The 133,669-nt window shown below is 63.9% G+C and overlaps 5 protein-coding genes and 1 pseudogene across 7 annotated transcripts; 1 reads left to right on the top strand and 5 right to left on the bottom strand.

The window, feature by feature from the left end:
• Positions 1–33,832: 33,832 nt before the first annotated feature.
• LOC125353375 (collagen alpha-1(III) chain-like) lies at positions 33,833–45,073 on the bottom strand. The gene is made up of 10 exons (XM_048349015.1): positions 45,032–45,073; positions 44,209–44,477; positions 39,868–40,064; positions 39,488–39,767; positions 39,048–39,130; positions 38,265–38,681; positions 37,576–38,061; positions 37,280–37,495; positions 34,404–34,843; positions 33,833–33,949 (listed from the first exon to the last, which is right to left on the bottom strand). Exons 1-10 carry the CDS (start codon positions 45,071–45,073, stop codon positions 33,833–33,835), a joined length of 2,547 nt encoding a protein of 848 aa, XP_048204972.1.
• A 2,442-nt stretch (positions 45,074–47,515) lies between these two features.
• Positions 47,516–48,296, top strand: LOC125356445 (annotated as a pseudogene).
• A 9,355-nt stretch (positions 48,297–57,651) lies between these two features.
• Lhx3 (LIM homeobox 3) lies at positions 57,652–63,808 on the bottom strand. Of its 2 annotated transcripts, none has more exons than XM_048346012.1 (6): positions 63,727–63,808; positions 60,436–60,607; positions 59,477–59,679; positions 58,966–59,117; positions 58,723–58,891; positions 57,652–58,070 (listed from the first exon to the last, which is right to left on the bottom strand). In XM_048346012.1, the coding sequence occupies exons 1-6, from the start codon at positions 63,806–63,808 to the stop codon at positions 57,652–57,654; spliced, it is 1,197 nt and encodes a 398-aa protein (XP_048201969.1). The 2 variants fall into 2 exon arrangements, with proteins under 2 accessions (XP_048201969.1, XP_048201966.1); XM_048346009.1 differs by lacking the exon at positions 63,727–63,808 and adding an exon at positions 62,150–62,243.
• Positions 63,809–65,034: 1,226 nt separating this feature from the next.
• Qsox2 (quiescin sulfhydryl oxidase 2) lies at positions 65,035–94,828 on the bottom strand. 2 transcript variants are annotated; one of them, XM_048345995.1, is made up of 13 exons: positions 94,480–94,789; positions 87,069–87,169; positions 85,557–85,605; positions 84,941–85,046; positions 84,440–84,530; positions 82,901–83,046; positions 80,155–80,289; positions 79,886–80,015; positions 77,362–77,484; positions 75,204–75,354; positions 71,883–72,071; positions 67,131–67,705; positions 65,035–67,098 (listed from the first exon to the last, which is right to left on the bottom strand). In XM_048345995.1, the coding sequence occupies exons 1-12, from the start codon at positions 94,787–94,789 to the stop codon at positions 67,176–67,178; spliced, it is 2,061 nt and encodes a 686-aa protein (XP_048201952.1). In that variant the 3' UTR covers positions 65,035–67,098; positions 67,131–67,175. The 2 variants fall into 2 exon arrangements, with proteins under 2 accessions (XP_048201952.1, XP_048201958.1); XM_048346001.1 differs by having other exon boundaries at positions 65,035–67,705; positions 94,480–94,828.
• A 4,753-nt stretch (positions 94,829–99,581) lies between these two features.
• Positions 99,582–101,635, bottom strand: LOC125353370 (collagen alpha-1(I) chain-like). The gene is made up of 2 exons (XM_048349004.1): positions 100,345–101,635; positions 99,582–100,309 (listed from the first exon to the last, which is right to left on the bottom strand). Exons 1-2 carry the CDS (start codon positions 101,633–101,635, stop codon positions 99,582–99,584), a joined length of 2,019 nt encoding a protein of 672 aa, XP_048204961.1.
• A 9,546-nt stretch (positions 101,636–111,181) lies between these two features.
• Positions 111,182–132,961, bottom strand: Ccdc187 (coiled-coil domain containing 187). The gene is given in 13 exon segments (XM_048345988.1): positions 111,182–111,320; positions 114,319–114,407; positions 114,520–114,641; positions 115,979–116,092; positions 116,516–116,607; positions 120,475–120,587; positions 122,759–122,825; positions 123,188–123,419; positions 123,421–123,769; positions 127,545–127,639; positions 127,725–128,833; positions 130,069–130,188; positions 132,870–132,961. Coding segments are annotated over 13 exon segments (2,709 nt in total). The 5' UTR covers positions 132,943–132,961; the 3' UTR covers positions 111,182–111,186.
• Between the last annotated feature and the right edge of the window lie 708 nt (positions 132,962–133,669).

Below are 133,669 nucleotides of genomic sequence, written 5' to 3'. Positions count from 1 at the left end.
CAAGGACAGCGTCTGGGCCCTGAGTTTAAGCCCCACCATCACCACCACCAACAACAAAGAAGAATGGAAAATTACAAGTACAGATTTAGAAACAGACTCTTGAAGGTTCCCAGCTTGTGACCTGCAGTGAGTTACCCTGGAAACGCTAGCCCATGGGGCCCTCACATTCCAGGTCTGTAGCTTCATGAGGGACCCTCGTCCAGACCCCCAAGTAGACAAGGCTTACTCCTCAGACCCTTAGAACACTGGCAGGAATATGAATTGTTACTCGGGGCTGAATTGTGTCTCTCAAGCTCCTGTTGAGTTCCCAGCCCCCAGGATGTATGTCAGCACATGACTGTATTTGGAGAGAGGCCTTTTAATGAGGTCACTAAGATGAAGTAGGCTTGTTAGGGTCCTAATCCAAGATGCTGAGGTCAGGACGCACACACACATACAGAAGATGCCCTTCAAGGACAGAGGGAGAAGATAAAAAGGATCCTGTGTCACCTTGGCGTCAGACTTGAGCCTCCAGGACTGTGAGAGTAACTCAGTTCTGTGGAGTCTGAGGTGTTTCATTATAGCAGCCTGAGCAGGCTCGAACCGTCCTTGCTTTCCTCCCTCCCACCCTTCCTCCTTCTGTCTGTCCCCCACTTACTCTCTTTCTTCCTTTCCCTTCCTTCTTCCCTCTTCCCCCTCTAGCCAGAGGGTTGTGCGTTCTAGGCAGCCTGTACCATAGAGTCACACGCCACCACAATGCATTCCTGTTTGAAGCCGCCACGTTCTGGGCGCTTGTCAGCAGCGGCGTTTTCACAGGAGGAGAACCCCTGCCCCACCTGCACGTGCCGCTCCTGGCTCCACTTAACGGGCTCAGAGGGGTGGCAGCTTGCTCCAGTCCTCAACCAAGGCTTGGGGCGCAATCCCTGGCCAGTAAGGGCCACCACCAGGATGCAGATGCTCACAGGGCTGGCCATGCACGTGGCTCGTGGATGGAGCCCCTTGACTTTTAGTGTGGGAAAGAAGAGTCTTCTTGCTCATCTTCACGTCTGCGCTCTGGTGCTTTCCGGGGTACCTGGCCTTTGGCTGCTTAAGGGTCTACCGCTCCAGACCCTGGAAGGTTGCGGGTCAGCCCTCACCCCAGGTCTGGCTCTTAGGGCCGCCTTTGTCCTCTGTCCCAGCCTGGGCCGCACGAATGTCACAAAAGACTCAGGCTGGGCTCCCGTCGATGGAACAGTTCTGTGTTTGACAGGAGTGAGGATTGGAGAGCAAGCCGGTCACCGCACGGGAGCGGGGTGAGCTGCGCGGCTCTGAGGAAGCCCACGGTGGCTGTCTTTTCTGGCATGCTCAGAAGACAAACATGGGCATTTATATGTCACTTGTTGCAATATAAATGCTAACTTGTACTCCTTTCAAAACTTCTAATGAATTGTATCCATTCCAGAAGATTTACAGGGTAAATGGGATGCCTCAAAATGTTACTTTGAACGTATTTGTCACTTTGGCAACAGCACCAAAAAAAAAAAAATCTGGAAGATATTGCATTCAGAAATAAATCATAAATGGATGCATCTTAAAAGAGGTTTATTTTGGTCGTTAATGGTTGATAGTCCCCCCCCCCCAGTGCAGGATTTAAAGTTAAATTATGCAAAATCAAAAACAAACCTTATAATACTTAATCAAACATGCATAAAACTGTCAGGCCCAAATAAATTCTCTCAATTAACTTGCTTCAGATTGTGATTGCATTCGCTAATTTAATCAGCCCCAGAGTAATGTGGAGGCCGGGTAATGATGAATTCCCACACACCCCGGGGGGGGGGGAGGCAGGACGCGAGGCCAGGGGCAGCAGCCTGTGGATGCAGGGGCCGGTGGGGCCAGCATGCTTCTCCTTTCCTTTGCAGTGTTGGAGGTCAAACGCGGGGCCATGGCGTGGCCTAGGCAGGCACTGTGCGGCTGACTGCACCCCAGCCGCCCTGCTCTCTGTAGGGTCACCAGGAGCCCTTTTCCCCATGGGAGGCTATTCCTGTCTCTCCCCCTCCACACAGAGTCTAGTCATTGGACACACAGCTTCCATCCACGTCCACCACCGTCCTGGAGCAGGGTGGCCTCCATTCATCCCAGCGAGCAAGCCAGACCCGAGAGGCGCTGCCAGGAGCAAAGGCTGCCCTGCTTTGCCTTGGCTGCAGAGGCCCCGTTTCTCCTGGCCTTTCTCAGAACAATGAGAGCGCCTGCCCAAGCCCCACCCACAGGGCACCTGCGCCCAGGCCCCACCCACAGGGCACCTGCGCCCGAGCAAGCTGCAACAACCCCAGAGACTGGCTGCGAGCTGTGAGTCTCACTGTAGGCGCCATGCTGGCAATCGTGTGGTCTCTTTTGGTAAAACCTAGTTATTCAAATTCAACCAGGGGGCTGGGAATCTGGCCTAGTGGCAAGAGAGCTTGCCTCGTATGCATGAAGCCCTGGGTTCGATTCCCCAGCACCACATATATGGAAAACGGCCAGAAGTGGCGCTGTGGCTCAAGTGACAGAGTGCTAACCTTGAACAAAAGGAAGCCAGGGACAGTGCTCAGGCCCTGAGTCCAAGGCCCAGGACTGGCAAAAAATAAAAAGAAAGAAAGAAAAGATATGTGTCAAATTCAACCAGAGGCATTTTTGTGCCTTGAGGAAGGGAAAGAAAGAGACAGACAGACAGACAGCTGGAGAGAGGGGAGACAGGAGGGGGTAGCTGTGCGTGCAGTCTGAGCTGATTGTGGTCGAGTCACTTTGGGGCTCAGTCCCCACGGCTGACCACAGCCTCGGGATCCCCCTAGCCCGGTCACCCCTCGGCCCCTCTGCCCACATCTCCGTGGAGCGTCTTTGTGGAATCACCGGTAGAGACATGTGGACCCTGCTTCCCAGATGCCCAGGGGCCCCAGGCGGACAGGGCCACGCCAGACCCGGGCAGCAGCAGGTGGAGAGCAGAGGCGCGGCTGAATTATCAGCTGGGGGGGCTCCTGCCCGGGTTTATTCGCCTGGGTCTCCCGCCCGGCCACAGGTAACGAGCAAGTTCTCAGCCTGCGATCACCTTCCTGAGTCTAACGCTCAGTGGCCGTACTGTATCACCGTGCGGTGCTCCGTCAGCCGCCTCCGCCTCCTCCTGTGGTCCGGCACGATCTTGTTCTTATGAATACTTCCACGGTGAACACACGCAGCGGTGCGCGGTTCGCCCCCTGGACGGGCTTGCCGACGCAGCTAGCTCCTGGGGCTCCTGACACGCCACGGGCTGCGGCCCCAAGCGGCGCGCCGTGACGCCAGCCAGGCCGGGCTCCGTCCTGCGATCCAGCCAGCCAGCCATCTCCCCTCAGCCTTTCCAAAGCCGGCGGCGCGGCCTCCTCGGCGGGCGGGCGGCCGCCTGGGCTCCCGCGGGGCTTGCGGGCGCAGGGCAGGCGGGAGCCTCTCCCAGACCGTCCTCGCCTGGCTGCACCCCGCGCAGCTGCCCCGGGTGAGCAGACGGGGTGCGGCTACCGCCCCTCGTGTCCCACTGCGTCCCGGCCAGTCCACCTACCCACCTGCAGACACCTGCTCACGCGTGTGCGGCCTGTGGCTCCCCTCCCCCACCTACGCGCCCCCCCCCCCGCCCCCCTGGACGCTCCCCAGCCCTCCTGTAGCCGCTCCGGTCTCCCACTCCTTCCCTGTTCTGCCTGGCTGCTGTCTGGGGAGCCCGACGCCCGGACACCGGGCCGCCTGCGTCTGCCTGCGCGAGCCAGGCTTCCGAACGCCTCCAGGCCTCGGCAGCTGCCTTCCACCTCCCCAGCACACCGGCGAAGCCCGCCTTTCCCGCCCTGTCCGCTTCAGAGCAGCCCCTTTCTCCAGGAAGCCCTCCTGGCCTGTGGGCCCGACCCTCTAAGTTTCCCCAGAGCACATGGGAGCCATCTGTCCATTCATCATCTTCCTGCTGGTCATGAGCCCCCCCCCTTTTTTTTTTTCAGTCATGGGGCTTGAACTCGGCCTGAGTGCTGGCCCTGAACTTTGCTGCTCAAGGCTAGTGTCTACCACTCTGAGTCATAGCGCCACTTCCAGTTCTCTGGCGGTTAACTGGAGATAAGAGTCCCACAGCCTTTTCTGCCTGGGCTGGCTTTGAAGCGCAGTCCTCAGATCTCGGCCTCCTGAGTAGCTAGGATGACAGGTGTGAGCTGTCACTGGCACCCGCCATGACAGGACCCCTCTGACAGGACCTGGGTTCTGCCTGTTCCTGCACTCACTGACCAAACCCTCAGGAAGCTGAGCAGAGCTCTCGACAGCTACGCTTGTCCCCACGTCCCCGCTGGACTCCCACATACGGAAGCCGAGCTGACCCCGCCTCTCGGACGGCTCAGGAAGGGGAGGCGTGGGAAGGGGTCAGTATCGCAGCCAACCCAGGGCACAGGGGCCATGGAGGAGCAACACCCAGAAAAGAGGCCCAGAGGGGAGGGAGGGACGGGCGAGCAGAGGAGGCCAGGAAGTCCTGTCTGGGCTGGGCTCTTCCAGGTGGGACCTGAGGGTGGAGGAGAGCCAGAGCCGGTGGGGCCTGGTGGGGCCACGCTCTCCACGCGTCCATGTTGAACAATGGCAGTGCCAGTGCTGCGCTGTCACTGCACGCTAGTCTCCATGGCCCTGCTCCAGCTCTACTCCTGGGGGAGAAACACAGCTCCACCTCGCTCCTGGGATCAGCAAGTTCACATCCCCCACTGTGCAGGAAGGAGTGGGTTCTGTTGTCTGCAAGGGGCCTGCAGCCCTGAGCTTACAGTCAGCAAGACATCCAAAGAGATACCCACCCAGGGGCCCACCCAGAGACCCACCCAGGGACCCACCCAGATACCCACCCAGGGACCCACCCAGAGACCCACCCAGGGACCCACCCAGAGACCCACCCAGAGACCCACCCAGGGACCCACCCAGATACTCACCCAGAGACCCACCCAGGGGCCCACCCAGGGACCCACCCAGGGACCCACCCAGAGACCCACCCAGGGACCCACCCAGAGACCCACCCAGAGACCCACCCAGAGACCCACCCAGAGACCCACCCAGGGACCCACCCAGAGACCCACCCAGATACCCACCCAGAGACCCACCCAGGGACCCACCCAGGGACCCACCCAGAGACCCACCCAGAGACCCACCCAGATACCCACCCAGATACCCACCCAGGGACCCACCCAGGAATCTACCCAGAGACCCACCCAGGGACTCCGGGGCAAGGGGACTTGCTCAGGTGCAGAGGCCTGGGCTGGACAGCCTGGCTGCTGCCCTGGGAGGACAGCAGGGGGCGCTCTGAGCCTGGGATTGCCGCATGTCTAGCTGGGGGCGCTTTCCCGTGGGTGTGGGGTGCGTCCTGTTGAGCAGTCTGCCGAGACTGGTCGGATGAGGACAGCTCCGGCGTCCGTGTCAGCGAGCCCACCGTCCCTCACCTGGGCGTGCCTCCGATCAACTGCCTCACCTCAGGCCACCCCTGTTCATCCTAGTTCTCTATGAACCTCAGTGTACCCCTAGAGTCAGCTGAGCACGAAATGGGCCATCACTACATGCCAGCCACACCAGCCTGGGCTTGGGGGCCTCAGAAAGATGAGGTACCGCAGCATAGGAGCCCCTTGGAGCACTAGGAACCCCGCTGTCGGCACAGCATAGACCACTGAGCCCAGCAAGACCAGAACCTCCGCCACAGGGCCCTGGGGCGGAGCTGGGGTTGGGTCTGGGTGGAGGGGGGGGGTTGGGCCTGGGTGGAGGGGGGGTTGGGTCTGGGTGGAGGGGGGGGTTGGGTCTGGGTGGAGGGGGGGTTGGGTCTGGGTGGAGGGGGGGTTGGGTCTGGGTGGAGGGGGGGTTGGGTCTGGGTGGAGGGGGGGGTTGGGTCTGGGTGGAGGGGGGGTTGGGTCTGGGTGGAGGGGGGGGTTGGGTCTGGGTGGAGGGGGTACCCTGCACATGGCCTGCTCTTGGGTTTGTCAGGCCAAGAGTCAGACCCACCTCAGTATGCGCGCGTGTGCGTGTTTCGGGTGTGCGTGTGCATTCACGAGTGTGTGTGTGCGTGTGCATGTGCGTGCCTCTGTGTGTGTGCATGTACACTCTCCTGTGTGCGTGCCTTGTGTGTGGGGGGGGGTCAGCTGGCCCTGCATTGGTGCCACTAGGGGGCGACCTTGCTCCTCCGTCCGGGCCCTGGGGCTGCTCTGCTGGATGAGGGCGGATGGGGGGGCCATCGGGGACGGGTGGGGGGGAGAGGGGGGGCGGCAGGTCAGGACACTCCTCTGCAGCTCCCAATCCTGCTCCCGAAACAGGGAAAAGCTGCTGGGATGGCTGTCCCCGAGTTATAGAGGCCTAACTAGAGAGAGAGAGAGAGAGAGACAGAGAGAGAGACAGAGAGAGAGAAAGAGAGAGAGAGAGACAGAGAGAGAGAGAATGGAATAATGTGGCTTAGCGGTAGAGTGCTGGCCTAGCGTGCATGAAGTACTGAGTTCAATTCCTCAGTACCACATACACAGAAAACGCTGGAAGTGGCGCCGTGGCTCAAGAGGTAAAAGAAGCTCGGGAACAGTGCCCAGGCCCTGAGTTCAAGGCCTGGGATTAGCCAAGGAGGCGGTGGGGAGTCGCTGTCATGTGGGCTGCAGGGCTTCTTGCAGAAACCCAGACCTGGGGACCCCTCTGCCCGGGCTGGAGCTCTGTATGCGCGGTTCTGCTCCCAGCCCATCCCTCAGGAGGGGGAGGGGGGCAGGGGGAGGGGGCCCTACTCCCCAGGCGAGGCGATGGAAATGGAGCCGGAGTTCCGTGCATGGCCACCGTGGCGGTGCCCGTCCCGTGGGCCTGTCTTCCCCTCGGGATGAGCGAGGCTGGCCCGCAGCCTGCTGGCCCTGCTTCCTCCCTTCTGAGGGGGCAGGGGCGGCGCAGTGTGGGTGCAGTGTGGGTGCAGTGTGGGTGCAGTGTGGGTGCAGTGTGGGTGCAGTGTGGACGCAGTGTGGGCGCAGTGTGGGCGCAGTGTGGGCGCAGTGTGGGTGCAGTGTGGGCGCAGTGTGGGCGCAGTGTGGACGCAGTGTGGGCGCAGTGTGGACGCAGTGTGGATGCAGTGTGGGCGCAGTGTGGACGCAGTGTGGGTGCAGTGTGGACGCAGTGTGGGTGCAGTGTGGGCGCAGTGTGGGCGCAGTGTGGACGCAGTGTGGGCGCAGTGTGGGCACAGTGTGGGCGCAGTGTGGGTGCAGTGTGGGTGCAGTGTGGATGCAGTGTGGGCGCAGTGTGGACGAAGTGTGGACGCAGTGTGGGCGCAGTGTGGACGCAGTGTGGGTGCAGTGTGGGCGCAGTGTGGGCGCAGTGTGGACGCAGTGTGGGCGCAGTGTGGACGCAGTGTGGGCGCAGTGTGGACGCAGTGTGGGCGCAGTGTGGACGCAGTGTGGGTGCAGTGTGGGCGCAGTGTGGGCGCAGTGTGGGCGCAGTGTGGGCGCAGTGTGGGCGCAGTGTGGACGCAGTGTGGGTGCAGTGTGGGCGCAGTGTGGGCGCAGTGTGGACGCAGTGTGGGCGCAGTGTGGGCGCAGTTTGGGCGCAGTGTGGGCGCAGTGTGGGCGCAGTGTGGGCGCAGTGTGGACGCAGTGTGGGCGCAGTGTGGACGCAGTGTGGGCGCAGTGTGGACGCAGTGTGGATGCAGTGTGGGCGCAGTGTGGACGCAGTGTGGATGCAGTGTGGACGCAGTGTGGGCGCAGTGTGGACGCAGTGTGGGCGCAGTGTGGGCGCAGTGTGGGCACAGTGTGGACGCAGTGTGGGCGCCGTGTGGGCGCAGTGTGGACGCAGTGTGGACAGACGTGACTCGCACGGCCCCAGGCCTGGCTCCGCGGGTTCTCTCAAGGGGGTGTTTGGCTGTGGCCCCCTTTCCCCTAGGCACCGCCCCGTCCCCCCTCCGTCCCCCCTCCGTCCCCAGCTGCCCAGCTGAGCTGCCCGGGTGTGAGGCAAACGGCTCCTGGGCACATGAGGCTGGCGGCGGATCCGCCTCGGAGGCCCAGGAGACCATAGCCCCATAGAAACACTCCAGGAGCCGGGCGCTGGTGCCGCACACCTGGAACCCAGCTCCTCAAGAGGCCGACGTCGGGGAATCACGGGGTGAAGCCACCCCAGGCAGGAAAGTCCCTGACACTCATCCCTAGTTAACCACCAAAAGGCCACAAGCGGCGCTAGGCTTGAGCAGAAGAAGCTCACGGACAGTGTCCAGGCCCCGAGTTCAAACCCCAGGAGTACGCCTCCCCCTCCCCCCCCCAAAAAAAGCAGAAGGGTTTCGTGTGTGTTCCGGTCCTGGGGCTTGGACTTGGGGTCTGGGCGCTGTCCCTGGACACCACCGGAGCCACAGCTCCACTTCCGGCCTTGTTTTTGGTGTTTGACTGGAGATACGACTCTTAGGGGCTTTCCTGCCCTGCCTGGCATTGAACCCTGATCCTCAGATCTCGGTCTCCTGAGTAGCGAGCGTCACAGGTGAGCCCCTGGAGCCCAGAGCGTTGCACTCTTTAAAAAATAGAGAGGCCTCCTTCTCCAGAGCGTGGCTGGGGTCCCTCTGGCCAGACCTTCGGCTCCTGAAGCCACGCTCCTGTGAGGGGCCCTTGTGCCGGGCGGCCTGTGGTGGCCTGCCGGTCAGGCCCCCCGTCCCCAGCCCCAAGCTCCCCGTTTCCAGGTCGGATTCCCTCTCGGGATGGCAGCTGGGGGGGGGGGGTGTCCTCTCTCAGTGACTGGCTCCGGCTCCCGGCGGTGGCTCTTTGGCAGGCAGCCCTTGGTCCTTGGCAAAGCCACAGCCGTGCTGAGTGGGTGTGCTGTCTGTCAGTCACCGTGGTCAGGACAGGCCGTGGCGACAAGAGGGAAAGGCCGCCACGGGGGGCACGGCAGCAGCCCCCAGGCGGCCCAGAGCCTTGCGGCACGGAGGCAGGAGCGAGAGGAGTCACCTGCGGGCCTGGCTCGCGTCCCCAGGGGGACCCCCCCCCCCAGCACTGAGCAGTCGTGTCGGTCAGTAAACACGCTCTGTGAATGCTGGTTCCTGGGCTTGCACTGCGGGCCCACGCACCGACCCTCGGAGTCTCACTCAAGGCTGAGGCCCTTGCGCGTGGGTCACGGCTCCCGTCCAGCCTTGTGGTGGCTAATGGGAGATGAGGGTCCGGTGGACGTCCCTGCCTGAGCTGGCTCTGATCTCAGCCTCCCGAGTGGCCGGGCCGACGGGGGGAGCCGCCGCCTGAGTGAATGAACGCCTCCTGTGTGGATCGTCCTGCTGCCCAGAAGGGCCGAACAACACGCGGCCGGCCACCTGGCTGTCAGCTCCGGCAGGAAGGGGCTCATCCGCCGCCGCCTTCTGTCCCCGGGGGGGGCGGGGGTTGTCTGCAGATCCGGTTCCGGTGGGTTGGATGGGGGGGGCTAATCTGACAGCCTCCCGTCTCGCCCTTCGTATGCCAGGCCGGAGGGGGGCTCAGCGCCATGGCTGGGCACAGCTGGGGGAGCCGTGCCCAGAGGTGGGGTGCTCGGGGACGGGGGGGGGGGTCTTGCGGGGCCGAGGGTCCGGCGGCCATCGCTACTAGCACTCGGGGTTATTTATGAACTCATCTGTTTGCTGGGACAAGCCTCTTTGCATTCGGTTGCCATGGTAGCTTTAAATCTGGTGTCTTATTAATGCTGCATGTTATGAAATAAATATAGATCAGACAATCGCAGCGGAGGTTCTATTTTTTTCTTGCGCATTTGGTTCCCGGTCCGCGGCTTCCCTGACACACATCGGTCAGGCTCGCGCCCGCGCCGTCTACCCGGCTGCGGACCAGCTCTCGGTTTTTGTTTGGTTGTTTTGTTTGTTTTTTTTGCCAGTCCCGGGGCTTGAACTCAGGCCTGGGCGCCGTCCCTGAGCTCTTTGACTCAAGGCTGGGGGTGTCGCTCCACCGCTCGGAGCCCCAGCGCCACTTGTGGTTTCCGATGGTGAACCGGAGATGAGAGTCTCATGGACTTTGCCGCCTGGGCTGGCTTTGAACTGCCATCAGCCTGGCTAGCCTAGCTCTTGCTTGGATGCCACAGGTTCTGAGACTGGGGAGGGAAGGTCGGAAGCACAGCGGGGCCGGGGGCTGGGCCAGGCTGGCACACCCCGGGGCCACCGCAGAGTCCCCGGGTGGCAGGGACTGGGCTGGCACCCCCGGGGCTTTGGTGGGATCTCAGGGCTTTGTGGGCTGGAACACAGAGGCCAGGGCGCCAGCGGGGGCCATTCTGCCCCCCGGCACTGCCGGAGGCCCCGAGTTCTCCCAGGTCCTGGAGACTGGTGTGCCCGGGCAGCGGCTAGGGCTCCCTGAGGAAGGCCGTCGATGCCATCGCCTCGATGGTTCCAGGCCAGGACAGGGTCCCAGCCACAGAGGGGGCCCCACTGAGCACTCGGGGTCCCACTGGCTTTCCGTGTGTTTCTTCCGCCTTGGAGGGCCGCAGCCGGCCGCGTTCCGTACACCCAGGGCGGGGTTGGATGCGGAAGGTGGGGCCTATTTTACATCGGCTGCTTTGCAGAGACACGTGGTCTCTGCCCAGGCTCTGAATCCGAGTCCCGGCCTGTGCCCGAGCCCCTCGCGGTCGACAGAGCCCCCCAGGACCACGCCTGCTGCAGGGCTACCTGCCTCCCGCCCCGGGCCAGGGCGGTGTGAGCCGAGCCGCAGGCCAGCGGGATGCGGTTTCCCCCCAGAACCCCTGCTAGGTCACTAGGCAAGCACAACCGCCTTGGCCTCCACCTCTCCCTCCGCAAGTGGGGTGACCACGGGCGCCGCCCCGCTCGGGGCTGAGAGCTCCCGGGGCGTCCGCCGCGTGGGGCCCGGGCCTCCGCGCAGAGTACCGGCCACAGGAGTTTGGGAACCAGATCCCAGGGGCTCCTCCGCCTGCAGGGAACCCCAGCTGCTGGGTGACCCCCGCTGCTCATTGGGGTCTCTTCCTGTTGGTGGGGAGCTCTGGGGCTGGGGGCTTGGGCCGGGCTGGGGTGTCCGGCTGCCTGTCAGGCTGCGCCCCCCCCCAGGGCCCCCGGCACATCGATCCTCTCCCGGCCGCAGCCCAGCCAGCAGCCGCTCAGCTGCTCCAGCCCCCAGGGCCCGATCAGGACATCGACAGAGCCGCGGCCGCCGCGTAATTAAGCTCAGTTTAATTAAAAACCTGGAGTTCTTTATTAGACCGGGTAATTGATTTAATTTCTTCGGTGAGATGCCAGTGCCAAACACCTCTATGTGGTAATGGGTGAGTCCTGAGGAGTGGGGCTGGGTGGGGAGGCCGTCCTGGGTGGGAGAGGCCGTCCTGAGTGGGGGAGGCCGTCCTGAGTGGGGGAGGCCGTCCTGAGTGGGGGAGGCCATCCTGAGTGAATGAGGCCGTCCTGAGTGGGAGAGGCCGTCCTGAGTGGGGAGGCCGTCCTGAGTGGGGGAGGCCGTCCTGAGTGGGGAGGCCGTCCTGAGTGGGGGAGGCCGTCCTGAGTGGGAGAGGCCGTCCTGAGTGGGGGAGGCCGTCCTGAGTGGGGGAGGCCGTCCTGGGTGGGAGAGGCCGTCCTGAGTGGGTGCAGCTTTCCTGGGTGGGAGAGGCCGTCCTGAGTGAATGAGGCCATCCTGAGTGGGAGAGGCTGTCCTGAGTGGGGGAGGCCGTCCTGGGTGGATAAGGCCATCCTGAGTGGGTGCAGCTTTCCTGAGTGGGAGAGGCCATCCTGGGTGGGGGAGGCCGTCCTGAGTGGGTGCAGCTTTCCTGGGTGGGAGAGGCCGTCCTGGGTGGGGGAGGCCGTCCTGAGTGGGTGCAGCCACACGCCAGCCAAGCACATCCCAGTGGGAGGAGCCGGGCCCGCGGGTGGGCTGGGGCGGGGGCTTCAGAGCCCTCCGGGCGAGCCTGGGCGCCGCAGGGCCGGGGTGGACGGGAGCGTCCTCAGATGGCCCGGTCAGCAGCGATGGCCTCCCGACTCAGCGCGGTGGCCACCGGGGGGGAGGGGGGAGGTAGGGGTCCGTTCCGTGGGTCATTTTCTGAGAGTGTGAGGCTGCTCAGCTGCCTGGGGAGCGAGGGAGCGCCATGGCCCGGGCAGGGGGCTCCCTGTGTCCCCTCCCCGTCCCTGGGGAGCAGAGCACCCCATGGCACCCCAGAGCTCGGGGCTGGGGGCAGCAGGACACACACAGCCAGCATCAGCAGGCAGAAACAGGCACGGGACTCGTCCATCTCCAGGACTCTGGCCCGCTGGCAGGAATTCTGGGGCTCCCCAACGTCACTGGGAAGCCAGGACTCCCAGAGCACCAGGGAACAGTGGGTGCAGGGGCCCCCCCCCCACACCCCTCCAGCGTCCAGGCCGTCGACGCAAGGAAGGGCGCAGAAGCAGCTTTTCAAAATAGAAAATGATGGGGCGCTGGGAATGTGGCCTAGTGGCAAGAGTGCTCGCCTCACATGCATGAGGCCCTGGGTTCGATTCCCCAGCACCACATATACAGAAAACGGCCAGAGGCGGCGCTGTGGCTCAAGTGGCAGAGTGCTAGCCTTGAGCAAAAGGAAGCCAGGGACAGTGCTCAGGCCCTGAGTCCAAGGCCAGGACTGGCAAAAAAATAAAAAATAGAGGCTGGACTTTGAAAAACAGTCTGCTGGCTCCTCAAACACAATCAGAGATCTTGCGTGGCCAGACACTGAGGGGTGTGTGTGTGTGTGTGTGTGTGTGTGTGTGTGTGTGTGTGCGCCCAGAAGCTCACACAAGCGCTTCAGAGGGAACTCCCCACAGAGCTCCAGTGACAGCCAACAAAGCGCCCATCCATGGTGATTAGCTGCATACCCACCCAGGGGAATAGTACTTGACCATAAAAAGGGACGAGGCACAAATGTGTGCTAAAACTGGACGAACTCGAGAAGATTCTGCTCGGTGCAGTGAGCCAGGCTTAGGCGCCTGGGTGTGGGACCCACTCACTCGGAATGTGCAGGCCGCGCAAGCCGAGGGACACAAGATCCCGGCCTGGGCTGGCTTCCGCTCACCTGTGGCCAGCAAGCCTCCGGGTGCCCACCGCGCGGGGCCAGGCCCCTCTCCGGGCCGGTCCTCCCTCGTAGGGAAGCGGCAGGGCTTCCCCGCTCTGAGGCAGGTTAGCTGGGGCGGGGGGGGGGGGGGACGGGGTGCCGCCTTCCCCCTGGAGCCTTCATCTCCGCTGGAGAGGCAGACGCGGCCCCCGCCATCCACCCTGGCTTAGCACGGCCACGGTCCCTGGGAGCTGGAGAGGCAGACGTGGCTCCAACGTGCTGGGATTTGAGGGGCAGGGGTGGACCCCAGCGCGGGCCTTTGTGCCCAGCACGCCGGCCTCTGCCCCTGGCCACCCTTGGCCCCCCCCCCACCTCCCTGGAGGCCAAGGACCCCCAGATGCTCCCCCGCCGCCTCCGCCCCCAGGGTAAGCTGCGCCCCGCTCCGGGGCTGTCTGTCTTCCATGGTAACACCAACTGGTCTGTTCCTATTGATTTTGCTCTATTTTTTCTGGCTTTAACGACTAGAAAACCCAAACAAATAAAATTTCCTTTAAGACCTCCGGGAGATCAATGAGGAAGGGCTGGAATCACGGTGCTAGGAGCCGAGGGGCCAGCCCCCGGGGTCACCAAGCGCCACGACTCGTCGCCAGAGGCCCCCGGGCTTGGGAAGGGCTTCTGGGCTGAGCTGGGGTGAGCGTGCTGGAGGCCCGCCCCGCCCTCGCGAAGCGCCCCCTCCGCCTCCGGCGGGGCCCGGAGCCTGTCTGCGGCTGGAAAGCTGGAAAGATTCAAACCCTATGCACCTGCTTCCACGGGCCCCCGCGGCCTCTGGGGGGGACCCGGCTCCAGGCTCTGGATGGCAGGCATGGGAGGGGCTCCTGTCTGAGCTGAGCTCACCCCGGTCCCCCTTGGGACGTGGTCATTCCAGCAAAAAAACGGGTGGGGGCATCCCTAGGGACCAGCAGAAAGTGTGACCCTTGACCCCTCTGGCTGGAACCGGGGTGAGCAGAGCCTGGACCCGCTGGGTGCCGAGCCCTGCAGCCTGGGCCGGCCACTGGTCAGCACCGCGGACGGCTGACGGCTAGGAAACGGGTGGTCACGGCCCCCGCAGTTCACAGAGCCCCTCCCTGCCGGCCGCGCCCCCCCCCCACGGGCCCGCAGGGCGGCTGGGTGGTCGCCCGGGGCTGGAAAGCGGGGCCGCGACTCCTCGTGTGAACAGAACCACGGCTGAGGGAAGGTGCGGTGTGTGCCGCCCCCCAGCCCACAGCCAAGGGGTTTCCCAGCGTCCCTGATGGGCCACAGGGGGGGCGGGGACCCCCCCCGGCACCGCCCTCCCCAGGGGCTGGCAGCGTCCCCACCACTGTGACCTGCAGCCCCAGGAAGAGCAGCTGTGCCTGCGGTCCGCGGCGATCTGGGCGGGCACCAGGGGCGGGCACCAGGGGTGGGCACCAGGGGTGGGCACCAGGGGCGGGCACCAGGGGTGGGCACCAGGGGCGGGCACCAGGGGTGGGCACCAGGGGTGGGCACCAGGGGCGGGCACCAGGGGTGGGCACCAGGGGTGGGCACCGTGGGCAGGTACCGTGGGTGGGCACCAGGGGCAGGTACCGTGGGTGGGCACCAGGGGCGGGCACCATGGGCAGGTACCGTGGGTGGGCACCAGGGGCGGGTACCACGGGTGGGCACCAGGGGTCGGACCCCTTCTTCCCTGCCTTGAGGGCTTTCCCAGGGGAGGAGAGCTGTCCCTGGGATTCACGGGCACGCGTGTGTATATGTGTGTGTGTGAGTGTGCACACATATGCACGTCCGGCGTGCAAACACCCATGTGTCCTGTGCTGTGTGTGCTGTGCGCCTATGGGTGTGCACACACACTTGCTCGTGTGCAGCCACAGGTGTGCGTAGTGTGCGTGCGCACGCTTCCCCGCGTGCCGTGGGAGGCACGTAGGTCCGCGTGTGCCAGCGTGTGCACCCGTGGCGTGCGAGGTGCGTGGGGGCGGACGGACTGCGTGGAGGGAGCCTGCTGCACACGGGGTGCGGGCGCGCCCCCACATCCAGCCGCAGCTCTGGGGACCCCTGTCTCCTGGCGGATGCAGGTCCCTGCCCCGGGGGGGGTCCCCCCACCCCACCCCACTCCCAGGCGGGTTGGATGGGTCCCCGCCGGCGGAGGCCAAACCGCTCCACTTGCCAGATGTCCTCCAGGTCCATCAATTATTTACGGGGCGGGCTCCCTCTTTTCTTAAGAGAGCAGCGGCGCGGGCGCGGGCGCGGGCTCGGGTTTCCCTGTGTGCAGGTGCCACGCGGGCGGGCGGCGGTGTCTGGAGGCCCACGGCCTCGGGCCGCCGCCGCCCTGGAGGCCGCGCCCCTCCTGCCCAAGTCCCTCCCGCGACCCCCCCCCCCCGGCAGGCGCTGGACTCCCGCTTCCCCGGCTCGGAGGGAGGGGCTGCGGCGACACCGGCTCCTCTCGGAGCCCAGCGAGGGTCGCCGCGCCGACCTCCCCGGCCGGCCGCCTCCGAGGCACGAGCGCTGCTCCGGGCTCCATCGCGCACGGGAAACTGAGGCCCTGGCGGGAGCGCTGTGACCTCCTCAAGGCCACACGGCAGGGGAGGAGGCCGGGCCGGGCCGGGAGACCACCCACGCGCTCCCTCCCCGGGGGAGCAGGGCAAAAGGACGCGCGCCCTGCGCAGCCGGTGTCCAGTGTCGTGACATCCGAGCCGGCCATTCTGCCCGCCACTCGGTCCCCAGGGCCTCGCTCAGGTGCCTGAATTATGCAGGAGGCCGGGCCACCCGTGGGCGGCCGATGGTGGTGGAGGCGAGGCAACCAGAGCCAGCGGGCAGCTCCTCCCTCCCTCCGCCCCCTCCCCAGAGGCCGGGGGTGCCCTCTGGAGCCCCCCACCCCCCCCCCGGCCCGGGGATTCCTCCGCAGGGGACAAAGCGCCCTGGCTGCTGTATCATGGCTGCCGCACTCTGCCATCGAATGCTTGTCCTGCGGGGCGCATTTGAGGGGCGGGGCCGCGGGAGGGGGCTCTGGGGGAGGGGAGCCCCGGCCGGGCGCCGGGCCTGGGCCTAGCGGCGGGGACACAGGGCCCGGGCCAGGCCCCGTGGGCGGCGCAGGGCAGACGCCTGGCGTGACTGCCCCCACTTGGTGCTATCCGCTCCTGGCTGCCGGCAGCACCTACCTCTGTGACACCAAAGACACGACCCTCTCTCTGCCAGTCCCGGGGGGACGTGGTGGGTCCCCGGGGTGCTGATAGTGGCTTTGGCCAGGGAGGGCGGCTGCGCTGGGCCCTGGGGCTGGGGCAGGCGCAGGGTGGGCACAGAGACGTGGAGGGATTCCGGGGTCTCCCCATCACCGACCCCCCCCCCACAAAATAGTCCCCCGGGGCCCCAGGGCTGTGCACACTGTGAGGGCCCCAAGACCCAGCTTCCGCCACGGACCGCCACAGGGGGCGGCCGGGTTCCAGGCCACGCCCTGCCCTCTGCCCTCTGCCCTCTGCCCTTTGCCCTCCGGCCCTGGGCTCCCCACTTCCTCGGCTCCCGGAAGGACTCCAGGAAGGACGGGCTAGAGAGCTCCAGGTGGGGACGCTGGAGCACCTCCACTCCCCCCGGGGGGGAGGGGGCGCCCACCCACGCCCATCCAAACAATGATTTATTTCAGAATTAAATGTATTACACCAAGGACTTGCCAGTTCCGTCCGACCGGAGTGCACAGGAGATCTGACTAATTAAGTACATTATGCAGGGCGGCCTTGATGGTGGGGGATGGATCAGCTTAATTATGGTAAGGATCGCGCATCATAATTAACATTATAGCTTTAAATAAAATAAGAACTGGGGGTGGGGGCTCCCGGCCCTCCACCCCGGCAGCAGGGTGCGGGGAACGGAGGCAAGGTGGTCTTGTCCCTGGGGGGTCCCTGGGGGTCCCCCAGCCACGGCAGTTCAGACCCGCGTCCACCATCTCCTCCGGACATGCCTTGTGATGTCCCAGGGGAGCCGTGCCCTGCCGTGGACTCCACCTTGAGCCTCCTGGGGGCCTGGGGGAGACCGTACCCCATCCCAAGGGGGGGTCCTGGGGCCCCGAGGAGGCTCAGGTGTCACGAACCCCCCATGGGGAAATCCGACCGACCAGGCCATCCCCACGGGGTTCCCAGGCCTCCCCTCCCCCTCCCCCTCCCCCTCCCAGCCCCTGGACGTGAGGGGCCTGAGGGAGAGTGGGGCACCCACGTAAGGGGATGAGAGCGTGGGTGTCCCAGACAGGGGCTGCGGGTGGGGGAGGAGCCAGGCCCCCAGAGCCCCCCCCACCCCCACCCCAAGGTCTGTCAGGAGTCTGTGCTCCAGTCACCCGGGTCCGTCAGGGGAGCCCGGGCTACGGGGGAGGGGTGGCACCGGAGGAGCCTTGACTTTATTGCTGAGTGACAGCCAGGAAAGGGGGGAGGAGGACGACAGGGAGGGAGGAGCCCGAGGCCCCCAAGGTCACAAGGACCCAGCTGGGGCCCCCAGCTGCCAGCCCAGCGCCTGAGTCCTCTGTAAGTTCTCAAGGTCGGGGCTGTTCCCTGTGGGTGAGGGGGTCAGGGGGGCAGAAGCTGCATCTGCCTGGAGATTGCCCAAGTAGCCAAGTAGCCCAGGTCCCCGGCCCTGGGGATCACGGGGGTGGGGGGCTGCCCAATAAACACCGGGTTCCATTTTAATTTTATCTTCCCCGGGATGCTAACGGCAGGATCAATCTGGCTGACCACTTAGCAAGGTGTCACCATTTGCATACTTAAAAAGAGGCTGGGCGGGGGGGGGGGGGGCGGCGGAGAGGCCCAGCTCCCCCGATTGCAGCCCAGGCGGGAGGAGATTTAATTTCCAGGTGTCAGCATGGCTTAGATTGAGGTGCGCACCCCGGCACCCTGCAAGCCGGTGAACCTCGGGAAGGCAGGGAGACGGATGCGTTTTTTGTTGCGCTCTCCAGCTGCCCGGCTCTGGTTTCCACTGGAATTGGGATGATTTTAAACACCATGAAGGTGGGTGGATTGTCCCCACATTTCCCAGAAAGCCTGAAGTACAAGACTCCCCCAAATTCCTCTGCAGCCACCTGGTACCCCAACCTCACCTCCCTCCCTCTGGGAAAGGTCAGCGATGGCTTGAGGGAGCCCAGAGAGATGCTGGTTCTAGCATGTTCCAGCAGCAGAATGACCACACAGGACAGAGCCTGCTCACCGCCTCCTCCTCCAGGATCAGGGGAATGGGTCTGGGCTCAGGGCCCAGTCTGAGGGAAAGATCATGAATCATTCTCTGAAGGATCAAGGCTCAGTCTCCTCAGTCTATGACAGGGCCCAGGGCAGGGGTGGAGGAATAGCAGCAAGGGGGTGGGAGGTGTCCCTAGACCACGATGGGGTGGGCTGAGGGTGGGGGCTTCCCACAAGGGAGGGAGCCCCATTCCAGACCTCAGCCTCATTCGTGGCTCGCCCTGGAGATCTCATGGATCGCCATCACCCAAAGGCTTGGCAATCTTGAGATCTCAGGGGCTGGGCACAGGCATTCCCCGCCCTCCCCTCCCAGGCCCAGGCTTCGAGACGGAGACGGGGGGAGGGGGGGCAAGGCCGCTTTCTGGGCTCCAGTGGGTACTCGGGAGGCCAAGGCTGGAGCATGGCAGTTCAAAGCCAGCCTGGCCAGAAAGATCAAGGGACTCATCTCCGATGAATAGCAAAAGGCTGGAAGTGAAGGTGTGGATCAAGGGGCAGAAGGACAGCTTTGAGCAGCAGGGTCAACTGAGAGCGTGAGGCCTTGAGTTCAAGGCTTGGTGCCAGCAAAGGGAGGGAGGGAGGGAGGGAGGTGGGAGGGAGGAGGGAGGGAGGGAGGAAGGAAGGAAGGAAGGAAGGAAGGATGGGAGGAGGAAAGACCTTCCTTCGCCTGGACAGGGCCCACCCCTCCCGCTCTGAGGAGCCGCACAGCTCAGAGCCAGCAACAGCCATGCCAAACCTGGGGCTCCGGAGGCCGCGCGTACCGTCCAGCACCGCCCTCCACCGCGAGCCAGGGCTCCTGGACCCAGGCGGACTCCGAGGGCTTGGGCCTGGAAGGCGGGGGTCCCTCCCTTGTCTCCAGCACAGGTCTCGGGCGTGCCACTGGGCAGGTGCCCAGAGATGCTACTGAAAAGGGAGCAAGCCGGGGTGTCCGGGGCGCAGCACCTGCCGGCTTCAGGACCCTGGACAGGTCCCTGGCTGCAGGCTGCCACGCAGAGGTGAGCACTGGTGTACTGAGCACGCAGCACCGAGCCCTGTCTTCTCGAGTCTCCGTCCTCCTCAGAGCTACGACGGACCTTGCTCTTCCGAGTCTGTTCAAGAAGCCGGGTGGGGGCGAGGGGGGCCGTGGAATAAAGGAGCGGGGAGAAGAACTGCATCTCAACCAATCCCGGGGTGCAAAGGCACAGACCTGCCACCCCAGCGCCACAGGAAGGACAACTAGGAAAATCCAGAGAGGTCCAGGCCAGCCCGCGCGCAAGGGAAAAACCAAATCTAAAAGCACCGAGAACGTGGCACAAGTGGTAGAGCACTTTGACTGCAAGCGCAAGGTCCTGAGTTCAAATCCCAAGACAACCCAAACAAAACCTGTTCTTTCCACACAATGGACTGCGATGCAGCCATGGAAAGGACAAAGGCCAGGAAGAGAAGCCACACACTGAGACTCCATTACAGAGGCCCGGGAAGGCTGGCCCAGAGGGGCCGGACGTGGATTCGGGGATGGGGTGGGAGCAGGTGACAGGAACACACTCAGGGCTGTTTTCTTGCTCATGTGGGCACACTACTGCAGTTTTTTTTCTTTTTTCTTTTTTTTTTTTGCCAGTCCTGGGCCTTGGACTCAGGGCCTGAGCACTGTCCCTGGCTTCTCTTTGCTCAAGGCTAGCACTCTACATCTTGAGCCACAGCGCCACTTCTGGACTTCTGGTTATTTCTGTGATGAGGAATGGAACCCAGGGCTTCCTGCGTGCTAGGCAAGCACTCTACCACTAAGCCACATTCCCAGCCCACACTACTGATTTTTATTTTTTACAGTCCTGGGGCTTGAACTCAGGGCCTGGGTGCTGTCCCTTAGCTTTGTTTTCTCAAGGCTAGGGCTGTACACTTAAGCCACAGCTCCATTTCTGTCTTTTTGGTGGTTAATTTGGGATAAGAATCTCATGGACCTTCCTGCCTGGGCTGGCTTCAAACTGCAATCCTCAGATCTCAGCCTCCTGAAAAGCCAGGGTTGTAGGCCTTGTCCACTAATGCCCATCTTGGCACAATACTACTTGGACCATCTCCAGTCCAGTATTTTGCTGGTTAATTGGAATGGCATCTCTTGGACTTTTCTGTTAAGGCTGGTTTTAAACCTCAATCCTCCATACCTCAGCCTCCAGAGTAGTCAGGATTGCAGCCATTGATTCCTGGCTCCTTTTCTTTTCTCTTCTTTTCCTTTCCTTTCTTCTCCCGTCTCTGTCTCTGTCTCTGTCTCTGTCTCTGTCTCTGTCTGTCTCTGTCTCTGTCTCTCTGTCTCTCTGTCTCTCTGTCTCTCTGTCTCTCTCTCTCTCTTTCTCGGGTCCTGGGGTATGAATTCAGGGCTTCATACTGCTAAGCAGACGCTCTACCACTTGAGCCAAGGCCACACTGGCAGCTTGCTGCCGGTTCGCTGGAGCTGACAGTCTCAGGGACTTTCCTACCCAGGCTGGTCTTCAATCTCCATCTCTGGATCTCAGCTCCCTGACTAGCTAGGATTATAGGTGTGAGGCCCGAGCACCCAGCGCAACGTCTCCATTTTTGCTCAGGACGGTCTCTATTTTTGCTTCGTGCCAAAGCAGGGACACCGGGCCTGCCTCGCGCTAGCTGACGCTTTCGGTAGATATGAGAGGGGCTCATACAATTTTTTTATTTTGGCCTGGGCTGGCTTGAACTCATGATCCTGACTCCCAATTAGCTAAGGCTAAGGAGCGAGCTCCTGGACCCTGGTGTTTTCAAAGTCCCTGACACCGAATGTGCGCAAGGGAAAACATGTTTCAGCGAATTCGGCACTGCACGGGTTTGTGTGAGCGAGTGTGGTGCTGGGGTTGGAGCCCAGGCCCCAGCACTACGAAGCCAGCGTGCTGCCTGGAACCGTGGACCAGCCCCGAGCGGTGCGCTCGAGACAGAGCCGAGGACCAGCCCTGAGCGGTGCGCTCGAGACAGAGCCGAGGACCAGCCCCGAGCGGTGCGCTCGAGACAGAGCCGAGGACCAGCCCTGAGCGGTGCGCTCGAGACAGAGCCGAGGACCAGCCCTGAGCGGTGCGCTCGAGACAGAGCCGAGGACCAGCCCCGAGCGGTGCGCTCGAGACAGAGCCGAGGACCAGCCCTGAGCGGTGCGCTCGAGACAGAGCCGAGGACCGTGGCCAGCCCCGAGCAGTGCGCTCGAGACAGAGCCGAGGACCAGCCCCGAGCGGTGCGCTCGAGACAGAGCCGAGGACCAGCCCCGAGCGGTGCGCTCGAGACAGAGCCGAGGACCAGCCCCGAGCGGTGCGCTCGAGACAGAGCCGAGGACCGTGGCCAGCCCGAGCGGTGCGCTCGCGAGGTGGACCGGCGTGTGACATCTCACTCAAGTGGGTTTTTTTCCTTTCATTTTCTAAAGCAGCGGCCGGGGCCGTCGAGGTTGGGCTCCCCCTGCTCCTGGGGCACAGCCCCGGGGGACAGATGGTGGGGGCTCCGGCACCCTGGTCCCGGATCCTCCCTACCCCAGGGCCCCGGGGAGTCGGTGGGCGTCACCGGGGCGGGGGACAGCGGGAAGCCAGATTAAAAGCGCTGGCGGGACCTCCGTGGGTGGAGGTCAATAAATCTCCAGCAGCCCCCGCCCCCCGCCCGCCCGGCTCAGCAATCTGTCCGGCTGCCTCTCACCAGCCCAGTTGCTCCCATTACCGCCGGGGGAAGCCACAAATCACTGTGACACACCAATCACCAGGCTGGGGAGTTTTATACACACCACCTCTTGAAGGATGATTCAGCCTTAGCAGCACATCAGAATAAATCTCTTCAAGAACTTTCCTCGGTGCCCACCTCCCCCAGACAGCCCCCAGGGGCAGACGGCCCCGCACCCCCGGCCTGGGCCCGTCTCTCCCCCTCCTGCTGCCAGGCTTTGTCCCCGCGGGGCTCCTTCGGCCCCCAGACGGGGCAGAGGTGGATTCCCGCGGGCGGCCAGCGGCTTCCGCCTGCCTTCCTGCCCCCAGCCGCAGCCTGGCGGTCTCCGTCCAGACCCTCTCGCAAGACAAGACCACTTTATCCCAGCAGGAAGAAAGAAAGCTTTATAAAATAATTCATAGGAAACTTAAAACACTCAGACACCAAGAAATTGCAAATGGGGAAATATGATGGATTGTGGCTTGAGAGAAGGCGACGTCTCCAGGCAAAATGGATCCTTTAGAAAATGTTTTTGTCTGCTATGAAAAATGGGTAATATCTCGCCGGGGCTCGAGAGCTATAATCCCGAAAATAATTTGCTTTTGATTTCCTCTTGGCCTCGGTGGGTCTTCTGGCTCTGGGTGGGGGAGGGGAGGGGCCCCCCATGCCCGGGCCTCGCCCACCTGCGGCCCCGCCCCGCTGGTGCCACGCCGGCCCGGCTTCCCCGCGCCCTCCGGCTCCCCCCCTCCTGGGAGCCCAGCGCCTGCCCCGCCCACTCTCACCCCAGGCCTTTCCAGGAGACATCGGTGCAAGCACGTCGTTCGTCCCAGGCCGAGTGTGCGTGGATCACACCTTCTGCCGCACAACTCCGCGCCCCGGCACCGCAGGGCGTCCGGGAGGCTGAGCGGAGGCCGCGGGGTCTCCGGGAAGGGGGGGCCTTGGATGGCGATGGCGGAGGCGCCGCACAGCACAGGACTCCAGCCGGTGTGGCTCTGTGAGGAGCCCCCGGCGCGAGGCCCCGACACGGCGCCCCGGCCCCCAGAGGCTGCCGTCACCCCGCGAGACCCCTGCCGGCCACGCCTGCTGATCTCTGGCCCGCTGCAAGCAGGGCAAACCCTGAGCTGACACCCCTGCCACACAGCCTTGGGTCCGAGCTGCGACACAGAGCCTGGGGGCACCAGGAACCCCTGGGGCTTGAACTCCGGGTCTGTGCACAGCCCCTTCATTCTATCACTGAAGTCTGGTGCTACCCCTTGAACCACGGCTCCACTTCCAGTGTGTGTGTGTGTGTGTGTGTGTGTGTGTGTGTGTGTGCAGTGAATTGGAGATAAGTATCTCTTGTACTGTCTGGGAATGTAGCTTAGTGGCAAGAGCGCTTGCCTAGCATGCACGAAGCCCTGGGTTCAATTCCTTAGCACCACATACACAGAAAAGTCCAGAAGTGGCGCTGTGGCTCAAGTGGCAGAGTGCTAGCCTTGAGCAAAAAGAAGCATGGAGAGTGCTCAGGCCCTGAGTTCAAGCTCCAGGACTGGTGGGAAAAAAGCAACGTCATGTACTTTCTTGCCCGGGCTGGCTTTGAATCACGATCCTCAGGTCTCAGCCTCCTGAGTAGTAGCTGGGATTGTAGAGGTGAGCCTGCGGCAGCCCGGGCTCCCCCAGGATGGGAGGTGAGGCCTGGGGAGGGGGACTCAGGGCCCAAGCTCCTGGGGAGGCAGGCCGGAGGTGCCTGTCGGGATTGTGGGAGTCCAGGGGCACTTGCTTCCAGAGGCCATGGTCTGAGGGCTCTGGGGACAGCGTGCTGGACCTGGCGTTGGCCAGGAGCTTGCAGAGGCAGACAAGGCCAGAGGAGCGGGCGGACGCCAGGCCCGCAGCCCCAGGCTGCCCACTCTGCCCTGCCCCTGCAAGTGACCCGGAAACCCCGCCTCGCCTGCCTCCTCGGAGGACAAGCCCCCGGTCCCGGGGGGCGGGGTAGACCCCCCCACGCTCTCAGTCACGGTCCAGAGCGTGGGCTACAATCTCCCTCCCCAGGCTCTTCACGGGGACACTGCACACACGGCTGCAGCACTGAGATCTATTTCTCCTGTCAGGACCAGCCCACAAGCCCACGAGAGCCCACAAGAGCCCACAAGAGCCCACGAGAGCCCACGAGAGCCCACGAGCCCACGAGAGCCCATGAGAGCCCACGAGCCCACGAGAGCCCACGAGACCCCACGAGCCCACAAGAGCCCACAAGAGCCCACGAGAGCCCACGAGAGCCCACGAGCCCACGAGCCCACGAGAGCCCACGAGAGCCCACGAGCCCACGAGAGCCCACGAGAGCCCACGAGAGCCCACGAGAGCCCACGAGAGCCCACGAGCCCACGAGCCCACGAGAGCCCACGAGCCCACGAGAGCCCACGAGAGCCCACGAGAGCCCACGAGCCCACGAGAGCCCACGAGCCCACGAGAGCCCACGAGAGCCCACGAGAGCCCACGAGCCCAAGAGCCCACGAGCCCACGAGAGCCCACCAGAGCCCACGAGAGCCCACGAGAGCCCACGAGCCCACGAGCCCACGAGAGCCCACAAGAGCCCACAAGAGCCCACGAGAGCCCACGAGCCCACGAGAGCCCATGAGAGCCCACGAGCCCACGAGAGCCCACGAGACCCCACGAGCCCACGAGAGCCCACAAGAGCCCACGAGAGCCCACGAGAGCCCACGAGCCCACGAGCCCACGAGAGCCCACGAGAGCCCACGAGCCCACGAGAGCCCACGAGAGCCCACGAGCCCACGAGAGCCCACGAGAGCCCACGAGAGCCCACCAGAGCCCACGAGAGCCCACCAGAGCCCACGAGAGCCCAGGAGCCCACGAGAGCCCACGAGAGCCCACGAGAGCCCAGGAGCCCACGAGAGCCCACGAGAGCACACGAGCCCACGAGAGCCCACGAGAGCCCACGAGAGCCCATGAGGAGCCCACGAGCCCACGAGAGCCCACGAGAGCCCATGAGAGCCCGAGAGCCCACGAGCCCATGAGAGCCCACAAGAGCCCATGAGAGCCCACGAGCCCACGAGAGCCCACGAGCCCACGAGAGCCCACGAGAGCCCGAGAGCCCACGAGAGCCCACGAGAGCCCACGAGAGCCCACGAGCCCATGAGAGCCCACGAGAGCCCATGAGAGCCCACGAGCCCACGAGAGCCCACGAGAGCCCACGAGAGCCCAGGAGCCCACGAGAGCCCACGAGAGCCCACGAGCCCACGAGAGCCCACGAGAGCCCACGAGAGCCCATGAGAGCCACGAGCCCACGAGAGCCCACGAGAGCCCATGAGAGCCCGAGAGCCCACGAGCCCATGAGAGCCCACAAGAGCCCATGAGAGCCCACGAGCCCACGAGAGCCCACGAGAGCCCACGAGCCCACGAGAGCCCACGAGAGCCCACGAGCCCACGAGAGCCCACGAGAGCCCACGAGCCCATGAGAGCCCACGAGAGCCCACGAGAGCCCACCAGAGCCCACCAGAGCCCACGAGAGCCCACGAGAGCCCACGAGCCCACCAGAGCCCACCAGAGCCCACGAGAGCCCACGAGAGCCCACGAGAGCCCACGAGCCCACGAGAGCCCACGAGAGCCCACGAGAGCCCACGAGCCCACGAGAGCCCACGAGAGCCCACGAGAGCCCACCAGAGCCCACGAGAGCCCACCAGAGCCCACGAGCCCACGAGAGCCCACGAGCCCACCAGAGCCCACGAGAGCCCACGAGAGCCCACGAGAGCCCACGAGAGCCCACGAGCTCACGAGAGCCCACGAGAGCCCAGGAGCCCACGAGAGCCCACGAGAGCCCACGAGCCCACGAGAGCCCACGAGAGCCCACCAGAGCCCACGAGCCCACGAGCCCACGAGACCACCAGAGCCCACGAGAGCCCACGAGAGCCCACCAGAGCCCACCAGAGCCCACGAGAGCCCACCAGAGCCCACGAGAGCCCACCAGAGCCCACGAGAGCCCACGAGACCACCAGAGCCCATGAGAGCCCACGAGAGCCCACCAGAGCCACCAGAGCCCACCAGAGCCCACGAGAGCCCACGAGCCCACCAGAGCCCACGAGAGCCCACGAGCCCACGAGAGCCCACGAGAGCCCAAGAGCCCACGAGCCCACGAGAGCCCACGAGCCCACGAGAGCCCACGAGAGCCCACGAGAGCCCACGAGCCCACGAGCCACGAGAGCCTACGAGCCCACGAGAGCCCACGAGAGCCCATGAGCCCACGAGCCTACGAGAGCCCAAGAGCCCACGAGAGCCCACGAGATCCCACGAGAGCCACGAGCCCACGAGAGCCCACGAGAGCCCACGAGCCCACGAGCCCACGAGAGCCCACGAGCCGCTCAGCCACAGGCCGGCACTCGGGCCTATTTTCAAAAAATGGATGAATTCTGCTGCTACGCCTACTGTGGGGTCTGGACACCCCCCTTTCTCCCCCCACGGGGAGAATGGTAACCACAAACTCTATGAAAGAGCACCCAGCCTGGCCCTCCGCCAGCGGAAGGCAAAGGCGTGCTCACATGGACCTGCGCTAAGTTGAGGAAAGGTTGCTGAAGCCTCCCCTCCCCCCAGTCCCCCACATGTTACCAAGGGCGGAGGCGAAAAGGAAGGCATCAGGGACACGCTGCGGTGGTGGGAAGCGTCTCCAAGACTTTAATATGGAAGGGCACTTATATAGAAGTAATGGCGGGGAAAGAAAGGGGGCTGGCCAAAGGGCCAGTCATAGGCTAGGGACCACGTTCATCAAGTGACATCACGAAACTTCCCTTTGTGGGCGGGACAACCCCATCATGTGGCACGCACGTGTTCACCTCCAAGGGGCGGAGGCCTTCTCTTCCTGTTGAGGCCGGAAGGTGGAAGGGGCTCCTTCCCATTGTCCCCAGGGCTGGGGGGAAGGACAGCCCCCAACACCTACCATAGTAGATCACTTGATTGCTGCCCCGGCGCCTCTCACCTGCCACCTTTAATGCTTTCCAGTGATGCTAGAGGTGTGCGCTCTCTCTCTCTCTCTCTCTCTCACACACACACACACACACACACACACTCTGATATTTTGGGTCTAGCTGTGGTCATCAATCATAATAGCTATTTTTAGACAACTCTTTTTTTAAATGTTGGTTATGGGGTTTGAACTCGGGGCCTGGGCGCCGTCCCTGAGCATGTGTGCTCAAGGCTAGCACTCTACCACATTGAGCCACAGCCCCAGTTCTGGGTTTCTGGTGGTTCATTGGAGATGAGCGTCTCACAGCCCTTCCTGCCTGGGCTGGCTTTGAACCGCAGGTCCCAGCTTCCTGAGTAGCTCGGGGGGCAGGTGTGAGCCACCGACGGCCAGCTTTACTGTGAGGCAACTTAGAAAGCAGAGGAAGGGGCTCCGGAAGCAGGGCCGTCGGGGAGCTGGGTACCTGCTGACCACAGGGCCCGCGTCACTCCACCAAGCGGAAGCCTCTGTTCTCCCAGGACTCCCTGGGGATGGGGAGGCCAGCGAGGCCCCCGGAGGCCTGTGGAGAGGAGGGAGGGAGGGAGGGAGGGCGCCCTCCCTCCCTCACCGGAAGCTGCCCAGCAAAAAGGTCCAGGTGGCCGGCGGCCCATCCGACAGTGTCCACTCTACTTGAGGGAGCTGTCACAGGCTGGGGGAGCTGGTCACAGGCTGGGGGAGCTGGTCACAGGCTGGGGGAGCTGGTCACAGGCTGGGGGAGCTGGTCACAGGCTGGGGACGTGGGGCTGGGCCGGGGGGCCGGGTCAGCGCTCCAGGGCACCTGAACTCCCAACCCTCCGCCAGGCAGTTCCCCAAAGTGAGCCAGAGCTGAACGAGCCTGGTCCCCCAGATAACACGAGGACCTCCAGGGGCTAAGGCCGGCCGGCGAGCCGGTGGCAGAGGGCCCAGACAGAGCTGGGTGCCATGTGGGTGGGGGTGGGGGCTGGGGGTGGGGGGCAGGGGCCGGGTGGGGGCGGGGCTGGGCTGGAGTAGCGTGGAGACTAAGCCGCGCGGGTGGACTGGACGGCTCCAGGGAAGGCGCAGGGCCTCCGTGAGTCACTCTAGTTCCTGCTGGAGCCAGCTGTGGCCAGCCCTAGCAGAGGCAGGGAAGGTCAAGCTGGGGTGGACAGACAGCTCTGCGCACGGTGTGGCCGCACCCGGCTCCCTCCCCCCCACCCCCCCCACCCCCCCACCCCCCCACCCCCCACCCCCCACCCTCGCCCAGCCTCTCATGCTAGAGATGAGGCCTGGGCCCCCGTGCTCTGAACCCGGACACCACCGTGGGGGGGGGGAAGGGGGACGTCTGCAGACGCAGAGAGACCCCCCGTCCACCCCCCTCCAGGCCGGCCTGGGCCTGCGGAGCCCCCCCCCAGCTCCCCAGGGGTGTTCAGGTGCCGGGAAGGCTCCCCCAGCACGCAGGCCGGCCGGAGCCCCCGGGCCGCTCTTGGCGGCCGTCCCTCCACCAGGCCCCGAGGCGGGCGTCGCTGGCCGCCCTCGCTGATTATATTAGACAGACCCTCATCGATCCAGCGCCCGTTTATCCCCGGTGCCTCATTTCAATAAACAGCAGTTTGGAAGAATTAGCGAGGGACCCCGCTCCCTCCCGCCCCCTCCCCCTCTCCCGCCGCTTCCTCCGGCTTTGTCAGGAGCGGAAGATTTATGAGCATTCCAGGAAGATTCTAATTTGTTCCTGAGACAGCAGGGTCGCGTGTCGAGGTGTGGTAGGGCGCGCGCGTGTGCGTGCCCCGTGCGGGGGCAAAGGCCCTTTGTTTACACGCCCCGTGGGGAGGGGGCCAGAGGTCTGGGCGGGCAGTCGCTCCCGTCAGAGGAGGACTTCATGGTCGGACCCAACCCCCACAGCTCCAGGATGGGGGCTCACCCCAACGGGGGGAGGGGAGAGATGCCCCCCCCAGCCACGTGCCAGCCCTACGCACCCCCGTCTCTGCCTGTCTTCTACAAAGGGAGTGAGAGGTGTGTGCGCGCACACGCAGTGTGCTTTGTGCGGTCCTCTGGCGCCCAGGCGTGTACGCGCACCTGCTGGGGGCGATGTTCTATACTCCGTGTGATCGGCGTGTGTGCCCACACCGGGGCTTGAACTCAGGGCCCGGGCCCCGTCTCTCAGCTCTTCCGCTCAAGGCTGGCTCTCTACCGCTCGAGCCACAGCTCTACCTCTGGTTTTCTGGTGGTTCATTAGAGATGAGAGGCTCACGCCCGTCACCCCAGCTACTCGGGAGGCTGAGATCTGAGGATCACGGTTCAGAGCCGGCCCTGGGTAGGATAGTCCGTGAGACTCTCATCCCCAATGGGCCGCCAGGAAACCGGAAGCGGCGCTGGGGCTCAAAGCGGCAGAGCGCCGGCCTCGAGTGGAAAAGCTCAGCGACAGCGCCGGGGCCCTGAGTTCAAGCTCCGCAACTGACCCCCCCCCAAAAAAATGTGTCACAGACTTTCCTGCCCAGGCTGGCTTTGAACCGCGATCCTCAGATCTCAGCCTCCTGAGCGGCTAGGATCGCAGGTGCGAGCCGCCAGCGCCCAGCTTTCATCTTTTTTAAAGAATCCTTCCTTCTTCTTTTCTTTAATAATTATTTTATTAGCAGCATCATTGTACGAGAGGGGTTTCCGGTGACGTCTCCACGAAAGCCCACACCGTACCCACGGCCTCACCTCCTTCACCCCAACACGCTCCTCCCCCCTCCTCCAAACAGGTGCCGCGGACAGACGTCACGAATCTAGTTCCCTACCTGCAAACACGTGACGTCTCCCCCCCTCCCCCTCTCCACCAGCCCGCCCCCCCCCGGCAGGCCCCGGCCCCCTCCACAGAGCCTGCTTCTTATGCCCTCTGTCCATCTTTCCTAGTGCGTATTAATTGCACCAGGAGGCTCCGAGGTGCGTAGGTGAACAACCCCTGTCCCGCCTCCCCCGCCCGGCCCCGCAGCTGGGCGCCGGCCTTCGCCCAGCCTCCTCTGCCCAGCTCAGGTGTCACTGCCACGCGTTTAGAAGCTGTTCACCATCTTCCTTCTCCTCTCCCTGTCCTTCCTCCTCCGAAATAGTCCCGTGGTGGGAATCAAGAGTCATTGCTTAATGGCTGCAAACCCACTGTGGACACCCTGCCACACGCGCACACGCACACACACACGCACACACCCGCATCCTCAGTGGATTGGATGTGGCAGGAAGCCCTTAATTGCTCCTCCGTCCTCTGTGTGTCCTCTGGAGGCCTTCCAGACACCTGCTCCGCAGCCCGCCCCCACCTGCTGGCCTTCCTGGCCTCAGAGCCCACGCAGGCCGGCCTGCCCCTCCCAGGGGCTGCTTTCCTCCCTCCCTCCCTACACCCCCCCCCACTGGCCTACGAGATGCTCCCGAGGGACCGCACAGGTCGAGCTCCGTGCTCAGCGTCCGGGCAGGTGGGCGCCTGGCAACCTCGCCTCGTCTATGGTTGCTGTGGCCTTTTTTTCCTTTTTGCTCTTTTGCTATCTTCTTTCCTCCTCTCCCTCCTCCTCCTCCTCTCCCTCCTCCTCCTCCTTTTCCTCCTTCCTCCTCTTCCCCCTCCTCCTCTTCCTCCTCTTCCTCCTCCCCCTCTTCTTCCTCCTCCTCCTCCTCCTCCTCCCCCTCCTCCTCCTCCTCCTCCTCTTCCTCCTTTCTCCTCTTCCTCCTCTTCCTCCTCCTCTTCCTCCTCCTCCTCTTCCTCCTCCTCTTCCTCCTCCTCTCTTCCTCCTCCTCTTCCTCCTCCTCCTCTTCCTCCTCCTCTTCCTCCTCCTCCTCTTCCTCCTCCTCCTCTTCCTCCTTCCTCCTCCTCTCTTCCTCCTCCTCTTCCTCCTCCTCCTCTTCTTCCTCCTCCTCCTCTTCCTCCTCCTCCTCCTCCCCCTCCTCCTCCTCCTCTTCCTCCTTTTCTTGCCAGTCCTGGGCCTTGGACTCAGGGCCTGAGCACTGTCCCTGGCTTCTCTTTGCTCAAGGCTAGCACTCTGCCCCTTGAGCCACAGCGCCCCTTCTGCCTTTTTCCGACTCTGTGGTGCTGGGGAATCGAACCCAGAGCGCCACGCACGCTCGGCGAGCGCTCCACCACTGAGCCGCAGCCAGCCCCTCTTCCCTAACAGCTCTGAGTGGAGAACTTGTGTGATTTTGTGTCATCTCTTTGTTGGGGATGACCTTTCGTTTTTGTGTTTTTAGGGGTCACCTTGGACGTTCCAACCCCCCCCGTCACGTCCCACGCCGCGCCCCTTCTGCCGCGTGTCCCCTGCGTCACGCTCTTAGTCTTCCGTAAAGGCTTTTTTTACGTGCATTGGGGACGTCAGCACTTGGCGTGTCCCCGTTTGCAGGCGGCTCGTTCCTTGCGGGCGCCTCCTCTCGCCGGTACGCGGCTCTGTGCCGGGGATTCTTCCGGCACTTCTCATATCTGCAGGTCACTTCCCGTGCTCCCCTCATTATTGGGAGACATGTTGCCAGTTGTGGAATTCCCTTGTTAGCTGTGTGTGTGTGTGAGCGTGTCAGTGTGTGTGCGTGTGTGTGTGTCAGTACTGGAGCCTTGGCACGGTGATCCTCGGATCTCACCTTCCCGGGCAGCTAGGATGACAGCCAAGAGTCACTGGAATCCAGCTTTAGTAAAAAAAACAATTGTGTGTGCTGGTCTTGGGGCTTGAACTCTGGCCTGGGCACTGCTCTGAGCTCCCCCCCCCCCCCAAAAAAAAGCCAGCGCACGACCACTTGAGCCATGGCTTTAGTTGCGGCTTTTCGGGGGTTCATTGGAGATAAGCGTGTCGTGAACTTTCCCGCCGGCTGGCTTTGAGCTGCGGTCCTCCGCTCTCAGCCTCCTGAGCCATCGGGATGACGCGCGAGCCGCCAGCACTCGGCCGATAACTATGTCTTCCTGGAGGAACGAGGAAAGGGTAACCCCCGGGTGCCTCGGAAAGAAAGCTCTTCTCCCCACCCAGTGATATCTCAACCCGTAAGGCACGTGTGGGCGGTCTCGTCTGCTTCCCTGTGCGCAGTACCTACGGAGCACAGTACTTCCTAGACACAGTACCTCCTTGTGCACAGTACTTCCTTGCCCACTATGCCAGCCGTGCGGGCTGTCAGGGCCGGCGGGCTGCACACTGACCCCAGAGGTGCAACTTCAGGGTCCACGGGTGTCAGCGAGTCAAAGGCCCTGGACCCATGGGTTTAGCCACCCTCTAGGCCCAAGTGGTGACTCCCATGTCTGGCTGGAGGCTTCCGGGCGGGCTCGGGCTGGGGGGGGGGCTCAGGCTATGATCACCCGCGTGGTCTTAGAGCCCAGAGGCCCTGGGGCGTCCCAGCAGCACCCGGTCACCCCGATGGGCCCGTCCCCTCCCAGCCTGGGGCCCTCGGGCCGCGGTGTCCTTCCCCACAGCTCCTGAGGCCGTCCTGCCTCCAGCCTGGAGCCACGGGGGTGCCCGAGACGGGGTGCCCTCGGGGGAGGGGTGTGGGCACCGGGGCTGGGCTGCCCCAGGGGGAACAAGGACAGTTTAGCTCCCTTGGCACAGAGTGAACCGACGACGTGTTGTGTTATAACTAAAAATGGGAATCGGGGTGTTCCCGGGGCCGGCGGGCACCCCCGTGGGCACAGAGTCCTGGGCCTGTGGGGGGCCTGGCTTCTTGGGGAGTGTCCCCAGCCCGCAGTCGGGGACGGAGCGTCCGGCAGGGGCCACACAGGACTCGTCTGTCCCGCAGAGGAGAGTCCGTGGAGGGTGAGGCTGGGCTGGGGGAGGGGGAGCGTGCGGAAGGCCTCCGAGGCTGGGGCGCCCGGAGTGAGAGCCACCGAGGCCCAGAGTGAGAGCCACCGAGGCCCAGAGTGAGAGCCACCGAGGCCCAGGGTCAGCGCCTCCGAGGCCGGGGCGCCCGGAGTGAGAGCCACTGAGGCCCAGAGTCAGAGCCACCGAGGCCCAGGGTCAGCGCCACCGACGCCGGGGCGCCCGGAGTGAGAGCCACCGAGGCCCAGGGTCAGCGCCTCCGAGGCCGGGGCGCCCAGGGTCAGGGCCTCACCAGTGAGGTGGAGGGGAGGAGGGGAGCCGAGGCAGGGGTGAGGCAGCCTCCACCCCTGCTCTCCGGCCCCAGGGAGCCCCGAGCAGGGGGCCCCATGCCTTGGGCCGGAGCCCCGGGCAGAGGGCAGGCCCGGCCGGTGGGTGGCCGCAGCAGCCGTGCCGGATGATGGATGGCAGCGGCTGCCCTGGTGCAGCAGATGGGGGCTGCACTTGGCCTACATTGCTCCCCGGGGGCCCCCGATCGATGGCGGCCCGCCCGCGGCCCCAGCAGCCCTTGATAGATGGCTCGGCATCGATTTCCACTTAATTGACAATTTGGCGAACCTGTTTGCAAACTCCCCAGTTGGGCCGCAGACGGCCTCGAGGTAACGGACGGTCAGGTTGACGGTCCCGGCCGGGATGGCGGCCAGGGGGCAGCAGAGGCGGCCAGCCCTGCCCGAGCGCTCCCCGGGCCGCGCGGGGCCCGGCCCGGCCTGCGGTGGTCAGGACCGGTCAGCGCGGCGGTCAGGGCCGGTCAGCGCGGCGGTCAGGACCGGTCAGCGCGGGGCCCGGCCCGGCCTGCGGCGGTCAGGACCGGTCAGCGCGGCGGTCAGGGCCAGTCAGCGCGGCGGTCAGGGCCGGTCAGCGCGGCGGTCAGGGCCGGTCAGCACGGCGGTCAGGGCCGGTCAGGCCGGAGCCTCAGCGTCGGCGTCCTCTGAGCGAGGCTGGGAGTCCGAGTCCTGGAGCCCCGGCCCGGGCGGCTCAGGCAGGACAATCACCGGAGCTTAGGAACTTCAGGCCAGCTTGGGCCACAAAATGAGAAGACATGGGTGGAGTGACTGCCCTCCGGCCTGGGGGAGGCCCTGGGGGGGGAAGGGGGAACCACGGCTCCCCCGTGGCCCAGTCCAGTGTGGTTTCCTGCAAAGCCCCCATCTCCACGTCCGTGACTCCTTCGCCCTCTCCTAGACGGCCAGCCCGTGGCCTGCAAGCGCCAGGGCCCCGTGAGCCTGTGAGCCACGCTGGGGGGGGGCAGCCCCCCGGAGCCTCCCGGAGCCTGGCGGGGCCCCAGGGCGGCCGGGCCGGCCTCCCGCTCACCTCTGCCACCTGTGCCTGAACTCATTAGCAGGCCGAGAGCCGGGCTGTAACCGGACCCCAGGTAATCCCTTCCGGGGGCTCTCCAGACACCGCTCCAGGTGAAGTCGGCAGAGCTGCAAAGGGGCGTCTAGGGGCTGGAATGTACCCCCCCCCCCCCGCCCAGCAGAGACTGCCCCGCGCACACGCAGGGCCTGGAGTCTGGTTTCGGCCCTGTGCAATTCAATGCCGCCCCAGAGCCCGGGGCCTCCCCTGCCTGGGGGGGGATGGGGGGTGCCGAGCTCAGGACAGAGCACCCCAGTTCCCGGCACCATCCCGCTGGGAGGGCGTGGCCCCTCCCAAGCTCCCACCCCTGGACAGCCTGGGCACCAAGCAGATGCGCTCAGACCCCCCCCCCCGGCGGAGGGCCCCCCCCCCGCTTCTGCGCTTGGCTGGCAGGGGCCTTGCTTCCACCTGCTGTGAGGTGGGGGGGCCGGCAGGGGCTCCCGCCACCCCCCCCCATGCTGGCAGCAAGCCACTGCGGGTGGGGAAAGCGGGCCTGTGACGCCAGCAGGGTGCGGCCGGCCCCACCCCCTCGGCTGCTCCCACTCGCCCAGTGGGAGGAGCGTGGCCGCCGGAGGCCCGCCGGCACGGGGGCTGGGATTGCGGGTGTCCGTGGTGGTGTCGGGCAGGGGGCACCGCTGAGAAGCCAGGCAGGAGCGTGGGCTTCGTCTTGGTCCTTCCTAGAAAGTGACCGGCACCCACGAACTTGCAACGCACCCGGTGAGGATGGGCAGGGGCAGAGCCCCTCCGCCTGGGCACCAGGGCCTCCCGAGGGCCACCGTGGGGCGTCACGGGGCTGGGCACCAGGGCCTCCCGAGGGCCACCGTGGGGCGTCACGGGGCTGGGCACCAGGGCCTCCCGAGGGCCACCGTGGGGCGTCACGGGGCTGGGCACCAGGGCCTCCCGAGGGCCACCGTGGGGCGTCACGGGGCTGAGCTGGTCTTTGATTCTTGCTGCCAAGTCCGTACCTGGAGGTAGCAAGAACCCGAGGCCAGCCAGGCACTGGTGTCTCACGCCTGGCATCCTTGCTACCCAGGAGCTGAGGTCTGAGGATGGCGAGTCAAAGCGCACCAGGCAGGGAAGTCCAGGAGACTCTTTTTTTTTTTTGCCAGTCCTGGGCCTTGAACTCAGGGCCTGAGCACTGTCCCTGGCTTCTTTTTGCTCAAGGCTAGCACTCTGCCACCTGAGCCACAGCGCCACTTCTGGCCGTTTTCTATATATGTGGTGCCGGGGAATCGAACCCGGGGCTTCATGTCTATGAGGCACACACTCTACCGCTAGGGCATGATCACAGCCCCATGAGACTCTTATGTCCAATAAACTACCCAAAACCTAGAGGCGGAGCTGTGGCTCAAGTGGTAGAGCACTAGCCTTGGACACAAAAGCTCAGGGACAGAGCCCAGGTCCTGAGTTCAAGCCTTGGGACCAGCAAAGGAGGTGAGTGGTTGGAGCAGGGCCCAGTGACGAGCCGGGGTGGGCAGCACGGGGCTGCCGGCGGCTGGCACCGGGGGGACGGAGCTCCGGGGTCTACCGCCTTGTGAGGGGCGGCGGGGAAGCCAGCCAGCCGGGGCCCGGGCTCAGCTCGGCCGGGCGCAGGGCACGCAGAGGTCATCTCTGTGGCTGAGACGCCAGACAGGAAGAGCAGCGGCCCGGAGGGGCGGGGGGGGCGGAGCCCAGAGCGGGACTCCCCCTGCCCCCCCCATGCTGTGTGCGGCCAGCTCGCCCGCCCAGGGCTCCAAACAGGGACAGCGCCATCCACCCCCACGAGGCAGAGTGGACGCGAGGCTGGGACGGTGCCCTCCAACCACAGGCGCCCGGGCAGGAAAGCCCTGCAGACGCATCCCCAACGCACTGCCCCAAACGCCAGGGCGGAGCCGCCAGCCTGGAGCATAAAATACACCCAGGAACAGTGCCGAAACCCTGAGTTCAAGACCCAGGACCAACACAAGGCGGGGGGGGTGGGGTAGAGGGAGATCTCAGACACAGCCAGGCGGGGAAATGGCAGCGTTGGTGCGGTACAGCCAGGAGCCAAGGGAAGCTGGAGCCACGGCCCCGGGGGAGGCCCAGGGGACCCTGGCCCTCCCCGGCCACCCCGAGTTCTTTTGCTGTGAGAGCTCGGGTGTGATCCTGAGGCCAGAGCCTGGGTCCCTCCACCGCCTCCATTCCGGCTCTGCCCCGCACCCCTTCCCTTCCCCCCCCCTGGCTCTTCCACCGTGTCCCCCTGAGCCTGAGCACCTCACGGTGTCTGGGTGACTCCAGTGAAGGGGTTCAGGGAGGGCAGGGGCTGGCGAGGAAGACTGGGGAGGCCGGGCGCCTGTGACTCACGCCTGTAATCCCAGCTGTAATCCAGGAGGCTGGGCTCTGACGATCACGGTTCAAAGCCAGCCTGGACAGAAAAGTTTATGAGACGCTTGTCTCCAACGAACCAGCAAAAGGCAAGAAAGGGAGCTGTGGCTCAAGTGGTAGAGTACCAATCGAGTAGAGAAAGCTAAAGGACAGTGCCCAGGCCCTGAGTTCAAGCTCCAGGACTGGCCCCATGGATGAATGAATTGTGGGTAGAGAAGACGGCAGGTGCGAAGCCTCGGCGCCTCATAAGGCAGCCAGGTCATGGGGGGGGGGAGGGGGGGAGGCGGGAGGGGCTGGGGCACTGTGGTTGGAGCGCCCGCCAAGGAGCAACAACACCAGGTGCCAAGTTCGAGTCTTGGTCTCAGACATTAAAAAAGAAAGAGAGAAAGAGAAAGAAAGGGCGGGGGCGGGGGCGGCGGCCGGGAGGGAGGAGAGAGCTCACACCTGGCCGGCCCAGGACCGGGGTGCCAGCCGTCGGGCCCGGCCCATGGGTCTCGCCTGGAGCGGCTCTGCCTCTCCTCCCAGCAAGACGGCAGGTGTTGGGGGAGCCGGGCAGCCTGGCGCCTCCCCTCGCCCCTAGAACTCAAACCCAGGGCCCTCCCGGCCCCTCAGCCGGCCTCTTCCCCCCACTCCCCGACTCAACGCAGGGGGTGGGGGGTACACAAGGTGTGCCATTGTTTTGACAGTGTGGGAAGAGACGTCCACCATCACCTGCCCCTGACACCTCCTTCTTCAGCCTCTCTCCCCCCCCCGCCGCCCCCCCCCCCCCCGCCCAGCTCAGCCCGGGGTCACCTGAGCTGGTCCCCACCCCTCCCGACCCAAACTCCAGCGAGGAAATCGATGGGACTTCCGAGGGGCTGCAGGAGGGGCTCTGCCCAATGCAATCAGCCAAAAAGGCTCCAGAGCTTTGGGAAAGATTTGCTTCATCAGTGTAATGGCTTTGCAACCTGAGTCTGCGGAAGCGGGGGTTCAGGCTTTTGTCTCGGGTGCCAGCACCTAAGCCCCGGGCCGGGAGGAATGCTGGCTCTGCACCCCGGCCCAATCCTAGCACCTGAAACCCGAGCCCCGTGCCGGCGGCGTCGGCTCCCGGGCCTGGGCCTCGGCCTCCTCGGAGGGCAAGCTTGTGGCGTGGGCAGGGCCCCCGCGGGCCGGGATCCCGTGTGAACTCGGGCCCTCCAGCTTCCCGTTCCCACTTCCGGACGGCGTGACCGTGGCCCCGTGGCCCTCGCCCAGGGCCCCTCGCCAGGAAACGCCCAGACGGGCTCCTCGCAGTCCTGAAGGGCACCGGGCCACGCCCACGGCCCAGCCCGGACGGAAGTGAGCCCGGCGGGGCGGCCGGGGGTCTGGAACTCACCCCCGACCTTCCCTCCTCCCTCCGCGGTGCTGGGGCCGCCCGAGTGCGGTCCCCGAGCTTTCCCGGTCAAGGCGGGTGCTCCACCGCGTGAGCCACGGCTCCGCGTCTGGCTTTGGGGCGTTAGTGGCGAGGACGGGCGTCTCCGGGCCTCGGTCCTCGCCTCACAGACGGTCTCGGTGCTGCCTTCCACCCTCGTCCGTGGAGACCGGGCACCGACTGCACGCGAGGGGCCGCCGGGCAGCCACGTCTTCCTTTCACTCACAGATTGAGAGCCAGGGCTCCGGGCACGGCCGGGGCCCCCCAGCTCCTGCCGTGTGTCCCCCAAAAGTGCACGTCTTGGCCGCGTCCCAGCGTGGCTCCGGCCCTGGCGGTTTCCGGAACTTTCAGACTTAGAACCCGGAGCTCTACGGGGGTGGCAGAGGGCGGTGGGCCCGGCGGGGGGCTGGGTGGCCACGAGGCCTTGCGTCTGCGGGGGCGCAGGGGTGTCTGGGGCGGGAAGGGGGCTGGCGGGTTGTGGGGTGCGGGGTGGCCGTCCCCCCTGCTCCCCAAGCACTGGCTTTGCACGGACACGGTGACCTAACGTTGAGCCCGGAGCGCCCACCTTTTCGTGGAGAAAGGTTTAATTTATTGGGAGCGCAGAGTCACAAATCACGGCCTGGAGATTTACGGCGGGCGGAGGCGGAGCTGACCGCGGAGGGGAGGCGGCCGTCCGGGCTGCGGAGGGGAGGCGGCCGTCCGGGCTGCGGAGGGGAGGCGGCCGTCCGGGCTGCGGAGGGGAGGCGGCCGTCCGGGCTGCGGCCGCTCCTTTAATAAAGTTGAGAACGTGAACCATGCCGGGCGGGCGGGCGGGGCGAGGAAGGCCGAGCGGAAGTGGGGTCTCGTTTCCGGGAGCCCCGGCTCGGGGCTCTCAGGCGCTGCCCGGGCACTGGGGCCGAGGTGCGGGGGGGCAGCCCCGAGCCCTGGGGAGCCCCGTGCCCGGTGCCCCCCGCTAGGAGATGCCGGGCACAGCAGGGGCTCCCCATGTCTCCCGACCTCGGCCCGGCCTGCGCCAGGGTCCGAGCTCAGGCGGCCGTCACCCGCCTGCCAGGAGAGCTCCGGAAACGCTCCTGGAGATGAAGAAATGGGGGGCCAGAGTCAGGGAACCCCAGGATCTCAGGTTCAAGGGGATAAGAATAGTGATTGTGAAGCGGGGGGCTGGCGGCTCACGCCTGCAATCCCAGCCCCTGGGAGGCTGAGGGCTGAGGACGGCAGTTCAGAGCCAGCTGAGGCAGGAAAATCGAGGAGACGCTCATCTCCCATCATTCGGCACAAAGCCGGAAGTGGAGCCATGGTTCAAGTGGTAGAGCACCGTCCTGAGCTTTTATGCTCAGGGATAGTGTCCAGGCCTTGAGTTCAAGCCCCAGGACCAGTACACCCATACACACACCCATACGCACACACACACACACACACACACACACACACACACACACGAGTATCACAATCGTTGAGGCCCGCGTTGATTGTGCAGCGGGGTCCCGCCCCACCTGGCACCCTTACGTCGTCCCTCTCCGTCCTGGAAGCGGGGGGCCGGGGCTGTGCACTTCTTACACTGGCCGCCTGCTGGCACCCGAGCCCCCGAGTTTCCCCGGTGCCCACGGTTCTAAGACACAGCTCAGCAACCCCGGGCTGCCTCCCACGGAGGGGTGGGCACTGAGCAACCACTGAGGCAGGGCTGGGGCCCAGGAAGCCGGGGACGGCGTCAGGTCCAGGAGGAAGCTCCCTGCGCGGGAGGCGGGAGCACGCGGGGGCGGGGGGGGGGGGGCGCCCCGCCCTTGCCGAGCCCGGGCGGCGGCGGTGCTGGCGAGCCGCCCTTGCTGGACGCCCGTGCCGGCTCCCGGGGGACGGGGCCCAGGCTGAGCTGTGAGCTGACCTTTTGCGGGGCCACAGGGGCAGCTGAGCCTCTCTGTCGGCCCCACGGGCTTCCCCGGCACCCCGGCCATCGCCACAGGCTTCCTCCGCCTCCTTTCTGCGGAAGGCCGCCCGGCTTCGCAGGGAAACCAGCGCCGCCCTGCTCGGCTGCCGGGCACCAGTTGGGACGCGCGGGCGCCGGGGGCCCGGCGTGGCCGCTCCTGGGCGTTCCGCAGGGACCGCGAGCCAGCGGGGCAGGGGCTGAGCGGGCCCCGCTGGAGACCCCGGGGTCACGAAGGAGGCTGAAAGCCAAGCTCTAGACAGTCGGCACGGGAGGACAGGCATCAGACCTCTCCAGTTAGGCTGGGGAAACTGAGGCCCAGAGGCGCGAGAGACGCTCACCCTTCCAACAGACGCCGTGCCGACACCGCGGCCCCGGGCGTCTGGCCTCTCCGCCGCTCTCCGGTGGCCCCTCGGGCCCTGGCTGGGGTCCCGGGCCCCACCGTGCAGCCCGCTCCTCAGCCCGAGCCGCCTCCCAGAGGCTGACGCGGAGGACCGGGAAGCCGGCGGGCAGCGAGGGCCACGAGACCCGCACACGCCTGAGGGAGCGCGGCGATCCACGCGCTAGTGCCAGTCCCGAGTGAACAAGCTCGGGGCCAGTGCCCACCCACGTCCTGCGTTCAAGGCTCAGGACTGGCACAGCAGGTGAGTGGGCGCGTCCGTGCCCACGGGGCCCCCCACCCCAGGCGGGCTCCCCACCCCCCCGCGCCTGCTGCTCGGGCCGGAGTCCGGGGCCTCGCGGGGCCCTCCCAGGCCCGGGGCCCCGGCCCGCCAGGGGCTGCTCTCCCGCGACGCGGCTCGGCTCGGGGAGCGCCCACCCCCCACCCGGGCACTCTACTTAATGTCTTTCTCATCAGGAGTTTTAAATTATAAGCCTAAATGAGGTCTATAAATTTGACTTCATAAAATCCCATTGCACATCATCTTCCAACAGAAACAGCTCTCTAAGAAATATTTTCCGGGCGACCCCCCAGGCCCCCCCAGGGCAATATAACATTTATCCTAATATTAAAATGGCAGGTGTTCTATAAATCGTGACTCTCCTTCCATCCTCATTGATTTCCCCGCAGCCCCGGGCCGGTGTGGAAAGCAAGTGTGAATATCAGTCTATTCGATTGAGATTCATACCCTATTTGGGGGTCAGAGAGCAGGACCTTCTGAGCTTGAACTTCTATCAGCCTAAAGCTGATCAATACACGGAGATATATTGGGGGTCAGCTGCTCACACAGATTAAGTGCCACAAGTAGAAAGTGAGGGTAGTGCAGCACCCAGGGCCGCAGTGCTCCCTGGCCAGGCTCTGGGCCCCCTCGGCACACTGAAGGGAGAGGGGACCGACTGCAGGCCAAGACAGAAGGGCGGACCGGTGGGCAAGCCGGGCCTGGCCCAGGAGGGGCTTCGGGCTACCGTGCCTAGCAGCCGAGAGCCAGCCCAGAGGCCTGGGGAGCAGGGTGGTGAACCATCAATGTTGGAGGAGTTGGAGGCTTGGCTCAGCTGGGAGCCAATTGGCTGGCTCAGCCAATGAGCCAATGTGACGGCACCAAGTTCAAGTCCTCGTCTCACACCTAAAATAAAGAAGTAACCAACCCTTCAGCCGGGCACCGGAGGCTCACACCTCGAATCCTAGCTACTCAGGAGGCTGAGATCTGAGGATTGCAGTTCAAGGCTAGCTCAGGCAGGAAAACCCATGAGATGTTTATCCCCGAATTAACCCCAGAAAACTGGAAGTGGCGCTGTGGCTCAAAGTGGTAGAGCGCTAGCCTTGAGCAAAAGAGCTCAGGGACAGCGCCCAGGCCCTGAGTTCAAGCCCCAGGACTGACAACAACAACAACAACAAAAATCATTAAAAAAAACAAAACCATTTAGCTGGGCACCAGTGGCCCCCACCTGTCATCCTAGCTACCTGGGAGGCTGAGATCTGAGGATGGTGGTTCGAAGCCAGCCTGGGCAGAAACGTCCCTGTACAACTCTTATCTCCAATTAACCACTCAAAACCCAGAAGTGGCGCTGTGGCTCAAGCGTAGAGAGCCAGCCTTGCGCACAGAGGCTCCAGGACAGCGCCCAGGCCTTGAGTTCAAGCCCCACAACTGACCAAAAACAAAAATGAAAAGCATTGTGAACCTCAGCTAAGGGGCTCCGCGTCGAGTTTCGGGACCCAGGAATCCGTTCGGCCGCGGGTCTGGCCGCCTCCCTCCCAGGCCCTGGCTTCGTAGCAGACTCTCCTTCCAGGGGCCGCTTCCTTCCTCGTGGACTCTGCTCCCTGGATCCTGGTGCTCCCAGGGGCTCTTCTGACCCCACTTCTTTCCAGATCATTCTGTCTGGAACCCCAGCACCCCAAAGGCAGGTCCCCCTCTCTTCCCTGCCCTGGGTGGGGGGGGGGTCCTAGAGCGGCGGGCTCCCTCCCTCTCCTGAGCCGGGTGCCAGGGCCTCCCTGTGCTGGGGTGTCCTCGCTGAGCCTCACGGTGGGTCCCCCAACTCCCACGTCCTCGTAGATCAGCGGCCCGGCCGCTTCTGACACATAATGTATGTGCTCTGTTAAGTGATTAGGGAGATAAATAATTTGAACTGTGACCTTTTACCTTTTCCCCCAGCAGCCGGAGCCGCCCACTCGGCCTACCTCGCCGCCCCGCCCCAGGACTAATTTCATTAAAGAGCACCCCAGCAGCTGGCCCGGCCACCTAGGAGCCCTGCAAATAGAATTTCTTTATGGAGATGAGAAATAGGAATATGAAAATTTAAGCCGGAGTGGATGTAATTTAACTTCGCATTATTCACCGGGGACACAAATCCTTTCTAATATTGTCGGATTTGGGAGGCCAGAGCAGGGTCTCTGGGCCTTTGGGGGGCGGGGGGGGGCCAAGGGACCTGTCCTCCCCTCCCCCACCCCCAGCCCGTCAGCCGCGGGGACCGCGGGGCAAGGGGGTGGCCGTGTGGGCGGCAGACGCGAGGGGGAGCTGGGCGGGGGTGGGGGGCGGCGTGGCAGGCCTCGGGGACTGAGGAGGACACCCGTGGTTTTCCCCGGCTGGCCCGGGCCCTCGTCCTCCCTCAGGAATCCCAGGCGCCACAGCCCCTTCTGACCCTCTGGGGGCCGGGGACACAGGTCTGAGATCGGGAGGGGCAGCGGGGGGGGGGCGGGGGGGTCGTGAAGCGGCTCCAGGCCTCCGGCAGCTTCGAGGGCTGCGGCCTCCCGCGGGAAGGGTGGCTCGCCGCCACGCTGCCTCCGCCCTCCGCCTCTGTGGCCACTGGCCTTCCCGTCCTGACCCCAACTGTGCCTCCCCCCGGACGCCGTCCTCGGGTGGGGCTCCCCCCCACCCCCCCCATCCCCCCGGCCTGGGCTGCCTCCCCGCCACCAGACCACACCCTCACCGCCAAGTCCTGTGCGGAGGAACCCAGGTTCCGATCGGAAGGCATCCTTCTTTTTCTTGTCAGTCCTGGGGCTTGAACTCAGGGCCTGGGCACTGTCTTTTTGCTCAAGGCCAGCGCTCCACCCCCGGAGCCGCAGCGCCACCTCCGCCTTTTTTGGGTGGTTTACTGGAGGTTAGAGTCTCACAGCCCCTTCAAACTGTGATCCCGAGGACTTACGGTCGGTATCTGTCTCCATGGCGTGAGGGGGCGCACATCGGCTGGGGGGGGGTGGGGGGTGGGGGGAGGGAGGGCGGGAGTCACACACACCCAGGCGATGCTCGGGACAGGAGGTGAGCGATACAGGAGTCACACATACACACACACACACACACACACACACGGATACTCACACTGCAAACTAGGCAAAGACAATTCAAAGTGACAAATACCAGCATCCTATATTTTTATTTTTGGCACACAAGAGTATTCGATACAGCTGCTTTAAGCGTCGGATTAGAACTCTCAGCTGGGCGTGGTGGCCCAGAGCTGTGACGGGAAGACCCCCGGGGGAGGTCAGCCCGGCTCCACGCAGACCCCGTCCCAGAAGAGGAAACGCGAAGCCACCACCACCAAGAACACCCCTCAGCGTTGCCTGCGCGTCGATGCCCACCGTACAAAACCAGATCGGAAAGCGTGACAGATCCACGGGCTCTCTTACACATTTGAACGCAGTATCTCACTCCCCCCCCCTTTGTTTGTGGTGGTAAAGGGGGCGTTAGCGTTTGAACCCCGGGCCTCATCCGAGGCAGGTGCTCTACCCTGAGCCGCCATCCTCTTTCTGCGTGCGTTATTTCTTGAGATCGGGTCTCGTCTCCTGCCCGGGGACTCGGGGCTCGTCCAGCGCTCCCCACTTTAGGCTCCCCGCCACCGCCAGGATGACAGACACCCCCACCGCCCCCAGCTTTCCCCGAGACGGACTCTATTGGGCTTTCTATCTGGGCAGCCCTGGACCCCGGTCTTCCTGCTCGCGGGCTCTCGCGTGGCTGGGGGGGGCAGATGGCCGCTGCCGCGAGAGAAAAGGCTCCGTCCAAGTCTTCAACGCCCCGTGGTGCAGCCTCGGCCTCCGGAGTGTGCGGAGGATTCTCGGAGTGAGCTGCCGGCGCCCGGAGTTGTCGCTTTTTCAGTGCTCTCACTTGTTGGACATAAAGAAAAAGTGCCACAAATGTGACCCGTCGCTCCAGAAAACATCCTGACCCGGGCGGCCGGGAGCCGGGCTGCTGCGTCCTCCGCTCCTGAGCCGGGCGGCCGGGAGCCGGGCTGCTGCGTCCTCCGCTCCTGACCCGGGCGGCCGGGAGCCGGGCTGCTGCGTCCTCCGCTCCTGACCCGGGCGGCCGGGAGCCGGGCTGCTGCGTCCTCCGCTCCTGAGCCGGGCGGCCGGGAGCCGGGCTGCTGCGTCCTCCGCTCCTGACCGGGGCGGCCGGGACCCGGGCTGCTCCGTCCTCCGCTCCTGACCGGGGCGGCCGGGAGCCGGGCTGCTCCGTCCTCCGCTCCGCAGCTCCTCCGGCTCCTCCTTGCTCCGCGTGACTGATGGCGCCTTAGGCAACCAGCACTGAACCAGAAAAAGAGCAACTATGTAGGCTTCCTTAACTCACACTTGGAAGTGTTCCTAAACTTAAAATGAACGCACGGTGGGGACATTCTTCGTTGTTGTTTTTTAAATTCTAACTTTTTTCCAGTTAAATTATACTTACTGTGAAAAAAAACAAACCCCACACTAAGGCATTGTTCGGGCCTTACTTTCCCCAGATACGAGGGGAGGGGACTCCGAGGGGCTGAGGACAGACGTGGATTTGAAGCTGGCTGGAAGTCCTGCTGTCCCCAGAGCTGTCTCCTCATCTCACGCTCTGCACCCCAAAGCTGTCTCCTCATCTCAGGCTCTGCACCCCAAAGCTGTCTCCTCATCTCCACGCTCTGCACCCCAAAGCTGTCTCATCTCCACGCTCTGCACCCCAAAGCTGTCTCCTCATCTCAGGCTCTGCACCCCAAAGCTGTCTCATCTCCACGCTCTGCACCCCAAAGCTGTCTCCTCATCTCCACGCTCTGCACCCCAAAGCTGTCTCCTCATCTCAGGCTCTGCACCCCAAAGCTGTCTCCTCATCTCACGCTCTGCTCTGCCCCGCCCTCCGACGCCGCCTCTTTCCCCATCTCTCCTCGGGCCCCATAACCGCAAGACCGTGCTCAAGACTCCCGACAGCAGCTCACGCAGGGCCAGCATGGCAGAGCTTGGCTCAGGACCAGGGGACAGCCAAGGACTTTCTGGCACGAGGAAGGGGTCAGCCGGGCCTCTGGCGTCTCAGTCTCTACCCCCCACTGTTGGACTCCAGGCCCATCAACCTCTTTATAACCAGCTTAAGACAACTCTGTTTAAGAACCACTTGGGGGCGGGGGTGAGGACCTGGGCAGGAGGCTGGCCTGGGGGGGGGGGGAGGCTGACCCTCCTAGACCCTCAAGCCACGCCCACCTGCCTGTGGCCTCCACACAAAGAGCCAGATGGATGGCCAGATGTGGGGCGGGAGATGGGGGCCAGAGGATGGGTGTGGGGAGAGATGGGCCACAGGGCGGGTCAATGCCAGCCCCTCTGGACAGTCCTGGGGGCCCAGCCCACCCGGTAGCGTCATTCCCTCATCTCCTCGTGGGGAGCTGGGGCGGGAAGGCCTGGATCCCCGGGGCTGGAGAATGGCGGTGTCCAGGGCCTTCTGGGCTGGAGGGCATCAGAGGTGACGCCCAGAGGGGAGGGCTGCCCGGGGGGGGGGGGGTGGCTCTGTCCCCGGGTGACAGGACACTGCGTGAGGCGGACGCAGTCAATTCCCGGCAGTTGCTGTGTTCTCAGGGGTTACAGTGGGACGCAGTTTTGGGGGTCCACAGCCCAACGCCCTCTCTGAGCCTCATGGTTTTCCTCCTTCATTCCTGACTCCACCTTTTCTAGGACACCCCTCCTCCCTGCCGCCACCCCCCCAGCCCCCCTTCTACCTCCACTTTAAATGAGATGCCAGACTCCAAGCTGCCCAGACCCCACACCCAGGGGCCCCCATCACCCCTGCATGGCTGCCCATGCTGGGAGCAGCTCCCGGGGGCTCCTGCCAGGAGTCCCCAACACCAGGGGACCCCGCAGATCTGCGCTCAGCCCCGGGGGCCTGGGGGGGGGCGCATGCATTGGGCCCTGGACTACGGGCACCGGGAGCTCCTGAAGAAGGCCCGCGAGGCGGGGGCTCCGCTGACGCCTTCCCGCTCTTCTGATTCCTCCTCCACCCGGAGCCCCTCGCCCCCGAAGCCCAGCCGCACCCCGCGCTTGCACCTCCAAAACAGGCCCTGGAACCCGCGCAGGGGACCGCGTGGTGCAGCTGCTCCTCCGTCCACAGGGACCCCGCGGGGGGGGGGGGGGGGGGCAGCCGGTGCAGGGAGACCCGCGGAGACACGCCCACCGCCCCGTGACCCGCGGAGACACGCCCACCGCCCCGTGACCCGCGGAGACACGCCCACCGCCCCGTGACCCGCGGAGACACGCCCACCGCCCCGTGACCCGAGGAGACACGCCCACCGCCCCGTGACCCGCGGAGACACGCCCACCGCCCCGTGACCCGCGGAGACACGCCCACCGCCCCCGTGACCCGCGGAGACACGCCCACCGCCCCGTGACCCGCGGAGACACGCCCACCGCCCCGTGACCCGCGGAGACACGCCCACCGCCCCGTGACCCGAGGAGACACGCCCACCGCCCCGTGACCCGAGGAGACACGCCCACCGCCCCACCTAAGAGGACACGCCCACCGCCCCACCCAAGAAGACACGCCCACCGCCCCACCTAGGAAGACACGCCCACCATCCCACCCAGGAAGACACGCCCACCATCCCACCCAGGAAGACATGCCCACCGCCCCACCTAAGAAGACACGCCCAGCACCCCACCTAAGAGGACACGCCCACCGCCCCACCTAGGAAGACACGCCCACCATCCCACCCAGGAAGACACGCCCACCACCCCACCTAGGAAGACACGCCCACCACCGCGTGACCTGAGAAGACACGCCCACCACCCCACCTAAGAGGATACGCCCACCACCGCGCAACCCGAGGAGACACGCCCACCACCCCACCTAGGAAGACACGCCCACCACCCCACCTAAGAGGACACGCCCACCACCTCACCTAAGAGGACACGCCCACCACCCCACCTAAGAGGATACGCCCACCACCGCGCAACCCGAGGAGACACGCCCACCACCCCACCTAAGAGGACACGCCCACCCAACCTGGGTACCCCGGAGATGGATTCCAGTGCTCACCTGCCTCTACCTCAGGCCTGAAGCCCTGTGAACAGCAGCCGCGCCCTGCACAAGCACAGCCTGCCTGCCCTGGTGCTCGGCTCCACATCCCCCAGTGCCATGACCAGGGCAACTTCCTGCCCCTGCAGTGCCACGGCAGCACTGGCTTCTGCTGGTGTGTGGACCTTGATGGCCACGAAGTCCCTGGCACCCAGACTCCCCCTGGCTCCACCCCACCTCACTGTGGCCCACCACCAGAGCCCACCCAGAGGCCTCGGCCAGGGTGTGAGCGCTGGAGGGAAAGCCTGCTGGAGCACTATGCTGGACGGACCATCAGCCGTGTGAGCTTAGAACCGGGAGCAGAGCCCGAGACGATCATTAATTCAGGTCTGATTAGCCCTGAAGGACGTGCCATTGATCACTTCCGTAGAACAATGTACTGGACGGACCGTGGCCTGGATAAGCTGGAGAGGGCCCGGCTGGATGGCTCTGAGCGCAAGGTCCTCTTCCACACGGATCTGGTGAACCCCCGCGCCATCACCGTGGATCCAAGCAGAGGAAACTGGTACTGGACAGAGTGGAACGGAGAAGCTCCTAAAATTGAAACATCTCCTTCAGATGAAGAAAACCGAAGAATCCTGGTCAATAAAGACATTGGAAAACCGAAGAAGCCTGGTCAATAAAGACATTGGATTACCCAATGGGTTAACCTTTGACCCCTTCTCCAAACTCCTCTGCTGGGCAGATGCAGGAACCAAGAAACCGAAGGCACTGGGTGGCGTGTGATCCAAAACAACCTCAACTACCCCTTCAGCATCATCAGCTACGCAGATCACTTTCACCACGCAGATTGGAGGAGGGATGGTGTGATATCAGTGAATAAACACAGTGGTGAATTCACGGACGAGTATCTTCCAGAGCAACTATCTCACCTCTACGGAATAACTGTAGTTTATCCCTACTGCCCAACAGGAAGAAAATGACTATGAAATGTAAAGGAAGACTTGAAGTTTACAATCAGCATCCTGACCCTAAAAATTACTGCAAAGGCAGAGAAAGTGAAAACGGAATTGGCCATTAGAGATTCCTACATATACAAGATGAACATTTTTAGTGTAACAAGACAAAGTATATTTTGTGAACATTTATACCTCAACCTTTACTACTGTATTTTTTTAAACAAAGGTTGTTATTGCAAGCTTACAAAAATGTAATGGAATTTTAATAGTTGCTTATTAAAGCAACTTTTTGTAAACATATCATATTTTAAAGTTCAAATTGATTAAGATCCAGTTTACTTTGGGACTCTAAATCTGAATTTTGCTATGGATTCTTTCTGGCCAAGAAGTTAAAGCATATCACCAATAAGACAATGCAGTTAGAGGAGATTATGCAGAACTGATGGGAAAGAACCAACTTATTTATAGATTCCCAAACAAAGTTCTAAGACTTTTTCTTTTACCTCCGCAGCAGTGCATTTCTATTTATATTAAAAGGTGCTACAACTAATCATTTTGTATTTTCTGATCCCATAAGTGCCTCTACAAAAGTACCTACCCAAAAGTATTACAATTATAGATACCAAAGATGTAGCAATTCTCAGATTACCTAGAGAATCACAATAAAATATTTTAAGTTTTCCTGTGGGGAAAAAAAGGAGGACACGCCCACCACCCCACCTAGGAAGACACGCCCACCACCCCACCTAAGAGGACACGCCCACCGCCCCGTGACCCGAGGAGACACGCCCACCACCCCACCTAGGAAGACATGCCCACCACCCCACCTAGGAGGACACGCCCACCACCCCACCTAGGAAGACACGCCCACCACCCCACCTAGGAAGACACGCCCACCGCCCCACCTAGGAAGACACGCCCACCACCCCACCTAGGAAGACACGCCCACCACCCCACCTAGGAAGACACGCCCACCGCCCCACCTAGGAAGACACGCCCACCACCCCACCTAGGAAGACACGCCCACCGCCCCACCTAGGAAGACACGCCCACCACCCCACCTAGGAAGACACGCCCACCACCCCACCTAGAAGGACACGCCCACCACCCCACCTAGGAAGACACGCCCACCACCCCACCTAGGAGGACACGCCCACCACCCCACCTAGGAGGACACGCCCACCACCCCACCTAGGAGGACACGCCCACCACCCCACCTAAGAGGACACGCCCACCACCCCACCTAGGAAGACACGCCCACCGCCCCACCTAGGAAGACACGCCCACCGCCCCACCTAGGAAGACACACCCACCGCCCCACCTAAGAGGACACGCCCACCACCCCACCTAAGAGGACACGCCCACCACCCCACCTAAGAGGACACGCCCACCACCCCACCTAAGAGGACACGCCCACCACCCCACCTAGGAAGACACACCCACCGCCCCACCTAAGAGGACACGCCCACCACCCCACCTAAGAGGACACGCCCACCACCCCACCTAGGAAGACACGCCCACCGCCCCACCTAGGAAGACACACCCACCACCCCACCTAAGAGGACACGCCCACCACCCCACCTAGGAAGACACGCCCACCGCCCCACCTAGGAAGACACACCCACCACCCCACCTAGGAAGACACGCCCACCGCCCCACCTAGGAAGACACGCCCACCACCCCACCTAGGAAGACACGCCCACCGCCCCACCTAGGAAGACACGCCCACCGCCCCACCTAAGAGGACACGCCCACCACCCCACCTGGGAAGACACGCCCCACCGCCCCACCTAGGAAGACACTCCCACCAGGTGACAGGTGAAGACTCCTTGACCTCTGTGGTCCTTTAGGGACCCACTCGTGAGGACTGAGCTGCGGGCCGGCCCACAAGGTTAAGCGCGCGGTGGGAGCATTCCCAAGGCTGCGCCCCAAGACACAGAGCCGTGCCAGGAAGCAGGAGCTCAGACACCGGGCGCCACCTCGCACCAGCAGACCTTCCTTCCGAACACGCACACCCCAGAGCCCACACTGGGCTCGGGCTCCCGCCCCGCCACCCCTCCTGTTAGCAGATTCCCTGGAGAACAGCCCTCCCCGCAACCTTCGGTTTAGAGAAATGGGACAACGACGGGGAGGCAAGCAGAGCCCCTCGCCCTGGTCCTCCATTCTGGGCACGGGAGGGAGGGCTCTTCCCAGGTTGATCCACAGCCACACAGAAATGAATCCATCAGCAACGGTGCCAGGCCCTGCATCCAGCCGTCCCTCTGCGTCCAGCCGTCCTTCAGACTCTCCTGAGCTCCAGACCCCTCCCCCGCGGCTGCCCGGGACCCGGGGTCCCCCTGTGGGGTCTTGGCTCTGGTCTCTACTTCTAACTCTCCAGGTGACTCCCAAGCTTACCACATGCTTCACAAGGAGGCCCCTGACTACAGTTTGAGAAACTATAGGGACCTTAGCTAACAGGAAGGAACCGGCGGGCCTGGTAGCTCACCCTGTATCCTTGCTACTCAGTAGGTAAGAGCCAGCCTGGGCAGGAAAGTCTGTGAGACTCTTACCTCCATGGAATCACCTTGAGTGGAAGAGCTCAAGGACAGCGCCCAGACCTGAGTTCAAGCCCCATGCACGACCAAAAAAAAGCAACAACAAAAACAATATATAGGTAGGACCCATTGGGGCTGGGGTAGAAGCCCCATTAGAGATAGATGAGAATCCTGTAGGGAGGAGGAGGAGCAGCCTTTCTAGAACGTTCTAGAAAGTAAGAGGAAGTGTACAGGAGGAAAGCCCCCGCCTGAGGATTGTCTCTTTAGAGGGAGTCAGGTGCCAGCCTCCCGGGCCTCGGGTGACCAGGTGCCCCAGCTTGAACCTGGTCTCCTGGGGTCACTGACAGCCCCAGGAACAGGGGGGGGGGTGGGAAGGGGCAGGTTTCCTAGCAGAACTTCTCAAGTGACCCCCAGAGTCTGGGCTGCCCTCCAGCCCCGCCCTGAGCCAGGCAGGGGCATGAGGAATCAAAGCATGGGGAGGGGCAGAGGAGCCCCCCATCTCCCAGATTCTCCCAATGAGCCCACAATGCCTGTGTAACAAAAGTCAAGCCGTGGTTGTGGCGGCCAGCCCTGGCCAGGCAGCCCTCCCTGCTGGGGGGGGGGGGAGAACGGGTGGAGGGAGCGGGAAGTCTCTGGCCGGAGTCCCCAGGTGGGCCTGTGATGTCAGGCCCCCTAAAATCGCACCTCTCTGACAGCCCGGCCAGTGCGGCCCAGCTCTTCCCGTGAGCCCCAGTGTCCACGCCTCCCGAAGGCCGAAGGGGTACAGCGTCACCCCCCCAACACCCCCACAGCCAAGGCCTGGCGTGGCCCTGCCGGGGACCGGAACGAAACTCCGGGCAGCCATCCATTTCCAGCGGGCTCCGGCCTGACAGCGGCGCCACCCCCACCGGCTCCACGTTAACGAATGGGACACTTAGCTTAATGAGGAGCGTTTGCATAAGAGAAAGCTGCTAATTAAAATTTAAACCTTGTCCCTCCCAGCACTAACGGGAGCTCAGAACAAAGCATTCCCAAGTGGGTGGGGCAGCCAGCCTGGGGAGCCCCTGGGAGTCCCCCCCCCAGCCCCAGCTCCCCCTGGGCACTGCCCCACGACAGGATGGTGGGGAGGGGGACCCCACCACACCCCAGAGGCTGCCCACCTGCTGCCTCCACCTGGAGAGGCTGTGGACGGCCAGGCCTGGCAGAGGGCAGTTTGGTGGGGGGTGGGCTGGTGTAGCTGGGTTGCTCCCCCCCCCAGCTGCCTGCTCAGCCCTCCTCCCGGGGTGGGTGAGGGACACTGCCCCCGCCCCTCCCCTCGGTGCTGGGGCATTGTTCGCCTAGCAAAGGAAGAGGAGGTGCCGGTGAAGAGGTCTTATGTCACTGTGTCACTGGGAACATCACAGGCCCTGACCTATGACCTTTTAGAGGTCAAACAAGGCTTCCAGCCAGGGTAGGCCAGCCCAGGGATGGGGGTCTGGGGTGTGTGTGTGTGTGTGTGTGTGTGTGTGTGTGTGTCCTGGGGCTTCAACTCAGAGCCTGGCCACTTAAGCATGTATACTTAAGGCTAATGCTCTCCCACTTGAGCCACAGCTCCACTTCTGCTTTTTGGGGGGTTTGTCGGAGTCTCCCCGGGCTTTCCAGCGGGGGCTGGCTTCACCCTCCCGGGATCCTCAGATCTCAGCTCCACCCTGGGTGGGGAGTGAGTTGAGCCCCTTTTGTAGGAAGGTTAAATTTGTATAACAAAACCAAGCACTTTAAAGGGAGACTGGGCAGTTCTGCCACCTTCCACCAGCAGCTCCCTCCCCCTCCGGTGGCCACGGGGGGAGGGGGTCCCCCCTCATCCAAACAACCTGGAGTCCTGGCTGCCGCCAGCCCTGTGCCCCGGCTTCTCTCCTCCGCAGGCCCAGAGGCTGCAGGGGAGTGCACGGTGCACCTGTGCGTGCGTGCATACATGGGGGGGGGGGACCTGAACTCAGGGTGCTGGCTTGAGCTTTTTTGTTCTGTCAGGGTTTGGCACCCTACCTCTTTTTACTTTATTTCTTTTTTTTTTGACAAGGTGTTGTGCACAAGGGGTACAGTTACATAGTAGGGCAGTGAGTACATTTCTTGTGATATCTTACACCTTTGTTTTTCTTTCCCTTCCCTAGGTCAGGTAGCCATATATACAATACCCAGTGTACCAAAATCATATACCGTAGCCACGTGGCATACGCCAAAGGAAATTCATCAAGAACTTTAAATATAACGTCAACAATAGAGTTTGCTTATCCTTGTCTTATATGAGCATATATACATAGCTGTTGAGCTATTGTGATCCACTGAGAGATCTATTTTAGACTTTTTATGTTTAGTAGTTGTTTGGTTTTAGTTACTTAATGTTGGGTCGCTGCCCCACACATGTGGTAAATACCATTTGACAAGCAATTTTTGGTTTCACAGACCTGGTCTCTACTGTCTCCCCGTCACCCCATCTTAACAGTCATATATCAGGGAGATCATGCCCCTTTGTTTTCTGTGTTCTAGGCTTGTCTCCCTCAACATTATTTGTTCGAGTTCTGACCATTTCCCTGCGAATAACAATATTTCACCATTCCTAATCGCTATGTAGTATTCCATTGTGTATAGGTACCCATATTTTTTGGATCCATTCGTCTGTGGAGGGGCATCTGGGTTGTTTCCATATTTTGGTTATTGTGAATTGTGCAGCACGAAACATGGAAGTACAAATGTCTTTTTGATATCTTGGGACCTGCTGTTCAGATAGATGCCTAGAGTGGTATGGCCGGGTCATAGGGTAGGTTTATATTGAGCTTTTTGAGGAACCTCCATACTGTTCTCCAAGTGGTTGTACTAATTTGCACTCCCTCCAACAGTGGAGAAGGGTTCCTCTTTCCCCGCCCCCCCCTCCAGCATTTGTTGTTGCCTGAGTTCAGAGTGTAGGCCATTCTGACTGGGGTGAGGTGGTATCTCAGGGTTGTTTTTATTTGCATTTCCTTTACTGCCAGGGATGTTGAGCATTTCCTCCTATGTTTCTTCACCATGTTTATCTCTTCTCCTGTGAGGTCTCCTTTAGCTCCTTCGCCCATTTCCTAGTCGTCACCCTGCCTCTTGAGCTGCTCCTCACTGCGATCCTCAGACCCCAGCCCCCTCGGTAGCCCAGGATTCCAGGCGCGAGTCACCAGCTCCCAGCCAGCTCGCTCCCTCCTCGCTCACCTTCGTGTGAGTGTGCAAGCACTTCCTGCCCCCTTCCGGAGCCGCACCTCAGCCTGCTTCTCCCCCTGCTCCCGGAGGCTCAGAGAGGCTGACGGACTCGCCACAGACACACAGTGCAGCTGGTGAACTGAGCGGATGGGAAAGCATTGACCCCAGGCTGGTGTTCCCTCCCTCCCTCCCTCCCCCCCACCCGCAAGCCTTCCCCAAGCTCCCAGGACCCTGTCCAGCCGCGGGCCTGCACACATAGGCGGCCACCTGGCTGAGGCCAGCTCACCAAGATGATTGGCAGGGGCAGGAGAGGGTAAACTGAGGGCACGAGGGCTGGCTGTGTGACACCAACGGGGGGGGGGGGGTGTGACCCTGCTCCTGCCCGCGCACCTGCCAGGGGCTCAGACTCCACCCCATCTCCCTCCTGCTTCCCAGTGCCCACAGTGTCTCTGCTGCTCAGGGCGGACTGGTTTTGTGATTAAAAATGAGCCGCAGCAGCCCGGGCCTTCGGGGTGGGAAGCCATCACCGGGTCGCCCGGGCAGACGGATGAAAGTTCCGCTGATGAAGCCGCTGCCCCCCCCATTAATTAGAGGGGAGGGGGCGCCCCCCCCCGCACCCTGCCGCAGCCAAAAGCTTGTCAACACCCTCCGCGGAGGACGAAAATGTAAATAACTTCCAGATTCTTCAATGTCATCAAGGTATGGAGAAAAGGCGGCCACACCGGGCGCCATTTATCTCCTCGTGGGTTTAAAGAGCTTTTTTTCCATTAAATTTCTTAAAATTAATGTTTTATGTTGCTCAAGTAATTTGAACAATTATGGGCTTAAAGAATTGATCGCGATGGCCCCTGGGGTTTAGCGCTGCGGGCGGGGACTTGGAGAAACCCGCCGATTTATCAAACCAGCCGCCGGGTGGGTGCAGGGGGCCTCCTCCGGCTTTGTGTGGGTGCAGGGGGGTTGGGCCTCAGGAACCAACCTGGTCAAGGCAAGGGAGAGGAGAGGGCTCCGGGGTCCCCAGTCCCCCGGCCACCCCTGGTCACGGGGGCCCAAGGGCACCACAGTGCCCATTTGACGGATGCATGTTCCTCCTCGCCATGGCTGTCTTTACCTTCGGGAACCTTCCTGTCCCGCGGTGACCCTCATTACACCCCAGGTGGGCAAGCCAGGTGCCGGCCGAAGAGCCTGGCCCACGTCCTCCCCCCCCACCCACGGCCCCGCCCCCTCTCCTCGCCCCCAGCCCCCGGGGGAGGGGGGACGTGAGGGGTTGGCTCGGTGGCCCTGGCTCCTCAGCTGGAAAGTGAAGACTGGAGTTCCCGCCCCACTCCTCACCCCCACAGCAGCTCCCCCCGCCCCAAGCCCCAAGTCCCTAAGCTAGCAGCCCTCCCCCTCCCCCCTCCCCCCAATCCTCAGGGGAGGCCCCTCTGGTCACACCCAGGGTTCCCTCTTCTGCCTCCCAGCCTCTGCCCCCCTACACCCTACCAAGAGGCCCGGCCCCAGGACCCTGTATTCCTGGCAGACACCCACTACTCCACACTCTCTTTGCAGACTGGAGCCCGGGCACCATCTTCCTCCTCGGCCCCCGCCCCTCCCCCTCGGGGTTCCTCCCTCCACCCCCTGGTTCCAGGGCCTGGGTCTGCATTCCAGCAGACAGCCTGAGGGGCCGGGAGAGCAGGGCTGGGGGTTCTATGCTGGGCCCCCACCGACCTGCTTGGACCCTCCCGCCAGCCCCTCCTGCCCCCCCCCACCTGCTCTACAAGGCCGTGGGGAATGGGGGTTGCAGGCCCCTCTCGGGGACAAGCAAAAGCCCCAGGGGACACTTAGCATTTCTTTGTCTGCCCCTAAAACGTCTCCCAGGCCCGGGCAGCTCCCGGGGTGAAAGCTCGGAGATTTGTGATCTGTGACTGCGGCTCCCACCCCCACCCCCACCCCCGCCAGAAGCACAGCCACGCCCTCCCCCCTGCCCCCACACCCATCAACCCCCCCCCAGCCCAGGAGCACAGCCACGCACCCCCCGCAGCACCGCAGAGCTTCAAGCCCCAGGTTGCCTCCCTCTGCAGGGCCTGGGCCCGCCCGCCCCCGCCCGCCCCCGCGTCCCCCGGGGCAGCCCGACGCCCCCTCTCCCATCCCGGGGCTGCCCCGGGGCTGCGGAGGGCGAGCGCCAGCTCCCTCCTGCCCGCCGGCCCGCGGGCCGCGCTGGAGCCTCCGTGGGGGCCACCGGCGCCCCCCTCGGCACCCCGGCTCCGCTCCGGGGCGTGGGCTCGGCTCTGAGTCAGTCCTGAGCGGCTGAAGGGCGGCCTGGCCCCCACGGCCCCGCACCAGCCCCGTCCTCCGAACGTCCCTCCCCCTGGCGCTCCGGTTCCAGCACGGCCGCCCCGCAGAGTTGGACCCCGACCTTCCCTTCCTCCCTTTCCCTTTCTCTTTCCCTTCTCCCCTTCCACCCTCCTCCCTCCCCGCCCTGGACCCTGGTTACTGGCCCTGTGGGACTCAGGGAAGGGCGACCCTCACCGCAGCCAGCCCCCACCCGTCCCCCCTCCCGGCAGAACAGCCCCGGGAGCCTTGGGGGTGGGCACCGCAGCCCCTAGCAGCTTCCCCTGACCACACCGGGCAGGGCCCCGCCTGCACCCCAGTCTCCAGCCTCGAGGGGGCCCTGGGAGGCGGTCCCCCAGTGGGAAGGGCTGAGGTCCGCTTGGGGCGTGGCCTCCCTGGGAGCACCCACGGGAGGCGAGGGGGCCGCTGGGCCTCGCTCCTCTCCCGAGGCCTCTCCTTCGAGAGGACGCCCACTGTCTGTTCTGGGGCGGGGGGGTGCAGGGCGTGGAGGGCTCGCTCGGAATTCACACTGCAGTGAGCCCGTGACTGCGCCCCTGGTCACCCAGCAGCCGCCGGTGCGGTGCCCGGGCGGTGAGGCCCGCGCTCGGTCCCCGCCTCCCCGGGCCACACCCGGTCCCCTGCTCCCCGCCTGGGACACAGCTGTGCCACCGACCCCAGGGCCCGGGAGCTGGGCCAACCTCCGGGGCCGAGGGAGCCCAGATGTGGGAGGAGCCGCCCTGCCTCCCGCCGCCCGCCTCCGCGCTGTCGGGGGACGCGTCTGGGCGCCCAGCCCGGCCCCCCTCCCACCCCAAACACGCGCCGCGCCAGCCACGCCAACGGACACATTTATTGAAGTCTTGGAAAGAGCTGATCACCAGAGAATAAATAAGAGCCACGGGACGGTCACAGAGCCAACAGGTGGCCGGGTCCTGGTTTGGGGGCCCGCTGGGACCCCGGCGGGCCACGGCGGCCGCTGGTGGGCGTGTCCTGGACGTGGAGGGTGGAGCGGCCGGGCGCGTGGGGGAGGGCCTTGACGGCGACCTTGGGTGACCTTGGAGAAGGGGCGCCCCGGGAAGCTCAGCCTCCCCCAGGGGCACGAAGAAAACCGGGGAGATAGAGCTGTGGCCCTGGGGCCCTGAAGGGAGGGGAATGGTCGTCTAGGAACCGAAAGCAGATGAGTGAACCTTCCATGTTTGGGCCTTGCTGGTCCGTGGAGGGACGGAAGGCCCCAGTGCGCGTTACCTGGCCCTAAGGGGGGCACTGCCTACAGAACAGCTGCCACGCGGGTCACCCCGTGTCTGGGGAGGAGCCTGGAATCCACAGGAAGCCCCCCAGGAGGAGTGGGGGGGGGCAGCTGGGCGTCCCCAGCCTCGGGTGCGGCCGGCCTCGGAGGCCCCGGGCCGTGGAGCGCTGGGCCCCCTCGCCTGCCCTGGGCAGCACCAAGACCCCCGCCTCGGCGCCGGCGGAGCCCGGGGCCTCGGTCAGAACGACGTGTGGTCCACCTCGTCCAGCCAGGACGCCGGGCTGGCCGGGAAGTCGGGGTAGCCGCCGCTGCTCCCCGTGGATAGATCGGAGCTGGGTCCGTTTCCCGCCAGCACCCGCATGGGCGGGGGGCCGCCCGGGGGTCCCGAGGGCACCAGGCCCAAGCTGGCGTCGGGGTACACCAGGCCGGAGAGGAGGGGCTGGGGGCCGGGGAGGCCCTGCGGGGCGGCGGGGGAGGGGGGCAGGCCGTAGGGGCTGCCCGCGCGCAGCTCCCGGTACGGCTCGGGCCCCGCCAGGCCTCCGTGCTCCAGCGCGAAGCTGCCCAGGGCCCCGGCGGGCCGGCCCAGGGCCCCGGCGGGCTCCCCCAGGCCGCCGTACAGGCTGTTGGCGGCACCCATGTCGGCCATGGACGGCTCGTCTGCAACGGAAAGCGGGGCGTCAGGGCTGCCGGGCGCCCCCGAAGCGGGGGTGACGCGCGGAAGCCCCTCCCCCAGCCCCGAGCGCGGGTGGGACCCCCGCTGGGCCACGGGAAAGGCCGGGAAAGCCCCCGCGGGGGCAGGAATGTGGCTCCCGGCCGCCGGAGGGGCGGGGGGGGGGGGGGCGACACCTCCATGTTGCCGGGTGGAAATCCAAGCCCCAGAGGCTACGCTCGTGGCCTGAGGCTACAATGCAGTCCAGAAGCGGAGTGGGTGCCCTGGGGCATGTTGGGGTTCCCCTAGTGAGGACCCGCCGAGGGTGGAGGTGCTTTCCCATCTCCCTGCTCCCCAATCCAAGATGCCCGGACAAGCTGGCTGCCTTTCCCCCTAAAAGCCACTGCCGGGTGCGGGAGGCGGAGAGGCGACCTGGCCCCTCCCTCAAGAGGCCGCGCTCGGGGGGACTCGGGGGGCCTCGGGGGGCCTCGGGGCCCTGCCCCCCCCGTCTGCTTTGGGGTGTGTGGACAAGGTCCGTGCACGGATTGCGCCGAGGAGGAAACTCAGACCCCCCCGGGCACTGGCGGAGCCCAGGTCTCCCCTGGACGCGGGCGGGCGGCCCGTCTGCCCCCCGCCCCCCCCGCCCCCGCGCCGCCGTACCGGTGAAGGAGACCTCGGCGTCGCTGTCCTGCCCGTCCTGCACGCTGTCCTTGTCGGACTTGGAGCCGCCCCGCGAGCGCTTCATGTTCCGGAAGTACTGCCCCCAGCGCTGCCGGCCCGCGTCCTTCTTCAGCCTCTTCTCCTTGGCCCGGCGGTTCTGGAACCACACCTGGGGGGCGGGGGGGGTGAGGGGCGGCGGGGGCTCCCCGGTCCCGCCCCGCCCGCCCCGGGGCGGGCGCTGACCTGCACCACGCGCATGTCCAGGCCGGTCTCGGAGGACAGCTGCTCGCGCACGTGGCGGGCCGGCTTGGGGGACGTGTTGTACGCGCTCTTCAGCGTCTCCAGCTGCTTGGCGGTGATGGTGGTGCGCGGCCGCTTGGCCGTCGCCTCGGCCTCTGTGGAGGAGGGGGGCGCCCGGGGTCACCCCGAACGCCCTCCCCGGGGTCGGGTGCTCGCCACGGCCGGGTCAAGGTTCTTTATTGGAACCCTGTGCCCCCCCACCGCCCCAGCCCCCCCCCCGGCCTCCAGCCCCTTTATTCTAACAGTGCGGGCGAGGTTGGGGCTTCGGGGTCCGGGACGTCGGGTGACGAACGCAGAGCAGTGCTGGTAATCACTTAGCCCGCACCATTTCCGGGCTCTTCTCCCCCCCACTCCGGTCCCCGCTCCCCGGCCCGGCCCCCGGCGCGCGGAGGGAGGCCCGGGAGGGGGGCGAGGGCGGCCCCGAGCCCACGCCGGGCCCCGCCGGCCCACCGACCTCGCTGCTTGGCCGTCTCGTAGTCGGCCTTGCACACCAGCCGGCTGTCCTCCATGAGGTAGAACTCGTCCCCCGTGGCCAGCTGCCGCTTGCACACGACGCAGGCGAAGCAGTGCAGGTGGTACACGAAGTCCTGGGCGCGGCGCACCACCTGGGTGGGCGGGATGCCCAGCTGGCACGCGGCGCACTTGGTCCCGAAGCGCCTGCGGACGCACGGGCAGAGGGAGCGGCTCAGCCCGCGCCGGGCGGCCGGCCGGCGGCGCCTACGCCCCGCGCGGGTCCGCGCCCGGCCCTCCGGGGAGGCGGGCGGCCCGGGCGGGCCTCCGGAGCGGCGGCGGCCCCGGGCTCCGGGGGCCGGGCCGCTCCGCCGGGACGTTCCCTCCGCGCCCTGGAGCCCGCCGCTCCCTCCCCGCGCGGGGGGAAAGCGAGGGGGCGCGCGGGGGGAAGCCAGGGGCGCGCGGGGGGGAGCCAGGGGCGCGCGGGGGGGGGAAGCGCGTCTCCCGCAGCGCCGCTTAAAACAAACAACAACTCCCAGAATCTACGGGACAGATCCTTACACGTGTGTCCCGACACCGGGGCTTACACGCAGGGCCGCATTCCCTAGCTTTTGCTGCTCGAGCGGGGCACCCCGCGCCTGAGTCTCGGCTCCACTCCCGGCTTCCCGGTGGCTGACGGGAGGCGAGGGAGCCTAACGAAATCGTCTGCACTGGCTGGCTTTGAACTGTGACCCTCAGACCTCAGTACTGAGCTGGCGACTCCCGGGCACAAGCCCACAGCGGCTGGCTCGGGGGACCACACCGCGACTCTCTCCTGACGTTCCGGCCTTCCAGAGCCCTGGCCACCGGCCGGGGGACAGGAGGCCCGGGACCTGGCTGTTGAGCCACACACCCCGGGGGCCACGCTCCCGCGTCCCGGCCCCCTCCGCGTCCTCCCGGCTAGGACGTGGCGGCCCCGCTCACTTGAAGAAGTCGTCCTTGCAGTAGACGCTCTCCCCGCGGCTGAAGCAGCGCTCGGCCAGCGGCGTGTGGCAGTCGCTGCACTTGAGACACTTGCTGTGCCAGTGGCGGTCCAGAGCCTTGAGGATGAATCTGTCTAGAATGTGCTGGTCGCAGCCGGCGCACAGGGGGATCTCTGTGGACAGAGGAGCGGCCCGGTCGGGGGCCGGGGTGGAAAGATGACCTCCTCCGCAGCCAGAGCCGGCCCCGGGCCCCCGGGCCCCTGGATCCCCTTTGCTTGCACCCCGCTAGCTGGAGAGCAGCTCCCCGGTTGAGGGAGGCAGAGGGGACCGTGGCCTGGCAGCGGCTTGGAGAACAAGCGTCTAGAAATGTGTGTGGAGCAGGAAGGAAGGGACGGGGCTCTTGGAGGCCCAGTGTGACCATTACAAGATGTCTGCGTAGCCGGGAAGGGCGCCTGCCGGGCTCCAATGAAAACCTCACCTCTGGTGGCCAGGAAGTTGTCAGGAAAGTCGGGACTACAAATTGGAAAAACACCTCCTCACTGTCCCCGCTACCCGCGAAGCACCTCCGGCTTCTGGCTTTGAACAACTTGGCCACCGTGGCTTCATTTTCTGGAGGCTGCAGCGGTGTAGCCGCCCGGTTCCAGGTCCCGTCCATCCCCGCTATCGCTAACCACACAAGTCCTCCCCCCTTTGGGTGGCGGCAGTACTTCGGGGTGCCCTCCCTCCCGGGCCGCGCCGTTGTTTAGCAATGGCCCGGGTCCTCACGGGTTCTGTCCCCAGCGCTCGCAGGCAGGCGCGGGGAGGGCAGGGGCTCGGGCGCTTCCTGGTGCTGGTGGGGTGGGGACGCCCTCATGGCGAGGGTCTGTGGGCGGAGGCGCCGGGCGCACCAGCGGGACCCGCTCGGATGTGGCACCCGCCCCACCTCCCTCCAGCACCGGCCGGAAACCGCGGAGGACGCGGTCCCGCGTCGAGCAAAACCGCGCGGCCCAGGCTGCGACCCGCGCGCGACCCGGGTCCCCGTGGCAGGCGGAGATCCCGGGACCGCCGGGCCCGGGCGCCGCCGATTCAGCACCGCGGCGTGGACAGCGCCCGGGCCCGTGGCCCTGCGAGCCCGCGTCGGGCAAAACCAGCCCGGGCTCAGGAGCGAGCGATCCCAGCGGGGCCCCGCGCCCGGCCCCCCCCCGGGGAGCCCCGCGAGGCCCGCGCCGCCCGCGCGCCCCGAGCCGCCGCGCCCCGGCCGCTCCGCCCCTGCCGGCACCCGGCCCCGGCGCCCGCCACCCCCTCGCCCGGCCGCGCACGCCGCCGCCCCCCGCGTCCCTCGCTCGCTCGCCGGGGCCTTTGCCTCCGAACCCGGGAAGGAAGGGGCCGGGCCGGGCGCTGGCGGGACGCGCGCTCGGGGAGCTCCAGCGTCCAGGTGGACGACGCGCCCCCCCCCCCGCCGCGGCCTCCATGTCCTGGGGAAAGTGGGGGGCGAGGGGCCTCCGGGGACCCTCCGGAGCCGGGCGCCGGGCCGGGGCCGCGCGGCGGGCGCCTCGCCTCTCAGCTCCGGAGCCCGGCGCGGGGCGGCCCGGGGCCCCCCACCCGCTCCCGGACGACCGGAGCCCCCCGGCCCGAGGGCCCCGCGCCGGCGAGAGCGAGCCGGGGGCCCGGAGCCCTCGCGGCCGGGGAGCCCTCGGCCCGCGCCCGCCCGGCCCCGGGCTCCGCCGGGCACCCACCTCGGCGCAGGTCGGCCCTCCGCGCCAGCAGCGCCAGCAGCAGGTCGCTGCCCGCCGACTCCCGCGCCGGGGCCGGCTCCCCGCGCGCCTCCATGGGGCCGGCCGCCCCGGACGCCGCCCTCGGGTCCTAAACGCCCCGGGCGCAGCGGCGGGGAGCCCGGGAGCCCGCCGAGCGGAGACTGGCAGCGCTGCGGGGCGCCGAGCCCGCGGGCGGCCGGGGGGCCCCGCGCCTCGGGCGGCGCGCGGGGCGGAGCGGCGGGGGGCGGGGCCGGGCGCGGGGCGGAGCCGGGGGTCGCGGAGGCGCGCCGGGGGCGACCGCGGGCTCGGCCGGCCTCGGCGCGGGGACCCGAGGAACCCGGACGCCGCCCCGCGCGCCCAGCCCGAGGGCGGGAACGACGGGAGAGCGGGGGGGGGGGGGGGAGCGGCCCTCGCCCGTGCCTCGCGGGCGCCTGGGAGAGGGGGACCCCGAGGAGCCGGGCCGGGCTCTCCTCCCGTGGCCGCGGGAGCCGGGGACCCCACAACGCCCGGTCTGCAGAAGCGACTGGAAACCCACCGAGGGCGCGGGCGGCGCCGGGAGCCGGGAGGGCTCCCCCCCCCCGCCCGCCCCGCCGCCCGCGCAGGGGCAGCGAGCCCGCCCGGCTCCGGCGAGGGAAGCCGGCCCAGCGTCCTGGGCCCCACACCCCGCCGAGCCGCGGAGCTGGGGGGCGCCCGGGCCCGGCTCCGCGGGACCCCCGCTCCCCGGCCCCGTGCAGCGCGGCACCGGGTTCCCAGCATCGCGCCCCAGCACAACAGGTGAGCCCACCGCAGCCCACCGCAGCCCACCGCAGCCCACCCGGGCCAGGCGCGCAGAGACGCCCGCCGGCTCCGCTCCGAGCGCAGAGGGGGCGCCCTGGGTCCTGGGTCTGGGGGGGGGGGCCCTGCCTGTGTGCTGGGCGCACGCAGAGGGGGCGCCCCTGGGTCTGGGGGGGGGCCCTGCCTGTGTGCTGTGGACTGCGCGCTCTCGGCCCCGGGGAGATGGGCGCACGCAGAGGGGGCGCCCTGGGTCTGGGGGGGGGCCCTCCCTGTGTGCTGTGGACTGCGCGCTCTCGGCCCCGGGGAGATGGGCGCAGCTCTCCCCGCCCCGGCGCCCTTCCGAGCCCAGGCCGGTGCAGCAAACTTTGCCGCTTCGCCTTGCACACCCGCTTCGCCTTGCACACGCGGGTCAGTCCCGGAAGGCCGGGCCGGGCCGGGGCGGCGGGGCTGGAGGGGCCGTTGGGCGCCGGCTTGGGCCGTGTGCGGAAGGCAGGGGGAGGGGAGGCCCCACGCTACGGGGCATCTGGACAGCTGCCAACAATGCCTCCATTATGTCCCAACGTCTGCGGCAGGAGAACGGTCCCGGGGTCGGCGGTCCAGGCGGGAGTTCCAGCCCCCGTCCCCAGCTGCGAGCCGGGGCCTCGGGAGGAACATGGAGCCCCCCACCTAGCTCCCCCCCTGCCCCCCTGCGGCCGCGGCCGGGGCTTTCATGCCTTGAAGCTCCCCGAAGTGCTCTCTCCTTCCCCCTCTCCCCCTCCCTCCTCCCCCGGTCCCTCCGGGCTTACCGGGAGTCCCACCGAAGGTGCAGAAGGCTGCGGCCGTGGGGGCCCTCGCTTGGTCGCAATTGAGCTCTGCTTCCAGAAGCATCGTGGTCACAGGCCCGGGTCCCCCAGAGAGTTGGAGCTCCCCAGTTCCTGGGGCAGAGCCTCGCCCTGGACTGGCACTGTCTGTGGTGCTGAAGGAGGTGCCTAGACTCCGGGGCCTGCGGGCTCCCGCCCCACCCCTCCTCTGTCCCCGCCCCCACGGAGGGGAGGCGGCCCGAGCTGGTCCCTCCAGCGGGGTTTGGCGAGACTGGGCTCGACCTGGTGTCCACTCCCTCCCCCCACCGGCAAGGGCGCTGCTGGAGTCCCCCCCCCCCCCCAGCAAGGAAGCCGCGGGAGTCGGTGGAGCCCCGCCCCGCCCCGGGCAGGGCAGGCTGAGAAGCTCCGTTCACTGGAAGCGGGTTACGGAGCCCTGGGGCTGCAAGTTGCTGGCCCTGCTGGCAGCCTTCTAGAAAACAGTGCCCCGTGCCGAGGCCCTTCCCTGCCAGCTGGGGTGAACTGCTGCCGCTGGCCTGCAGCCTGGGCACGTTCAAAGCACGGTGACCATTTTACTCTTAAAATTGCACATTACAGCTCACTTGGATACGGACTCAGCCCCCGCGCCGGCTCTGCTGCGGGTGAGGGAGGAATCCTGTGTCAGGCCAGCCCAGCGCTGCGGGGCCCCGCGTGGACCTCCGGTTCTGGGTGGCGTGGATTATGCAAACCTGCTCCCCACTGTGCATGCGTGTGCGTGTGCGTGTGTCTGCGTGGGAAGGCCTGGCAAGAGCCAGGGAGAGCGGCCTATCAGTCCCTGCAGTTTGAGGAGTGGCTGGCGGCTACTTGGGCCTGAGGGGGTCCCTGGGAGGGGGGCGTCCCTGGGAGGGGGGCGTCCCTGGGAGGGGGGTGTCCCTCGGAGGGGGGCGTCCCTGGGAGGGCCCTCAGGGGGGTGTCCCTCGGAGGGCCAGGGGGGCGTCCCTGGGAGGGGGGCCCGGCGCAGGGCCCTCGCCCAGGGCCACCTCCGGCGCACCGCGTGGGAAGCGGGGGTGATGACACCGCACACTGATCTGTTGTACCGGCGCAAGAGCTCCCAGTCCAGATGAGCGCCAAGGAGATAGATCTGTGATCCACTTCCCAGCCCTCAGTTCCCGTCTGGCCTCCGGGCCGCCTTCCGAAAGGCTTCTGGTTCAGCACAGGAAATCCTAGACTTTCAGGTGTTGGGCCTGTAAACCTGCCCCAACCCCATGGCGCTGCAGTTGGCTGGCTCCCATTTCAAAAGAACGATGACAACCTTCCCAAAGGTCAGACTTTATTCTTAAAATGTACACATTACAGTTTAAGTACAAAATACGCACTTGCCTTGCGGTTAAGAAATCTCAATGAGATTTCCGTGTCAATTGAGTTTTAATCCAAATCTTCTCATTAAAAATAAATAAGCATTTATATTACTTCCATATTATATTCATTGGTCTCAATCCTTTTTTTTTTTTTTGGTGTTGGCACTGGGGCTTGAACTCAGGGACTGTGTGCGGTCACTGCAGCACTTGAGCCAGTTCCACTCCTAGCTTTTGGGCTTTTGGGCGGTCGCTGCCTGGACTGGCTTCAAGCTGCGGTCCTCGGATCTCAGCCTCCGGAGTAGCCGGGATGACCGGCGTGAGCTTTAAAACCTCCTCTACCACTGAAAAGAGAAAGCCGACACCTTGCCTCCGGGCCGCGCCCAGACCTGCGCAGGCAATCCCTAATCGCGTGCCGTGCGGTGGAGTCCTGACCGCTTGCGGGAGGGCCCGGCCCATCGCGGCTGCCACTCTACCCACAACAGCCCCTCGGGGAGCAGGGCTGGCTCGGCGGGAGGGAGCAGCAGAAAGCCAGCCCTGCCTTGGCCTTGCCCGTGTCTCCGTGAATGAGGGCTGGGCTCGCCCACTGAAGACGGCTCCTTTGGGGGAGAAGGCAGGCACAGAGGCAGCCTGACCGAGGGTTCAAAGCTTCCCTCGGGAGTTGCGGGAACCTTCAGTAACCAGAGCGCGCACCCAGCTGCACAGGCAGGTTCGCGTGTGCTCTCAACAGGATCTCACGGGTCCTCCGTGGCGGAGGTGGAGCCAGGGCAGCAAGGCCACCCTGCCCTGGAGGGGGTCAGGCCTCCCACCACGGGGAAAGCTGGCTAAGGACAGCCCAAGGAGACGGGGGCCGCGCCCCCCAGGCCCCACCGACCACGCTCCAGGGCTTCCGGGACATCGTGCGGCCCACCACCCTTAGGGGCCACTTACCACATAAAGTACACACAGGCAACGGGGAAAGAGTACTTACAGCTCTTGCAGTCACTCCCATGTGCGCACACACACACTGGCCCATTTCATCCAAATGAAAGGAGGCTTGTGAGACAAGCCAGTGGCCACAACAGATCTCAGCAGGTTTGCTGCTGAAACTGCACGCCACTGGGTGTTTGTAATTCTACAGTGAGTTTAAATTGTTAATGGTTAAAAGAAAAACCATCCCTGAGGCCTGGGAAGACAGCCTGGCTTCTGTCCAGGGAGGCCTGGGTTCGGGGCCCACACCAGGTCCTTGTCCTTCCCACCGGGCCCTGAACTCCTGGCCTCCACTGGTGCTTCCTTCCACATGAGAAGAGGGCCCCAGGACAGGCAGCTGCAGGCCTCCTGGGGCCCGCGCCCTTCCACCCCAAGAACTGCCCAGTCCTCACCACCTTCCGGGCCCGGGGCTGCCTCCGGAGTGGAGGACCAGGCTGTCCCTCTGTCCCTTGTCACCAGTCACAACTAAAAGGCACTGCCACCACCCAGCCTCTCCACCCCAGCCTCCAGCTCACACGGCCTGGGTCACCGCATGAGACCTTCCTGCTGGACTAGGGCTGGGAGCACGCACACTTCCGACAGGAGGTGCCAGCAAGGCCGCTGTTTCTACAAGAGCCAGCCCTGCTCCTGCACGGGTGTCTACAAATCCCTGATCATGAACGTCAGCATGGTGCAAGAGCTGCCAAAGCTGCCACAGGGTGTCTGCAGAGCCGGGCGGTGGAGCCGGACAGGAGGCGTCTGCAGAGCCGGGCGGTGGAGATGGACAGGAGGCGTCTGCAGAGCCGGGCGGTGGAGATGGACAGGAGGCGTCTGCAGAGCCGGGCGGTGGAGATGGACAGGAGGCGTCTGCAGAGCCGGGCGGTGGAGATGGACAGGAGGCGTCTGCAGAGCCGGGCGGTGGAGATGGACAGGAGGCGTCTGCAGAGCCGGGCGGTGGAGATGGACAGGAGGCGTCTGCAGAGCCGGGCGGTGGAGATGGACAGGAGGCGTCTGCAGAGCCGGGCGGTGGAGATGGACAGGAGGCGTCTGCACGGCCGGGCGGTGGAGATGGACAGGAGGCGTCTGCAGAGCCGGGCGGTGGAGCCGGACAGGAGGCGTCTGCAGAGCCGGGCGGTGGAGATGGACAGGAGGCGTCTATACAGCCGGGTGGTAGAGCCGGACCTTCCAACGCTTGGACCTCACACGGAAGAAGAAGTACATGAGCATGAGGAACAGGGACGAGGCCACGTACAGCACCACGCACAAACTCATGTCCAGGCTGGAGAAGCCAACCCCGAGGAAGGGCACGGAGGCTGGAGCCTCCTCTTGGGCCCTGGGCCCCTGGGGGCTCTGGAGTCGCAGGTCCAGCCGGTGGTGCAAGTTCTCCAGCCGCTCTGTTCTGGGCTCCAGGACGTGGTGCGGATGAAGACTTGGGTCATCTTGGTCTCCCTGCGGCTTCCCCAGGGGGCCGGGTCCTCTGCCGGTGGGCGCGCCCGCCCCAGCACCGCCCAGGTCTGCGGAGTACGTGTCCACCAGGTTCTCCCGGCCGTAGTGCCGCTTCAGGAACAGCAGCACCTGGCCCTCGTTCCAGCTGTCCAGGCCCTTGATTTCCTCGTGGCAGGCTGGGCAGAGCTCTGGCGTGGGCCACGGCACCTTTGGGAACTTGGGGTCCTCACTCAGATGACCTAGGAGGGAGGGAGGGGCACAGTGAGGGAGGGCCTTTCAGCCGGCACACATCTGCCTCCCCTCCCCCGCCTCCTGGTGCCCACTGCAGGGCCCCTTCCCTCCGGAAACTCCCGTGTCTACCGGCCAAGGGCCTGCGCACGTGGCCCCCCTGCCACACCCTGAACCCCGCCTGCGGCCCTCCCCACCCACCTCCCACCGTCCGTGCCGTCCGTCCCAGGCCCCCAAGGCCCCGGTCACTCCGGCCGCCGGGAGCCCCTGCCCACGCACCGTGTGCGTGCTTCCCACTCCTGGCTCCCAATCCCCTCCCCGGGCCCGAAGGCGCCCAGAGCCCCTGGAGGGCTCTCGCGACCCCAACCAGGCCAGGCCGCCCCGCCCTCCCCCACGGCTCCACCGCAAGCCAAGCTCCTCGCTCACACAGCCACGCGGGACGCCTCCCCTGCCCCGCTCCACACACACGCACACGCACACACACACACACACTCACACGGCCACGCAGGACGCCTCCCCTGCCCCGCTCCACACACACACACACACACACACACACGCTCACACAGCCACGCGGGACGCCTCCCCTGCCCCGCTCCACACACACGCACACGCACACACACACACGCTCACACAGCCACGCGGGACGCCTCCCCTGCCCCGCTCCACACACACACACGCACACACACACACACTCACACAGCCACGCGGGACGCCTCCCCTGCCCCGCTCCACACACACACACACACGCACACACACACTCACACAGCCACGCGGGACGCCTCCCCTGCCCCGCTCCACACACACACACACACACGCTCACACAGCCACGCGGGACGCCTCCCCTGCCCCGCTCCACACACACACACGCACACACGCTCACACGGCCACGCAGGACGCCTCCCCTGCCCCGCTCCACACACACACACGCACACACACACACGCTCACACAGCCACGCGACGCCTCCCCTGCCCCGCTACACACACACACACACACGCACACACACACACGCTCACACAGCCACGCGGACGCCTCCCCTGCCCCGCTCCACACACACACACACACACACACACACACACACACACGGCCACGCACGGGGCGCCTCCCCTGCCCCGCTCCACACACACGCACACACACGCACACACACACACACGCTCACACACACACACATGGCCACGCAGGACGCCTCCCCTGCCCTGCTCCACACACACGCACACACACACACACACGGCCACGCGGGGCGCCTCCCCTGCCCTGCTCCACACACACGCGCACACACACACACACATGGCCACGCAGGACACCTCCCCTGCCCTGCTCCACACACACGCGCACACACACACACACACAGCCACGCGGGGCGCCTCCCCTGCCCTGCTCCACACACACACACACACACACACACACACGGCCACGCGGGGCGCCTCCCCTGCGCGCCTGCAGTGTCTCTGGCCAGGTCCTGGTGGACAGCACGCGCCCCGGAATGGAAGCCCACCTAGAGCACCCCCACTTCAGACGGCCAGTGCCACCGCAGAGCCAGCTGGGACAGCGCCTCGGCACCCAGCTGGACTCCACCGCTCGCCAGCGACACCTGCTCCTCGTTCCTCCCGTCACCACCCTAACTGAAGCCTGCCATCCTCGCTACTCAAAAGCCTGCGATCTGACGACTGCGGTTCAAAAGCAGCCCAGACAGAAAAGTCTGTGAGACTCTCATCTCCAATGAACCACTCAGAAAAAGCCAGAAGGGCGTCGTGGTTCAAGTGCGAGAGCGCTGGCCTTGAGCACCAAGAGGCTCAGGGACAGCATCCGGGTCCAGAGTTCGAGGCCCAGGACCGGCCAAAACAAACCACCAACATTCTAACCGAGGACGATGCAGGCAGCCGGCCGGCACGGGCTCCGGACACGGGCGTGTGCCCGTGAGCGAGGCAGCGTGCCGGGACGACCCGGAGCGCACACCGTGAGCAGCTGTCCTCCCTCCCGCACGCCCAGTGCAGGACCGCGCAAGCGCCCTGCACCAGCCTTGGCCTGCCTCCCTCCGCCTGCCACCCCCGCCCCGGCCTGCTGACCACCCTCAAGTGGTCCTCAGGGAAGGGGAGGCCGGCTACCTCCTGTGGGGCCCACCCACCGGCCCCGCCCATCCGCGCCCCGGAGGTGTGTGGCTGTGGGCCTCGGGAGTGAGGCCCTGAAGAGCCCCGCCTGCCTCAGTCCCTGGGTGCGTGCCTGCTTGCACCGCCTCCCGGAAGAGGGATCCCGGTTAGCCCCGCCTGCCTTCCGGGTCCGGAACTGGAAAGGCGGCTCTAGCTGGCCACGCCTCCCAGCCTTAAGACGCTGTGCAGCAAGATGGCTGCCGGCAGTAACCTGGAGGCGGTCCTGCTAGTACTTAGGCCGCCCCTTAGGGAGGGCCCGTGGCCTTCCGCCCTTGACTGACAGCTGGGACCGCCAATCATCGCCCTGGCTAGGTATGTTACACCCTCCTCTTCCTGCCATTGCCCATACTTAAGATCTGGTCCGCACCACTAAAACTGAGAGCAGTCTTGAACCTCTCCCGAGTCGTCTGATTGTCCAACTGCCGGCGAAAGGTTGGGTTGGGCTGGGTGCGGGCGACTCGCGGCTCGTTACCTATTCTGGGTTCACCCTTGGCGGGGTGCACTTCCTCGCCTCTCCCGCTGGTTGGGAGAGCACCATTTTTTTTTTGTCGGTCATGGGGCTTGAACTCCAGGCCTGGGCGCTGTCCCTGAGCTCTTCAGCTCAAGGCTAGTGCTCTACCACGTGAGCCACAGCGCCACTTCTGGCTTTCTGGGGGTTCATTGGAGGTAAGAGTCTCATGGGCTTTCCTGCCCGGGCTGGCTTTGAACTGTGTCCTCAGCTCTCAGCCTCCAGAGTAGCTGGGACGACAGGCGTGAGCCACGGTGCTTGGCTTAGGCGGGCCACCTTTTGTGCAGGGGATGCTGGCCACACCCGGCCTCTTCACCTGCTGGCCAGGACACATACACACGGCGGGGGCCGCACCCTCCTGAGGCTGTCCTGTGGAGGGCTCGGATGAGGTCATGGTGGACAGGGGGCAGGCGTGGCGGGTCGGACCTCCCTCCCTCCCTCCCTCCACAGGCTGCTGAGGAGGTGAGCTGGGGAGCTCACGGCGCGGGAGGGGCACGGACGGCCCCTTCCTGCTCGTGCTCCGGGCTGGGCGGTCCAGCTGGCTGCCTCAGTGCAGCCCTGTGGGGAGGTGCGGGGGGGGGGGGGGGGAGGGGGGAGGACCTCGGCCGGCCTCGCAGGCCGCCTTGAGGCCGCAGCCGACAGGGGCGAGGAAATCCCACAGTGCGAGGCGCCCTCAGCCCGCGAGCCAGGCCAAACCAATTCCCTTTAGTGCTCTCGTCGTCGCGCTTGCTAATGCGCTGGATTAAGTGAAAACCGGCAGTTTAGGGCATTTTCCATTCATCCTTATCAAATTCATTTCTCAGTGGAATTATTTTAAGCCTAATTTTAATCTGCCATTCGTTTGTGAGTACTTTGAATTTACTTAACTCAGAGAACACATATGTCCCATTTAGTTTTTAAAAACAAAACTACCTTGTGGGGTTACAGACTGACCCCAAAGAGAGCTTGGGCTTACAGTCTGAGAATAGATGTGTGTGTGTGTGTGTGAGAGAGAGAGAGAGAGAGAGAGAGAGAGAGAGAGAGAGAGAGAGAGAGAGAGAGACAGAGACAGAGACAGAGAGTGAGAGTCGTAGGGCATGAACTCAGGGCCTGGCTGCTATTTCTGAACATTTTAGGTTAGCACTCGACCACTTGAGCCACAGAGCCATTTCCGTTGTTTTTTTGTTTGTTTGTTTTTCCCTTGAGTAGGTGATTGGAGATGAGTCTCATGGACTTTCCTGTGTGGGCTGGATTTGAACTGCAATCCTCAGAGCTCAGCCTCCTGAGTAGCCAGGATTATAAGCGCGAGACTCTAGCACCCAGCTAAGAATAGATTAAAAAAACAAATGATAAATTCGGTACCCCAAGCTGTATCCTGAGTTTTCTAATATCCAAATCACTGCCAGGCACCAGAAAACCACACGGCTTGGTGAGGGCCGGAGCCCAGGCCAGAGGCCCCGCCGGCTGGCAGGACACGGTGGTCCGGGAGGGCCGGCCTCCCGGGCACAGCGCGGCTCCCAGGCTGGCCCCCCGCCCCCCGCGCTGCCCTGGCTCACCCGCCAGGCGGCTGTTCACCGCGTTGTGCTTCCTCCACAGCCAGAGGAGGGCTTGGTCCGGGGTCTTCACCGTGTCCATGGACTCTTTGGCCATCGCCTCAAAGTGCTCGCCACACTCTCTGCAGCCAAAGAAAGTGCGGATGTACCTCCTCAGGGTCTGCAGCACGGCCGCGGGGTCCTCCTCCAAGCCTGCGGGGAGAAGAGCCGGGCGCTGGAGCCGGGCGCCGGAGCCCCGCGCATCCCCCTGCTCTCGCAGGACAGGTCTGAGCAGGCTGCCCAGGTCTCCGCAGAGCAGCCTGTGGACAGAGCCCCAACACCCCAGCACAAGCAGGGGTGCACAGGGGTTCCCACGGCAGACGGCACGGGCCCCCAGCACCAAGCCCGAGCTACACGCACTCAGACACCCACACTCCCCCAGGTCCTCGCCAGGCTCACGGCTGCCCCTGCCCTTGGCCTGGGGCTCCCACGGGCGGTGCGGGCCAGGGTGGTGAGGCTCTTCCCCACCCTGACTCCCCGGGGCAGGCGGGTGGCAGCCAGGGCACCTAGGGGAGGGCGAGAGAGTCCCCCTCCAAACAGTGCCGGCGCCACAGTCCCAGTGCATGGAAGACGACGGCAGGAAGCTGAGCTCAGGGACAGCCTGGGCCACAGAGCCGGCTCCAGATTAGTCTCAACTACACAGGGCAAGACTCTCAAAATGAAAACGTCAAGCCGGTGCCAGGGAACCCCCCCTGTAGTCCTAGCTACTCAGGAGGCTGAGATCCGAGGACCCCAGTTCAAAGCCAGACCAGGGAGGGTAGTCGGTGAGACTCTTACTGTAATTAATCACCAAAAAGCTGGAAGTGGAGCTGTGGCTCAAGTGGTAGAGCACTAGTACTGAGCAAAAAACCTAAGGGACAGCACTCAAGCCCTGAGTTCAGGCCGGATGCCGGCGGTTCACCTCTATAATCTTAGGTAAGTAGGCGGATGAGGTTAGGAGGATCGCGGTTCAAAGCCAGCCAGATGTAAGTAAGATCCCGTCATGTACGATCACGCACGCAAGCCCCAGCTCAACCCAGAGCTGGATGCGGGGGTTCATGCCCCTATCCTAGCTCCCTCCTGAGATCACAGGGGTCCCAGGCCGGATCGGGCAGAGGAGTCCAAAGACTCCTCTCAACAGGAAGAAGCTGGGCTGCGTGGGTGCACCCCGGTGTGGGTGTGCCTGGGCAAGAATCAGAACTCTAAAATAACCCTAATGAGCAGGGCACCAGTGGCTCAGGTGCACAATCCTAGCAACTCGGGAGGCTGAGACCTGAGGACCTTGGTTCAAAGCCAGTTTGGGCAGAAAACTTCAGGAGACACTATGCTCAATTATTCAGCAAGATGTCAAACCGGAGGCATGGTTCGTTGGTAGAGTACCAACTTTAAGCAAAAGAGCTCAAGTCCTAGTACCAGATATCAAACCAAACCAACGGAACACTGCAAAAGTGACTGGAGGTGTGGTTTAGGGAAGAGCACCTACCTAGCAAGCACAAAGCCCTGGTTTTAAAGAATCAAAATTTCAAAAAGGCAGCATCTGAAGGCACAGCCCACAGCACGGCAGGCCCAGCGGGGGCTCAGGACGGGCGCGGGGCGCAGAAACAGGGATGCGGAAGGGCAGGCGGGGGCCGGGGGGGGGGGGCAGGCAAACAGAGTCAGGAGTCGGCCCCGGGCTGGCAGAGCCCATGCCAGCCGAGTGTGCGGACGGGAAGGCAGAGCCCCAGTGGCCCGTGCCCCAGCGCCCCAAGGACCAGCCGAGGGGCCGAGGAGGCTGCGTTCTCTGTCCCCAGCCCTGCCACTGGGCTCCTGGTCTACAGCCCTCAGAGGAGGTGGGTGGCAGCACACCGCGAGTGTGGCTGGCTGCGGGCGCCTTGCGGGTGCCGGGCAGTGCCCGCGGGAGGCAGGGGCCCTGGCCGTGCCGGGCGGCGGGCCTCCTCCACAGGAGGTCTCCTGACATCTGCCTGGCGTTGCGGTAATCCCCTCCTCTTCCCAGCCGCGGCGCCGCCCGCCCGGAACCTAATCTTTAAAGTGGACACGACCCTAAACCTCTACCTGGGGGAGGGTTAGGACGCGAGGCTGGCGCTTGAGCCCACGGGGCTTAAATGTGCAGTAAGGAAAGAAAACCTCCAAGACTTAATCCCGCGCTGTCTGACCCAATTCCTCCGGCGGAAGAGCGCCGGGCTCGGAGACGGGAGCGGTGCCCAGTGCCCCCGGGGGTGCCCAGCCTCCTCCCAGCTGGAGCAGGGCCGTCATGCCCTCCCCACGGCCCTCCCAGCGCTCCTCCCGTCACACGTGGGGCGGGGCTGGGCTCCGCCTGCCCCCCAGGACCCCCACAGGGACACAGCAGCGGGGTCAGGCATGGGCCCGGATGGGCTGCTGCACTCAATCTCGTCCAACTGCTGTTCTGACTGCAGTGCCTCGCAATGGCTCCCAAGCCGTCCCCTTCCGTCTGTTCTTCTCTGCCCTTTCTGATTCTCTTGGGACCGTGGAGTTAAGAGCCGTCCCTCCCCACTGGACTGTGTGAAGCTGGAACCTCACTGCCCGGAGGACGGGGGTGGGGTGGCGGGGTGAAGACCTTTGACCCTTGGTATAGGTCATTTTGGCAAGGTGAGTGGTGGCCTAAACAGGCAGCATCTGCCTCCCAGCCCTGACTCCCATATCCACCAGAAGGAAGAGGTCAGATGGGGGACACGGGACAGGCTCCTGCGACGCCCAGAGTCCCGTCCTTCCTCACCCCACTAACACACCAGGGCCTGCTGGCATGGGGAGACACACACCCCAAGTCCCGGTGGACAGGAACCCCAGCACACACCAGGGCTTGCTGGGATGGGGAGACACACACCCCAAGTCCCGGTGGACAGGAACCCCAGCACACACCAGGGCCTGCTGGGATGGGGAGACACACACCCCAAGTCCCGGTGGACAGGAACCCCAGCACACACCAGGGCCTGCTGGGATGGGGGAGACACACACCCCAAGTCCTGGCAGACATGAACCCCAGCACGATAAAGCTGAGAGATGATAAAGCTGGGATGTTTTAAGCTGCTCAACGTGGGGGAATTTGTTACGTAGCAACGGATACCTAATACACCTCTCTGAAGAGGTCTCCCCATCCAACTTTTCTAGGCAAGTGCATGCGTTTGTCAGTGAGCGAGCGGAGCCCAGGCTCCTCCCTCCCATGGCCATGGCGGGTGGCACTCCTGTGGATGTCTGGGGAGAACACCCCCACCCTCCCGCTTCCGCGCCTGTGGGCACCTGGGTGGACAGCGCACCGAGCCCAGGCGGTGCAGCTGGGGGGTGGTGTACCTGTGCCCAGCAGCGCCTCTGGGTGGGCGGAGGCCTCGACCGTCAGAGTGTGGAACAGCTTCCAGAGGGAGCAGGGGTAACCCCTCAGCTCGGGTCTGCTGCCCTGGCATCCCACCCACGTGACATGGTTGGTGAGGAAGATTCCGGATATCTGGGGAAGACACAGGGGACGTAAGGCAACTGTTAACAATAAAAGCCACTGGTGGCAGGAACCGGAAAGTATCATTCATCGAAACCTCCTTACTGGGCCAGGGGCTCGTGGCTCACGTCTATAATCCCAGCTACTCATGAAACCGAAGTCTGAGGATCGTGGCTTGAAGCCAGCCCAGACAGAGGAATCAGAGACAATCTTACCTCCAATTCACCAGCAGAAAGCGAGAACTGGAGGCGTGGCTCAAGGAGAAAAGCTCTAGCCTTGAGCAGAAAAAGCTGAGCAAGAACGGGAGGCCCTGAGTTCAAGTCCTAACACCAGAAAAAGTAAATTAACGTTAAAAAAATGCTTCCACTGTGCACACCAGATCTGGGCCTCTACCCAGTGAGGTGACACCCAGGACCAACGTATGTGTCAGCACTGAGGGAGTTCACCACACAGACAGGCGGTCTGCTCCTGCCGGGGCGGTCTGCTCCGGCTCTTTTTCCATCTTTGGCCAGAAGACAAGGTCTGTGCCTTGATGAACAATAGTACGCATAAAAGGCACTACCCTCCCCCTCCTCGCCTCCTCTTTCTTGGTGCTGGTCCTGGGGCTTGAACGCAGGGCCTGGGCTCTGTCCCTGAGCTTTTGTTGCTCAAGGGGCTGGCTCTCTACCACTTGAGCCACAGCTCCATTTCCAGCTTCTTTGGTGCTTAATTGGAGATAAGAGTCTCATAGGTTTTCCTGCCTGGGCTGGCTTTGAACCAAGCTCCTCAGAGCCCAGCCTCCTGAGTAGCTAGGATGACAGGCTTGACCGTTGGTGCCTGACCAACCCTTCTTCTTCTTCTGCAGGATCCATTAGGATGTAGGAGCCACAAAGAACCACCCATAAACACTTCAAGTGGCCTGGTGTGCTCCCTCTGCAGAGGTGAACAGCACAGCGCAAGAGCGGGGGTCCCGGTGAGCAGGGGCCCAGTGCGCGCCGCAGCCCGGGCTGCAGGCAGGTCTGTTTCATGGGCTTGACGCCAGTCCTGGGCCTTGAACTCAGGGACTGAGCACTATCCCTGGCTTCTTTCTGCTCAAGGCTAGCACTCTACCACTTGAGCCACAGCGCCCCTTCTGGCTTTTTCTATATAGGTGGTGCTGGGGAATTGAACCCAGGGCTTCATGTATACCAGGCAAGCGCTACCACTAGGTCATATTCCCAGCATGCCAGGCCGCTCTTCTGCCTCCCCCGTGGCCCCACATCTACCACACCTGTTTCACACGGTCTGGAGAAAGTGCAAGAAAGATCAAGGCGGGCTGGGGATATAGCCTAGTGGCAAGAGTGCCTGCCTCGAATACAGGAGGCCCTAGGTTCGATTCCCCAGCACCACATATACAGAAAACGGCCAGAAGTGGCGCTGTGTCTCAAGTGGCAGAGTGCTAGCCTTTAGCGGGAAGAAGCCAGGAACAGTGCTCAGGCCCTGAGTCCAAGGCCCAGGACTGGCCAAAAAAAAAAAGAAAAAAGAAAGATCAAGGCAACTGTTTGTTTCTAAGCTGCCGCAGGAAGACCGGGCGGCAGTGTTGGTGGACTGATGCACCAGCCAGGTCTGGGGCGCTAGCTCAGATACAGGTGAGGCTGGACAGTCAGCGAGGGGTTTTCTACTGTCAAACCTCAGGGCCAGAGAGGGGCAGCAGCAGCGGGCCCAGACACCGTACAGGGGAACCCGAGGGAGGGCTCTAGAACCTTCCATGCTCACCGAACACAGCACCACAGCTTAGTGAAGTTAAGACAACCCAAGGCAGATGGGGTAGACAGCGATAACGCTGACGCTTGGGAGGCGGATGCGGAAGGACCACCGCGACCCCATGCCCACCCGGCTACCACCACAGCCCCGCGCTGTTCCCCCAGGACAGCCGAGCGTGGGGGCTGATGCTGCCAGGGAAGCGGACCTGTGCAAGCACGGGGCCTGCTTGCCCGAGGCCGGCGGTTTTCTCCCCGTGGACCACGGGCGGTGGGCACAGGAGGCGGGGTCGGGACTCACCCGCATCTTGTTGTTGACCAGGTCGAGGACGGCGTTGTAGGGGATCCTGTCCAGAGGCAGGGTGCTCAGCCACTCCTGCAGCGTCTCCAGCAGCTTCCTGACGGGAGCTCGGCCAGGGAACAGCTGAGAGAGGAAGACAGCCTCAGGACGGCCCCGCACCCGGGGGCTTCACCGGGAAGTGAGGCGGCCACTCTCGGAACCAGGGCTCTGCCCCTTCACCTCCCGGGCCTTGGCCGCCTTGGCCGTTTTGTTTTTGCTGGCCACAGGGCTTGAACCGTGGGCCTGAGCACCGCCCCTGAGCGTTTGTGCTCAGGCTGGCGCTCTACCACTTGAGCCACAGCCCCACCTCCAGCTTTCTGGTGGTTCAGTGGAGCTGAGAGTCATGGGCTTTCCTGCCCAGGCTGGCCTGGAGCTGCGATCCTCACTCTCAGCCTCCTGAGCAGGGCGGATGACGGGCGTGGGCCCCCCGCGCCCGCCCCGGAGCCTCTGTGCCTGCTCACGCCACGGTGGAGCGCCCACGTGGAAACGCAGCCACGGAGCGTGCGGTGCCCGGCTGTCAGGAGCCGGCGGGCCTCGGAAGGCGCCGCCGCCACGCGCAGCCCGAACAGGAGGCCGTCCTGCGCCCCCTCTTGGGAACTTGGCTGGGACGTCGCTTTCCTATCACACATGCAGCGTGGGAGAAGCCTCGAAACCATGCTAACAAGCAGACCAACATAAAAGGCTGGACCATGAGCAGGATCTTTTAACGCTGAAACAATTCCTTTCCGAAACTGACCAGAAATGAATTTGTTTTCGGATATTTGAATACATTTTCGTGAAGTTATTCACGGTCAGTTGTGATGTAAGGGGCGCCGTGCCTGACGAGGCCCGCCCCCTCCACCAGGGCCCCTGCTGTCGGGAAGAATGGCCAAGGCCGGGGGGGAGACACACGGAACCTGCACACCCGGGGGGCACCGCAGGACGGGCTGCGCAGAGAAGCAGAGCATTTTCTTAAAGAAACGGCCAGCGAGCGCTGCCTCAACTCCGAAAAGCACAATGGGTAACAAAAGAAGTCTCTAAACACCGTTCACGTACTCGTCTGAAATGGCGTGGAACTCACTACTTACTGAACTACAAACTCTACTTCCTTTGCTTTCTTACACCCTACCGTGAGTGCAGGCTACCCAAATGGCTGAGGAGCAGCGGTCCTGTTGGGGTCCAGAAGTAGTCCACTGCAACCCCTGGGGAGCCCCCTGCCAGCCTGGGAGGACTGGGGAGCCGGGAGCTGTGGTGCTGTGCTTGGGACCCCCACCCACAGGTCAGGGGAGGCGGCCCCAGGCTGGGCTGCACCAGAGCTCAGGGAGCACCAGGGCTGCAGCCAGGCCACACAGCTGCTGTGGTCCACAGCGCGCCGGCTGGGCTTACCGCGGGGACCGGGACGGCCTTCTTCCTTATTAGGCTCTGCCAAAATAATGGCTGGGCCCAGAAGACAACAAACGCTTGATTTTGAGCCATGAGGCTGCAAGTTCTTGGTGGGAGCCTGGGGCTGACACCACGCACCTCTACACCCAGGTAACAGGAACGCCCTGGACGCCAGGCATCAGCCAAGCAGAGCTGTCCTGGCTGGCCCAGGAGGCCCGTGCGAACAGCGACTGCCTTCCCCGAGGGCTTCCCTGCCCTGGGCCTGGGGTCCTGCTCCCGGCCCCCGAGGGCCTCCCTGCCCTGGGCCTGGGGTCCTGCTCTCGGCCCCCGAGGGCCTCCCTGCCCTGGGCCTGGGGTCCTGCTCTCGGCCCCCGAGGGCCTCCCTGCCCTGGGCCTGGGGTCCTGCTCTCGGCCCCCAAGGGCCTCCCTGCCCTGGGGAGGCCCTGCTGTGGCTGGGGTCCTGCTCCCGGCCCCCGAGGGCCTCCCTGCCCTGGGCCTGGGGTCCTGCTCCCGGCCCCCGAGGGCCTCCCTGCCCTGGGGAGGCCCTGCTGTCGCTGGGGTCCTGCTCTCGGCGCTGCGCTGCACAGCACTCTGCTCGGCACCGGGGGCCACCGAGCCCGGCTTGGGCGGGCTGGGGAGGGCGCACCCTGGCAAGCTGGTGGCATTTGGTCCCCGAAGCCTGCTCAGGTCTCCCTTCACCCACACCAAGGCTGGGCTCGGCACCGCGTGCTGGACAGGGCCTCCTCCCAGGCATCCTGGCTGCCTCCCAGACGTGGGGCCCGACTCCCCTCCCCTGGTGACCCCGGCATGGTTGCAGACACATTTCCGGTGGGGACCCTCCCCAGCCCCACATCCACACAAGCTACGTAGGTTCTAAAGCCACCATCCAGCCCCCACTTCAGCGCCCCCTGGACCTCCCTGACCTGGGGTGTCGAGGCAGCCAGAGTCCAGCCTTTCAGAGAGGTTCACGGGGTCCCCAGCCGCTCTGCTGCGAACCCCTGCCTGCCTCCGGCATAGAGTAGGCATTCAGGCAGCAGAGCGAGGAATCACGAGGCAGGCGGGGGCCACCGGAAGGACTGGGCCCCCGGCTCCACAGAGCCCTTGCCACCCCGCTGTCCCGCACCTTGGCCACGAGTGTCACAAAGTCTCTGAGGGTCTTCAGCTCGGCGCCGGCCAGGGACCTGTGGGCGGCCAGCTCCACCCGCAGCAGGTAGTGCAGCCCGGATTCCAGGTCCGCCATGTACAGCTTGGCCCTGAGGTGGAACACGGGAAGGTCAGATCCACAGGCCCCTGGCCACCAGGGGGCGCCCCCGTGTCCCTCCCCCACGGTCACTCCCCCTGCATCCTGTGTCCCCCCCCCGCCCCCCCCCTTCAGTCCAAGCACACACTTGCCTGTCAAATTCTCGCCAAGCCACCACCTCCGACTGTTCTTCTGGGCTGGGCTTTTTGGGCAAGGAAAGCGATTTTTTCCTCACACCTGGCAGTGACTTCAAATAAGAGGAGAAAAAGGAGCGGAGAGGCTTTGCGCTGCAAGGAAGGAGACGGAGGTGTCCACACACACCGGGAGCTGCCCGTGCTGTCCCCCCAGGGGGCCGTGAGGGGCCACACAATCATCCACACACCTCGGTTATGGCTGTGGGCATGCACACGCGTGTACAGGGTGTGTGTACACTGGTAATGGGCCTTGAACTCAGGGCTTCGTGCTCGGCTTGCTCACGCACAGCTGGTCCTCGACCCCCTGAGCCATCCTCTCAGTCTAGCTTGTTTGCTGGTTAAGTGGCGCTAGTGCCCGGGCTGGCTCTCAGCCTCCAGCGTGGCTAGGACCGCAGGTGGGGCCCCAGCCAGGCCATCCCCGCCTGCAGGACAGCTGCGTCCACTCTGGCCTCGCGTCAGGCTGGGGTCCAGAGGCTGCAGTGGACGGTGGCCACGGCTGGACTCAGGAGCTGCCCTCCCGCCCGGGAAGAACAAGAATCCCCAGATCACGGCCGAGTTGCAGCAGCTTAAGGAGATTCATCTGCGCTTTGCCGGACCTTAAGACATTGGTAAAGCGGGTCTGAGCATCTGCCAAGATCAGCTTTATCCCGACTGCGATCCCGACGCGCCTAAGAGCCTTGGCCGACGTGCTCACAATCTGCCAGCCGAGCAGGCATCTGGAAGCCAGGCCGGGGGGGGGGGGGGGTCTTGGTTCTCCGTAGGGTTCTGGGTAGATGGCACTTGCAGCCCTTCTGCTGTAGTGCAGGGCCCAGGGCGAGCCACGGAGCTCACACTTCCACAGAGAACACGGCGCACGGGCTGCAGGAGACCTGCTGTGGCAGTGTGGTGGGTGCACGCTGGACCTCCATCTTCAGAACCCACCGCAGCTGTGAAGACACGCCCCACGACCTCGGCGCCCTCGACTTCCGTCAAGGTCGTGCCGCACTGGGGATGGAACTCAAGCCGGGCAGGCGCACTACCCCTGGAACCAGGCGCCCTGCCCCTTCTACTTCAGCTGTTCTCGGTAGGGTCTTGCATTGTCTAGGCCTCGCCTTGGTTTTCGGGCCCCGCCCTCTGAGTGGCTCGTATGCCAGCTCCGGCTGCCATTTTTCCATAAGGAAGTGAGGTGCCAGGGCTCTTGGCAGGGTCCTCACCGCCCTGTGAAGCTTTGGAGGGGCCAGAGGAACCCTGCGCTGTTCCGAGGTGTGCCCTTGGCCTGGGAGGCGCCTGGATGCGGGGATCCAGCAGCTCGTACCCACTGCACCCCTGCTGGAAGCCAGGGCAGGGCAGGGCAGGGCAGGGCAGGCCTTCTTCTGCCCTCCAACAGCAAGAAGCAGCAAGGAGGCCACAGGCTCCCCAGAAGCTTAGAGGCCTCCCCAAGCTTTCCCATCTGCTGGCGTGCAGTTCGTTCATGCTCCTGGCATTGTCCTATGGGGCATGGAGGTGCTACACTGGGGCTGGACACAGGAGGGCTCCCGCTGTCTCCCTTTTTTTTTTTGCCAGTCCTGGGCCTTGGACTCAGGGCCTGAGCACTGTCCCTGGCTTCTTTTTGCTTAAGGCTAGCACCCTGCCACTTGAGCCACAGCGCCACTTCTGGCCATTTTCTGTATATGTGGTGCTGGGGAATCGAACCCAGGGCTTTGTGTATAGGAGGCAAGCACTCTTGCCACTAGGCCATATCCTCAGCCCCTCCCGCTGTCTCCTTAAGGAGAGAGAACCCTGGGCCTCGCCCGCCTCTCCTTAGCACTTTCAGACAAAGCATTGCCTGTGAGGTGTAAGTCTACACCACACTTTTCCCGAGGCAGGGCCTGGCGCCTACCCCACCTCTCATTTTAGAAAAGGCGCCTATGCTCACAAGCCCATGGGCAGAGAGAGCAGCCAGGAGCTCAGAGCTGGGCTCAGCAGAGAGGTGGGTATCTGCCTGGACTTGGGATTTGCTTAGAAGCTCACGAAAATACAACCCAGACAACGAATGCCAAGAGCCTGGGCAGGACAAGCACAGGGAAGGTGGCCAGGTCCAGGGCTTCCTCCGATTTTGGTTCCTGGATTAACCTGCCTTGCAAGAGCCACAGATTTCCTCAGATCCCACCAAAACCAGCAACTATTCTTTAGGCCAAACAAGGTGACAGTGGCTCACATCTGTAATCCTAGCTACTTAGGAGGCTGAGATCTAAAGATAGTGGTTTGAAGCCAACCTAGATAAGAGAGTCCACAAGACTCTTTTTGTTGTTGGTTATGAGGCTTGAACTCAGGGCCTGAGGGCTGTCCCTGAGCTTTTCTGCTCAAGGCTAGCGTTCTACCACCTTGAGCTATAGCTCCACTTCTAGTTTTCTGGTGGTTAATTGGAGATAAGAATCTCACAGACTTTCCTGCTTGGGTTGGCTTTGAACTGAAATCCTCAGATCTCAGTGTATACTGAGTAGCTAGGATTACAGGCATTAGCCAACATCATCTGGCTGTCCATGAGACTCTTATCTCCAATTAACTACCATTCCCCCCACACCCAAAAAAAACCCAACAACTAAAAAACCCAGAAGTGGAGCTGTGGCTGACGTGGCAGAGCACTAACCTTGAACACAAAAGCTCAGGAGCAATACCCAGGCCTTGAGTTCAAGTCCCAGGACTGGCACACACACACAAAATAACAAGCCAAACGAGTGCTTACACGCTAATTAGTCCACGAGATCCATTTGGGTAAATCAGGTAGCAGGAAGGAACGGAGGCCACACCCAGCGACTGCAGAAATGCTCTGTCCCCATCCAGCGCCCTGGTCACCACGATGTTTTCATATGGAATCAAGTCCAGGGTCACCTGGAGGAGGAGGAGACCCCGTCACCTTCACGGAGACGCACGTGGCGTGAAGACCTCCACCTTACAGGCAAGGCTGTGGTGGAAAGGTGATCACCAAGTGAACGGCTGTGCCAGGGGCACCGCCCACAGGCACCACTCGGCAGGGCACGGCAGGGCCTTCCTCCCGCAGGCCGCTGGGTGGTATAAGGTGCAGCTCTGTCCCAGTGGCGGTACAGGTGCCCAAGCACCACAGCCGTGGAAATCAGTGACCGTCACGCAGAGCCTTCACAGAGCCTTCTGGGAGACCAGAATCCGCACCTTCTTTTTCAGTCCATTTTAAACCACTCGGGGGCTGCACGCCCGTGGGCAGACTACAAAGCCCAAAGATGACAGAACTGAACTCGCACTGACTCTTAAAGGCAGGCTTCTCCTATAACGCATCCACGGACCCTGCAGCACCGTGGCCACCATCAGCCATGCCCCGACAGCCACGCGTGCTGGCCCGTCAGGCCGGGTGGGCCGTGCCCGCACTGCAGGCTAGCCCCAGAAGCAACACAGCTGTCAGTCCAGCTGTGGCGCGGGCGGCCTGGGCCGCAGGGCAGCAGGTGCCTCGTGCCTGTCCCGCTCTGCTCAGGCGGAAGGCACAGCAACGGGTCTCCTGGGCGGAGCACCCTCACGAGTGGCATCTTTGTTGTGGTGGTGGTCTGCCGTGGGGCTGGAACTCTGGGCCTAGGTGGTGCCCTTGAGTTCTTTAGCTCACGGCTAGCCCTCTACCACTTGAGCCACAGCACCAGCACCGCTGCTGGTTTTCTGGTGGGTAACTGGAGATGAGAGTCTCACAAACTTTCCTGCCCCAGGCTGGCTTTGAACCATGATCCTCAGATCTCAGATTCCTGAGATCTCCTAGGATGATAAGCGCCAGCCACCAGCACCCAGTGATGGTATTATTTATACTTGGTCAAATCAGAGGCTTCAGAACCACACGTGACATCAGTCTAAGAGTGTCTCACAGAAGAAACAAGGATCAGCAGAATCTTGGATATGGCAAATTGGTCGAGTCCAGACTCCAGCCAAGAGAAGAGCTTGGTGACAGTGCAGAGGGAGAAAGGATGGCCTGCGAGGAAGGGGCAGCCAGGGCCCATCCTTAAACACAGCACATTTGTCTTGCAGCACTGGGGCTTGAGCTCAGCGCCTTGTGTTTGGCAGGAAGGTCCTCTACCACTGAAGCCACACCCTTAGCCCTCAAGGCCTTCATTCCAGCACTCAGCCTACAGACCAGTAAATTGGCTGAAAAATACAAACTAGGGTGCTGGTGACTACTGATGAGAACCCGAGAGGAGCACAAGCCATGGTGCTCAGTGGTTCTCACTGCCCGCGAACCTGCCGCAGCCCCGCGCCCACGTCTATACAGTACCTCTCGTCCAACATAGGAGCCATTGCTTTCAAAGATGATGGCCACATAGCGGCCACTGTGGCTGTCCAAGAGGGAAGGGACATCACTGGGCCTTGCAGGAGAGAGAAGAGAAAAGCTTTCAACAGTCCTCGCCACACACTGATATCCATGCTTCTTTTTTTTTTTGGCCAGTCCTGGGTCTTGGACTCAGGGCCTGAGCACTGTCCCTGGCTTCTTCCCGCTCAAGGCTAGCACTCTGCCACTTGAGCCACAGCGCCACTTCTGGCCGTTTTCTGTATATGTGGTGCTGGGGAATCGAACCCAGGGCCTCATGTATATGAGGCAAGCACTCTTGCCAGTAGGCCATATCCCCAGCCCCTGATATCCATGTTTCTTACATACAACTTCTTCCCATTTCTGGTGCTGGGGCTTGAAGAGGGCCTCCTGCTGGCCAAGTGCCCGGTCCGTATCACCAAGCCGCACCCCAGCTGCACACGCCACCTCTGCCATGGGGTTACTCACTGAACTGGGTCAAGAGGGGGGCAGGCTGGCGGCCGGGTGCCTTCTGTGTGGTTCTGCAGGAAGTCGATCATCGTCTGCCTGACCGTCTGCAGCTCCCTGTCATGCCCTGCAGCGGCAAGCCTCGATCACCACACTGTGCCCATCGGCCCACCCCAGCTGAGGCGGCTCACGGCAACCCCGGCAGGTGTCCCCACCCAGGTGCGGATTCACCACACAGGGAACCGCGGAGCCACAAGAGGGCAAAGGGTATAAGGACATGGCACCGGTGACGGGTCTCGCAGGGAGACTCTCAATGCCAGACACGACAGGTGTCTCTCAGGGGGCGCCCCGCGGGGCCGGGCACTCCGGGCTTTCACGCGGGTGCCGCTCACCCGTAAAAACCTGGTCACCGCGGGCTTGCCGTTATCCACACACTTCTTCAAACACTATTTCAATTTTAGATGCACGGCTACATTTTCCAGGAAAGGCACCCACACTGTTAAGGTTCGGCTCTTCACAGAGGGGCTGGCGGCGCCGTGCTGGTGTGGGGAGTGGGCAGGGCCCAGGGCCATCTCTATCACCAGCAAGTCTACGCGCCCAGCCAGCAAGACAGTCCAACACAACACACGGTCCTCACCTTTGAAGTTCTCTCCAGTTGTAAAATCCTTTGTAAAAGCTTTGAAGTACTAGAGGGAGGAAAAAAACCACACACAACAATAAGAACTGGCCCCGGAAGGGGGAGTTGTACCTAAGTTCAGTACTTAAAGACGGCGACTGCCCTCTCACCCAGAGCTCATGTCAAGTTCTTCCAGAAGTTACCGTGAGTGAAGACACGCCTCTGCGTCTCCGGACCCCAGTGTTCCCCAGGGACCAGGACTAAGCTTAATCGGATTTCTGTTTTGTACATTTCTAACCCAACAGGACTAGAGCAAAGCATGATAGGGCTGAATCATAAAAACTCTTGGTATCAAATCTGAGTCTAAATGGGCAGCCATGACAACACGTGATTTACACAGAGAGTCACTCACCAGCACCTCTAAGAAGATGAAAAGGATTCAGACCACATTGAGAACTCTCTTCATCAAAGGACTTGTGTAAATCAGTAAGCAAAGCGCAAATGGCCAAGATGATCATGGGCCAAGGGCACCAGCAGACCTCTGGAGACAGGGCCGCCGCAGCCACAGCCAGATGTGCTAGCCCCGAGACACCGGGGGAAGACAGATGACCACAGGTGCCTCCTGACAGCAGACGCCGGGCCAGGGGTGTGTCCTCCACGGGCTTAGGCGCCCTGGACCGGCCACTCCTTCCCAGGCCATCACAGGGAGGCCGCCCCGGCGCAAAGCGCCCACAGCTGCGCCGTTCCAGGTAGCCAAAGCCAGCGGCGGGGCCGTCACACGACAGGAGCGAGTGAGCGGACACATCCAGAGGTCCACACAACCCAACGCCATGAGCAAGCGGGAGAAGGAAAGCTGCGTAGTCTATAACACGCACAGCATGACCAGAGTGTGAAGTTAAAGGCAAAATAAAATGGGAACGTGTCCTGATGCTTTCGCCAGAACAAGAAAGCAAGCGAAGGCGCAGCCCAGCCCTGTCAGGCCAGCAAGGATGGCTACCACTCGATGCGGCCAGGCGCCAGCTGGAGCCAGGGTGGCAGAGCCCGGGCCATGCACGCGGTGGGGGGGGGGGGGGGGGCGGTGCACGGCACAGCAAGGAACGCTCTGTGGAAATGATTGCAGAGGCACTGCACACCATGCTTCCGGAGACGGCCCCGTCACTGAGATGTGCCCGTGGGCAAGCCCTGAGGCTGTGTCTCTGCGGAGGTGTTCCATGCAGTGGACCTTCCTTCAACTGGATCGCAGGCTACACCTCTGCCCCCTAGTGGAAGAAATGGGCACAGCTACCCGTGGCGGACTTCCCCCCAGGGGCAGGCTGTGGGGGGGCTCTGCGTGGGGGTGGGGACAGTGTACTCTACTGAGGACAGACCCACCTTCACCACTGGCCTCTGGGCCTAAGTGGCTCAGACTCTGTGGCCCGGGAGGCGGCCTGGCGAGAACATACATTTCTACCACGCTTGAGGAAGCAAGCCAGACACCCGGGGCCCCCCCCCCCCCCTGGGGAGGGTGGGCCGGCTCACAGAGCCAGGGCTTACCCGGAAGGTGGGGTAGAAGTGGACGTCGTAGGCGCGGCACACGTCCTGGTTCTTTTCTTCCGCACAGTCCAGGGCTGCGACTCGGATGGCAGTGGCCCAGTCTGCAAGGCAGGAAGGAGTGAGGCCTTCGGGGGCGGCGGTCCTCCACCCCAGCTCCCCGGTGGGCCCAGCGCCAAGCGAGGTGGCTGCCTTGAGGAGCCAGGCCACGTGCTTCACACGGCCAGTGAGCGTGCTGGCTCAGGATGGGAGAGTCAAGGCTCCATGTGTGGCCAGTACCACAGTTTGCACTCAGGACCTCGTGCTTGGGCCTGCCGTTGGTTTGCTTGGCTGGAACTCTACCACTTGACCCACACCTGCGGCCTAGCTTTACGCGGATTATTTTGGAGATGGAGTCTAGTGAACTTCCTGGCTCTGAACCTCTATCCTTTGCATCTCTCTGCCTCCGGAGAAGCTTGGATTATAGGGATGAGCCGCCAGCACCTGGCCAGATGGGTCTCCTACCACTCATAGGAGAGCAAGCTGATTTTTGCCATGCTTGCAAATCACTCAGCAGTGCAGCTTGCTGCAGCCTCCTAATTAGACAACACGGTGGCTGTCAGTAGCCAGTGGCCAGCCACTCACCAGGGACACCAAGCAGCAGTGCAGTTTGACCAGAGGGGACGGGTGAGCCAGGACAGCTCCACACCCCCACTGCAGCGAGGCAGGTGGCAGATGGGACTGCGGTCTTTCACCGCGGCTGCGCTAAGCGGTAGCGTGGTTCAGTCACCATCCCAGGTGCTCCCACGTGCCCAGGGATGCATCTGCCATGCTGTGAAAAAGCAGCATTTAGTGCTTCCTTCTATCTCGAAAGTTGTTTTCTTTGCTTTGCTTTTTGCCAGTCCCCGGGCTTGAACTCAGGGCCCGAGCACTGTCCCTGGCTTCTTTTCGCTCAAGGCTAATACTCTGCACTAGAGCCACAGCGCCACTTCCAGCTTTTTCTGTGTATGTGGTGCTGAGGAATCGAACCCAGGGCTTCATGCATGCTAGGCGAGCCCTCTACCGCTACGCCACATTCCCAGCCCCTATCTTTAAAGATTTTTTAAAAATTATTTTTATGCCAATACCAGTAAACTTTTTGGCTTTTACTTACAGCTAGTACTTTAGCCCTTGAGCCATGCCTCTAGTCCAGCTTTTTTGCTGGTTATCTGGAGATGGAGTTTTGGCAAGGTCTTGCCCAGGATGGCTCTGGACAATGATCCTCAGATCTCTGCCTCCTGAGTAGGTACGATTTATAGGAGTGAGCCACTTGTGTCTGACTTAAATTTTTTATTACAATTTCTAACACATAAATAAAACAAAACAAGACAATCCTCTACATGTTTCCCATCTCGGAATCGATAATCGCCAGCTTCACCCAAGCCCCCCAGCCTCCACCCCTAGAAGCATCCAGAAGAGCGCAGATACACACATCCACCTCATTGCTCTCTAAAGGCAAGGGCTCCTTCTGAACACATTGCCATTGTTACAGCAAATCCCACATTCCTTCATGCTCTCCAACTCCAGGATCCCGACACCGCTGCCCTGGCCGGGGAGGTCACACCGCGGCCGCACAGGACCGCACTCTGTCCCGCACCTCCCACTGGCTGCGTGCCCCCGCCCCCCAACTCCCCATAAACACGCACGTCTAGGTTCCTGCGTTCTGGTCTGTCTCCACAGACTCTCCAACTATCTAGCTAGGGACGTCTTAAGAGAGTTTTCTCTGAATGCCAGTCATGCTGCCTGGACAGGCAGAGAGCGAGGACGCGTAGAGCCCATGGTTGGCAGGTTGGAGGTCACAATCCCTTCTGGCTCTTAAAAGACCACACTCGCTTACGATACATACCTTTTCCCTCTGTAATTAAGGGCAAACAAGAAAGCTCTTAAGCGTGACCAAATACTGTTCCCACTTGTGTGGGTTACATGAAACCAACTGGTGTGCCAAGGCTACTTTAAATGCGTGGGGAAAAAAATCACAGTGACCCCTGAATCACCCGGCCCATCTTCCCGGGGTCTCAAATTACACAGAGCTGAGGAAGAACAGTTAATACTCTCATCCAATTAGTGGCAGATGGCGGAGAACACGGAAACAGAATGCACCCTGAGCCACATGACTGTGTCCGGCGTGCAGGACTGGGCAGCTCTGCGGGTGGACCCTGTCCCTCGCCCACCACCCTCGCCGTCCCGGGTGCAGTCCCCAGGGCTCGTTCTGAGCCCTGGGAGTTTCCACAACATTCTCTTCCCGCACTGCCGTGGCTGTTTGCTGGAACCTTGCAGACCTGAAGCTGACTCCAAACCTCTTCACTGGCCCGAGGAAGCAGCGCATGAGCGCTTTCCTCTTCCTAGCGGCCTGTCGGCCCCCCTGCCAGGCCGGGTGCCGACCCTGCCGCCTCCCTGCTCTGTAAGGGTGGGAAAGCCGCCGGCCTCTTTGTGGGGGCAGGCATAGAGAGCAGCTCTCCCTGAACAATTGTTTTCCGGCTCTCATTCAGGAGCAAGGACGCTCTCGCAGGCCCCGCCCAGTCCACGGGGGACCCTCCGAGCAGGCGCACAAGTCCCTCCCAGGTCTGTCTCCCCAGCTCACCACACCAGGTCTCCCTCACTCCCTGTGCCAACCCAGTCTCTCTCCAATCAGCTGCTTTCTTTCTGCAGCGACCCTCTCGTTTTATCCGTGTCTCCTCTTCCCCTCGCCTCCAGAGGGCAGAGACCTCCCTGTTCCGTCCACTGCCCCTGGGCCGGGGCAGGGAGACCGCCGTGCATGTCTCCATGCTCATGGACGAGGGCCGTGCCGTCGTGGCCACCTGCGAGCACCAGCAAGCTGGCCGAGAGGAAGGTCCAGCTCGGCCGGCGTGTGAGCCCCACCTGCCTGCTTCCCGAGAGTCCTGTGGGCAGCAAAGTCCCCTGCGGAGCCAAGGTCAGGACACAGGCCTGGCGTCCACAGGGGCGTCCTGGGAAAGGGGGGTGCGGCGCCCCACCAGGCCTTGCTCTGAATACCAGCGTGGCCTGTGCTTTGGGAAGGCTGAGCAGACGGCAGGCTGTCAGTTACACCGGCCGCGGGCACTGAAGAAGCCCCAGCCGCTGCGAGGCCCGGCAGATGGATGGCATTCACAGCACACAAAAGACACACCGCCCATTTTGCCAAACAAAATGCAGGACACCGAAAAGGGTTGGCTTCAGGGGTTTAGGCCTTTCAACACGCCCTTCATCTCAGCCCCCTCCCACCTGTCAGGCCGCTGGGAGAAGCGCTGAAACAGAAAGCAAATGGCTTCGGGAGGGGGACCCCCCTCGACAGTGGTGCCGTAGGGTGCCAGCTGGGAGTCACAGACACTTCCTCCCTGGCAGCCTGGCTGGGCTTCCACAGAGAGCAGGGAACCAACCGCCTGTGACCTCTCACTGCCCTGTGACCTCACTTCCCCTGTGACCTCTCACTTCCCGTGACCTCTCACTTCCCCTGTGACCCCTCAGTTCCCCGTGACCTCTCACTTCCCCGTGACCTCTCACTTCTGCTCAGGTGCTGGACTACTTTAGCACTACAGGCTTAGAAGTACTTGTGAAGCAATTAGGTTCTAAACACAGTGAGTGACCTATAAGTTATTTTCAATTTATTTGCCAAGTAGTTATATTGTTGAACCTAACAGGATTAAACCTCTACTGTTACTTGTCATATTCTAATGACCAACTCTCTATAGGTCTGATAGAAGGTTAAGCATCAATTAGTTCTAGATCACAGAGAAGATTAATTAACCTCCCTTAGTTTAAGTGCAGCTCCAGGGCTGCATCTGAAGGACTATACTCCATTTGGTAAGTGTCAGCATCTCCAATCCACCTTTTAGACCCTGAAAACATTTTCTCTGAGTGCAGGCCTTTCCTAGCAGACCTACTGTTCTTCTTGGATGAGCTCCAAGTCTCAGGCACAAGGGTGCCTGATGGGAATGGCGTCATGTGCCCGCCAGCAGAGCCCAAGGCTGGTGAGGCAATCCAGACGCTCTGTCCCTGCCCAAGAGGTCGGTCTGGGTCTCTACGGTCTCCATTTTCAGTATTTGATATTTGATCCAGTTAAACCAAAGCAAGATGAAGCCCTCCAAGTTGGAGGGTGCTTAAAGGTGACGTTAACTCTCCCTGTGAGTTAAATGTCGATGCACCACGCGCGAGACAAGAAAGGAAGCTCTGAGGAGCTAGGCTGATGCCCAAGCACTTGAGAGCCGGAAGTGTTTCCCGTCCTCTGCACAGTCCAGAAGGCCTTCCTGGGAGAGACATCCTGTATGACAAGCACGTGGACATGAGCAGACGTGGCCTTGGTCTGCTGCCTCCTCGGGAAGGCCCCTCCCTGAGGCCCAGCTGGCACTGAGCCTTGGGCATCTGTAAAAGAGCCACACAGCCCTGACAGCATGGGCTGAGCTTGGCATTTCTGGGCCCCCGGGAGAGGGGTTCCCTGCACACCTGGCTCTACGTGTCTGCCCGGCCTCTCTTGCCTACTTGGGGGTTCGGGTGGACAGCAAGCAGGCCCCAGGGCTGAGTTCTGCAGCACCCACGCTGCGCTGCCTCCTCCTGGGTCCCGCTCTATCTTCCTCCAGCAGACATGGAACAGGCCCTGTGAAAACACCAAGCAGTCTAATCTCCATGCACCCCCTGTCCGAGCCGAGCAGGAAAGAGGCGTTCGGGGCAGGCAGGAAGGCCACGACCACAAAGCACTGTTTCAGGCCCACAGCAGTATGGTCTGTGCCCATCTTCCCATCTAGCACTTTCCACGGTCCTCCAGGGGACACAGAGCCGGTTGGGCTCACTCGGACCGAAGCCTGTCTCTTGGCCGGGTGACCAAGGCGACTCGATCTCAGTAAGGCTCACGCCTGAACTGTGAGAGCGTCGACATCCCCTTGCAGGCTGACTCTAGAAGCCTTCTGGGCTTTGTGCTCCCCATCGAGCTCCTCACTGACCCGTCTGTCCTGCTTCCCCCAGGGCTGGGCTCTCCCAGGAGTGAAGCAAGAAGGGAAGCAAAGCCCCAGAGCCCAGAAGACCACATGCCCACCTTTAGTGCCTGCACCCGTCCTCTCTGGTCTCTGCAGAAACCTTCTGGTGTCAAGCAGGTCAACTACAAGCATCACAGAGCAGCCGTGACCACCCAGTCCAAGGAACACAAATGCAGGCATCAGAGTGAGCTACCACGAGACCGAGTCCACACCATTTTCAGCAACAGAGCCTATTTTGTTCCACAAAGTTCTTACAAGTGATAGGCCTAAGCCAGGTGCACATAAATATTAGAATGGCCCCTGGCACCACCGAACAATAGATCTTTTGCGTGTTAAGCCACATTCTAAGAAGAAAAATAATTATTTCCCTAAACTTGAGAAGAAAAGCCAGTGAAGAGCTGGAGCAAGTTCACTGTAAATCTTTGAGGAAGCGGAGGTGACCTATGCCATGAGAGGGTGTTGGGCTGGGGCTGCTTCGCCCTGGGCAGGCCACCCCTCCCCACTGTGCTCCCCCCAGCTAGGTGGGTAGGCACGGATCCTCTTCTGCTGGAGGGCCGAGCCAGCCCTACCTAGACAAGGCGCTGGAGACAAGGTGGGTGGGGGGGGGGGGAGGGGCACAGGCACTGATCCTACCGCACACAGACTGAACGCTATCATCGCGGGTAGGGGGCACCCCTTCCCTGCTGGATGGACCAGGAGGGGAAACTGCAGGGCACCTGGCAGGGAGTGGACAGGAGGATGGTGCCTCTGCAGTCTGCAGGGAGGCACATGAAGGGTCCCAAGGGCAACGGGTCTCCTAGGAGGCCAAGGGTGCGAGGAGCCGGCCTCTTTCTCTGTGAAAGAAAGACCTCCATGTAGATGACATTGTGGGGGGCGGGGGGAGGAATGGCCCTCTCTCCTGAGCCCCCTGGAGTGGCTCTTGGATCGGTGATCTCCAACTTGGGGCTTTGGCTGACAGGATGCTGGCCTCCACTCTGCAAGCCTAGGCAAGGGCTGACAAGGTACATTTCTACCAAGTCCCCGGGAGACTCTGCTGAAGAAGTCACAGCCCTAGAATTCTGGGGCTCTAGTGGGGCTGTCCTCTCAGTGCTAAGGGCTACGGCCCCGGCTGAGGCAGCCTTGCCACCAGTTCAGTGCTGGGCACGTTGTGACTGGGTGGCCTACACGGCTCCTAGGCACACAGTGCTCCTGCCTGTCAGGTCAGGCCACAGGTGTCTCATTCCAGCCGTCTCTACATGGTCTCAGGTCCCACCGCCTTGACCACTCGGCAGACGCCAGCCCATTTAAGGATCACTCCTTTAGTTAATCACAGCACTAGGTCCTTAAGCGTTTTCACGGTCTCATTTCAGAAGCAACCTGCCAACATCCAAGGACAATGTTCAGACTTCCCTGAAGGCTGGTTCCTACAGACCAACTTGCCATACTTGCATCTGGGTTATGACTTTTACATTTCGGATACTAAACTGAAGCCCAAACCAGTACAAACAAAAATAGTGACAAAAGTCCTGCCAGGATCACCTGCAGCTTTGTTTTCCTACCTATACTTCTCCTAATGAACAACAGCAAGAACAGAAAACTGCTTATATGATTACTGAATCGCCCCCCCCCAAAAAAAAGGGGGTATGGGCAGCAGGGGACCTAGGAGTGTGATGCAAGTGGTAAAGAGCCTCTCTATCAAACGCAGGCCCTGAGCTCAAAGGACAAACAAAAAGCGAACCCACGGGGAATTTTGTCCCTTCCAGCCTCTGGTCTCATTTTTTACCTAGCGCTAAGGCTTTAAGAAAATGTGAGTTCCAAACTATACATTAGAACCAACAGTGATGTGCGATTCCATCACTCAGTAAGGGTAGGAGATGAGGCTTGAGAGTTGAAGACCGGCCAGGGAGAGAGAGAGGGCTCCACAGCAAGACTATCTCGACAACAGTAACGAATCAGGACGCCGGGCACTGAGCTGGGAGGACGCGAGAGTCACCCACTGACAACGCCACACTTGGGGGGGAAAAAAAAGTTTCTTTGTAAATCTGAGTAGGAGGAAAAAAAAACAAACCCCACATCAGCACTCCGAATAAAGACGTGGAAACAAACAAAGGTGCTGGCAGGAAGAACAACAATTTGCGACAGCTCCGGCCCGGGGAGCTCTGTAATTAGAGGTTTGCTCCACAGTAGCCGGCCAGACCTGCCAAACCGCAGCCGGGCCGGGACGAGGGGTCGGGCCGTCGGCCCTGCTCTCCGCACTCCCCGCGCGCCCCGCGGCCACGGCGCGGCCGGGGGGCCGGGGCGCGGCGGGCGGCACCGGGGTGGGGGGGACGGGGGGGGGCGGGGGGGCGGCGGCGGGCTCCGGGGCTGCGGCCGGCCCGGGACCCCGCGGCGCTCCGGGCGCGGAGGGCGGGGCGCGGGCCGCCTCGGGACGCCGCGCGGGCCCCCTCCCTCACCTCGCACGTCCGCCGCCAGCGCCCGCCAGGTGGGCGCGTAGCCGATGCAGTGGCCGCACCACGAGGAGTAGAACTGCACGAGCCACGCGGCCGAGCTGTTGGCCGTGGCGCCGCGCACGCTGCCGCTGTCCAGCACCCACACGGCGTCCTCGCCCGCGCGGTACAGCCGCGCCGCGCCGCCCGGCCCCGGCCCCGCCGCCGCCGCCGCCGCCAGCAGCGCCAGCACCCGCGGCAGCGGCGCGGCCCGAGGCGGGGGCGGGCGCCGCGCTCCGGCGGCCCGGCCGCGCGCCGCTGCCCCGGCCGCCGCCATGTTGGGAGTGGCGCCGGCGCGCCGACCTTTCACCCGGGCCACCGCCGTCACGTGTCCGCGCGCGCCGGCCCCGCCCCCCCCGCGCTCGGCGCCGGCCCCGCCCCCGCGGGCGTGCCGCCCTGGCCCCGCCCCGCGCTCGGCCCCGCCCCCCGCGCTCGGCCCCGCCCCCCGCGCTCGGCCCCGCCCCCCGCGCTCGGCCCCGCCCCCCGCGCTCCGGGCGGGCTGAGCGAGCTTCCTTCCCATCCCCTAAGCCGCGGAACCGCACGGTTGAGCGGGACGTGATTAGCAGCCATTTGCCCGAAATCCGGGCACCGGTGGCGCCGGGCCGCGGAGCAGGGTCAGGCCGCGCTGACCGTGTCCTATGACCCGAGAACCTGCGGCCAGGTGGGTGACCACCGGGCAAACTCTGGGACTAGGAAAGTGCTGTCCACCCACCCGGAGATGAGCTCCTCGGGGCGCCCGTGGTTGGACTGGAGGGGCGACCTGGCGGCTTCGTGTTCCATGGCTGCCCTGATGGTCACACACAACCCAGCCAGGTTCTCCCCACAGTGACCAGAGCCTAAAAGAAACGCGTGCGGATGCCCCCTGCTCGCGGCTTGCCGTGACCTCAGCCTTTGGTACCCATGGGGAACCGTTAGGCCGGTCCACGCTCCGTTTAAACTGGAAATACATGTTGCAGGTGCGGTCATTTGTCGGCCTCCTTCGCCGTGTCACTGGGTGAGCCTCATCATTTGAGAAAAGTGGCCGTTTGTTTGCTTTGTGCCAGTCCTGGGGCTTGCGCTCAGGGCCCGAGACAGCTCCACCTCCTGCTTTTTGGTGTTGAGTTGAAGGAAAATGCTTCATGGGCTTTCCTGACTGGGCTGGCTTTGAACTGTGATCCTCAGAGCTCAGCCTCCTGAGTAGCTGGGCTGGCAGGTGCGCCCACCTTGAAAAGTGTTTTTTCTGCTGGTTGAAAGTGATCAAGACAGACCCAAAGGAGGGTGGATCTTGGTGCTGGGGGGCGGAGGTGGGGGGAGCAAGCGTGTGGGGAGGCGCCTCTAAGTGGAGAATGAGGGGAGGGAGAGGTGGGCAAGTGGCCCAGGTAGAGGAACAGGCCGGGGGAGGGGGGCTCTGGAAGCAAGGTCAGGACAGACTCCACTCCTCCCCGGTGGCCTGTGTGTGTGTGTGTGTGTGTGTGTGTGTGTGTGTGTGTGTGTGTCATGAGTGGATGTTGAGACTGCAGGGTAGAAAACACAAGGGACCCATGAAATCCATGCCATGACTTGGGTTGTGGTAGCCGGGATCAGGCGTGGGGGGCGTTTTGTGCAGGAGGAAAGTTAGCAAGCAAGATGCTGAGAGAGACACAGCACCACGTCTGTTTGAGAAATAAGCTTTTTTCTATGAGAGAAAATGACTTCTCCTGAGGCTGGTGTCAAGATTTATTGTCCCCAGCAGTTAATGAGGATCAGAACCCGGCAGGCACACTCTCAGGCCTTAGAGGGAGGGAGGGGCTTTTCCTTGAAGCCTTGTCTGGGTCCGGATGCCACAGCACCACCTTTTGTAGATAGTTTTGTTCTCTGCCCACCAGTCATTTTATAGCCCTCGTCCCTCCTCCAGCTCTGTCTGTCATCAGAAGGCAAAGCCACCATCTCTAAAAGCACATGGTGACCTGGTGCTGGTGGCCCACACTGGTGATCCTAGCTACTCAGGAGGCTGAGATCTGAGAATCACGGTTCAAAGCCAGACGGGGCAGGAAAGTCTGAAAGACTTTGCAAAAACTCTTTTCTCCAGCTAACCAGCAAAAGGCTGGAAGTGGAGCTGTGGCTCCAGTAGTAAAATGCCAGTTTTAAGTGAAAAAGCTAAGGGACAGTGCCCAGTTCCAGCACCAAGAAAAAAGAAAAAAAAAGACATTGTATTGTGCCAAGGCCCACGTGGCCAGGGTGACTTCACACACCTGCTGGGCACCCAGGGGAAGCTCTGGGGAGACCTGGTCCCAGGGCACATCAGCTCCAGTACCGCTCAGAGCCATCAGCACCCCCACAGGCAACGAGACAGCCACGAAGGAACCCGAGGCAAGTATGCAGGCTTTCCTCGAGGGAGATTTATTGTGATGCCAAGGGTGGGTGTGTAAAATACATAATTCCTCTCATATGGCCTCATAAATCCAAGGGGGTCGGCAGTAAATAGAAAAAAGTAAAAAGAAATTACAGACTAATTTGTTCAGAAACTAGAAGGGAATCAATAGGAAAGCTGTAGCTCAACACGTGTTTTGAAATCATGTACGCAGGGAAGGAGCAGGTTTTCCCTCCTGGGTGCAGACGCAGGCGTCTTGCAGCGGGTGCTCTCGGGTGGTCGGGGTCACGGTGGGCATAGGCAGGAGCGAGGTCCTGGCTGGCAGCTCCTCCAGGGAAGTGTGTATCTGGGGAGTTAGTACTGCCTGGGAGGCTGGCCAGCTGGGCACCCTCCAGGAGCGCTCCACAGGTGAGCCTGCTGGGGTTGAGGGACGGGGGGGGGGGGTGTGGACTCCTGCTCAGGGGTGTTCTGGGGGGCCGGGACCCCTTGCCACAGCAATGGGGACACGGGACAGGTGGCTCTGTGTCCTCCCCGCTGGCACCCTGGGGCTCTGCCCGCTCCGCTTTGGAGATGGCTCAGTGAAACCACAGGTGCGTGGGAACGCGTGCCCGCAGGAGCCGCAGCAAAGGGGGAGGAGTGCTGGCCTTCCTGCGGGGGGTGGGGGAGGGGAGGGGAGGGGGGAGGGGGGTGGGCGGCTGAGCCCTGAGGGGACCAGCGCCAGACCCTCACTGACCCGACCCCCCGCCCAGGCAGGGACCATCAAGCTCAAGAAGTGAACTGCTTGTACGGGTGTTTCTACACGACAGCTGGTAATGGGCACATCTGAAAATGGGAAGTTGTTTTTATTATTATCTTTGATCGTACAAAGGGCTCACCATTCACCAGTTTATGAATACGATGCATTCTGGTCACTGTCACGCCTTTCACCATTTTCCGCCATTCCTCCCAACCTGCCCCTTGCTCCCCTAGAAAGGTAAGTTTTGTGGGACGTGGGTATGGTTATGTCTTAAGAAGTTAGGACTAAGCCAGGTGCTGATGGTTCACACCTGTGATCCCAGCTGCTCTGGAGCCTCAGATCTGAGGATCATGGTTCGAAGCCAGCCTGGGCAGGAAAGTCTGTGAGACTCTTATCTCTAACCACCAGAAAACCGTAAGTGGCGCTGTGACTCGAAGAGGTAGAGTGTGAGCCAGGAGCAAGAGAGCTCAGGAAGAGTGCCCAGGCCTTGAGTTCATGGCAGAGCACTTCTCTAGCATACATGAGGCTCCAGGACTGGAAAAAAAATGATATTAAGTTGGGTGCCCATGGCTCATGCCTGTAATCCTAGCTACTCAACAGACTAAGATCTATGGATTGTGGTTCAAAGCCAGCTCAGGCAGGAAAGTAAGACTCTTATCTCCAATTAACCATCAAAAAAAAAAAAAAACTAAAACAACAACAAAAACCAGTGGTACAGCACCATCCTTTAGCAGAAAATCTCAGGGACAGCGCCTAACCCCTGAGTTTAAGCCCCAGGATTGGCACACACACAAAAATTAAATGTAATATATCTATCCCTGGAAACTTTGGAAAATATAAAAGTATAAAAAAGCTGAGAAAACTCACTTTCTGAAGATAATCTCTTCATATTTTAAAATGTTTATTCAAGTGGGTTTTTCAATTTAAAATTTTCTCAAACATAAAACCAAACATTTTGCATATTTCTGGAAGACTATGTGTTTTCAAGTGGCTTCTGAATTCAGCTTTTCCAGCTGCTAAATTGCATATTTGTCCTTCCTTGTTAATGTAGTAAGTTGATGTCATTGATATAGATTATTCATGAACGTACTTTTTAATGATTAAAATAAGCAAATTGGATGGACAGTAAATGGATTGACAATCAATGAAAGCTAGACATAGATGAATGACAGATTACATACCCATGTACGTGTGTATATACATACAACACATCTACACATACATGGACACATACCACTTTGGGACATGATACAAAGCCTCTAAGAGGTCTAATCGTGTGTGTAGGGAATCCTAGCTGCCCGGGAATCAGAAGGCGGACCGAGCTGCTTCCTGTGTAACAGAATGGACGGCAGGGGCTTGCTTAACAGTCACTTTCCCCAGGACACAAGAACCAACTCAGGACAGAAATGACAAAACTACAGCAAGTGGTTGTACAAAGCGTGGCCCATTCGGAGGAGTGTGGGCTGGCTTCTGGAACAACTTCTGCCACACTGGGGTGCTTTTTGTTTTGTTTCTGTGCCAGTCCTGGGGCTTGAACTCAGGGCCTGAGCGCTGTCCTTGCCTTCTATTTTGCTCAAGGCTAGCGCTCTGCCACTTGAGCCACAGCGCCACTTCCGGCATTTTCTGTGTATGTGGTGCAGAGGAATCGAACCCAGGGCCTCATGTGTGCTGGACAGGCACTCTATCGCTAAGCCACGTTCCCAGCCCCCATTTCCTGCTTTGTGATCATTAATTAGAAATAGAAGGCTCACGCGTTTTCCTGGGATTCTTAAAGACAAGCCAGCCAGAAACTGGCCACAAAGTGTGGTCCACTCGGAGGACTGCCGGCTGGCTCCTGGCAGCCAGCCCTCCGGTGGATCTGGGCACCACAAAGCCGTCGGAGGGCCGTCCTGTACGGCCAGCTGCCGGTGGCGGCTCGGGGTGACCGGGCCGCCCTGGCAAGTCCCAGGCCCTGGCGCACGGTGGCATCTCAGGAGTGAGTCCCTGTCGGCACAGAACACGCCCCTAGGCACGGTCCTGAGGGTTTCGCCCCGAGAGCACGGCCAGGGAGACACGCAGGACCCTCCTGCCGAGCTGGGAGGAGACCCGGTCCACCACCCCGGCCGCCTCCGCGCCCTGGACCTCGGTGCAGGGGCCCGAGGCTGGGCCGGCACCTGCAGCTCTGCCCGGGGAACCCTGGAGCCCCGGCTGGGCCTCCGCCCGGCGGCCCAGGCCTCCCTCGTCCTCCTCGCGGGCGGGCCAGGGGGGGCAAGCAGCTGCCCTTCTGTCTAAGAGGTTCCCTGGCCCTTGCTGGCCCTCAGCCCCCTCAAAACGTTGTACCCCTTTCTGGAACCTGCCCAGATTTCCCAGGGCCCCATCCAGGGCCGTAGCAGCGTAGAGCCCCAAGTCCAGCGCGGGCGGCGGGGGCTCCCGCGGAGGCTTAGCCGCCGGTGGTCCCGTCACACCCTCCCCGCAGGCGCCGGCCGCCCGGAGTGCAGCCGGGGACTCTGCCCGTGGCCCTGGGGCCCCCTCAGGGGGGCTGCCGGTATCCGCCCTCCAAGGGGGCACTGGCCAGTCCATGGGTTCAGACGGCTGGCTGTGGGCAGATCCACTCCGCTTACCACCCAGGCTTCCGTCTTGCCCAGATGCCCCCAGGCGGAGCCCCGCCTCCTGGGGCACCAAGGTGGGGGCCTCGTCCGGAGCCTCCTGGGACAGGGAGGACAGGCCCTCGGTGGCGCTGTCGGCGTCCTCCCCTGGGGGGGCCGGCGCGCTGGCCAGCGGGGCCCACTCCGGGGGGGAGGGGAGGCCGCGGCCGCCGGGGCCCGGAGGTGGCGGGGGCGGGTGGCGTCCCCGTGGACAGAGGACGGGAGGTCCCCGCTGCCGTAGGACAGCTCCTCGTCCACAGGAGAGAGCAGCTCAGTCAAGACGCCGCCGGCACCCTGGGGACGAGCTTTCTCCAGGACGAGGGGGGTGCCCCTGTCCCCCCGCCCCGGGCCCGGGCTCCCAATCGTTGGGGCGCCCTCAGGAGGAGCCGGTAGAGATGTGGGGACCGGGGGCTCAGGCAGGGCCTGTCCAGGCGTCCTCTGAGTGGGCAGATTCCCATCGGCACCTGTGAACCCCTGGCGGTGGCCGAGGGGGGCCTGGGGAGCGGTGGCCTCTGCTCTGTGGCCCCCCACCCCCTGCCCTGGGGCGGGCCCCGGGGGACAGGCCGGTGGTGGCTCTGAGTCCCTGGTGGCAGGGGTTTGAGCCTCATGGGTTGCCTGCTTGGCTTTCTCCATAGGTGACCCGCTAGGTAGGCACCTGCTGGTTCCGGAAGCTTCCTGTCCTCCCCCAGGGCCTGGGGAGGAGCCAGCCACGTCGGGCTCCGCCCTGTTCTCGAGGCTGGGGGACTCAGCTGTGGGCCGGGGGCTTCCGCACACCCACCCAGCCCCAGGTTCTGCTGGCGTCTCCTCGCTGTCCTCATCCCAGATCCTGCTGGAGGCCTCCGACAGCTCCGACCCCAACCCTGGGGACGGGGCCTCTGCGGGGAGCGGGGGCCAGCCTTCCTGGAGGAAGCGGCCCTCGAGCCCCGGGCCTTCCGCCACGGCGGCTTCCCCACTGGAGCCACACAGGGACCCGGCTCCCCTGGCCTCTGCCCTCTGCCCGGCCACCTGTCCCTTGTCCCCAGGAGTGGCACCTGGAGGAGCGTGGTCCTGGTGGGGACCACAGGACAAAGGCCAGCCACGCTCCTGAGAGTCCAGAGCCAAGTGCTCTGCAGACCCGCTGGAGTCTGCGCCTGGGGTCACCTTCGCCTCCATGCTGGACGGGGAGGAAGAGCTGCCGGAGAGCTGCACCCGGGTGGCTGTGACCTTCTGGAACTCCCAGAGAGACGAACAGGCCAGACTACCTGCAGAACCCACAGAGGAGGTGGGAGACGGCAGATCCGAGGGGGCGGCAGGCCGGGCTAGGGGGCCGTCTGGGCGCGGGGCGGCGGGCCGGGCTAGGGGGCTGTCTGGGCGCGGGGCAGCGGGCAGCACCTCCTCCTCAGGGGCCTCAGGAGCTGTGGACACAGGGCAGTTTGGGGCATAGCCCAGTGTCATGCCCGGCACTGCAGACCCCACCCCTCAAGCAGCCTGGCTCTCTGAGGCAGCAAGAGCGGCCCTCCCACCCACGCCAGGCCCCACAGCCAGGGCCCCCAAAGCGCAGACCCCAGCGGAGGCAGGAGAAGGGGCAGAAGAAGAGGCAGAGATGCTCATGAATTTGGCCCTTGACTCCAGCCAGTGGCGGACTCTCCCAGAATGGGGCTACAGCACTGGCCTACCCCGGGGACCCTGAGGTGGGAGTGTGAGCGGCCCCCCCCCCCAGCGGGGCAGCGGGGGAGCTGTGAGCGGGGGGGGGGCACAGCGGGGCGGTGGGGATGCCGTGAGTGCCCCCCCCCCAACAGCGAGGTGGCGGGGAAGGCCGGCCTGTGTCCCGCCTCTGTCTTAGCACCAGCCGTTGGGTTCGCCCTGGAAGGCCCGGAGCAGTGAGCGCATCACCTGGGCAGGCAGCGGGCCGGGCGGCCTCCAGCCGGAGGAAAGGGGCGCTGGGGTCCTCCTGCTGACGGGCCTCCACGCTGCAAGCACAGAGGCGTCGCCACGTGAGGGAGCCCGCCCTCCCAGCTGCCCCCCGGGGCTGGCAGTCAGGGACCCACAGGGACCTATGACCTCACAGCCCTGCCCGCCATCCGGGCTGCTGCCTCTGGTGGGTGGCTGGCCTCAGCCCCCACGCTCACCCATGGGGGCTCGGGAGGAAGTGCAACAGGGCACCCCACACACGTTGGGCAATACCATTGTTTTACGGGCAAGGGCAGAAGGGCGTCAAGTAGGAAGCAGGGTACACAGGGGGCCCCGGTGGAGAAGGGTCTCCGGCCTCAGGCCCCACACCTCTGCTCCCCCGACGGCCAGCTCTGTCCTTCCTGGGTGTCCCGAGGGCTCCCGGCAGCGCCTGCCGCTTCAGCCACCTGCCGGAAACACGGTGGAGGAGTGACGTGGGGTGGGTGCTGGGCCCTGCCCGCGCCCTCGGTGGGGTACGGCACCCGTGCTTCCCGGGGCCATCACGGGAACAGGGGCCGTCTCCGGCCGGGCACCCGTGGCTCACAGTGGAACCCTGGCTACTCGGAGCTGAGGGGTGAGCACCGCCGCCAGCCCGAGCGTCCACGAGAATCCGGCTCCAAGTCACCAGCAAAATCCCCCAGGGGAGAATGACAGCCCGGCACTGAGGAAGCTGACAGGGTGTGTCCAGGCCTCGGGTCCGAGCTCCAGTAGCAGCACGCGCGCACACACACACACACACACACACAAACACACACACACTCTCTCTCTCTCTCTCTCCCCCTCCCTCCAAATAGTGCCGCGCACCTCCCCTCGGCAGACCCTCGTCTCACCACAGGAAAGACCATCTCTGTGCAGGCGTTGGAGCCGGGCAAAGCCCACACAACCAGCACCCTCAGAGCCCCGCCCCGCCCCTGGACTCACACAGGCTTCCTGGGGACCACGCGGTCCCTCTCGGCTCTGCCCGTGGAGACCTCCGGCACAGCCGTCCGCCGGGGAGGGGCTGGGCCTGGCAGCAGCGGCTCCTGCAGGGCAAAGGGCCGTCAGCGCCGCGCGCAGACAAGGGCCGGGGGCAGAGGAAGCGGCCCTCGCTTCCAAAGCTGCCCGGAAGAAGTCTGGGCATTCAAAGCGGACACAAGGCTTGCTTGGCACGTGGCTGTTTGCTCCTAGGGTGACTGTGTGGGGTGCTGAGAGGAGGTCCTGGTAAAAAGCTCATAGGAAAGCCATTTTAAACATAGAACCCCACTTCCCTGATCTGGGGGACCCTCCTGATGGTGGATGAACTCTTGTCTGACCTGCCTCTTCCCTGTCCTTTCCTTACTGCCAATGCCGGCTTGGACACGGCTGGGGGACCCAGTAGACCAGGAAGGGGCAGCTAGAGTACAGAGTCCCCCCACATCAAAGCAGGGACAGACAGGGCACACAGAGTCACCTCGTGGTGCCCCCCCTCGCCCCACGGCCACCAGCTGAGGACCTCAGGGCTCTATGCCAACGCTCTCGTCTACGCTGGAAATGGTGGAGGTGCTGGGCGCTGGCAGGAAGGACAGGGACGGGCGCAGGAGGGACAGGGACGGGCGTGACCGCCGAGAGCCTGCGAGCACAGTCTTCTGGCGGAGAACAGCCAGTGCTGCGTCAGACCACTGGGCGGTCCCAGCGTGGTCACTAACAAGCCCGCGTCTCGGGCCTCAGCCTCACCCGGAGGGTACGGGTCATGACTGTGCTCACTGCAGCAGTCCACAAGGCTGAGTGGGGTGTGCACCCCGGCTGGCCCCGGCACGTGATGGCTGGCACGCGTGGGTGTGGACAGCAAAGGGACTTCAGGGCAGACCGACATCGGGGGACGCGGGCAGGGCGGCCGTGGAAACGCCCCTGCCCTCCGGGGCAGCCTTAGCGCAGGAGCAGGTGCACGCTTTCCCACCCTGCTCTGAGGAGGCTGCTTCTCGCCCCCGCCGGGGACACGGGCCAGTGAAAAGTGCCCTTCCTTCCCGCTGGTGGAGTAGGGGGCTTCTGAACCCAGGGCTGGGGCCTGGGGCGGGGCCTCCGTGGTGGTCTCCAGAGCTGCCAGCAGGGCTCCTCCCCGCACCGGGGTCTGGGGCCTTCACTGGGGGAGGGAAGTACACTTATCCCTGCAGCTTCCTGTATTCACTAAAGAGGACTCTTCCAGGGCCGCTGGTTTCCAAACACACAGACAAGGCATTCCAGGTCAAGGCTGGGCACAGGGGCCACGCCCACATCCCAGATGCAAGGGGGAGGGGCAGGGGCAGGGGGGGGGACCCTCCTATCTCACTAACCCCAGCACAGGCAAACGAGGGTGGTCCCAGCTGTAAGAGACACAGAAGAGGATCACGGTCCAAGCTGCCCCAGGCAAAAACAGGTGAGAGCAAAAGCAACACGGCCTGGCTCACCGGGCAGAGTGCCTGCCTAGCGGGCAGAGGGCCGCGGCACTGCTAAAAAGACACGTGTTCCATAGAACGCTGAGGATGTCACACACTTTAATTTCTCCGGGTGCGTGGCGGGTCATCTCTCATAGGAGATGGAGCCAGCCACTCTTCGAGCTGTGAAGGGGTCTGCGGTCAGGGCCGGGGGCCACCAGGGCCCGGCGTCTTCGGCTGTCCTCAGGGGCCTCCCTGTTCTTGCCTGCTTGCTGGGTACCAGCCTTGGACAGGATCTTCCGGATGGTGGGAGCGCTCCTGGCAAGCTCCTCACTGGGGGGGCCCATGGGCTGTTTCCGGGGGGCTTACCTGGGGGCAGGTCCTCGGCCTCCTGTGGCCTGAGCTGAGCTGGGGGACTCCCCTCTGCCTGGAGGGCCTGCAGTGACAGGACAAGGGGACGCCGCTGAGTGGCACACCTGGAGAGGTGGTGCCCGGGAGCCCCCCCCCCAGCACCGCAGGAGCAGGCATGGGGGGCCCAGGAGCCCCACCAAGGTCAGGCAAGGCGAGGGGCACGTGGTCCCGGGAGGCTTGCATACGGGAAAGTCCAGGCCTAGCAGCTGTCCAGGATCCGGAGAGCTTGAGTGCTGTGGGACACCAGGCCGCTCCTCACGTGCTGGAAGACACGATGCAGAGGGTCACGGGTGCTGGCCAGCGGTGGGGGCCGGGAAGGGTCAGTGCAGCTGTCCACTCCCTCCTCCCCCCACCCCGTGGGCCCCGGAGCTCCATACGCCCCAGGCTCCCTGAGGCCCTGCTGCCATGCCTAACACCCCTGCTCCGTGCTGCCTGATCTGTCCTTGTCCCCGCCTGGGACATCCAATTCCCTCTCCAAAGATGCCAGTCTTAGCGACTTCGCCCTGGGCCCCCAACTGTGCCAGGCTGTCCTGGGGCTCCAACACACTGCCCGGGGTTCACACTGGGGCCAGAGGGGTCCCATGAGCCAGGGCTTGAAGACTCCTGCACCTCACTACCCATGTCCACTCTATCTGCTCGCCGTGGCTCTCTAAGTCCCGCCTACTGCGGTGAGACAAGCACCCCGGTGGGTGGAAGGGGAAGAGAATGGACAGTAAGGTTAGCCGGGAGGGTGGGGGTCAGTGCCTGTCCGCACAGGGCTGGCTGAGGACAGGGAGGCCTCGCCCAAGGCAGAGAGCATCACAGAGACGATCTGAATGATACTGCAGAAGACACGTCCGTGTCCTGGCCCAAAAAACCTGGGAGTGGACTTCACAGGAAACAGACCTTGGCAGCTCCGATTACATCAAGGGTCTCCACATGAGTTCATCGTGGACTCAGGCTGGCTCTAAATCCACCCACTTGGGCTCTTAAAAGGGGTGAGGAGCCAGGCTTCCGAGGCTCACACCTGCAATCCTAGCTACTCAAAAGGCTGATCTCTGAGGATCGTGGTTCAGAGTTACCCGGGACAGGAAACTCCAGGAGACTCTTATCGCCAATTAAAAGTGAGAAATGGTACTATGGCTGAAAGTAGTAGAACACCAGCCTTGAGCTCGGGGACAGAGCACGGGCCCTGAGTGCAAGCCCAGGACCAGCACCAAGTAATTCAAAGGCGGTAAGGAGCGGGACTCAGCGGCTCACGCCTGTAATCCGTGGCCGAGGCTCCCGGTGGGATGCCAGCCCGAGCAAACCCATCTGAAAGACTCATCTCCAATCCACCACCACCACCAACAGCAGGGCCAGAAGGTGCGGCTCCAGTGGTGGGGAGTCAGCCTTCAGCTTTAAAAGCTGCGCAAGAGGTAAGTGGTGAGCACAGGGGAGGAGAAGGGGCACCGTGTGGAAACCGCCCCGCGCGCGGCCCTCAGTGTTCCGAGGGGGACGAGGGCGGGGAGGGCAGGCAGACCAGGGCGCTCGGGCTGACCCCGCCGCGTGCCTCACCGATCCCTGTGGGACAGACAGCGCACCGGCCGGCCCGCAGGCCACGCGGGTGCCTCTGCGCTCCACCCCTGCCGTGTTCCTGTCTAGAGACAGGGCGCCCCTGGCCGCCATCCAGGGACAGGCCTGGCCTCCTCCTCCTTCCTCCACCCTGGCGGAGCTGGTGGGTGTGTGCGCCGGGCGGGGCCTGCCGGCCAGGGCCGTGCCTCATGGCTGCCCGCGTGGGAGGCTCCCTGCTGGCACCCCGCGCCGTCTCAGAGGCGCTGCCGGGGTGGCTGTGCTTCTGTAAAGCCCCCCCCACCCGGGTGAAGACGGGGGGCCTGGGGGTCCACGTCCCACAGCTGGCGTGGTGGGCCGGGAGGCAGGGCTGCCCGCTGGGCGGGTGCGAGCCTGTGTCCGCGGCTGGCCCTGCCTCCCCCGGCCGCCTACCTTGGGTGACCCGGCTGCCTCTCCCCGCTGTCGGGCCGCCGGCCGCGGCTGCGCCCTCTCCTGTTGGCCTCACGGGCTGCGGGCGGCCGTCTGCTTCCCACGGCGTCCGGGGAGGGGCCGGCTGCGGCTCGGCGTGGGGTCTGCGAGGCGGGGCAGAGGGAGGCGTGTCTGCCCTCCCCGCAGCTCCTGCCCCGGGTGTCCAGTCCCGGCCACCGCCTCCCGGAGGCCCCGGCCTCCAGCCCCACGCGGGGCGGCCAAGCAGGAGACGGGGCTCTGGGCCCTTCCCGCCTGGATGCGTTCCAAGCAGAGCCTGGGCCCACAAACACGGTGGCTGCTGTGGGGTTCATGGCTAGGCCCACCGTGGGAGACGGCCGGGGGTGGGGGGGGGGCTGCCTGCCCACCGAGGCTCCAGCAGGTTTCTGGGTGAGACTCCCTCCTTCTGTGGAACACACCCATGGGGGGGGGGGGCAGGGGCCACACCCACACCTGCTGCCAGGGCCTGGGCACCTCAGCCCCTCTTCCTGGGACACAGTGCGAGAAGCCACCTGTCACAGCCTCCAGAGGGTGGCGAGGGAGCAGGGCTCCTAGGCCACCTCCGGGTGGAGGTCAGTGCGGAGAGCAGGCCGGGCCCTGGGGCACCTCCCCGGGTGGGGAGCGTGGGCCCTCGGGGCCGGGCTCCTGGGAGGATGGCCAGCCTGGAGGCGCTTGCAGGCCCCGAGCGCACCGCTGAGGGCTGCAGCTGGTCTCCGGCTAGGGAAGCGGGGGGGGGGGGGGCTGTCCACTTCCGAGTGTCCAGACACAGGCTGGCTCCAGAGCCCAGGCCAGCACAGAGCTGGACACCTTGTCCTTCAGATGCCCACCCAGCCTTCGGGGGAGCCATGGGGAGAACAGGAACCCCTCCAGCTCCGTCGCCTCTGCAACGCCTGGGGCGATGGTCCTGTCTCAGGCAGGGGCCTTGCAGCTCATTTCCCTCTCCTCACCAGCAGCACCCGCCCGTGACACAGGGCCACAGACACCAAATGCCCAACGCACGCCCAAATCAGGACAAAGGAACCAAGTCTGCCTGTCAGTGCTCCGTGTGCGTGACTGACTCCCAGCACAGTGCTCCATGCATGTGGCCGACTCCCAGCACAGTGCTCCATGTGTGTGACTCCCAGGAAAGTGTCAGAAGCCCACGTGCTCGGGGTGGGACTGCAGCAAACCCCAAGCTGCTCCTGTCCTGTCCTCCGTTTTCTAACTGTTGGACAATACCTGTGCTTTGCTGGAATGACAGAAAAGCCTAGGACGGGCCAGCCCCTCCCCCTGGCCCCACAACCACGTGAATGCCCACGGGCCGGCCTCTGGCTCGCCAGGTAAACATTTGGAGCCGAGAGGAAGGATGGAGGAAGCCCCAGCAGGTCATGCTGAAAAGCGCCCCAGGGGAAGCCAGGACAGCGGGTGGCTTGAGGCTGGGTGACCCAGGGCTCCCTGAGGAGAGGGAGGTCCCACTGGGGGAGAAGAGCTGCTATGTGGGGTGACCTGGCCAGGGTCCCCTGCCTGTGGAGGATATACCTCCTGGAGGGTGACCCTCCATACCTGCCTCACCCCAACGCTGCTGCAGCACTCCCGGGGTGGGGAGGCCAGGAAGCCTCCAAAGGAAAGCCTGCTGCTCACACAGACAGCCCCAAACACACCCTGCGGGGCCTCAGCGCCAGTGCTCAGCACCAGCAGGAGATCCGGTCCTGTTTGGCTGTGAGCCAGTGCCAGGGGCCACGTGGCCAGGCCCCAGAAAGGGCCCGGTGGCTCCCAGCCACTGAACAGCCCCTGGATGTGTGCCCAGAGGCTGGGACAGCCGCACAGACGCCACGCGCTGCCCTGGGCCAGGCTGTCCAACTGTTCCATCCCGCCACACCCGATAAAACAGCCCTGGGAGACGTCCCGAGGCCACACCCCAGCCAGCCAGAGCCAGCAGACGCGGCTGCCCCTTCCTGCTGGGAGCAGGGCAGTGCTGCGGGGCTGACGGGAGCTGGCCGCCCCTGCGCGTGCCCATCCTGCTGCGTGGGGCGGGCCGGGCGGGCCCCACGCAGCGAGCACACACACAGGATGTATACAGTGCTAAGCACCAGGACCCACTCACTGTGTGTCTGCTGGGCTCTTGAGGCTCGTCCACGGCTGGTGATCTGGGGGTGTCCAGCGGCACAGCGCCCCCTTTAGTTGCTGGCTTGTTTGAGAGCTCCCCTTCAAGATGCCCTTGATTCTGGGGCTAGGACTCTAGGAGAGGACAGAGGGAGCCTGGAGTGGCCACGTGCAGCTTGTTTGCTTCTCTAGAAAAGCACGAGGCTGGACCGCAGGCCGGCCCCTGGCCTGGGGCTGCATGCTACAGCAGACGCCAGCTGGAAACGCCCACGGACCCTGGCGGGGCCTGCACACCACCCACACGCGTAAACGAGGTGCTCAGAGTGGAGGTCCTCGCCCAAGACCGGCCAAGTACCCCGGGGACTCCAGTCATGCTGCCAGGGCCTCTTTCCCGCAGCCTGGCCTCGCGCGAGTGCTTCCTTCTGCCTTCCTTCCTTCCTTGTTTTTTTTTTTTTTCAGGGACGAGTACTGAACTCCAGGCCTTGCCCGGTACGTACCCTTCCACTGAGCTAATCCCAACCTCATCTGTGATGACGGTGATGGTGTGTGTATGTGTGACGGAGCTGAGGCTCTAACTCAGGGCCTGGGCTCTGTCCCTTCGCTTTTCCGCTCAAGGCCAGCGCTCTTTTGCTGGAGCCACGCTTCTACTTCCAGCTTTTCTTGTGGTTAACCGGGAATAGGAATCTCTCAGACTTTACTGCCTGGGTGGGAGTCAAACCATACCCCACAGCCTGAATAGCTAGGACTACAAGAATGAGCCCCCAGCGGCCAGCAGGGGCAGGGGCCTTAGAGAACATGGCTGGGAGTCTGGACCCTCCTCAGGACTCCTTCGGAGAGTCCGCGGGGTGCACCGCCCACCTGGGACGGAGCCTGGAGCTCCTGCCGCACGCGGGCAGCAGACCTCTGTGCTTCCAGGATGGCTTTCTGAAACTCCAAGAGTTTCTTCCTGTCTTGGTGCAGGGCCAGGTGGCAGTTCTTCAGGTATTGGACTTCCCTCTGAACCAGCCAGAGGAGAAATACCAGTTAGCATTATCCCAAGCCTGCAGGAGCTCAGTCACCTGGGAGAGGGAAGGGCTACAGGGCAGGGCAGGGCCTCAGGGGCACCCTGGCTCTCCCTTCCTCCACGTGCCCTCCTGGGCTGCTGGTCACCAAGGGAACAGGAGGCAAGAAGGGGGCCGAGGGGCTCGATTCCCAAAGTGTCCTGGTGGGGCCTGTCTCCCGCTTTCCAACTCCTCCCTGTATGAAGCCCTCCCCAGCCCCAGGAAGGACACCGCGGTTCAGACAGGGAAGCGGGGCAGAGGCTGGCCTGGAGTCGGGGCGGCAGGCCACAGGGCCTTGCCGTCCCCCGGGGCCATGGGCTCCCCGGGTGCCACAGGGAGTCATGGGGGGGGGGAGGAAGATGACAACTCTCAGGAGTGGGCTGCTGTGTCCCCCATCCCCAGCAGGGGTGGCCGGGCTCCCTGTGCGTGGTCACCCCGCGTCCACGCCTACCCGCTCTGTCGCCAGCCTGCTGATGGCTTGCTGCTTCCTCTCCGACAGCTCAGCTCCTTGCCTTCCCTGGGCCTCCGGACCCCTGGGGGAGGCGGGGCGGCTCGCGTGAGCCACGGAGAAGGCCCGTCCCCACGGCCCGGTCCCCCCGGGGTGCCCCGGCCCGCGCCCCCCGCCCGGCGCCAGGAGACCCGCGACGGGGTCGGGAGCCCCGGGGGCCCAGCCGAACGGGCCCGAGGCCTGGACCCGGCCCCGAGGCCCCTCCGCCAAGCGGAGAGGCCCCATGGAAGGTCCGGTTCCGAGGACCCACCGGAAGGAAGGGCGGAAACGGCCCCCGCCGGGAGACCTCACTACTGCGGCGGGGTCCCCCCCCCCCCCCCCCGCTGAGGGAGGGTGGCGTCGCCACGGCGCCTGCGCGGGGCAGAGCGGCCGTCGCCACGGCGCCTGCGCGGGGCAGAGCGACGGCCTAGACGGAAGTCACGTGAGGAGCGCGCGTGCTGCCGTCCGGAGCGCGTGCTTCCCGGCCGGGTGAGGCTCTCACAGGCCCTGGACCCCGGCGAGCGGGCGAGCGAGGGGTGAGACCGAGGGGTGGGGCCTGGGGTTCTTTTGGTTTTAGAGCACTTGCCTGTCTTACCTAAATTTCCCAACAGTGTTGCGCGCGCGCGGGGTGGGGCGACCGGAAGTCAGGCCGGGGCAGGCCCGCGCATGCGCTCACCTCCTCGGGCGCTCCAGCCAGGCCATCTCGGCGCGCGCCTTCTCCTCCAGGGCCAACTCGCGCAGGCGCACCAGCGCGGCCTGGTGCCGGGCGTGCAGCTCCTCTGCGTGGAGGCTCTGCTCCAACATGGCCATCGCGGCGAAGCCGCCGGACCCTGGAAGTAGAGGAGCTCAGAGGGCAGCCCGCAGGAGGGGAGACTGAGGCCCGGGGGCCCAGGGGTCCAGTTCTTGCTTCCGACCTCTGCCCTTTCGTCACCGCCCTGCAGATGGCAAGCAAGCAAGCAAGGCCCCCCGAGGGGGTTTTGCTTTCCTCCAGGGGAAGATAATGGGGATCGGACTCCGGGTTCAGCATCCCATCGGAAGCAACTTAAGAATTGTGCTTACTCATGTATGCGTGTAGGTGTGTTCACGCACACGCAGAAAGGAACACGTCCCCAGACACACAGCCGCGAACAACTGAGCAGAATGATCACGGGCGGGCAGAAACAATGGATGTAAGACCTGTCAGGGTAACACCTTCTAAGGTGTTTCTAGGCCGCAGTGCACGGGGGTGAAACGAACGGGTGGCGCTCTGACCCCGGCACAGAGGAGATAGGGCTGAACCCGAGGAGATGATGCCCGCTCACGCCGACAGAATAGAGAATCAGAACTGGCTGCACATGCCCATCGTCCCTGCTATGGCAGCAAATATAAATAGGAGGATCCTGGGCCCGGCCAGCTCAGGCAAAAAGTGAGGTAGCGTCTCTAGAATAATGAGAGCAAAAGGGCTAGAGGTGTCGCTGGAGTGGTAGAGTACCCACAGCAAGTGCAAAGCTCAGAGTTCAAACCCCAGTGCCACTAAAAGAAGAATATGTGTAGAAATACATGTGTAGCAGGATAAAATTCATCACGTCCAGCAGACAAGACAGGAAGCAGGAAAACAACCATAAGGAGAATAATCAATTTGAACAAACCCAAGTTTGGCGTGGTGACAGGAACAGCAAAGGCCACTGAAAGTTTTTAATAAGTATATCATATGCTTAAGAAGGAAAATAGGATCCCGGAGAGTGTGAAAAAAGGGAAAGATCCAGATAGAACTCCTAAGAGATGAAAATGTAAACACTTGAGGTGAAAACATGCTTGGATAGAACTAATGGCAGGCCAGACATTGCAACAGAAAAGAGCTCTTGGTTTCAAGGAGCAGAATTTACTGGCTATCTGAGTTTCTGAAGGAGAAGAGAGAGAAAAGGGTGGTAGTGGACATATTTGAAGAAATAAGAAGTGCAAGTTTTCTAAAGTTGATGAAAGTGGTAAAGCCACAGATCCACGAATACAAAAGAAGGAAAACTGCACAGACATCACTATTCAACTGCTCAAAATAGAAAGACTAAAAGCAGCCAGAGTGCGCAGAGACACTACAGAGGAACCAAGATACAGAGGACAGCAAGGTTCTTGCTGGGACATTGCAAGCAAGAAAACAGTAGGGATCGGATTGTTTTGCGTTGTTTTTAAGTAGCACTAGGGGCCACCAGGGGCTCCGGAATGCTCGGGATACTCCCTAGGGAATAGTCAGCCACTGAGCCACGCCCTCAGCCTTAAGCTATGTCTTTAGACTTGACTGACACTGCCCAAAAAGAAATTACTCTTTACCTGACTTACCTAACTGTAGCCACTCTGCACATCATCTTTATAATAACAATTAGAAATAAGGAATACAGGTGTTAAAAAGTCCATACAGATTAAATGGTCATCAAAGAGTATAGACAGAGTCAAAATGAGCTGCGCACTGGTGCACATATCTGTAATCCTGGCTACTCAGGAGGCTGAGATCTGAGGTTTACAGTTTGAAGCCAGCCTAGGCAGAAGGGTCTGTGAGACTCTTACCTCTAACCAGCAAAAAGCCAGAAATAGAAGTGTGACTCAAGTGGTAGAATACCAGCCATGAGAGAAAGAAAAGCCAATTGAGAGCACAAAGCCCTGAGTTCAAGCCCCAGTATCAACTAACTCTCTCTCTCTCTCTCTCTCTCTCTCTCTCTCTCTCTCTCTCCAGAAGAAAGTAGGTAAAGACAATAAAGGAGACAAGTAGCAAATGCAAACTTCAGCCATAAGCATAGGGATAATCCTGGTCTGTGTGAATCAAAGAAACATCTCAATCAGAAAGTAGAGATTAAGAAGAAAGAAAGAGAGGGTGGGAGGGAAAAGAAGAGAGATCCAACCAAATGCTGCCTGTATGAAATGCTTCAAATATGAACAGGCTGGAAGAGAGGATGTGACGAGAAAGGACTTGCTCCACAACTTCAGCTGGAGCCGGGCACTGGCGGCTCCCCCCCGGAATCCTAGCTACTGGGAAGGCTGAGATTGGTGAGATCATCGTTCGAGGCCAGCCCAGACAGTCCACAGCACCCCTTCTAATGAAGAGATGGACATGGTGGTGTGTGTCTGTTATCCTAGGCACGGGAAAGCCTGACACAGGTAACTCCCACACAAGCACGTGCCCAGGCAGGAAGCAAGATGCAGTCTGAAAAAGTGGCCAGCAAGAGTCAGGGCTGGACGCATGACTCAGCGGTCCGAGAGCCACTTTGGAAGTGCAAGGCCCCGAGTTCAGGCCTCAGCACTGGGGGTGGGCTGGGAGGTACTGGAACCACAAATGTCCAGGTCGGCTTTGGAGGGAAGCACCTTGCAGGGAGGTGGGCTGTTCCGCAAGGGCACAGAATGCTCTTAGGTGTTTATGTGCTGATAGAGCTAGAGTTTCTAGGAGAGCCAGACAAACCTGCAGTCATGGCTGTAATATTTCACTTCCCTGCTCAATAATGGATAGGAACAGGAGGCAGAACCCCACAGGGGTGGCGTAGATTGCAGTAACACCATTAACCAACGGGGTCTAGTGGACGTTATAACCACCATCCTAACATCTGTATATCACACTCCCCCCTCCCCCAAGAGCACACAGAAACATCTGGACGAAGTCTCAAATCTGGACATGACTGGAATCATTCAAACATGCTTCAAGGCCACCAGAAATGGACACAGGCGCCGCCACGCCTCCCAGGGGTGCGCCATAGCCAGCCCCCCTCCCGCGGAGGCGCTTCCAGGCAGCCCTGTTTCTACGTGCAGCCTCTGTGGGTCCCCTGGGCCACGCGAGGCACTCACCTGCCGCCGCCGGGCCTGCCCTGCTCCTGGGCACAGCCCCGGGACTCTGGGAGCGTGCCGTGGCGTCTCTGCCCACGAGTGGCAGGGATCTGCTGGAGGAGAAGAGCACCAGAGGCCCGTGCCACCGTGGCCAGCATCCGCTGCCCGCCGCCCCGAGGGCCGCCGCCTCCCCGGCCCCCCCTCGCCTGGGCCCCCCCTCACCTGGGTCTAGCCATCACGGCGCTACCGGAGCGTGTCGGCCCTGAGCCCCAACAGGGCTGCTGTGGTTCCAGCCTCACAGCCTTTCCTGGGCTGGCCCGGGCCGGGTGACTCTTCATCAGCCCCTGTGAGGACGAGGAGGCGGGTGCTGCCAAGGGCGAGGGAGGCCGGGCCCGGGTCCGGGGGGAGCCTGCGGCCCGGCTCAGGGGCCTCATGCTGGCGGGGCGGCAGCGCACCCAGCAGGCAGAGCGAGACCAGAGCGGGAGGGGCGGGGTGGAAAGTTCATGCCTGCATCCTGGGCTGGAAGAAGGGGTGCCGGAGTGGCACCCCTTCTGAGAGAAGACAGGTGGGGGCCCCGAGAGGGAAGTTGGCCATAGGCTCCTGCTTTTGTGGTCTGAGAATTCTTACGCAGGTACGTGTGTGTACACACACACACATACACACTCTCCCTACAGCACCTCACTCACTGTCTTGGAGACTCCTCCTAGGATGTGCACTAACATCCCTGAACCGTGGGCATAGCAAAGCGAGGCCCACTTCCCGCGTTTGTTGCAGCCAGCGAGCTCACAGCCGTCAGCTGGGTCAGGGTCCTCCTGGCCACAGTCCCGGCCTCCTCTGGGGTGGGTGCTGGGCCCCCCGGGCCACAGGAGCTGCCTCTCTGGTGGGTTCTGCAGGGCTGGTGTGTGTGTGCTGTACGAAGCTCAGGGCTGAGCTGAGTACAGAGCCCAGGCGCTGTGCGAGCCTGCGACAGGGACTTGTGGGAGGCTGGCAGGACACAGTTCTTTGTCCTTCCTGCACACAAGTGACCGAGATGTCTTGTCTCTGCTCAGAGGCTTTTTTTCTCTTTCTTTCATTTTTTTAAATGGGTCCGTCATGGGGCTTGAACTGTGGGCCTAGGTGCTGTCCCTGAGCCCTTCAGCTCCTGGCTAGCACTCTACCACTTGAGCACTATTTCTCTCCTCTTATTTCCTTCCTTGTATCCTCTCCCTCTCTTCCTTCTTTCTGCCAGTACTGTAGCTTGAACTCAGGACCTGGGCCTCAGCTTTCTTGCTCAAGGCTAGCACACTACCTTTTGAGCCACAGCTCTACTTCTGGCTGGTGAATCAGAGCTCAGACTATCACAGCCTTTCCTGTCCAGGCTGGCTTGGAGCAGCGATCCTCAGATCTCAACCTAAGTAGCTAGGAGTACAGACATGAGCCACTGGCACCTGGCAACTCAGGCTTTGCTTTAGGAGAGGGTCTCGAATAAGCCCGTCATGCAAAGCAGCCCTTGCTCACTCCTTCTGAGCAAGGGCAAGGCCCATGGTTCACGGGAGCATCCAGCCTTTAGAAGCGTTCACTTCAGAAGGGCCACAGGCTGGGCAGGCCCCAGGTCGGGTGGGGCCTCGGGCTGGGCAGGGTAAGGGGTGGCTAGGGGGAGCAGGGAAAGGTGGTTAGAGCCGCAGAGGGCCTGCCGCCTGACCTCCAGCTGATGTTTGAAGAGCAGCTCATCCAGTGCCATCTGCGTTTCCCAGACCTCCTGCTCAGCCCGCTGCCGCAGAAGGCTCAGCGCTTTCTCCTGCTTCCACCGGTCCAGCTGCAAAGAATCCATACCTCGTGGTCGGCAGAAGGAGCCATTCAAACTGAAAGCAGGACCCTTCCGCAGCAGACCCCCTGCTTGGCAAAGGCCTGCGGGCAACTTGATTCCTCTCCCTGCCTGGGGCTTCCCCATCCAGGCCCGGAAGGCTTGGGACCCCACACGTGGGGCTGGGGGGTGTGCTGTTTATTTATTTATTTATTTTTGCGAGTCCTGGGCTTGGACTCAGGGCCTGAGCACTGTCCCTGGCTTCTTTTTTGCTCAAGGCTAGCACTCTGCCACTTGAGCCACAGCGCCACTTCTGACCTTTTCTATGTGGCCCTGAGCCTCAGACAAAGGCTGCTTCCAGCTCAGCACCCCACACTGAAGCAGCCTCAGGGGGTGACAGCAGCCCTCCGCCCGGTGTCGCGGGTCGGGTCCTACCTTCATGGACTGGAGGAAGCTCCGGGACTTCTGCTGGAGGTTGGCTAGGAAGCGGCCGCTGCGCAGGTCTTCGGCACGCGGCTCCTGCTCACCTACAGCAGGAGGAGGGGCAGCTGAGCGGCAGGGAGCATGCTGGGGCGCGCTCTCCTTGGGCAGACTCAGCGCTCCGCGGCGGGTTAACGCAGCCTCTCCACCTGCAAGGAAACGGAGGCGCAGAGGCCAGGAGGGCAGGTGCCCGACCCCTGGGGCCGCGCTGGCATCGGCCACATCGGGAAAAGCCCTCTCCCATGGCCGGACGGGAGGCCAGGGACAGCTGCCCTGCTGCCTTCCCCTGGCCCCGGGCTCTCGCGTGGCCTGACTCTGGCCACACTTCTCTGGAGACAGGAGCCACACGCAGACCCGGGTTCCAGTCTCAGCTGTGCCCTGCTCTGGGCACTGGCCAGCCAGAGCCCCTGCTGACACAACTCTACTCCCCCGAGGAAGGCTCCAAGATGGCTCCCGGGCTCCAAATGCCTGCCAGTGTGCCCACCAGGCAGGTGTGCGCACACAGACAGGGCCCCTCTGCATTGCCGGGATTGTTCTAGAAATTGAGCCCTCAGAGTGAAGGGGAGCAAGGGGGTTCTCTTTCTTCCTGGTAGTCCCCAGGGGCCTGGCGCTGACTGCTGTTGGCTCTCCAGCCCCCGGGCCTCCTCCAAGGCCTCGCCCTGGGCGGGGAGCACCCTGGGGGCGGTCAGCCTGGATGCCAGGGCCTCGTGGTGGCCCGCAGTGCAGAGGGGGCCCGTGGCCGGAGCCTGCCCAGGGAACCCGTCTTCCCCGGCAGCCCGGGCTCCTTCTGGGGCGGGCCGGGCCTCCGAGTGGGAGCCGGGGAGCAGCGGGGAGCAGCAGCGTGTGGACTGCTGGGCGGCCCCACAGCCGCAGAGAAAGGCCAGGGGTGTGGGGAGCTGGCCACAGGGCGCAAGGGGCCCCTCGAGCCCCCCGCTTACTGCGTACCCCGAGACACAGGTGGCACACTCCAGTTGGGCCTAGGGAACTGTTCTGGGCTACGATCCCTCTGTGGCCCTCGGGGGAGGCGAAGCTCCCCGAAGGGGTCCAGGTCTCTACGCAGCCTCCTGTAGCACCCCAGAAGCCCCATCGTCCCCGCCACGCGGCCTCAGGAGGGACACGCCAGGACCGCTCAGGACCTCAGGCCCCGGCGGGTCTCCACCCAGCTGCGCTGCATCTCCCTCATCTCTGAGCTGAACAGCCTGCTCAGAGCCTGCTGGAGTCACCCCAAGAATTCAGCACCCCCCATCATGCCAAAGCTGCAGCCTCAGAAACATGAACTTGTCGTGACAATTGCCCCGTGCTCAGGTGTGGGGGGCTGGGTGTGGCTGGGATGTGGGGGGCTCTGGGGCGAGGGCTGGGTGTGGCTGGGGTGTGGGGGGCTCTGGGGTGAGGGGCTGGGTGTGGCTGGGGTGTGGGGGGCTCTGGGGTGAGGGGCTGGGTGTGGCTGGGGTGTGGGGGGCTCTGGGGTGAGGGCTGGGTGTGGCTGGGGTGTGGGGGGCTCTGGGGTGAGGGGCTGGGTGTGACTGGGGTGTGGGGGGCTCTGGGGTGAGGGGCTGGGTGTGGCTGGGGTGTGGGGGGCTCTGGGGTGAGGGGCTGGGTGTGGCTGGGGTGTGGGGGGCTCTGGGGTGAGGGGCTGGGTGTGGCTGGGGTGTGGGGGGCTCTGGGGTGAGGGCTGGGTGTGGCTGGGGTGTGGGGGGCTCTGGGGTGAGGGGCTGGGTGTGGCTGGGGTGTGGGGGGGCTCTGGGGCGAGGCCTGGGTGTGGTTAGGGTATGAGGGGCTCTGGAGTGAGGGCTGGGTATGGCTGGGGTGTGGGGGGCTCTGGGTGTGGTGTGGCTGGGGTGTGGGGGGCTCTGGGGTGGGGTGTGGCTGGGGTGTGGGGGGCTGGGTGTGGCTGGGGTGTGGGGGGCTCTGGGTGGGGTGTGGCTGGGGTGTGGGGGGCTGGGTGTGGCTGGGGTGTGGGGGGCTCTGGGGCGAGGGCTGGGTGTGGCTGGGTCCCTCACCGCAGCCTCCGCCCCCACGGGCAGGGGAGCCCGCTGGGAGTGAGAGCTGAGCTCCGGGCCCAGCCTGGCGGCCGCGCTGCCCTGCCCTCCACCACACCGCCCACCTTCAAAGACATGGAGAGCAGAGCCGCACTCCAGTCAGACCGGCCACATCCAAGGGAAACTTGCACGAGCTTTCTCAGGGGTCTGGGTGGTCTAGAAAGTTCTGTTGGACAGTGCTATTTCCTGTGAAAGCTGGAGTCGCTGTCAGGAGAGCTGCTGGCGCTTTCTGCCCCAAGGGTCGTGAACGAGGCTAAGGGGTAAATCTGTGAGGGCTGCCGTCTGTGAGGAGAGGGCCAGGGTCCGGCCCTGACCCACCCCCCTGACCCCCCGCCCCCCGAGAGCCTGGCCAGGAGGGGTCCTCAACCTAACCCCGTGGCCAGCCCCAAGCTCCAGCAGACGGCTTGCGCACTCGGGAATGGGCGGAGCCCTTGGCACCTGGGCAGCGCATGCTCCGTCTGGGCGTCACCTCCCCCATCCAGGCTGGCATCGGGTTGCCACAGTAACGGGGAGGAGGTGACCAGGGGCACCAGGGCTCTACCCAGTAAGCTCAGGGTGAGGGGGACAGTGAGCCCCGCTCCCCTGCGTGTGGCCAGGTGGCCCCAGAGCTCTAGGAGCCAGGGAGTCTCCGCTGTGTGCATCGCTCAGTCTCTAGTTCTGTTAAAGCACCAAACAGGCCAGGAGGCTGGGGTCTCATAGGACACGCGCTTTCTGTCCCTCCCGGCTGAGCATCCAAGCACCCTGGGTCCTCGCCTGCTCATCTTCCTTCTGCCTGCACCCCGAGAACACAGACACTGCGTGGGTCTGTCTAGTCAGTGCCAGATACACAGCAGCACTCGGTGACTGTGTGTGTGTGTGCACGCGCGCGCGTGTGGGTGTGAACATGTACGCGTGAGACAATCCCACCTCTCCCGGAGGCTCTGTGCGCCCTGCAGCCCACCCAGCTGCCCCCCTCTAGGCTGGAAGGATCCCAGGAGCCAGAGGCAAGGGTTCCCCCACAGGCCCCCTACACACCAGGTCACGCAGGGCCCTTCTGCCAGTCCACCCAAGAGCAGGCCCACAGCTCGGTATCCAGGTGTTCAGTACGGAGCCCAGGTTGGAGGTTCTAACCCCTCCCGTGCCCTGGGGCTCTGCTAACTCCTCCAGGCTTCCTCAGCCTCACCCCCCCCCCCCTTAGGAGTGTGGGGTATTCCCGGAGCTGCTCTGGTGGGGTTGGGGGTCTGGGGCAGGGCTGGGGGGTGGCGTTTCCTCTCAAGGCACATTCATCGCTCACAGCTGGATGTTCCCATGTTTGCGGGGGGCACGGGTAGTGTTTGAGCCAATGCCTCACACTGTAGCCCAGGCTGATCTGGAACTCACAACCCTCCCGCCTCCGCTTGCTAACGTTCAGACTCAAAGCCTGCTCCTTCCACGAAAATCCATACTAGGGAGACACAGTGAACGAGCCGAGTAGATGAGCCGAGAAGGAGCCGGAGCTGGCCTCGGCGCTCCACCACGCCGCCCCTCGCCGCTGCGGGGGCACCCCAGGGACCCCGCACACCCTCCAGGCAGCTCGGCAGCTCCGGCTGTAACTTAATGAGCCAGAGAAAGGGCCGCAGACGTAGGGACGGCAGCCCGAGCCAGGCTCCCGGACCCGCACCGCTGTTCTAGAGACGTGACAACCCACAGCGCCACAACTGGACAGGACAGGGCGGGCAGAGGGGCCAGAAGCCTCCAAAACACTTTAATAGGAAGCGTGGATGCGTGCGGTCCACATAGAAAAGGATCTGTGCCCTGCGGGGCGGAGCTCGTGCTAGGCAGTGGGAGGGGGCCCCAGCAGGCCCCTCTGGCTACCCGACCAGCCAGCCCAGGGTCTGGCCGCCGTCTTGTCCTTACCGCAGCTCCGGCCCGTCCAGGGCGTTACCAGGCTGGCCGCTCTGACCGACGGCACTTCCTCCAGCCAAAGCGAGGAGCTGGCGCGGGTCCCTGTGGCCGGTGCCCTGAGGGAGCTGGAGACACAACACACCATGAGCCGGGCTGGGCTGTGGGGGGCGTGCGGCCCGTGGGTCTGGGGACCGGGGGGACAGGGCAGCACTAAGACCCAGGTGGTGTGTCCAGGCCGGTGACCTGTGACCTGTGAGCAGAAGCTGCAGCCCCCCAGAAGAGCATGGGAACCCACTCTTGTCTTCACTGGGGCTGGGGCCAGAGCCCCCTTTGCCAGGATGGCCGTCCTAGTCACCCCGCCAACTGCTGAGGGCACTGCCCACCCGCCTAAAGCAAACGAGGGCTCGGCTTCAGCTCTGACCCAACTCCCACCACCGTTACCTGCCCTCTAGAGAGCCGGGCAGGGCAAGCCCCGCCTGACTGGGCACTCCAGCCCAGCCCACGGCCGGGGGGACTCGACAGCGGCCCTCCCTTGCATAGCCGGGGCAGCACCTGCCGTCAGGGCTGGGAGACAGGTGTGGCACTGGTCCCTTGCCAGGTGACAGCCACCAAGATGGGTAGGAGCTGTTGGCAGCCTACGCTCAGCAGCTGCTGGGATCAGGATAGTGGGGCCCTGGGCCTGTGGGGGGGGGTGGTTTGCAGTGCCCCACCTCGCCCTGCTTCCTCCCAGGCACCTCCTGTCCCTGGCACATCAACCCTAGACCCACTGAGTCACTGAAGATGCCACCCACACCTGCGTCCAGCCCCCACACCTGCGTCCAGCCACCCACACCTGCGTCCAACCACCCACACCTGCGTCCAGCCACCCACACCTGCATCCAACCACCTACACTTGTGTCCAGCCTCCCACACCTGAGTCCAACCACCCACACCTCTCTCCAGCCCCCCACACCTGCGTCCAGACACCCGCACCTGCCTCCAGCCAGCCACCCCTGGGTCTAGCCTCCCACAGGGCACGGGTGTGTTGCTCACACCTGCTCCGGTTGGGGCTACATGGGGGTGGGGTACGGTGGTGCTGGGGGTGGTGCACACCCCCCTCCACGTGTGATCCGTGTTAAGACCGTGAGGCGCTACACGGCCCCGTGAGAATACAGGCTAGAAGAAGATTCCAGGAGTCAGGAGCAGTCCTGGGCTGAGCTGAGACAAACCAGGACGGGCGGGGCTCCTGGGGCCCGGCAGGGTAGACAGCCGCCGAGTCTCCCAGGGCCTTCCCAGAGACACGGGGGAGGAGGTCCTGTTCCCACCAGACACCAGCCCGAGAGGCCCCATGCGCCAGCTGCCACGCACGCCACGCACGCCACGCACGCCACGCACGCCAGGACGCGCTGGCCTTGGTCACCGGGGGAGGGGGGAGGACCGTCGCGCCCCCGCACATCCACGCTCAGCCCACCCCTGCTCCTACCAAGGAGAGAGGGGCAGGAGCTATTTCAGAAGGGGCGAGTGGGGCTCCAAGGGGCCCCCAAGTCTGTCCCCACACCCCTAGGCCCTGCGCTTCTGGAGCCTTGCCGTGGGGTACGGGTGGTGCCTCCGCCTCCCCGGTGAGACCTTGGGCACAAGGCCCGGGCCGTGGCCTCTGTGCCGGTCCAGGGACACATGGGCCTGGGCCTGGGCCTGGGCGGGGGGCGGGGGGGGAGAGGAACGGACTTAGCCTGGCAACTTTGCAGCTCCTCTCCCAAAAACTTCTCCACCCCCCCGGCCCCCCCTCAGCCTGGGTGGCGTGGGGCGGAGATGGGGCCCTGTTAGTAGAGGGGAAGCCCAGCCCTGCGCTGCCCTCTCCAGGCCGCAGGGAGTGCGGCAGGACGCAGCCCCCACCATCAAGGGAAGGAAGTTCTCAGAGCAGCGCCGGGGGCTCCTGAGGGGGGGAATGACTGTGCTCCAGGTGAGCCGACAGCTGGGGTGCAGCCCTGCCTGGCTCCCCCCCCGCCCCCGGCGGTCCTGGCTGGCACGCACGGCTCCCTGCCCCCCAGGCTCCCCGCCCCAGGCCTGGGACCAGCTCAGCCTCTAAGCCGCGCCGGCCCGCGCTGAAGCCAGCGTTTGGCTCACAAATGGGCTGCGTGTGCGCGTGTGTGCACGTGTGTGCATGTGTGTCCGCTGAGGCAGTGCAGGGTGTGTGCAGGACCCACCTCCACGTGTGTGCCGTGTGCTGTGTGTGTTGCGTGTGCTGCGTGTGTGCACGTGTGTGCGCGTGTGCGCGTGTGTGTCCGCTGAGGCAGTGCAGGGTGCGTGCAGGACCCACCTCCACGTGTGGGTGCTGAGGGCGTGGAGCGGCCTCTTCAGCTCCCAGTCATCCTCGTCCAGGGAATCTGGGAAGGGCACGTGGTTTCACGTGAGCCGGCAGGGCCCGGCACTGCTAGTCTGGGGGGGGGGGCGGGGGGGGAACCAGGGCCCCCTGGGGGGGGAACGGCCCGACCTGGTCCTTCAGGGCCACAGGGGACGCACGCAAGTGCTTTCCCCTTGTGGATGGTGGGGGGGGCACGTGGGCTGCAGGAAGGGCCTCCCCCCTCCCCCAGCACCAACAAGGCAGCCACGGCATGCGCCACCCCAGGAGAACCAGCTACGGCCCCCCCACCCCCCACCCCCTTTCCAGAGAGGAAACCAGGGGGCGGCAGGTGGGGGCCTCTTGCTCCCCCCCCCCCCCCCGTGCGTGTGCCGGACCCAGCCCCACCTTTGGCCTGGCTCCGGAGGGAGGCGGGCGTGCTCAGGCTCCGCGGCCGCCACCGCGAGGGCCACGGCAGCATCTCGGCGTCCAGGAGGCAGGAGGCGGGGAGGAGGGACCGGGCCTTCGCGCCCGCCGCGCCCCGGGGCTCCCCTCCTCCCCCGCAGGGACCCGGGTCCTCGGGGAGGGTGGAGGGGGCGAGGGGGGGGGGCGGCGGGCTCGGCGCTGGGCCCCGAGGTGGGCGGGTCCAAGGCCAGGCTCCCCGCGGCCTCCGGGGACGCGGCCCGGCGCAGCTTGGCCGTGAGGAGGTCGATGCGCCGCTGGAGGACGTCGGCCATGGTCTCCAGCGCCTGCAGCCGGGCCTGCTTGTACTGCAAGTGCAGGGGGCCCCGACGGCCCAGGGCCTCAGCCTCCCGGGGCTCCGCATGGACGCTCGGCCCCCGGGGCGGGGCCTGGCGCTTCGGGGCACCCCGGGGGGACGGGGCGGGCGGCAGCGGGGGGGCGCCACTCACGCTGTGCAGGCCGTCCGGGCGGCCTCTGGAGTCCAGGGTCTCCGCGCCGTTCCAGGCTCTGTTCAAACACAGACAGAAGCTGCCGGGAGAGAAGAGCAAGCAGATGCTCAGTCCCCGCCGGGCCGCGACGGGCGTGTGGGGCCGGAGGGAGCGGCGAGGGGGCCCGCACGGCGGCAGGACGGGTGGGGGAGGCCAGGCCACCGGGCCGCACGCCGAGGTGCGGCCGACAGGCGGCACAGCTGCTGCCGGAAAGCATCGACGGAGGGCTCCTCAAAGACCCCACGGGATCACCACGCGATCCCGCAGGCCCACGGCGGGCAAAAGCACGGCAGGCAGGCCGGCTGCTGTGGCTCACGCCTGTGGTCCCGGCTCCCTGGGAGGCGGGGACCAAGCGGGACTCCGGCTCGAGGCCACTCGGTCAGGCCAAAAGCTTGGGAGGCCCTACTTCAAGCTGCAGCGGAATGAGGCGGAGAACACGGTCCTCCCATCCCCCCCCCCAAGCCGGGCCACGGCCCACACAGGCCCCCGGATGGCAGACCCCAAGGGCCTGAGGGGAGCGCGGCCTACGCGGCCCAGCGCCGGTCCAGCAAGCACAAGGCCCCGAGTTCAACGCCCAGAACCCACAGACTCCCAGAACAGTACCGGAAGCACAGCACGAGCCCACGTCTGCACCCCCATGTTTACAGCATAAGTATTCCCCCCAACCAAAGGCAAAAGCAACCCTATGTCCCTCCCATCTGGGGCGAGGGGGCCCCAAGAGGCGTGGGCATGAGACACCAAAGGGCTCCGCCTAAGGAGGGGCGGGCTCAGCAGCCCAGGCAGGCCTGGGAGGGCAAGCTGACCGGGTGTGGTTAACATGCAGGCTAGCCAAAGCCAGGTACCGGTGGCTCACGCCTGAGATCTGGGGATCCCAGCTCAAAGCCAGCCAGGGCAGGAAAGCCGTGAGTCTCATCTCCAATGAACCACCAGAGAGTCGGAAGGGGAGCTGCGCCTCAAGGGGCAGCACGCCAGCCTTCAGGCAGTGCCCAGACCCCGAGGTCAAGCCCCAGGCCCCGGGTGCTGGGTTTACAGGGATGCAACCCCAAACTCAACTCTTTCTTCTTTCTCTTTCTCATCTCCCCCCACCATTAAAAAAAAAATTGGCATCAGTCCACACAACTCACTTGGCTGTGCATTTCCTATTAACGTCGTCAACAATACTGAGCCTATAGACTTCTAGAGAGTTCCAACTGGCTTATGTACTTTCTGCACCCTTGACGCCCAGTTCAATAGAGAACCACAACGATGGCGTTGTACATAAGCATTTGGGGGCACACATGAGCACACCGAAACTCACTGCCCTCTAGCACACGCCTATAATCCTAGCTACTTAGGAGGCTAAGATCTGAGACTGTGGTTTTAAGTAAGCCTAGGCAGGAAAGTCCTTGAGAGAATTTTTCTTTTTCTTTCTTTCTTTCCGCCCCCCCCCCACTCCTAGGCCTTTAACTCAGGGTCTGAGCACTGTCCCTGAGCTTCTTTTGTTCAAGGCTAGCACTCTACCACTTGAGCCACAGCGCCAGTTCTGGCATTTTCTGAGTCGTTCATTGGAGATAAGAGTCTCATGGACTTTTCCTACTTGGGCTGGCAAACAGATCCTCAGATCTCAGCCTCCTGAGTAGCTAGGATTATGGGGAGTCACTGGTGCCCAGCTGTGAGATTCTTATCTCCAATTAATCATCAAAAAAACATCTGACAATGGAACCATGGCCCAAGTGGTAGAGTGCTAGCTGTGAGCTAAAAAGCTCAGTGACAGCACCCAGGCCCTGAGTTCAAGCCCTAGAATGACACAGAAGAAAAACCACACTACTGAAACTCAGCCAGGCACCGACTCAGACCTGCCACTATAGCTCCTTGGAAGGCTGAGATCTGGAGGATCGCAGTTCGAAGCCAACCCAAGCAGAAAACTCCGCCAGACTCTCTCTCTCAAACAACAAGCAACAAGCAGGGCTGGAGGCATGATTCAAGTACGAAGCACCAGGCGAACAAACACAGGCCAAGTCCAAACCTTTACACTGGCAAAGACAGGAAGGACGGGGGGAGGGGGAGGGGAGAGAGAGGAGAAAGAAAGAGAGAGGAAGAAGGGAGATGAGAGAAAGAGAAAAAGAGAGAGAAAGAGGAAAGCAAGAAGAGAGAGAAAAGAGAAAGACGAGAGAGAGAAGAAAGAGCGAGCGAGCAGCTCCCTGGGCTGTGGAGGCGTGTGGTCACAGCACATCCCTTTCGTGGAGGAGGTTTGTCAGTATTAACTGTGCGTCCAGGGCTCAGGCTGGTAAATCCTGACCACTCAGGGGGCCGAGGTCTCAGGATCACAGTTCAAAGCCAGCCTGGGAAGGAACGTCCGTGAGACTCTTATCTCCAATTAACTGCCAGAAAAGCCAGAAGTGGAGCCGTGGCTCGAGTGGTGGCGTGTCCGCCTGCAGCACAAAGCCCAGGGACAGCACCCGGGCCCCGGGTCCGAGCCCGGCCCTGACACGGCGCCCCGGGCCCCGGGTCCGAGCCCGGCCCTGACACGGCGCCCGGGCCCCAGGTCCGAGCCCGGCCCTGACACGGCGCCCGGGCCCCGGGTCCGAGCCCGGCCCTGACACGGCGCCCGGGCCCGGGTCCGAGCCTGGCCCTGACACGGCGCCCGGGACCTTCTCAGTGCCCGCGATCTGATGGCCCGTGAGCCGCCAGGCTGGACCACGGAGGATTCTGGGGGACCTGACAAAAGCCGGGCTGTCCCTCCGCGCAGGCGGCTGATGAAGGGTGTGCAACTACCAGCTTGTATGCACACCTTTGAACGCGGACCCGGTTCTTTGTACACTTGGCTCACCGCTGGCACGCCTGGTGTGCGGTTACGCCTGCTCTACCGTGTCAGTGGTTCACAGAGTGTCGTGCTCTGTGTGCCTCAGGTGAGTCCCCCTTTGAGAGTGAAGTCTCTGTCTCCTGAAGGACTTTCAAGTGACCATTTCAGGATTTCAGTCTTTGGGGGTTGAGATTTGGGGGGCGTTAGGGATTTCTGCTTTGGAGGGATTTCAGCCTTAGGGACCGTGGCGCTAGGGGCGGTGTGCCTCTGCACTACGACCGCACCCCGGAGCGTCCCCCAGAAATAAGAACAGGCACACCAAGGTGCAGAGCTGCAAAAGGGTGGAAGAAGCCCAAGAGCAAGCAAGAAACCAAGAAACAGGTAGCAGGTTGTAAAGGGAAGGAAGTCCCACCCAGCACGGTGGGACCCAGAGGCCGGGCGCCCTTAGAGAGGGGGAGCCAGCCCCCCGCGTGCCTCTATCTGAATGCAGGAAGAGGAGACCGCGCCAGGGTGGCGGCTGAGGCCGAGCGTGAGGTCTGCTCCACACGCACCCGAAGGACCGAGAGCCGGGCGCGGCGGCGTGCCCGTGGCGGGGCGGCGCTGGCCGCGCTCGCGCTGGGCGTTTCAGAACGGACGGCGGGCGTCCGGTGCCGGTGGCTCGCGCCTGGCATCCCCAGGACGGAAGGCCGGGGTCTGCGGATGGTGGTGGGCACCCGGCGTGGCCAGGAAAGCCTAGGAGACGCCCACCTCCACCCACCCACCAAAAAGCCACGTGTGGAGCCACGCTGTGGCTCAAGTGCTGAGAGTGCCGGCCTCGTGTGCACAGCTAAAGGCAGCACTTGCTGGGGCCCTACGTTCAAGGCCCAGCTCCGGCCCCGCCGCCCCGGGAAGCATCATCTCGGCTCTGGGCAGTTCTCACCTCCGCAGGAGCACAGTGGCGGCCGACCGTGGCGGTGGAGCCGTCCCCCAGGGGGCCCGCCGGCACTCGCGGGAACCCCCCCCCCCCGTGGGGTCCTCGCACCTTTGTACCCACCTGCTTGAGGCCTCCTGGTCCCCCAGCACCTTGCCGGATGTCACCTTGCTCCACTCCAGCACGGGCAACCCCGGGGTCCCCGGCGCTTCCAAGCCCTGCAACGGAGGGCACGCTCAGAGCCCTCGGCCGGGAGACCCCACGGCCCCGGCCCCCGAGCCGGCCGGCCCCCCCGGCACGCACCCCGGCCTGCGCGGAACTGGGGACGAAGGTGACGATGCTAGGGTTTGTCTGGGAGACCACGGGGGCGCCCTTGCCGACCACGGCCTCCCTCTGCTTGCGGTAGACCTCTCGCAGCCTCTGGTTCCGCTGCTCCAGCGTGCGGGCCGCCAGGGCCTTCTGCTCCAGGGCCTGATGGCGCCGGGCCTGCGCCTTGCGGCGCATGAAGTCCCGCAAGGACTCCGAGCTGTCCTTCTGGGGCTTGGGACGGGGCGTGTCCCGCTCCCAGGGGGGCTGCTGCCAGGCCTCCTTGGCCCCCGGGGGAGGGGGCCCAGCCTTCTGCAGTAAGCTGCTGCTCCAGGACGGCTGTGGGGAAAGGCGGGGTGTTTCCGGAGGGCTCCAGGGTCTGGGGACAGGGACCTGCTGGTCTTCGATCGCTGCCCAGGCGCTCACGGTACTGGGAGGCCGCAGGGAGGTGGAGCTCAACCTCTCGGGAGGGCTCCCCGGCCTTTGGGAGAAGTCCTGGCCCGGGGCTGCCCGGTTCTTCTGCAAATAGGCCTGTCCAGCCAGGGCACTCCGGGGACGCGGGGGAAACGGGCCTGACCACTCAGAAGGGCCCTCGGGCCTCGGGAAGGGGCGGCCCCGGGCCTCGGCCGTCCAGGGGCGCGAGGGAAACAGACCTGACCGCTCAGAAGGGCCCTCGGGCCTGGGGAAGGGGCGGTCCCGGGCCTCGGCCGTGCAGGCCCTCTGTAGACTGGGCTTCCTTTCCACCACCGAGCCCCAGGGCTTCTGAGCGTGGAAGTTCCTAGCTCTGCCCAGGGAGGAGCGTGTCCCCTCTGTCCCCGCAGCCCACGGGCTCCTGGGGGAGGAGCCCCGCGCGGCCTGGGCGCTGGGGGGGCCCTGGTGCCTCCGGCCTGCTGGGTTCTGCGGCTTCGGCTTCCGCAGGCCCCGTGGGCGCTGGGCCATCTCCAGCCCGGCCTGAATCTGCTGGCGGAGGTCCTGGAGGATGGCCATCGCCGTGTGGATTGTCGCAGGCGGACCGGGGGACAGCGGGTCGCGGTGGGCCGAGGCGGAGGCGGGCGTCCAGGCGGGGCCGGGCGAGCCCGTGGCGGGTGGGGCTTTCCTATCAGCTCCTGCAAAGACAGGCGGTGGGCGGGGCCTGCGGTGAGGCAGGTGGTGGGCGGGGCCTGGGGTGAGGCCGGGGAAGTAGGCGGGGCCTCCGGTGAGGCAGGCGGTGGGCGGGGCCTGTGGTGAGGCAGGCGGTGGGCGGGGCCTGCGGTGAGGCGGGGGAAGTGGGCGGGGCCTCTGGTGAGGCAGGCGGTGGGCGGGGCCTGGGGTGAGGCCAATGGGCGGGGCCTCGGGTGAGGCAGGTGGTGGGCGGGGCCTGGGGGAGGCAGGCAGTGGGTGGGGCCTGGGTGGAGGCCAATGGGCGGGGCCTTGGGTGAGGCAGGCGGTGGGCGGGGCCTCAGGTGAGGCTGGGGAAGTGGGCGTGGCCTGGGTGGGCAGGAGGTGGGCGTGGCCTCGGGTGAGGCAGGCGGTGGGCGGAGCCTCGGGTTAGGCAGGTGGTGGGCGGGGCCTTGGGGGAGGCAGGGGAGTGGGCGTGGCCTGGGGTGGACAGGTGGTGGGCGTGGCCTCGGGTGAGGCTGGCGGTGGGCGTGGCCTCGGGTGAGGCCGGCAGTGGGCGGGGCCTCGGGTGGGGCAGGGCGAAGGGAAAGGTCAGCGCTGGGCACCATGTCTAGTCAAGCTGCCTGTTGCCCAGGCTGCCGTGCCGGGCGGGCGTGGCCCACGTGGGAGGGCGCTGTTGGCCTTTGGAGATGCCCAAGGCGCCGCCCCCATTTCTTAGCGCGTCTCCCTCTCTCACACCCGGTCGGGGCGGAACTCAGGGCCTGGCGCTCGCCTGGCAGCTGATCTCTCTACCGTTTGAGCGACATCTCCACCGCCCCCCCCCCCCACCTTTTTTTTCTGATTCTGGAACTTGAACTCAGGGCCTGGGCGCCGTCCCCGAGCTTTGTTGTGCTCAGGGCTGGCGCTCTACCGCGGGAGCCACAGCGCCACTTCCGGTTTTCTGGTGGTTGACGGGAGCTAAGAGTCTCGTGGACTTTCCTGCCTGGGCCGGCTTTGAACCGTGATCCTCAGATCTCAGCCTCCTGCGCGGCAGGGGTTGCAGGTGTGAGCCACCAGCGCCTGCATCTGAGGTTTCTTAAAGGTAATGATCCCCCAGGTCACTTCCCAGGCCGTGAACTTGAAGGGTGATTGGCAGGTCTCCCCACCGCCTTCACGGCATGGGGCGCCTCCTCTTCCATGGCCGCCCCCGCCCCCAGATGTCACAGCACAGCAGGACAGAGCCCGTGGCAGGGGCGAGAGGTACCTAGGTCCGGGGCCGGCTCTCTGGAAGGCGAGAGCCCGGGGCGGGCTGGAGGGGGCCCCAGCAGCGACCGCACCAGGGCTTGTCCTTTCCGCCAGGCGTACACACCGACCAGCTCCGAATCTTAAAACAGAGAAGACACCTACACACAGCCTTCCGCCACCGGGCAGCAGCCCCCTCCACCCCGTCGGGAAGCCCAGCTCTGGCCCGGCCCCTGCCCCGCGCGCCCTCGGGGGCCGGCGGTCGGGAGGCAGGGCGGCCCCCCCACACACACACAGCCCCGCCCAGGAGCCCCGCAGGCCGAGCTCTGGCTGAGCACGCTCACGGGCCACTCGAAAGCGGGCAGGCACAGCCCTGGTGGGTCAAGGACTGAGCCCCGGCCTTCTGGTGGTGGCAGAAGGAAAGGCCCCGCCACACCCCAGACACACACGAGCTTTCCTGCCACCTGCGGCCCCACAACGAGCAATCACTCATCACGGTGTTGCTTCGTGATCCCGGGTTCCGCTCGCCGGCCGCCAATGCCGGCCCCTCCTCACGGCCCCTTTCCCAGGGCCCGGCAAAGGCAGGGGGCAGGCCTTCGCTCACGCACGCACGCACGTGTGTGCTCACACACACGCTCATACACGCTCGCTCATGTTCACACACAGGGCTACACACACTCGCACACGCACACGCCCATGTGCATATCGTGGTGCCACTACCTTGAGGCCTAGCACAACCATCTGGCAGGGCCCTCGGAGGCCCCAGGCTCCCCCCTCCGCCCTCCCCCCGGCCCCCCACATCCCCCGTCCAGGAGGTGCCCAGGCCCTGCCGTCGGCCACAGGCCACGCTGCCTGCCAGGCTGGGCCCCACCCGGCAGCTCTCCGGGCCAGGCCCTCTGGGAAGGAAGGGACAGGTGCCCCGGGTCCCCGGCTGGCGAGGGGCCACGGAGCTGGCTTCCGGGCCCAGACCCGGGCTTTCAGTCCAGCTCCGCCACTCGGTTCCCCCTGCCTCCACTTCCCCAGCGTGTCTTCGCACCTCTTTTACAGGGCCACGAGGGCGAAAAGGATGAAAAAGATGGCCACCATCTTTCTAAGAGGAATCCCCCTCTGCTGGCTGGGGGTGGGGGGTGGGGGGAGGCCCGGCTGGGCCACAGCTGGGTGTCAGGTGAGGTGTCGGGGCAGGGAGCTGCTGGGCAGCCCCCAGAGCAGCCCCGGGAGGGGAGGGCAGCCCCCTGCCGGGCCCTCCTCCCTCCCCCCCAGGCCCCTCCCCCCAGGCCCACCGGAGGGGCCCGGTGGTCGATGAATAGGTCCTGATGGGCACATTTTTTTTCTTCCACTGAGCAGTTTAATGGCAATTAATTTTTTTACGAGCGGATTTTTAATCTGTGGAAATGGATGGAGTCCCAAGTGCCCTGTCAAGGCTCGGGGCCAACCTAATCCATGATAAAAAATGCAAAGCAAGGTGATATAATCTGAGATTAAATATCAGCCTTAATTTTCCTTTGGCCCGGATGGATGAATATTTTATAACTATTGCGATTTAATTTTTTGTTAACTACAGCAAATTTCTAATTCATGCAATTCCCCAGTCCTGCGGTTCTGACCTCTGAACCCCAGCTCATCCCTCCTTAGCCCGGCTGTGACTTCGTCACTGACAGAAACTAATGGTCACCGTGGCTGGGGTGACACGGTGGTTACAATGATGGATGCGGCCCCTGGCCCGCCCTCCTGACCCCGTGTCAGGCAGAAGGCAGGTCATTTTTCAAGACGGCCATTAACACCACACGCACCAAGAGGCTGGGGGCGGGGAGGTGATGACGCAGTTCTACTTTATGCATCTTCAGGAGTCTTCTGGAACGGCTTTGGAGCCGCCACACCGTCCCCCGCCTGGACTCCCGCCCCGTGGCACGGCCCACCAGCCGGGCCTGCCCTGCCCACGGCGCCGGCCCCCCCTCCGCGCGCCCCCTCCCCCTCCCCCCGCCGGCAGGGTGTGAGCCAGGGGGCATTTATGCATTCCTCCTGGGAGAAGCCGCCGCGTCTGGCCACGCTAGACAGTCCCCGCCACCCGCCGTCCACGCAGACGGCCCCCGCCCTGACCTCGCCCAGAGGGGAAACGGAGACACCGGTTCGCAGGGCCAGCTCAGGCCGGGAGTTGGCTGCTGTGGCGAGCGAAGGTGGCACGGGCTCCCTCCCACGAGGGGCACCTTCCCGGCGTGTTCCCAGCGCCCCCGAGCCGGGCCTGGGCGGAAGGCAAAACCTCCCCCCAGCCTCAGTTTCCCCATCTCCTGCATGGACTCCAGCCTGCCTCGCTCGAGAGCGGTGAGGACAGTGGGCGGGTACCCGGGGAGCCGGCGTCCACACAGCCTGACCCTAAGGGCTCCGCCCTCCCGCCTGGCACGGGGCCCGGGGGGGAAGGGCCCTCTCCAGGCCACCCCAGCGCCAAGTGCGGCACCCGGCCTCCGGGAGGGGCAACCACGGGGCACGCCACCCCCTCGGTGAGCGCGTAGGTGCTGGGGTGGCCCGTACCCCGGGGCCAGGGGAGGGCGGCTCTCCCTGGGTCCCCCCTTCCCGCCTGTGCTCGTCTGAAGGTCTCCCGTCTGTGCATGCTGCCCGCCATCCTAGATTCCAGATCCTGGAGGCGGGAACCACCTGCTGCCTCCGCGGGTCCCTGACACGGGGGGCCGGACCCCCCGGGTCCCGGGGGAGGGGACAGGACCCTGACACTCAGAGCGGAGCCCACGGGTCCCGCCTCCCCCCAGCCCTGCAGGCCCGCCCGCCCCGTCCCCCCCCCCATCGGCGAGGGATCCCCACAGCCAATCTCACCTTTGCTCTTGGCGGCTCTGCTGGGGACGGGCAGCCTGGAGACCCGCTCGCTCTTGTAAGCACTGCTTTTCATCCTTTTGGTGTTTTCCCAGGGAGCTTCAGGGAGGAGAGCGGGGCGGGCGGGGAGGGGGAGGGGGGGATCGTGAGACAGTGCGTGGACACCACGCGGGCTCGCCGGGCACAGCCGGGGCTCCACACCTGGAGGGCACTCGGGGTGCGCCTCCTCCTCCTCCGTTCAGACCCGGACAGGAGGGGGGAGGCCCAGTCCCCGGGCCTCGACCACAGCCCCAGCACCACCGGGCCCCGGGGGGCCTCGGTGCCTGCGAGCCGAGTGCCCAGCAGCCGGCCGGCCGGGCCAGGCCGGGGGAAACCGCGCCCCGGCGGGCCCGCGCACCCTGGGCTCCGGCTGGGCCTCGCTTGGGGCGGCCCAGCCCCGGCCCCGTGGGCAGGAAGGGCCTGGAGACCGAGGCGCTCTCAGAAGGACGCGTCCTCAGCCAGACACGGCAGGCGTGCCTTTCATTCCAGCACTCGGGGGGCGGAGGCGGGAGGGTCCCCGCTGGAGCCCAGCCTCGGGCCCACAGGCAAAAAGCACAAGAACCTTCTTGTGGGATTCCAGTCACAGGGCTTCTCCGCCGTGGTCAGCCGCGCAGAGACAGGGAGCAGTCGCAAGTGGGAGGGGAGGGTTAGTGGGGACGGCGGCAGTGTGGGGAGAAGGGGGGGTCTGGGCCTGAGGGTGGGGGGGCCAGTGAGCTGATGCTATGTGCGTTCACCGCACTTCGTTTTCCGGTACCAGGATTCGA

This window comes from Perognathus longimembris, chromosome 1, assembly GCF_023159225.1.
Source record: "Perognathus longimembris pacificus isolate PPM17 chromosome 1, ASM2315922v1, whole genome shotgun sequence".
NCBI lineage: Eukaryota > Metazoa > Chordata > Mammalia > Rodentia > Heteromyidae > Perognathus > Perognathus longimembris.
The sequence above is the reverse complement of the archived record's forward strand: the minus strand, read 5'-3'. Positions and strand labels throughout refer to the sequence as shown.

What these genes read in the sequence shown, in the direction of transcription:
- LOC125353375 (XM_048349015.1), bottom strand. Translation starts at nt 45,073, where the DNA reads ATGGGGAAAGAGGCGGCGTCGGAGGGCGGGGCAGAGCAGAGC. An exon ending in CCCCTGTGGCCCCGCAAAAG is followed by an intron (nt 39,131 to 39,487) that starts GTCAGCTCACAG and finishes CCCCGCTTCCAG; the next exon opens with GACGGAGAGGGACGACGTAA. An exon ending in GGGAGGAGGGAAGGTCGGGG is followed by an intron (nt 37,496 to 37,575) that starts GTGAGTTCCAGA and finishes GGTGCCCTTCAG; the next exon opens with GACTGCGAGGAGCCCGTCTG.
- Lhx3 (XM_048346009.1), bottom strand. Translation starts at nt 62,243, where the DNA reads ATGGAGGCGCGCGGGGAGCCGGCCCCGGCGCGGGAGTCGGCGGGCAGC. An exon ending in CGAGACGGCCAAGCAGCGAG is followed by an intron (nt 59,118 to 59,476) that starts GTCGGTGGGCCG and finishes CCTCCTCCACAG; the next exon opens with AGGCCGAGGCGACGGCCAAG. An exon ending in CGCCGAGGTCTCCTTCACCG is followed by an intron (nt 58,071 to 58,722) that starts GTACGGCGGCGC and finishes TTTCCGTTGCAG; the next exon opens with ACGAGCCGTCCATGGCCGAC.
- Qsox2 (XM_048346001.1), bottom strand. Translation starts at nt 94,789, where the DNA reads ATGGCGGCGGCCGGGGCAGCGGCGCGCGGCCGGGCCGCCGGAGCGCGG. An exon ending in AACTGGAGAGAACTTCAAAG is followed by an intron (nt 85,047 to 85,556) that starts GTGAGGACCGTG and finishes TTGCCGCTGCAG; the next exon opens with GGCATGACAGGGAGCTGCAG. An exon ending in TCTCGTGGACTAATTAGCGT is followed by an intron (nt 80,290 to 82,900) that starts GTAAGCACTCGT and finishes CCTTCCTTGCAG; the next exon opens with CGCAAAGCCTCTCCGCTCCT.
- LOC125353370 (XM_048349004.1), bottom strand. Translation starts at nt 101,635, where the DNA reads ATGACACTGGGCTATGCCCCAAACTGCCCTGTGTCCACAGCTCCTGAG. An exon ending in GGCCTCCCCTCCCCCCCGGA is followed by an intron (nt 100,310 to 100,344) that starts GTGGGCCCCGCT and finishes CGGCCCCCCCAG; the next exon opens with GGGAGGACGCCGACAGCGCC.